At 43.3% G+C, this 114,994-nt stretch overlaps 1 protein-coding gene, 1 long non-coding RNA gene and 1 pseudogene across 7 annotated transcripts; 2 read left to right on the forward strand and 1 right to left on the reverse strand.

Annotated features, from left to right (window-relative positions):
• Positions 1–4,531: 4,531 nt before the first annotated feature.
• On the forward strand, positions 4,532–108,881 carry stxbp1b (syntaxin binding protein 1b). 6 transcript variants are annotated; one of them, XM_061816485.1, is made up of 20 exons: positions 5,659–5,830; positions 20,508–20,557; positions 20,643–20,724; positions 29,267–29,343; positions 30,735–30,813; positions 33,352–33,455; positions 36,608–36,756; positions 61,648–61,732; positions 66,988–67,118; positions 69,107–69,214; positions 69,399–69,459; positions 73,506–73,571; positions 87,216–87,296; positions 92,556–92,694; positions 93,851–93,960; positions 97,490–97,591; positions 99,732–99,817; positions 103,059–103,216; positions 103,716–103,834; positions 108,063–108,881. In XM_061816485.1, exons 1-19 carry the CDS (start codon positions 5,794–5,796, stop codon positions 103,823–103,825), a joined length of 1,815 nt encoding a protein of 604 aa, XP_061672469.1. In that variant the 5' UTR covers positions 5,659–5,793; the 3' UTR covers positions 103,826–103,834; positions 108,063–108,881. The 6 variants fall into 6 exon arrangements, with proteins under 6 accessions (XP_061672467.1, XP_061672469.1, XP_061672470.1 ...); XM_061816486.1 differs by lacking the exon at positions 108,063–108,881 and adding an exon at positions 107,902–108,049; XM_061816484.1 differs by lacking the exon at positions 108,063–108,881 and adding an exon at positions 106,522–107,086.
• LOC133499027 (uncharacterized) lies at positions 31,661–33,316 on the forward strand. The gene is made up of 3 exons (XR_009794518.1): positions 31,661–31,757; positions 31,843–31,988; positions 32,090–33,316. It is a non-coding gene; the product is annotated as an uncharacterized LOC133499027 (long non-coding RNA).
• LOC133500119 (5S ribosomal RNA) lies at positions 100,056–100,171 on the reverse strand (annotated as a pseudogene).
• Positions 108,882–114,994: the final 6,113 nt, after the last annotated feature.

Here is a 114,994-nt window from a genome sequence, read left to right on the forward strand (position 1 = left end):
TGGTGAAGGATGCCTCCTGAAGTTCACAATAGTCTCTACAGTTTTTAGAGAGTTCAACGCCAGGTGGTGCTGACCACACCAAATCTCCAGTCTCGCCACATCCTGCTGCTATGCAGACTCGTTGCAGTCTTTGATCAGGCCGAAGACCGTGGTGTCATCTGCAAACTTCAGGAGTTTGACAGTTGAATGCCACGGGGTGCAGTCGTTTGTGCACAGCGAGAAGAGCAGAAGTGAGAGGACACAACCTTAGGGTGCCCCGGTGCTGATAGTCCGCATGGATGAGGTGGTGTCCCCAAGCCTCACCTACTGTGTCCTGCCCATCAGGAAGTTATAGATCCACCGGGAAATGGCAGGCGAGATGCTGAGCTGGAGAAGTTTGGAGGAGAGGAATTCAGGGATGATGGTGTTAAATGGAGATCTGAAGTCCACGAACAGGATCCTGACATAAGTACCCTTGCTGTCAAGATGTTCAAGGATGAAGTACAGACCCATGTTGACGGCATCATCCGCAGACCTGTAAACTCATGGGCAAACTGCAGTGGGTCCAGCTGGGGACTTGTGATGCTCTTGATGTTGTCCAGCAGAAGGCTTTTTGATGAGGAAACAAACAAGATGTTGTTTGAGGTTCTTTTGTAACCTCCCAGAAAATAGCACTCCTGGAAAAAATTTAGCTGGTCTTCCATCCCTGGGAAGGTTTGCCACTGTTCACAGTTTTGTAGATAATGGCTCTGACAGTGGTTTGCACAAGCCCCAAAGCCTTGGAAATGGCTTTGTATCCTTTTCCACACTCAACTTTCCCAAATCTGCAGTTAGCCACAATGACTTTGTAATTTAAAAGGGGGTGGGGGGACCTTTTCACAGAGGGAAGGGGACACAGTCAAACCCCTTCTCCAAGTCCATAAAGCACACGGAGAGTCTGGCAAACTCCTCTGCACATTTGCAGATGCTCCTAAAGGTGAACAGATATTCTGCTTTTCCACAGCCAGGTTGAAAATCACACTGCTCCTCCTGAATTTGCACTTTGACTTCTCTGCATCTCTTACAGCTGTTTTCCCTTAATGGATTTGGGGATTTCCACCACAACAGGCATCTACCACCTTACACCCATAGCTCCAGTCAACCACTTCAACAATAGATGCATAGAACAGTCCATTCTGACTCAATGTTTTCCTGGTCATCGGTGACATTCTGCCAGAGAGGAGAATTGAGAGTTGAGCACTACTAATCTAATCTCAATGAGATTGAGAAAAAAACACCAAGATTCACCGGTCATTATCTAAGGAGAAATTAAAACAGCTCAATTTAACCATGAACTCCCTAAATATAAGCAGCATGTGAAATGTCCAACAAGGCCAAATAACACTGTTACACATCCATTAAAAATGCATATAGTGCAATTCCCCACGCACCCATTGGCTCCTCTGATCGCTGCTTGCTACACTTAATACTGACATGCAGGCAAGCACTTAAATGCGAAAAGCCTTTGGTCAAATCAGTTGAAAAAAAGTGGCCCAACGAGGCAAAATTACAACTACGAGGCTGTTTTGACAATAGAGACTGGAGTGTCTTTGAAAATTCAGCGAGCAGTTCAGATTAATTCATAGATATTGTTACCGTGTATGTCAGTTTCTGTGAACCAACAAAAACTTTTCACACGTTCAATAACAACAAGCTGTGGTTTTACAGCCATACTGAGGCAATTTATTTTCTTTCGGCTTGTCCTGTTAGGGGTCGCCGCAACGTGGCAACTTTTTCCATATAGGCCCATCTCCTGCATCTTCCTCTCGAAAACCCACTGCCCTCATGTCTTCACTCACAACATCGATCAACCTTCTCTTTGGTCTTCCTCTCGCTCTTTTGCCTGGCAGCTCCATCGTCAGCAAACCTTTACCAAGATACTCACTCTCTCGCCTCTGGACATGTTCAAACCATTTGAAGTGTGCTCTTTCGAAACTTGTCTCCAAAACATCCAACTTTGAATGTCCCTCGAATGAGCTAATTTCTAATCCTATCTAACATGCTCACTCCTTGCGAGAACCCCAATATCTTCATTTATGATACCTCTGCATTTATCCGGGCTTGGGACCAACCGACAGATTGCACTGGCTTGTCCCCCCCCATAGGGCTGCATTCGACTTGGGCAACCCCGATAGGCTAAAGAGGTTAGCTAGGCTAACCCATGCATATCGTAGTGAGAATAGGGCCCCTCCACAATCCCACTACAAACCAGCTGACTAAAGAAATTAACATTGCAAAGAGGGAATATGCAACTAAACTGAAAAAATATATTGGTGCTAATGACTCCAAATCAGTCTAGCACGAATTACAATTGCTCACTAATTACAAGCGACTTTCCCCCCAGTAGAAAACGAGAGCGGGCTAGTCGACGACCTAAATAGTTTTTACTGCAGATTCGAAATAGATACTAGATACTGAGTACCCAAAAAGCCGCACAACAAGCCACACCACCTTCCACTCCGCCATTTAACATCCATGAAAGGGACGTAAAGCAGATCTTCAAACGACAAAAGGTCAACAAAGCATTAGGCCCAGACCTTGTGTCCCCATCTTGCCTCAAAGTCTGCACAGACCAACTTACTCCTGTCTTTACAAAGATCTTCAACAGGTCTCTAGAACTGTGTGAAGTCCCAACCTATTTCAAATGTTCCACCATCATACCGGTACCCAAAAAGGCAGCAGTCCCAAGTCATAATCACTACAGGACTATTGCCTTTACATCTGTGGTCATGAAATCAGTTGAATGCCTTGTGCTGGACCACCTGAAGGTCCCCAGCTGGACCCACGGCAGTTTGCCTGTCAAGCTAACAGCTCTACGGATGATGTTCATCCTTAAACATTTCGAGAGCGAGGGAACCTATGTGAGGATCCTGTTTGTGAACTTCAGCTTTGCGTTTAACTCTGTCATCCCTGAACTGCTCTCCTCCAAATTTCTCCAGCTCAGCGTCTCACCTGCCATCTCCTAGTGGATCTACAACTTCCTGACGGTTAGAGCACAGCAGGTGAGGGTAGGGACATCACCTCATCTACGAACACTATCAGCACCGGGGCACCCCAAGGTTGTGTCCTCTCCCCTCTCCTCTTCTCTCTCTATACAAACAACTGTACCTCTAGCCACCCAACTGTCAAACACTTGAAGTACGCATATGACACCACAGTCATTGGCCTCATCAAAGATGGTGACGTGTCTGTGTATTGACAAGAAGTGGCGAGAGGGGGGCTTTGGTGTGTTCAACACAACCTGGCATTGACCACTCTAAAGACTGTACAGATGATTGTTGACTTCAGGATGCATCCTTCACCACAGCTGCCCCTGACACTGTCCAACTGTCTGGTGTCAACCGTCGAGACCTTCAAGTTCTTGGGAATTACAGTCTCACAGGACCTGATGTGGGAGATGAAGATCAACTCCATCCTCAAAAACGTCCAACAAAGGAAGTATTTCTTGCAGGTTCTGAGGAAGTAGGCCCTGTCACATGAGCTGCCGAGACAGTTCTACACAGGGGTCATCCAATCAATACTGTGTACCTCCATCAATGTCTGGTTCAGGGATGCCACAAAAAAGGACAAACTTCGACTGCAACAGACAATCAAAACCGCTCAACGGATTGTTGGCACCACTCTACCCACCATTGAAGACTTGCTCTTCCAGAACTAGGTCCAGAGCAGGCAGGATGCTTTCGGACTCTCCACGGCCTGGCCACAAGCTCTTCCAGCTGCTCCAGTCGGGTGAGCGCTACCAATCAACACAAGTCAAATCTAGCAGGCATTCATACAGTTTTTTCTCTCTCTGGCATATAGGTCACTAAATTCTTGATCAGGAACTGTACTATTTTCTGCCTTGTGCTGTTGTTGGGACACACCCTCCTTTCCTGCTGGTCCAATTTGTATGAGTAATATATTCTGTCGACTATTGCACAACTCATCACTAAAAACTGCTCCCTTTGCACAATTGTCATTGCACTGGTCTATAATGGGAACCATGAATGGGTAAGGGCACTGTATGAGATTAACATAATGTGGGGCATTGATGCACTCTTCACTGCTCTAAATTAAGAATCTTGCACATCTGTGACTCTTATCAGGAATCATTCCTATTAACTGAATGACTTTTGTTGGTTTGTTTGTTTGTTCTTTGTTCTGAATGTAGTACCAGGGCGCCACCAACCTCTGGAGTCAAATTCCTTGCATGATGTTACACACTTGGCCAATAAAGCTGATTCTGATTCTAATTCTTGAGACTCCTTCTGACAGGAGACTGCCAGATGTCTCCAACAGACGCTATGATAAACCAGGATTTCCCAGGGCGGACCGGCATCTTCTGCCACCATCAAAATCATCACTTATCAGTTGGTAGCTCTGCTTTTGTCTTCACCAAGTGTCCAAGTAAGTCCGATGACATGACCACATAGTCAATCATAGAACTGCATTGTCATGTTAATAGTATGTGTAGTGTTAGTTGCATGTTGCATATATGTTGCATGTATTCATATTCAGTTCTTGTGTTCTCAAGTTTGACGGTGTCTAGATGGGAATGGCGGGGTGGGGCGTTCAACCCAAAGATACCCTTCCAGAACTCATTGTCATTACCCACATGAGCATTGAGATACCACAGGACAATAAGATGGTTCCCAGTGGGAGTGATCTCCAGCACCCAATCCAAGGACTTCAAAAGGAGTGGGTGCTTTGGCGCAAACCGCACTCAGGACCTGTAATCCTCACTCAAAGACTGAGGTATGCTACCCTCTTGTCTCCTGGGGTAAACTCTAATGTATAGCCCACACCAGTATGCATTCACCGCGGGAAACTCCAGAGTGTAAAAGAGTCCAATATCTTTCAAGAAGACCCAAGCTGTGTGTTGAGGCTTATATCTAGTCGTAATTTCTCAATTGCACACATTTACCCAGGGTGTTTCCATGACAGAGAGGTGACGTTCCAGCTCCCTACAGTGAATTTCTGTAGCTGGGGATCATACCGTGAAGGTCACTGACCTTCAGCCCCTGCCCAGTTCACACTGTACCACACCCCCTTAGCCCCATCCATCAGAAGGGGGACCCACATTTCCTCTTTGGGTTGTGTACAACCACGCCTCATGGGTGCAGGCTCGGTCACCAGGTGCTTGCCATCAAAACCCACTTCGAGGCCTAGCTTCAAAGACGTAGGGGGTCCACTGATCTGCATGCGGGGAGGGAAAACTGTATTCATTAATCAACTCGTCATTGCGGGTCTTTTGAGCTGTACTTTTTCTGGTCCCTCACCTAGGACCTGCTTCAATGTGTGCCCCTACCATGGGCATCAAGCCCCAGACAATATCGCTCTAAGGAGAAATTTTCAAATAGTAAATAAAATTTAGTAGGAATAAAATGTTGCTTAAGAGGGATGATTTTTTTTTAAATATTTTTCAATGATATTCTACTGTCAAGTCATGTAGACGGTTTTAAAGCATCACATTTTATTTCCTTTTTTCAGAGATGCAAACTCTACTTTTATCAACTGCAAGGTAGATGCATCGAACAATGCTGAAAATTATGTTTAAATAGCCAAATACAGTCCTAACTTGTTGTTCAGTCTTAATCCCATAAGCTCTGCCTTTGAATGGAGAACGCAAACGGATGAGGTATCGTCATTGCTCAGCTTTGCCACATCCAATAAGGCAACAAAGTCGACACACTAATTATCGACAAGGCGGTGTCCATGTGTATATATCCATTTATGTAATTCGGTTCCCTTTTGTTCCAGTATCGCTAAGAGTTGGACGCACAGCAGGACTGAACGATGACACCGTTTGGACTCAAAGCCATTGTTGGAGAAAGTAAGAAGTACCTTGAAAAAGATTTTTATTATTGTAATGCTGATGCTGTTTTCATGTTTTTGTTGTTTCTTATGTCTGCTTGTAAATAAAACATATGAAGACTATATGTGTGTGTACACACACACACACACATACATATATAATTATATATATATAGTGCTTCGAAACCTCATTTCTCGTTTTGTGAAGCATGCCATCCATCTAGCGTACATGCTAATGTGTAAAATAAGTACCATTTTGTGTGTGTTTGTATGTGTGTGTGTAGGTACGTAACTTTTGCAACACACTCGCGGAGTCTTGGGTTTATCAATGTTTATTTAATTAATTTAAATATATTCTGTATGACATGATCCAAGTTTGTTTGGCTTGGTAATGATGAAGTAAGCAATCATCAATTAAGTGATTGTCACTAAGTTTAGTGCATTTTTACATTTCTTTCTCAAGTCTCTTTGATGCTTTATATGGGGACCATATCAAGGATTGTTTCAGATATTGACTTCACTGAACCATAAAATAATGCCAGAATTTTATTCCTCCGGAGTGTCACTCCAAACAATCCAAGCAAAAAGAAAATGTATGTAGACGGTTAGTGTGTGTGTATGTGGTTTTATGAGCGCTGTTGTTTTCCTGTGATACTGTCAGATGACACAGAACTGCCCTGCAATAGTGACGGTGGATGTTACATGGACTCAGAGGATTTGAAGATTAGTGGCAGGGATTGAGTTTACCCTCCATAGAGGACAGATTGGATTGCTAAACCTTAGTGATGGAAACTGGGACAATCCTTATCTGTACTGTCTATCCACCAAAGTAAAAGATATTGTGAAAGTGTTATTATTATTCACTTTTCTGCTTATTTTTTGTTTTAATTTAATTTCTGCCACATTTAATTTGATTCAATTTCATTATTGCCCAATGTTGTTTGAATGCAACTTTATGAGTACAGCTTTTGATAAATGATTAATTTGAATTTCCCTCATTGATAAGTATTCAATTCACAGTCACATTTACACCTATGGACAACTTAGAGTCTTCAGTATACCTACCATGCATGTTTTTCGGATGTGGGAGGATACTGGAATACTTGGAGAAAGCCCACGCAGGCACAGAAGAGAACATGAAAACGCCACAGAGACGAGGCCAGATTTGAATCCTAGTCCTTAGAACTGTGCGGCAGATGTGCTAATGAAATGGATGGATTGAATTCACAGACACAGCTGTTTTTAATGGAAAACATAATAAGACATGGAATGTTTGTTTCATTAAAAGAAAATCACACTGTAGCATTAAATCAATCAAAGCAGATGTTAAACACCTGAATAAGATTATGCTTAACTTTATAAATATAAATTATAAATTAAGTTAATCCAATTGATTAACTTAATTTTTGAATGTTAACCACATTCCTCTTGTATGCTTCCAGTGTGGAGTTTGCATGTTCTCCCTGTGCTTGTGTGCATTTTCTCTAGGTCATGTTCCAAAATGTGCATGCTAGGTTAGTTGAAAACTGTATTTTGTCTAGGCATACCTTCAGGTCCATTGGTGTCTGAATATGTCCATGAATGAGTGAATGTGAACCTCTGTAAAGCGCTTTGGATACCATGATGGTGTGGACAAACCGCTATAAGCGCATTGCTTTTACTCTAGTTATTAATGTGTGTTTGTAAATATGTGCTCAGCAATTGATTGCTTCAAACAAATATTGGCGATTCCTTTTTGCAGATTCTACTGTCTCAATGCCTGACCATAATAGGAAGTTAGAAAAGAGGTCTTTTTGGGGCAATAAAGGAATAAATTCATGATATGTCATCTTATACAAGTCTCAATGTTTTAAAATATGTAGATGGAAACTTCTGTTTCCATCGATGAGCCATCACCTTCTTGTGGCGGAGAGCTAGTCTATTCTAATGTCTATTCAAAGGTGCTGAAGAGGAAGGTCCACCAGGAAGTAAAATCTCAGATTCAGGAGGAGCAATGCATTTTTCGTCCCGGGTGACCATGTCCGTCAGGGAGTCCTGTGTAGGGTCCTTCGGGAGTATTCAGGTATTCTGTGGTCTTGTTCACCAGTGAGAAAAGAATGGAGTGGGAGATCGACAAGTGGATTGGTGCAGCATCTGCAGTGATGCAGGGTTTGTACCAGTCCATTCTGGTAAAGAAGCAGCTAAGTGTAAAGGCAAAACTCTCAATTTACCAGTCGATCTACTTTCCCTTCCTCTCCTAAGGTCATGGGCTGTGGGTCATGACGGAAAGAACAAGATAATGGATACAATCAGCTGAAAAGAGTTTCCTCCACAGGGGGCCTGGGCTCTTCCTTTGACATTGGGTGAGAAGTGCGGTCATCCAGGAGGGCATCAGAGTTGAGCCGCTGCTCCTCCACATTTGACAAGGCTGGTGCATCTGATTTGGATGGCTACCAAAGGCCTCCCTAGTGAGGCATTCCGGGCACGTACCACCACAAGGAGACCCTGGGGATGACCCAGGAGACCCTGGAGAGACTACATCTCTTGGCTGGCTTGGGGATCCCCCGGAAGAGTTGAATGAAGCGGCTGTGGAAAGGGAAGTCTGGGCGTCCCTGTTAAAGTTACTGCCCCCGCAACCTGATCTCGGATAAGCAGTCGATGAATGAATGAAAAAATGAAACAGCTGTTTAAAAAGTGCTATTTAATGTTATTAACTGTAACATAATCACTCCCCCAATGGCCCAGTGTGAAACAATAGCCTGCACAGCACTTTGGAAATTCAAAACCAAAATTCATCTATGTATCAGTGTCCAACAGTTCAACAACTTTTCTCATAATATATAGCAATATGACAAAAGTTTCTAAAAATGACAGTCTCTCAGATTGTTGTCTCTGGTGGGAATGGGCACTTGAACTTACTGCAACCCACCAAGAATTTATGAAATTGGAAAAAAAAGATTGGAAATTTAAGCCTGTAAAGTCCAGCCCTCTTCTTCCCCCGTGGGGATAGGCTCCTTCTTTGGGAAAAAGAGATACCACTCTACGCCCCAGTATAGATATCTGAGGCCTCAATGACATCACGTTAAAAACTAAACGCCTCTGTCCCTTACTGACCCCTTTTTTTGAACCTTTCTGTGATGCCCAGATTCCCACAAACTTGGATCAATTTAACCATATCATCTGATCAGCATTAGCGTGGGTAATGAATGGAAAAAGGCTTTCAATACCCCCCCTTTGACATTTCAAATAACCGCTGCCGTTTTTCAAACCTTCATTCACGATGTCCTTCATGACATGCTGAACCAGTTTGTTTTTGTCTATCTAGCCGACATACTCATCTTCTCCTGCTCCCCAGAAGAACATCTCCAGCATGTTTTTCTTCCGTCAAGTCAACTCAACCAGGCAAAGTTGCTGTGGTTGTAGCGTATCACTGTTGCTCAGGTCATCTTGCACATGAACGTTGTCCTCAAATGGCACATCTGCTGCATCTTTTAGTGCCAAATTCATGGTTTCCTTCTGGTCCCCTGGACTATGTTGGTGTTCAGGGCTCTGGCAAGGCTGGGATGATTCTATTACATCTGAGCCACTACTGGTAGGTTCTAACATTGTCACCCATGTCCTCATCATTCTAATCATCACCATCATTTGTCAGACAGAAGTTGTTGCAGAACTAGCCTCTTCTGTACTTTCCTTTTCCTTTTGTGATCTCCGACTTCTCTCAACTGTGACATGCCCTCCTTGTCCAATCTTTAAGAAGGGAGGAAGTCATAAGGCAGTAAGAAGTTCCTGGGAATCATTCTGTCATTCCTTTTTCCATTGTCTGGAGTTTCTTGGTAGACTGGGCTGTTGCCAGCTTTCCTTTCCTTCACCCTGTATACCTGTCTTTCCCAGTAGGACCAAATTTATTAATTAGTTTACATATCTTGGGTTAATGTGCATATGAAGAGTTCAGATGCAAAATCAGATATATCCATTTTTGTTGTTTCCGTAGATTCTATGATTTATGTATGACATGGTCATTATTTATATATATATGTTCAGGCAAGTCAGATTCGGTGACACAACAAGGTATGTGATCTCGCCAGGAAGGCCGAGAGGTATGGCTGGATGGTAACTAGGGATTTCAGAGTGACGGACACTGAGGGCAGGCTCAGGATCCCCGACCTAGTTTGCAAAAAGGACAGGCCTTTTCTCATCCTTGAAGTGATGGTTTGCTATGAAGTAGATGAGGATAATGTGAGTCGAGCTGCATCAAAGAAAATGGCCCATTATCAACCAGTTGGGCCTGAGATTGCACTGAAGGTAGGAGGGCGTTGCGCTAAGGTCATGGGTTTCTCCGTGGTGGCACAGGGGAACGGGCCCACATGCAACAACATGTTCTTGGTTGCTTTAGGGTTGCCAGCTGGTAGACGGAAGACTTTTGCTCGATTGGTGAGCTAGAAAACCCTGCTTTACTCTCTGGACATATTCCAGGACTATCTGTGTGATCCACGAGGGTGAGATTGTGCACATTCCCTTAGGTCTGCAGTGTTCACAGAACTGTTGTTTGTGGCATGGGCCTGTGCAATCTTTGTGAAGTGATCTATGATAACCAGAATGGACTTAAATCCATGCTTCCGTTTATCTACATGGAGAAAGTCTATTTAAACAAGCTCAAAGGGTGAAGTGGTGTAAATTAGGGTCAAAGGTGCCTGGACATTCGTGGCCAATAAAACCTTTCCCTATTAGGTCCCGTGTCCTGTCTCCTCACAAACAGTCCATTTCTTGGTGCAATTCTTTAAACACCATCCGGTGGAACACTTTCAGCAACTGGTCTCGGGGAATAGTTCTCCATCACATTATGTCATGTTCATCCACATGAATATTGTTCTACTCTTTGAGGAGTGTAGCTGTACCTGTTGGCGTGACTGACCTTTTTTCGAGTTGGCTTGGGATTCCTCAGCTTTATTCTTTGACTTGAGCCAGTGTGTTATCATCCTCCTGAAACGTTTGTATTTCCACTGGTGATAGGGGTTGGCCAGTCCCAAAGTCTTTCATCAATTACAGAGTGGCAATGTGCATCACTCCTACATCTCAACATGGGTCCTCCCTTTCTATTGTAACCCTCCCCATGGATGCACTGATTTCTTCCCGACTTGTCTGTTCAGTACATTTTGTCATTTAGTCCTCCTTATCCAACAGCATATGAGAAAGTCTATCAGCATCTGACTTGTTTCTATGTGGATGGTTAAGGATGGCAAAATTGAAGTTCTCTTACTCGGTGACCCATCAGTAGCCTGTGGCATTCAATTCAGCAGAACCGAGCACATACGTTAATGGATTGTTGTCTGTATAAATTGTGAAGGATGGTTGATAACCAAAAGTCACGGAAACGGTCGCAGAACGCCAACTTCCATGCCAAACACTCCAGTTTCTGTGAGTAAAGATAGTAACCCTTTTAGGCTGACATCAGACTGCGGGACCCTCATATCTTTCCTTGCTGTCGCTGGTACAACACCACTCCAAAGCAACCTGCAAGGCATCACAGTGCAGTACAGATGGTTGTGTGAATTTGGGATAACTCGGGATAAGTGGCTTGGAAAGTACTTCAATGTGCTGCTCCAATACTTCTTGATGATACCTGTTCCACTGAATTGGTGTTCGTGATGGGAAGTGACTCTTCTTTTTCTTTGTTGTTTTTCTGTGTCTTACATCGGGTTGGTCTGTGTTGGACGTTTCCAGATCTCCTGGAGTGGGTAAGTTGTTCAGTGAATGAGCAATCCAGCACAAATTTGTGTTGAATGACCTGTAATACGAGAGCAACATTTGGTGAACATCTCCAATGGTCGCAGAGGTTCTCTCGAGCACAGCCCTGACTGGCACCACCTCTTCTGGGTTCTTCATGTAGCCGTCTTTGCTTACCACCTTACCAAGAAATGTTATCTTGGATCTAAATAAATCAAATTTTTTTCGGGGACATTTTTACACCATGCACCTTGTAACATTGGAGGACTAACTTGAGATGCTCCACTTGCTTTTCAAAACTGCTGCTATGAAGGAGGTTGTCATCAAGATAGGGGATACATGTTCTGTCTCTCGGGCAAGCCAAACAGCAATTCATTCTTCTCTGGAGCTCAGCAGGTACAAAGCTCAGGATAAACAGTATGCGGACCCATTCGCGCAGCCTTCAATGTGTGATGAAGACTGTCAGTGGACAGCTTTCTTCATCAAGGAAACCTTGGTGGTACACGTACCCTTGATCCAAGACAGAAAACCTTGAGCTTGCTCCCAATGTATCCAACATGTCCTGAATCCTTGATATTGGATCATAATCAGGCATTGATTTACAGTTGAGCTCTCTGTAATCACAACACAGCTGTAAACTACTGTCTTTCTTGCGGACACGCACTACTGGCGAGGTGTGAGGTGACTTTGATGGAGTTATCCACCTTCAGTTTAGCAAGTCCCGCGAGTAATGTTTTTACTTCAGTATGGAGTGGTTTTCATACAGATATGGGTCTTTTGCATGGGGCTATTGTCATTGAGCGTTATGTGCATCTTTAAGGACAATGACCTTGATTATCGTCTCAATAATGTTGTAGCCTAAAATGGGGTCACTGACAACTGCTGAGTCACTTGACCCAAGTATGGGTACCTTGTAGGCATTTGATCATGCGAAGTTCATTATTAGCTGGAACTTGACTTCAATCCAGATAATGAAGGGGAACGGGGTGTTGTTTGCAGTAGGAATCATGTTTCCTCGTTCAAGAGCTCTGTGACAGGACGAAAAATGGTGTGGGGCAAGTATCTCTGTCACCAAGCGTCATTCACGATGCGAGACAGTGCACCAGTGTCTTACAGTGCTCTGAATAGCTGCTGGTTCAGGAAACAGTTCACCATACATTGACTACCTACAAGGTTCACAAGTTGTGACTAGTCTTCAGGATTTAAATACTGTATTGAAGAATAATGTCCACTATTGAAGCTTAGGTTGTCCTTTCTTCGGCTTCTGGCTCAGGCATTATAGTTTGGTGACAGTGTTTGGGCAGGGATTGTTTAATTTAAACTACTGGTGGTCCGACCTCAGTGGTCGTCTTCAGTTTCCTTTTAGGGCTCCCTGTATTCTGCAACCTCAGGAGAAATGGCATTCATTTCCACATTCGAAATAGTGAGCGGTTTTTCACGTAATCTCTCTCTGAATTTTGACAGCCTCTCTCTCATACTATTTGTACTGGCCGCAGACTTACCTCCATCACAGCACAAAACATTTGCCTCATTTGTGTTTTGAGCTCTGCTGTGTGTCCACTTTGTTTGATTTCTTCTTTCACTGCAATATATGCCACTCCAGGGGTGTCGTTTTTTTTTTACCTTAACAGGACTTTCAGTTGATAAAAGCTATGTTTGTGTTTCGTAATGAACCTCCATAACTTTGGGGGGTTTCGCAGCCGTGAACCTCTCACACTTTACTTGCCACCCACTTTCTTTGCAGCCTTGTTCACCTTCTTGATCAGCTCTTCTTCTGTCAAGTTCCTCCTGCTCAGGAGAAGAAAGGTGGAATTTCATTGAGTTGCTTAATAGTCCAGTTTCAACTGAGCTTAGAAAGTGGCATTGAATGGTGGCCCTGCTATAATTTTACCCTATAGTGAAGCAGTGGTGTAAATTACACATACACCTGTAGCTCTTTAAGAGCATCTTGATCAAGTTAATCACTGTGGAGTATGGCGCCTGCACTACCAACTTCTGCAAGACTCTCCATCACATAGTGAGGGCAGCAGAGAAGATCATTGGAACCTCTCATCCCTCCCTTCATACAGGACTTTTACAGCACCTGCCTCACCTGCAAACCCTTCCACATAGCAGGGGATGCCGCCCATCCATTACACAACCTCTTAAGTCTGCTGCCGTTAGGGAGAAGACTGATGAGTCGATGGACCAGGACTTTATTTATCAGGCTATCAAGAATCTGAGCCCTCTATCACTTGTGTGCTCTGCCCACCTGAACTCTGAATTCTGATGAGCTGCAAAGATGTAGATGCACACCCAAACACACACACTCGCACACACGCATGCACGCAGACATATGCAAAACTCACACCAGACTCAGGGTTGCACCGGACACTTTAGCAGCATTGGGGTTTTTGCCATCTAATTTATAAATGTCTTATTTTCCTTGGTTCTCTGACTTTGACTATGTTGTACACGTCACCTGACCTCTGACATTTGCACATTCAACTCGTACTTTTTATACTGTATATAGTGTTCTTCTTCTCCTTTCGGTTTGTCTTGTTAAGGGTCACCACAGTGTGTCATCTTTTTCCATCTAAGCCTATCTCCCGCATCCTCTTCTCCAACACCAAGTGCCCTCATGTCTTCCCTCACAACATCCATCAAACTTCTCTTTGGTCTTCCTCTCAATCTTTTGCCTGGCAGCTCCATCCTCAGCACCCTTCTACCAATATATTCACTCTCTCACATCTGGACATCTCCAAACCATCTAAGTCTGCTCTCTCCAGCCTTATCTCCAAAACCTCCAACTTTTGCTGTCCCTCTAATGAGCTCGTTTCAATTCCTATCCAATCAGCTTCCTCCTAGAAAGAACCTCAGCATCTTCATTTCTGCCACTTCAGTTCTGCTTCCTGTTCTCTTCATTGCCACCGTCTCTAATCCGTATATCATGGCTAGCCTCACCTCTTTTTTATAAACTTTGCTTCCATCCTAGTAGAGACTGTTCTGTCACATAAAACACGAGACACCTTCCGCCAGCGGTTCCAACCTGCTTGGACCTCTTTGTTCACTTCCTTACCACACTCACCATTGCTCTGGATTATTGACCCTCAGTATTTGAAATCGTCCAACCTCGCTAACTCTTCTCCCCGGAGCCTCGTTCTTCCCCTCTCATTCATGCACATATATTCTGAATCAGAATCAGCTTTAATGGCCAAGTGTGTATAAACACACAAGGAATTTTTCTCCGGCAGTCGGTGCTGCCCTGGTACAACATTCAGAACAAAAATCAAAGGACAACATAGGAAAGAGAACAAAGAACAAGAGACATTTGTGTTTATAGGAATTATTCCTTATCAGAGGTGCAAGATGTAAAATCTCTATATAGCTCATGCATGTGACGTCACCATTTTCACAGCCCCATATTGCCGGTCAAAAAGAGCTACTCGACAGTGTGGGGGACATTGAACCGGAGCAATGGCCGAGACTTGTTGTGCTGTTGGTTGTTACAACAGACAATACAGGTATTCAAAGAGGTCATTCTATAGAATATCATCTGAAAAGACCGGAAAAGAATCAATGGATTTCGGCAATTAAACGTGATGGATGGTGCCCAGCCAAATACACACGACTGTGTAGCGATCATTTCAGGTAGTAATTATTATTCTCAATCTCAAATTCCCAAGAAGTACTTACAATGTCAAGTTGGCTCATTTGAGAACGATGCGGTTAAAAAAAAAAAAAAACGTACACGGAAGCGGAAATGAGTCAAATGCGTATTTAAAAAAAGAAAATAAACCGTCGGTTACACAGAGGTTGACGAAGGTTAACATGGGGCCGCAACACGCTTCCATGTACAGGGGTTGAAGCGTATCCCAAAGGTTTATTTGCAAGTCCTATATAGTCCTACATAGTGGGTAGTGTGGTGCCGACAATCCGTTCAGCTTTTTTAATTGTCTTTTGCAGTCTGAGTTTGTCTTTTTTTTTGGCGGCCCCAAACCAGATTGTGATGGAGGTACAGTGTACTGATTGGATAACTGCTGTGTAGAACTGTCTCAGCAGCTCTTGTTACTGGCCATGCTTCCTCAGAAGCTGCAAGAAGTACATCCTTTGCTGGGCTTTTTTGAGGATGGAGTTGATGTTTGTCCCCCACTTCAAGTCCTCTCAGATTGTCTGAGACTGTCTCGGCAATTGACACAAGACAGTTGGACAGCGTCAGGGGTAGCTGTTGTAAGGATGCCTCCTGAAGTCCACAATCATCTCCGCAGTGTTTGGAGTGGTCAATGCCAGGTTGTGTTGAACACACCAAAGCCCCCTTCTCGCCACTTCCTGTCAATACACAGACACGTCACCATCTTTGATGAACCCAATGACTGTAGTGTCATATGCGAACTTCAAGTGTTTGACAGTTGGGTGCCTGGAGGTACAGTTGTTTGTATAGAGAGAGAAGAGGAGAGGGGAGAGGACACAACCTTGGGGTGCCGCGGTGCTGATAGTGTGCGTAGATGAAGTGGTGTCCCCCAGCTTCCCCTGCTGTGTCCTAACCGTCAGGAAGTTGTAGATCCACGAGGAGATGGCAGGTGGGATGCTGAGCTGGAGTCCTGAAGTCCACAATCATCTCCACAGTCTTTGGAGTGTTCAACGCCAAGTTGTGTTGACTACACCAAAGCGTAAGTCTTGCCACTTCCTGTCGATACGCAGACTCGTTGCTGTCTTTGATGAGGCCAATGACTGTGGTGTCATCAGCAAACTTCAAGTGTTTGACAGTTGGATGCCAATAGGTGCAGTCGTTCGTGTATCGCGAGAAGAGTAGAGGGGAGCGGAAACAACCTTGTGGTTCCCCGGGGCTGATAATGCGCGTGGATGAGGTAGTATAGCCTCACCTGATGTATCCTGCCTATCAAGAAGTTGTCGATCCACCGGGAAATGACGGGCGACTCGCTGAGCTGGAGAAGAGGCCCCGTAGCTCAGTGGTTAGAGCACTGGTTTGGTAAACCAGGGGTTGTGGGTTAGTATCCCACTGGGGCCTCCCCTCCCTGAGAAGGGGAGAAGGGTCGTCAGGAAGGGTATCCGGCGTAAAAATTGTGCCAAACATATATATGCGTTCATCTGAGATGATACGCTGTGGCAACCCTGAAAGGGACAAGCCGAAAGAAACACACACACACACACACACACACGCTGAGCTGGAGAAATTTGGAGGAGAGGAGTTCAGGGATGATGGTGTAAAACGCAGAACTGAAGTCAATGAACAGGATCCTTGCATACGTACCCTCGTTGTCAAGATGTTCAAGGATGAAGTCCAGACCCATGTTGACAGCATTATCCGCAGACCTGTCAGCTCAATAGGCAAACAGCAGTGGGTCCAGTTGGGGACCTGTGACGCTCTTGAGGTGGACCAACACAAGGCGTTTAAAGGACATCATTACCACAAATGTCAAGGCAACAGGCCTGTAGTCATGAAGACCTGAGACTTCTGCCTTTTTCGAGACCAGTTTAATGGTGGAGCATTTGAAGCAGGCTGGTACTTCAGACATTTCTAAAGACCTGTTGAAGATGTTTGTGAAGACAGGAGCAATTTAGTCAGTTTTAGTTTGGCTATTCTTCATTCCTCTCCTTTCCAGTGCATGTCTCCATCTTTCTAATCGTTCCTCCACCTGCTCCTTGGTTTCACTCCATATCATATGATTTGCGAACATCATGGTCCAAGAGAATTCCAGTCTAACCTAATCTGTCAGCCAATCCAGTACCACAGGAAGGGGGTCAGAGCTGATCCCTGATGCAGTCCCACTTCCACGATAAATTCTTCTGTCACATCTAAAGCACACCTCATTATTGTTCTGCTGCCATCTTACATGTCCTGTACTATTCTAACATATTTCTCCGCCACACCAGACTGATGCAAGCAGTACCACAGTTCCTCTCTTGGCACTCTATCATAGCCTTTCTCTAGATCCACAAAGACACACTGTAGCTCCTTCTGACCTTCTCTGTACTTTTCCACTAGCATCCTCAAGGCAAATAGTGCATCTGTGGTACTCTTTCTAGGCATGAAACAGGACTGTTGCTCGCAGATACCAGAACCTCTGTCCTGAGTCTAGCCTTCACGACTATTTCCCATAATTTCAATGTGTGGCTCATCAACTTTATTCCTCTATAGTTCCCACAGCGCTGAACATCGCCTTTGTTCTTAAAAATGGGAACTAGAACACTTTTCCTCCATTCTTCTGGCATCTTTTCGCCCGCTAGTATTCTGTTGAATAAGTTGGTCAAAAATTCCACAGCCACCTCTCCAAAATGCTTACATACCTCCACAGCTTTCCAACTGCTCTCTTGGATGCACAATATTTCAAACTTTCTTCTAATCATCATCTCAACCAACTCCTGAGCTTTTCCTGTCATAGTCCCAACATTCAATGTCCCTACACTCAGTTGTAGGCTCTGTGCATTCCTCTTCTTTTTCTGCCAACGAATCCGGTTTCCTCCTCTTCTTTGTCTTTGACCCACATTAGCTGAATTTCACCGATGCCCTGCAGGTTAGCAGTGCCGGGGCCGGGTGTTGTTAACCTGGGCCACGACCGATCCAGAATGGGATTCTTTAGATGAACGCTCATATTTGTTTGGCACAGTTTTACGCCATATGCCCTTCCTGACCCAACCCTCTGCATTTATCCGGGCGTGGGACCGGCCTACACATTGCACTGGGTTGTGCCCCCATAGGGCTGCATTTTTATACTGTGTCTAGTACTATAGTTTTATTTAGCTTTTATATTGATGTTATTCTTTGTACTGTTTTATAGTACTTTAGTACCATAATTTCAACCCTCTGTATGTGTTACACATATTGGAGTATTGCCAATAAAGTACCTTGTGACCTTAAATGGTGAGTTTATTAAGGAAAAAAAAAAACCTATTCAATGCTACACACCAGCAACAACTGAAGTCAAGGGAAGGTTCTGTTGGAACTGTTCCATGTTTTCTTCATTTGAGGATCATGACTTTCACCATGCTTTGCTGGACTCCTAAACCTTTAGAAATGGTTTCAAAACATTTTCCAAACAGACAAATATGGATTTATTTCTCATCTATTTTTGAATTTCATCAATCGTGGCATTTTGTTGCAGCCTTTAAAAATCTTTGGCCAACTTAATTTTGCCGAACAGGTTCTATTTAGGTGAGTTATTGATTGAACAGGTCGTGCTTGGGTGTGATTCGTGAAAATTAAATAAACATTTTGATTAGTCACCCTTTCTTGGAATACACTTCAAGAAAGGTTTTGTCAATACATTTATTTAGTTGCATTAGTGATCATTTTCATATTATGCTGCCATAGTAGAACTTGCTATACTCTCCATCTTGGTTTCAAAGTCTACAATCTATAACATGTAGTTGGGGTAATCAGCCATCAGTTTTGCAAGTTCTCCCACTTAAAAAAATGAGACCTGTAATTTTGATCACAGGTACACATCATCTATGAGTGACAAAATGAGGAAAAAAAATCCATAAAATTACATTCTGATTTTTATGAATTACATGCTAAATTCCACGGTCAAATAAGTAGAAACAGGCAAACACAACAAACAAGCAATAGTTCTGGTCTCACAGAGATGCTCCTCCTTAAGATGCTCCTCTGTTCTCCATTCATTGTTAGCTGATTGAAACAGAAAACTTTCATGCTTTCTGGTAGATGCATGCTGATATTGATAGATGTGCTTTGTCATCAACACTGTTTGGTACCATATTGACACACGAAACAGCACCGGTATCGGTCATGCGGCTTTCTTAAAGAACTACACACACACACCGGCATGGAGTTTCGCTCTATGAGTTTGACACATGCGCTGACACATCAGTATGAAACATGAAACAAACAAATCAGGCTGGGAAGACCGAATCTTCAATAGGTAAGCGGCTTGGTCTGAAATCCCTCGTCGAAGCAATTATTAGAAAATGTAAGATATACAAGACCACTGATAATCTCCTTGATCTGAGACTCCACGTAAAATCTCATTCCATGTGGTCAAAATGATCACAAGAACGATGAGCAAAAATCCTACACCCACACGGGGAGAACTAGTGAATGACCTGCAGAAAGCTGGGACCAAAGTAACAAATTACACTGCCAGGAACTCAAATCTTGCAGTGGCAGATGTGTCCCCCTACTTAAGATAGTACATGTTCAGGCCTACCTGAAGTTTTCTAGAGAGCATTTGGAGAATCCAGAATAAGAGAATGTCATATGGTCAGATTAAGCCAAAATATAACTTTTTGGTTAAAACCCAGCATGTTATTTTTGGAGGAGAAAGAGATGCAGCTGTGAAGCATCGGGGCGGAAGCATCATGCTTTGGGGCTGTTTTTCTACGAACAGACGAGGACCATGATCCATGTAAAAGAAAGAATAAATGGAGACATGTATCGTGACATTTTATGTGAAAATCTCTTTCCATCAAGAAGGGCATTGAAGATAAAACATGGCTGGGTCTTTCAATATAATAATGATCCCAAACACACGTCTTGGGCAATGAAGAAGTGAATTCATGGGAAGCAATTTAAATGTTCCCGGAGTAGCGTAGCCAGTTGAAAGTCTGTGTTGCTCAGTGACAGCGACAAAACAACACTGCTCTGGAGGAGGTCTGCATGGAGGAATGAACCAACAGAGTGAGAAAACCTAATGAAGACTGACAAAATATTTGACCTCTGTTATTGCCAACAAAGCACATATAACTAAGTATTGAGATCAACTTTTATGATTGGGCAAATACTTATTTTTCCCCTACAATATGCTAAAAAAAAAAATCTTCAAAAATCAGTTTTTCTGGATTTTTTCCCCCCATTTTGTCTCTCATAGGTGAGATACACCTATGACAAAAATTACAGACCTGTCTTATCTTTTCAAGAACTTGCATAATTGGTAGCTGACTACTTTTTGCCCCACTGTAAATGTTGTACAGTTCTATTCTGCATTTTGTGTATTCTTTATAAATAAATTAGTTCCATGTATCTCATTTTACAGAGATAATGAACAATGTTATCAAGAAGGCAAAAGAAAAAGGGAAATGGAAAGTAAGTGATTTTTTTTCTCAATTTACGCAGTATCGGAAAATTAAATTACCCGCTATATGAAAACTTCTGTCTCACTTGTTTGTAGGTGCTTGTGGTGGACAAGCTAAGTATGAGGATGATTTCCTCCTGCTGCAAGATGACAGACATCATGACAGAGGGAATCACCAGTGAGTACCACTGCTTATACAGTTTTACATTAATCTGAAAGATGATGCCATTCTTTTTATGATTTATTTTAGGCCAGTCACGGTCTAAGTATTCTTTGTGTTTCTCATAAAACTCACGCACCGCTGATTGATGTAGAAAATTGACACCATTTCAAAATACAGGAGTAATTTTGACAACTAGTGATGTATTGGTATATTGACATCTGCTGGTATTGTTTTCTTGGAATTTACTATACCTTAGTCATGTCCGTGTTGTCATTTAGTTAATAAAGTTAAAGTTAATATTTGGAAATGTTTTGACCATAATTCCAACAACACGTGTTTGCCCCAAACCCAACACTGCTTATCACCAAAAGAACACCATACCAACAGTGAAGCTTAGTCAAGGCAACCTTATGCTTTGGGGCTGATTTTCTTTCATTGGAACTGGGGTCTTGGAAGGAATTATGAAAAAGGTGAAAGTGTTACTACAAAATGCTTCTGATTGGAGGAAAGCAAAATGTATAGAAAAGCCTACTGGAACTGCTTGAATTTATTTGGGATTAATCACAGACACTTTAAATAGTGGCAGAAGTGTGTTGATGCCTATTTAACCTAAATTTAAATATAATTGGTTAATTAAAACACAGCCACTTCCCAGTTGTTGACCAGTACTAACCTCTCGTACCTGAGTAGCATTTGCTCCACCTGCACAATTGATTGAAGAATATCTGTAACATTTGTACAATTGAAATTGTCCCAGATTAAGAACATAGAGGCCGACTTTGACTATTTTTCTCTGGTGTTGAATGACCTCTGCAATGAATGTGAAACTGCAAATCTGCTCATCTTCTTATATGGGATAACTGCAGATTTCATTTCACAGAGGAGCTAACAGCCATGAAATCAGTGAATCAGACCACCACTGGGAATGACTAGTTAGGTAGAGGTAACTGCATGTTTTGACAAGTTAGGAAGTAAATGGGACAAGATGGCAGGTGTGACAACAGACGGTTGTCCAACACTGACTGGGAAAAATGTTGGACTTTTGAATAGAATGCAGAAGAAGGTAACAGAAATGAAACATGTGCAGAGGCTGACAGTGTATAATGTATACATCAGCAAGTGATGTGTAAATCAGTGTACCATGTTGTTGATGCTGTAACTGTAATAGTTCCATTTCATCAGAGCGAAAACATGAAATCACAGTTTGTTGTTGCACTTTTGGAGGAAAATGACACAGAGCACGGTGACATAAGCTATCACTGTGCCGGCAGGTGCTTCAGTTTAGGCAAAGTACTTATCAGTGTCTGGGACCTGAGAGACCAGATTCAAGATTTCCGTGTGAAGAAAGGACAGGACACCCACCGCTTTCAGATCAAGACTTGGTGGCAGACCTGAGTTCACTGTTAAATTAACTAAATTTAAAGCAGCAATACAAGGGGCTTTTTGTACATGAATTGTACAGTGCAGTCAGTGAAGGCATTCATGCGAAAGATTGTAGCTTCTCTCAGGCCAAGTGGAGAACAACATTCTCACCCACTTGCCAAGACTAAAGGAAGCAACAATATCAGATGATCACCTCCACAAATACTCATCTATGTTAGAAGGACTGCATGGAGAGTTTCCAAGGCCATTTAAAAAAAGCTGAGACTGAAATGCACGTAGTTTCTTCTTCCTTCAACTGCAATGTGGATAATGCAGCAAGTGATGTTCGGATGGAACTCATTGACCTGCAGTCTAACACACTTCTGGTAGAGCGGTTCAGGTCAGTCTCAATGCTGGATTTGTACTCTTCCCTCATAGAGGATAACTTTGCATACCTGAGAAGGCATGCTCAGAAGATTATAGTCCTCTTTGGATCCATTTAAAAACAGTGGCATGAAAAAGAATTCGCCCCCCTCCCGATTTCAGTTTTTTTTTTTTTGTTGCACATCAAACACAAAAGTTTCAAACCAATTTGAATATTACTCAGAGACAAAACAAGAAAATACAAAATCTAGTTTTCAAATGACAGTTCATTTTTTTAATGCACAAAAATATCAAAACCTTTCTGACCCTTTGTGAGAATGTAATTGCCCCCTGAAACTAATAACAGGTTGTGCCACCATTGGGAGCAATAACTAAAATTAAGTGTTTACGATAATTGGTGAAGAGTTTTTCCACATCGCTCAGGAGGAATTTTGTCTCACTCTTTGCTGAACTTTTTTAATCTCTGCCATATTGGAGGGTTTTCTAGCATGAACTGCTTTGGATTTTAATCCGTCTTTTGACTTGGCTACTCCATCATTCACAGCGAGTTGTCCTGGTCCTGACGTAACAAAGCAGCCCTAGACTATCACACTGCAATCACTGTGCTTCGCTATTGGCATAATTTTTCTTTTTATCAAATGCTGTGCCATTTTTACACCAGATGTAAGGGGTCTCACACCTTCCTTCTTCTTTTCTTTTCGGATTGTCCCGTTAGGGGTCGCCACAGTGTGTGATCTTTTTCCATCTAAGCCCATCTCCTGCATCTTCCTCTCTAACACTAACTGCCCTCATGTCTTCCCTCACAACATCCATCAACCAACCGGTCTCACACCTTCTGAAAAGTTACATTTTTGACTCGTCAGTCCACAGAATGTTTTTTCAAAAGAGGATCATCATGATGTTTTTTGGTGAATGTGAGATGAGCCTGTGTATTTTCTGCTGACAGCAGGAGATTATTTTTGCCTGGGAACTCTCCTATGTATGCCATTTTAGCCAGTGTCTTTCTTATGCTAGAGTCATGAATACTGACCTTAACTCAGGCCAGCGATGTCTGCAGGTCTTAAGATGTTGTTCGAAATTATTTTGTGACCTCCTAGATTTGTGGTCGTCTCACTCTTGGAGTAATTTTTGTTGGTGATCCACTCCTGAGAAGGTTTAACACTGTTCCCAGCTTTCTCCATTTGTGGGTAATGGCTCTGACAGTGGTTTGCTGGACATCCAAAGGCTTCGAAATTGCTTTGTAACCTTTTCCAGACTGATGGGTTTCAATAAGTTTTTTTCTCATTTCTTCTTGAACTTCATTGGATCTTCTTTGGATATCTTGTAGCCTACTTCATATTCTCTGATAGATCTAAGTGATTTATTCATTCAAGTATGGTGGTAATCAAGTTTGGGTGTGTCTTGTGAAATTGAACTCACCTTTCCCAAATTTATGATTAGTCATAGTGACTTTGTGAATTAACAAGGGGGCAGGGGGAGGGAGGGAATTACTTACTCACACGGGGTTAAAAAGGTTTGGATTTTTTTTGTGCCTTAATAAATTGAAATATCATTTAGAAAGAGGAATTTTGTATTTCCCTGGGATACTCCATTTGGTTTGATCATTTGAAACCTTTGTGTGTGAGAGATATACAAAACAACAGAAATTCGGACAGGGTGAATACTTTTTCATGCCACCGGTATCTAAACAGATATTCTCAGTGATGAAATTCAATAAATCCTAACACAGGTCTTCTATCACCGGTGACCACCTCTCAGCTGTCCTTCACATAGCCACCTCAGACATTTAGCCAGATTTCAACATCCTTGTCCAAACCCAGGCCAGACTGGATTATTCTCATTGAAGAGCTCACGTGAAGTAAACTGCATTGATGAGATGATTGCTTTTGTTGATTACTTCTATGGGAATATTTTCCGAGTTGACATATACACATGTGGCACACGAGAGCAGCTGTGGAGTGTTTGCCTCATAGTTCTGAGGATCGCGGTTCAATCCCAGCCCCACCTGTGTGGAGTTTCCATGTTGTCCCTGTGCCTGCGTGGGTTTTCGCTGGGCACTCCGGTTTGCTCCCACATCCCAAAAACAGGCATTAATTGGATACTCTAAATTGCCCCGAGGTGTGATTCTGAGTGCGACTGTTGTCTGTCTCATGTGCTCAGCGATTGACTGGCAACCATTTCAGGGTGTATCCTGCCACCTGCTTTATGGCGCCCTCGTGAGGATAAGTGGCTTAGAAAAGGGTTGGTTGGTTGGTTGGTTAGACAACCAGTGAAGAAAATAAGTATTTGAACACCCGGATATATTGCAAGTTCTCCCACTTCGAAATCATGGAGGGGTCTGAAACGTTCATCGTACGTGCATGTCCACTGTGAGAGAGATAATCTAAAAAGAAAAATCCAGAAATCACACGGCATAATTTAACGATTTCTGCGATACAGCTGCAAATAAGTTTTCTACTTTACTCCAATTATGACCCTCAAAGACATGTTAGTCCACCTTTAAAAGTCCACCTCCTTTCCATGTATTATCCTGAATCAGATGCTGTGTGAGGTTTTTAGCTCCATAAATACACCTGTCCACCCCATACAATCAGTAAGACTCAAAATTGTAATATGGCCAAGACCAAAGAGTTGTCCAAAGACAACAGAGACAAAACTGTACAACTCCACATGGCTGGAAAGGGCTACGGAAAAATTGCCAAGCACCTTGGTGAAAAAAGGTCCAGTGTTGGAGTAATCATTAGAAAATGGAAGAAGCTAAACATGAGGTCAATCTCAGTTGGAGTGGAGCCCCATGCAACATATCAACTCTCAATGGTCTCAATGATCCTTCGAAAGGTAAGGAATCAGCCCAGGACTACAGGAAAGGACTGGGTCAATGACCTGAAAAGAGCTGCGACCACCGTTTCCAAGGTGCTAGTTGGTTTAGCACTAAGTGCAGTCGTCCTGTCCCATGTGCAGATAAACATCCCCAAAGCATGATGCTACCACCCCATTGCTTCACAGTAGATGGTGTTGTTGGGATGGAAAACATCATTCGTCTTCCTCCAAACACGGTTAGAGGAATTATGACCATAAAGTTGAATTTTGGTCTCATCTGACCACAAAACTTTCTCCCATGACTCCTCTGTATCATCCAAATGGTCATTGGCAAACTTAAGATGCCCTTTGGCATGTGCTGGTTTAAGCAGGGGAACCTTCCGTGCCACACGATTTTAAACCATGGCGTCTTAGTGTATTACCAACAGTCACCTTGGAAATGGTGGTCCCATCTCTTTTCAGGTCATTGACCAAGTCCTGTCGTGTAGTCCTGGGCTGATTCCTCACCTTTCTCAGGATCATTGAGACCCCACGAGTTCATATCTTGCATGGGGCCCCACTCCGATTGAAATTGACTTTCATGTTTAGCTTCTTCCATTTTCTAATGATTGCTCCAACAGTGGACCTTTATTCACCAAGCTTCTTGGCAATTTTTTGTACTTCTTGAGTTGTACAATTTTTTTGTCTGGTATCTGGTTTGGACAGCTCTTTGGTCTTTGCCATGTTACAAGTTTGAGTCTTACTTATTCTATGGGGTGGACAGGTGTCTTTGTGCAGCTAACGACCTCACACAGGTGCATCTGATTCAGAATAATACATGGAGTGGAGAAGGATTATATTTTGTGCAGACGAGGTAATCTGAAGGAGGCTACTGATTGTAAGGTTGTGGTGGGAGATAGTGTAGCGCAACAGTATAGGATGGTGGTGTGTAGGATGACTCTGGTAGTGGGTAGGAAGATTAAGAAGACAAAATTTAGAGAAGAGAATCAGGTGTTGGAAGTCGAGGAAGGAACAATGTCGTGTGGCCTTTCGGAAAGCGGTGAGACAGGGTCAAGATGGACAGGAAGAGCTCCCGGAAGACTGGAATACGACTGCCAAAGTAGTCAGAGAGCCAGGCAGGAGAGAACTTGGGGGGCCTTCTGGTCGTAAAGGGGAGAAGGAGACTTGGTGGTGGAACCCCAAAATACAGGAAGTCATCCAAGGAACGAGATTAGCGAAGAAAAAGTGGGACATGGAGAGTACTGAGGAGAGGCGGAAGATATCCATTGAGATGCGAGGTGGCGAAGGCTAAACAAGAGACATATAACGATCAGTTCACCAGGTTGGATACAAAAAAGGGAGAAAAGAATCTCTACAGGTTGGCCAGACAGAGGGATAGAGATGGGAATGATGTACAGCAAGTAAATGTGATTAATGATAGTGATGGAAATATGTTGACTGGTTCCAGTAGTGTGCTAAGTAGATGGAAAGAGTACTTTGAGAAGTTAATGAATGAAGAGAATGGGAGAGAGCGTGAATGGGAAGTGGGACATGGAGAGGACTAAGGAGAGATGAAAGGAGTACGTTGAGATGTGACGTAGGGCAAAGGTAGAGGTGGCAAAGGCTAAACAAGAAGCATATGACGACATGTACGCCAGGTTAGAAATGAAAGAAGGAGAAAAGGATCTCTACAGGTTGGCCAGACAGAGGGATAGAGATGGGAAGGATGTGCAGCAAGAAAAGGTGATTAAGGATAGTGATGGAAATATGTTGACTGGTGCCAGTAGTATGCTAAATAGATGGAAAGAGTACTTTGAGTAGTTAATGAATGAAGAAAATGAGAGAGAAAGAAGAGTTGAAGTGGCAAGCATGAATGACCAGGAAGTGGCAATGATTAGTAAGGGGGAAGTTAGAACGGCACTGAACAGAATGAAAAATGGAAAGACAGTTGGTCCTGATGACATACCAGTGGAGGTATGGAAGCAATTTGGAGAAGTGGCTGTGGAGATTTTGCCCAACTTATTCAGTAGAATACTAGCAGGAGAGAAGATGCAAGAAGAATGGCGGAAAAGTGTGCTAGTCCACATTTTTAAGAACAAAGGCGATGTTCAGAGTTGTGTAAACTATAGAGGAATAAAGATGATGAGCCACACAATGAAGTTATGGGAAAGAATAGTGGAGGCTCGACACAAGACAGAAGTATCTGCAAGCAACAGTATGGTTTCATTCCTTGAAAGAGTATCACAGATGCATTATTTGCCTTGAGGATGTTCGTGGAAAAGTACAGGTAAGGTCAGAAGGAGTTACATTGTGTCTTTGTAGACCTAGAGAAAGCCTATGACAGAGTACTAAGAGAGGAACTGTGGTACTGTATGCGCAAGTCTGGTGTGGTGGAGAAATATGTTAGAATAGTACCGTACATGTATGAGGGCAGCAGAACAGCGGTGAGGTGTGCCGTTGGTGTGTCAGAAGAATTTAAGGTGTAGGTGGGACTGCATCAGGGATCCGCGCTGAGCCCCTTCCTGTTTGTAGGAGTAATGGATAGACTGACCGATGAGGTTAGACTGGAATCGCCTTGGACTATGATGTTCACAGTTGATATTGTGATGCAGTGAAAGCAGGGAGCAGGTGGAGGAGCAATTCGAAAGATGGAGGCACGCACTGGAAAGGAGAGGAATGAAGATTAGCTTAAGTACAACAGAATATATGTGGTTGAATGAGAGGGGCGGAAGAGGTGGAGTGAAGCTCCAGGGAGAAGTGATAGTGAAGGTGGGTGACTTCAAATATTTGGGGTCAACAATACGGAGCAATGGAGAGTGTGGTAAAGAATTGAAGGAACGGGTCCAAGTGGGGTGGAACAGTTGGGGGAAGCTTTCTGATGTTCTATGAGACAGAAGAGTCTCCGCTAGGATGAAGGGCAAAGTTTATAAGACTGTGGTGAGGCCGGCCATGTTGTGCGGATTAGAGACGGTGGCACTGAAGAGACAACAGGAAGCAGAACTGGAGGTAGCAGAAATGAAGATGCTGAGGTTCTAGGTTGAGGTGAACAGGTTGGATAGGATTGGAAACGAGCTCATTAGAGGGACAGCCAAAGTTGGATGTTTTGGAGACAAGCCTAGAGAGAGCAGACTTAGATGGTTTGGACATGTTCAGAGATGAGAGCGTGAGTATATTGGTAGAAGGGTGCTGAGGATGGAGCTGCCAGGCAAAAGAGTGAGAGGAAGACCAAAGCAAAGGTTGATAGATGTGAGGGAGGACAGTGGGTGTTCAAGAAGATGCACGAGATAGACTTGGATGGAAAAAGATGACACTCTGTGGCGACCCCTAACAGGACAAGCTGAAAGGAAAAGAAGAAGGATGGTGTGAGACCCCTTACATTTGGTGTAAAACATGGTGTGGAGGTGGACTTTTAAAGCTGGACTAACAGGTCTTTGAGAGTCAGAATGCACGCTGATCGACTGGTGTTCAAATACTTATTTGCAGCTGTATCACACAAATCATTAAAAAACATACATTGTGATTTGAGGATTTTTCATTTTAGATGATCTCTCTCACAGTGGACATGCACGTACTATGAAAATTTCAGACCCTTCCATGATTTCTAAATGGGAGAACTTGCAATATAGCAGGATATTCAAATACTTTTTTTTTTTTTTCACTGTATATACCACAATTTCACATAGACTACTTTTATTCCAATTACCAGTCCCAGGTATTCGAAATCTAGAATTTAATGCATTTTACAATGGGACAATGTTGACAATTAAGTTAATTAACAATGCTGCGGCCCTCAGACACAATTCAGGTTTCTTATGTGGCCATTTTTAAAAATTAATTGCCCACCCCTTCTGTAAAGCATCTTTAAGTGTTGTGAAGTGCACTAAAGAAATTTTAGTTACTATTTTTTAAATTAATATTCATTTTATTAACAGTCTGTACTGGCAAAAATCAGCCCCTTCCCATGTCGTATGATGAGCAAAAAATTGCTCAATAATTATTTTTCTTTTCACAGTTGTAGAAGACATATCCAAGCGACGGGAGCCCCTGCCAAGTATGGAGGCCATTTATCTGATAGCACCCTCAGCTGAGGTAATAAGAAATCTGTGCAACAGAAGCTTTTAATTTGGTCAACATGTATAACAAAGACTGTTGTTGCATCATTAAATAAAAGACAATCCTTAATTTATTATCATGTTGACTGTACAGTGTTTGTATTCAGTAGCTCTAATTTGATCATGGTAAATGTCATTGTTAAACATAAACATCATAGTTTGATGGTTTACAGTTGCAGAAAAAAATTACCTGTCCCCAAGGATCCTGAAGTTCATTATTTCCAGACTGGAATTAAAGAAACTGGATGGATGTGTAGTGAGTTTAACTCTGCATTGTGTATTTTTTTAATGGATGATGAATGAAAAGACACACACGATGGCTAATTTCAACCTGGTTTTAATTCTCTCTCTGTATTATAAAGGATGTTCAGATTTGTGTTCACAAATACTCTCAAAACTCTTACACCAGGAATCTCACAAACAAGAGTAAATATATCACAAAAGCAAATAACATATGATTTACATTGCAACAGATGAAAATAATATTAAAAAAAAATTCAATAAACTCAGATTTCACAAATACGCTCAAAACTCAGTAACATCAAGAACATGGTCACCACACGGCCTCTGCTAACTTTGCTAATTTCCACACCGAACAAACCCACATGGTGCTCAGCAACATACATACAGCGACCACTCCACTCCTCCAACGAGCAAGTTTATGTTTAAAATCAATGAAACGTGATATTTAAAACTGCGCCTCTGTGACTACATCCGCTCTGCAAACATTTTAAAGTAACTTATATTCACATTCTACAACAAAACAATGAAAATATGTGAACAAAATGCGTACCTTAAACCAGGAATCTCAAAGAAAAGGAAATAGTTCCTCCCACCACACGATAAGTGTGGGTTCAAAATAAAGCACGTAGCCTACTTCCTGTGTTGCTCAGATCTTCCAGAGAACAATTCAATGGCATTCCCCCCCTAAAATGAACCTTTTTAAACACACAATTCCTTATACTATCAATGACGTTTAAAAGAACGAAAAAGAATAAATGACTGAGAAAGTGCTGCCTTTCGAAATGAAAGTGATGCCTTTCGAAATAAAAGTGCTGCCTTTCGAAATAAAAGTGCACTTCCATGTCCTATTCCTATCATAGCCCACAACATCACACCATTACAGATGGATGGAATTAGTGCATGTGACCTGTCTCCCTTTTTATCCTCAAACCTGTCCAGTGCTATTTGATTAATGATGCCAGCTCAATTTTATTTTTAAACACATGGATCCAAATATAGCAGTTATTTTAAATATTTCATAGTTGTATTCAAAATAGTTAACAATGGATTTTATTTTCTAATGGAAGTGTCTTTGGTCACGTTCACTGATTTTTTTTTAAAAGTAGTATGATTATCTGTTGACAGTCTGTTGAGGGTCTGATTGATGACTTCAGAGATCCACGGTCTCCGAGGTATCGAGCAGCATATGTCTTCTTTATTGACAGTGAGTAACCCCAATCCATTTGTAGATTCAATTAAAATCTTGAAATAGAATACATACACTTAATGATTGTAATAATTAAAATCTATCTATCTATCTATCTATCTATCTATCTATCTATCTATCTCTCTATCTATCTATCTATCTATCTATCTATCTATCTATCTATCTATCTATCTATCTATCTATCTATCTATCTATCTATCTATCTATCTATGCTGAAATTAGTGTTTAACATGTCACCATTTTAGTCATGAAATATAATTGCAAAGATGCTATTGAAGTGAAAATCTCACCAGATGTTGGGAACAACCAAAGTAATCCATCCATCCATTTTCCGAGCTGGTTATCCTCACGAGGGTCGCGGGAGCTGCTGGAGCCAATCCCAGCTGGCAGCAGGCAGGGACACCCTGAACTGGTTGTCAGCCAATCACAGGGCACATAGAGACAGACAACAGTCGCACTCACATTCACACTTAGGGCAATTTAGATTGTCCAATTAATGCATGTTTTTGCAAGTTTCCAATGAGCAGATGCGCTCACTTACGTCTCGTTTTGGTAATTACGGTCCATATATAAATTTCTATGTGTGCGGTCTGGTCCTTGCCAGATCGTTGTACTTCATGCCACGTCCCTGCAATTCCATGTCCTCGCCTTTGATGCTCCGTGTACCAAACCCTGCCTTGTTGATAACCCTGCCTCTTGGCCTTCTCTTTCTGACACTGCTGCTTGTTTGGACTTCCTGCCTGTGTTTCGACTTTGGACTGATTAAAGACGCTTCCCGAACTGTACCTGGTCTCGTGAGTCATGCATTTTGGGTTCAGCCTTGTGTTCTGGTCATGACAGAACGGTTTGGCCAACACATGGACCCAGCTGACTCAGATCGGGTGCGGAACGTCCTTCAGGCTCAAGGATGCCGTCTCGCCGAACACACTGAAAATTTCCAGGTACTTGCTCACCAGTTGGAGCAGCAGACCAACAAGTTGTGGAGGTATTTGCCGGGCTTAGTTCCCTGTCCGCATCTTTCCCTAGTGGAGCCAACACCAGCCCGGCACCAGTAGCTGCCACGGAATCCTCTTGTATCCATAACGGAAGCATGAGCGACCACTGAATGGAGCCGCAATGCGGAGAGGTCAGACGTGGGCATCCTTTGTGAAGTCCATCCCGAAAGTGTTCCGGTATGCATCACCTGAACATGAAGGAGCTAACTCCTTGATCACGCTGCGGCAAGGCAAGCACCGAGTTTCCGACTACGCCATTGATTTCCGCATTCTTGCAGCCAAAAGCCAGGGGAACAACAGGACGCTCCTAGATGCATTCTTTCAAGGGCTGTCCCCCACGTTAAATGACCAGCTGACTCCGCTGGACTTGCCGACAGACCTGGACCCACTCATCACTTTCACTTTAAAGACAGACAAGAGACTCATGGATCGGGAACAAGACAACGCCTTAGAATCTCCAATTAATGCATGTTTTTGGGATGTGGAAGGAAATTTGAAACTGTCAGGCCAACACTTCACACCACCTCCACCGTGCCGCCCCAAGTAATCCGTCCATACAAAATATGCAGAACAAAAAAGACAGGAAATTAAGATTTGTGTAATAATGTGAAATGACACAGAACAAGGTATTGAACAGATGACAAAAGGGAAATGGAAAAAGTCATGGAAAACCAAGACAACAACTAAAATCTATCAAATAATCAAACAGCAATGCAGCCCCTTGTCGGTGCAAATGAACATCAGATGTTTCATTCCTGATTAATGGCCTACAAAAAGGCCTCATTGGCAAGGTGTGAGTTTTCAAGTAACTTTATTATCAGATGTGTTGTACATCCCGTTAATTGGACACTGAATTGCCTCTAGGTGTGATTGTGAGTGTGACTGTTGTCTGTTTCTATGTGCCCTGCAATTGGCTGGAAAGCAGTTCAGGGTGTCCCTGCCTGCTCCCTGATGACAGCTGGGATTGGCTCCAACACTCCTTTGACCCTTGTGAGGTTTAAGCGGTAAAACAAAAATGGATGGATTGATGTGATGTACATCCATGATTTACAACATACCTGAAATAGCAATGCAATACATGGGACTATCAAGTGTCTTGAAGCTGTCATTGCAAAGGCTTTTATTGAATAAATACCAGTTGACCAGCTCAATACTACTTCCCTGTGTCATTTCGCATCATTACACACAGCTATATTACTGATCATTTTTGTTGTACTTTCTTTGTATGCATGGATTATTTGGGTCGTTCCCAACATCTGGTGAATTGTTCATTGTAATAGCGGCTTTGTACATATATTTGATGAGAAAAATGCTGAGGTGTTAAATACTTATCCCAGTCACTGTAAATATTCGATAATATTTTTCAATAAGGCTTGCTAACTGCTGAGGGACACAATTAGTCTTATAAACCTCACCCTACAGGTTTTATCAGGTTGTTCGTTTCTGCACATCCCTTAAAATGTAATTCAACGTTAGCATTCATTGGTTCACTATGATATTTATTGAATTAAACAATACATTTGTGTTTGATTTATTACAGCAATTCCAGACCCCATGTTCGGTCTCTTGACCAATTCTCGTGCCGCCAAAGCCATGAAGGCCTTGACTGAGATCCATGTAGCCTTTCTGCCCTATGAATCTCAAGTAAGAATTTTTTTTCCTGGGTATCCATGAAATCAGATGCTTATTATACTTTTTCAGTATATTTTTTATTGCTACATATCCCGAGAACTGTGAGGACAATATTCCACAACTACGCCACAGTGCCCCACAGTGTTTGTATAAATCCTCATCCACAAATCCATCAAACTCCTCATCTTGTGTATCTCAAATAAACATCTGGGCCAGTTTTCATCAAACACAGCAGCTGTCATTTTCAGAGTCAGTCTTGTTGCCCTGCAGTTCCTCAGAAATGATGCTTTTCGAAAGCTCGAACAACAGTGTAAGCATGATTATTTGCTAAAACAAATTTTATCAGTTTGAACCCAAGCATCCACACTCCATTCACAATTTGTGGCACAACACATCAGGGGCTGCCTCCTAGTCTTTGTAAACCTGCATTCACATTCAGTTTTCCTTTGCTTTAGATCAATATCCAGTGGTTTAAGTTCCTTTATTTCGTTTCATCGAAGCTCATTTTATCACAAACATGAGAAAAGGGGTTGGACCCAAATGCAGGACTGCAAGGCAGTGACATGATGTTGAGGGTGGTTTTATTCCAGGCAGAGGTCATACACAGATAAGCAGTCCAAAAAAGGCAAAGGTACAAAAACATGTGGCAAAAGGCAACCTCCAGAAACATGAAAACGAGGTCAGATAATTACTAGACAAAAAACAAGACTTGAATATACTTGGCTAAGGTGACACAGGAAAGCTGGTCCGTGGCAATCATGATCCAGAGGTGGCTGCTGCTGCTGTTCGAGCACCTCCAAGGCATTGTTGAGAGCCGGTAGCTGCTCCTGCACTGCAGAGACATGGTAGAGGGGCAGCAGCTGTTCCTGATGCTAGTCGAGCACGACCGAGGCATTGTCAATGAGCGGTGGCTGCTGCTGCTGCTGCTCGTGGTTGAGCACCACTGAGACATGGTCGATAGGCTGTCACGTCCCATCTGGGGAACCGTTGCCACCTCCTGGACAGGAACGTGAGAAGGCGGAGGCAGCATCACCAACGCCACCTCCTCCTGGGCGGGAAAGTGAGGCGGCTGGGGAACCGTCGGCACCTCCTGGACGGGAACGTATGGGCGTGCCCGTCGCCAACAGAGCAGGAACGGGGAGCGACCGCTGGCCGGTCGCCGACGAAGCAGACCAACTTGCTCCTGTCTTCACAAAGATCTTCAACAGGTCTCTACAACTGTGTGACGTACCAACCTGCTTCAAATCCTCCACCAATATACCGGTTCCCAAAAAGCAGCAGTCTCAGGTCTTCATGGTTACACACCTGTTGTCTTGATATCTGTGGTCATAAAGTCCTCTGAACGTTTTGTACTCAACCACCTCAAGAGGGTCACAGGCCTCCAGCTGGACCCACTGCAGTTTTCTATCGAGCTAACAGGTCTGTGGATGATGCCATCAACATGGCTTCTGCACTTCATCCATGAACATCTTGACAGCGAGGGTACGTATGCGAGGATCCAGTTCATGGACTTCAGCTCTGCATTTAACACCATCATCCCTGAACTCCTCTCAGAGTGGATGGATGGAAGGATTTAAAATGTTGTCTCATTGGACCACATAACACTTTACCACTTTGGTTCAGTCCATCTTAGATCAACTTGGCCCCAGAGAAGCCACTGGGATTTCTGGGTGTTGTTGATAAATGGCTTTTGCTTTGCATAATAGTTTTAAGTTCAGGATGTAGCGCCAAAATATTTTTACTGACACTGGTTTTCTGAAGTATTTTTGGCCTTGCCGCTTACTTCCAGTGATTTCCCAAGATTCTCTGTAACTTTAGATGATATAATGGACTGTCGATGATGAAATTCCAAAATTCATTGCAATTGTACGTTGAGGAACACTATCCTTAGATTGTTTGACTATTTTCTCACACACTTGTTCACAAAGATGTGAACCTCGCCTGATCTTTTCTTGTGAATGCCTAAACTATTCAGTGAAGTTCCTTCTATTCCAGATTATTGCACCCACCTGTTCCCAATTTGCCTCTTCATCTGTAGGATGTTCCAAACAGGTGTTTGATGAGCATTCCTCAACTATCTCAGTCTTTTTTGCCACCTGTCCCAGCTTTTTGGAATGTGTTGCAGCCGTAAAATATTAAGTTCAATTTAAATTCATATGTGTATATATATATATATATATATATATATATATATATATATATATATATATGTATATATATATACGTATGTGTGTGTGTGTGTGTGTGTGTGTGTGTATGTGTATACTGTACATTTGTGTTCATAATAGCAATGTTTAAAAAGGTTCTGTTTTTCAAGGACAAATGCACAACCAGCATTTACCAATTCAGTCTCCTTGATTTTTTTTTTAAATAAGGACCACGTTTAACACCTTTTTTTTTTCTTTACACACTCAAGGACCGTATTAATTGAACTGCTATTTGTTTAGCACACCCCTTTCAGTAAATGATTCGGTTTCACAGAATCAGAAGTCAACTCGTTGCCTGTTGGGGTAGTTTTCTTTACCTTTCCTAAACCTTTTAGAAACTGATTTGCAGTGTAGAAGTTGAAATTCCAACAAAAATAGTGATTTAGATTCCTAGTGATGTGGGAATTCTATTATTTTGAACACAACTCTGTAAATTTTCAATCCCCCCCACCCCTGTTTTCAATTTTCAGCGCTCCTTCTCACTCCTCCATCAGAGAAGATTTCAAGCTGCGGTGTTGGTGCGGGGAAAAAAAGTTAATCTCCAAAAAGGGTGATGCTCCCAAAAATGTTTGAAAACTAGTGATCTATACCAAACACACTCATCCATGACTTTTGTTTTTCTGCATCGGTGTATAGTCATGTTAGAAATGAAAGAACTGCTCCCACGAGTTTGGAGTATCAATTTTGTTAGGTCCTTCATTTCCCCAGAAATGTTTTCAGAACGATACAATCTTACCAAAAGATTTTGAACAATTCATTGAGGTTATACCCACCTCAGGGGTATAATAGAGTAATCATGTGTGCTTTGCTTCTCTTTGTACTGCACATAAAACTGTATACAGTAAAGTGGAAAAAGTAGTAAAGCAAATAAATAAAAATGGGTACCTCTGTTCAAAGTATATTTCATTCCCCTGTTGACAAAAAGAGTTCGTTTAACCACATTTCCCTTTGGTACAGGTCTTCTCCCTGGATAAAGTAGATGCCTTTCAGGACTTCTACAGCCCTTTCAAAGCTGACGTGAAGAACAATATGCTTGAAGGTTGCGCTGAGCAGATTGCCACTCTCTGTGCAACACTCAAAGAATATCCTGGAATCCGATACAGAGGGTGAGAGCAACTATAATAATGCTTGAAACAATTGTGTATTGGATTTCTTTTCTTTTTATTATTATTCTTTTTTTTTTTACAAATTAACAAAACATCTGGAACAATGGATAATTGTAATTCATATTTCACGTTTATTGAGGTATCATTAGGGTTGGGCATCGAGAACTGATTGGAACTGTCAGATTCCGCTTATCCGCAGGACTAATCGGGAGAAATGTCCTGACCGACTCTCCAGTTAAAGGGTTAAGCTACCCCTTTACCCCAGCCGACTCTAACGCCATGCGTGCAGGAGGACGGGAGCTTCTTAATTCGGAGTCGAGATGAATTCCCCTGGGTATACTAACTGCCTTTAGTTTTGCAGAGCCAATCCGGTCTGCCCTCACTTATCACCCTTGTCGAGTAACCTTACAGAGTAACAGGGTGACGAAGTGATCGCTCCGCTTTTACAGCAGCTTCATCTCTTTTGAATCGATTGCACTTGTCATTGACCTAGTAAATTTAACAATCTCTGTTAGGATCGTACCGATTTGTTTTATTTAAAGATGGAGATTATCAATGAGTGACTGATCAAAATAGAATTTTACGACTAGACGATGTTTATGTCGTTGACGATCGATCTTTGATGAAGTTAAATGGTAATAATAAGACAACTCAATGTAAGAATGACAAAGATAGATGAAGATGGAAGTTTTAAGTATTTAAGAAAATGATAAAAATTGTTCATATAACATTCATTAGTCGACAGTCACTCCCGCCAGTCGCAGGGTACGGTTGCGATGTTAAGGCAAAATTCGATGTTAATTGAACATAAATCAATAAAAGGAAAAATGATTAAAATTATAATACTGATGGTAAGTAGGATGAGATAAATGATAAAAATAGTAAAAAGTAATAAAAATTAAGTAAGTTTAAAAGCATTCAAAAACATGAGAAATTCGGGAAAATGCACATTTTTGAGTGAGCCTGTTCGGGGTGATCAAGTCCTACGTAGCTCGAAGCCTAATTTAGTAAAAAGGATTTTTGGGATTAAGGATAAATTGTCGAGCCAACTTGCCCTTTTTAGGTAACTACGTAATATCGCTGGTATTATCCTGCCATTACCTTATTATAGTAGTTGTTTTACTTGCGCCCAATCTTAAGTCAAGTAGTCAAAAATAAGCATCTCAAGTTGCTCGAAGACTTCTCCCTGCCATCTTGCTACACGACTATCACACCTATAGAAGGACCTTGTCTCTTTGTCAGCGAGAAACGAACAAAGAGCCCCGGACTTCCGTATGCAAGGTTTTTATAGCTTTTTGGTGGAACATTCTGGAAAGTTTTGCCTATATCCACGCCCAGTGGGAAGGGCTCTCTTGTTATTCTATTGGGCCCCTTTCGCCGTCCCTGGGTTGACTTGTCACGCCCCTCTTAGCTCACTCAAATTTGGGCCAGGCGCCCGCAAACTCAACTGTCATTTTCCCTTTAATCAACAGGTGCATCTTTAAAATCTAACCACAACCTTGCATTCAGTTCCACTCTAGTTTTTAAGCAATAGCATAGATGCATCAACATTCATGTGAATACAATTCTCTCATGCATTCTCAGGCTTGTTCTCGTTTGTTGCACATCGTGTGTTGCCTTGTCTGAGAGAGACAGTCATACACAGGTTATATTCTTCTCACAAAGCAGTTTCAAAGCATCATATTGCCTACTAAAGGTTTCTATAGAAAAACCCTTAACATCAGTTGCTTGCAAACATCCTGTGTGGTAACTCAAGGGTAGGGATGCTGCAAACATCCTGTTTGACACTTGCAGGCAGGTGTGTTTCGCCGTTGAAAAACCGTTGTAAACCGCAGGGTGTGAGCAGCTGCTGAAACGCATCCTATTGATGTCTTATGTCAAAAACAAGATGTGAATACAAAGATATGAGAATAATTGGGTTCTTAAGGTTGCTGACCTTGATATATGTATGTAATATGAAATTAATTGTGTTTATATAAGGTTAATGACTTTGGTATATATATGCATATATATATATATATATATATATATATATATATATATATATATATATATATATATATATATATATAGGTGAAATGCTCAATGGGAAGGCTATGTTCATCAGAGAGATCTTTGCCGTGCTGGTGACTCGATCAAGTATAAGTTGGTTTGGCGACATCTGGTGTTCAATTTGAAAGTTGGTTCTGGGGCTCAGCTCAACACATGAACCCAAGCCACACAAGCCAATTGCAATCAATTCGCTCCATTGCTATTCGTGGCATGGCAACTTACTTGACAGAACTCAGACTAATGTTCCGGTTCTCCTGGCATTATTGAAATTTAAAACTTTTGTTTGTTAGTTTCGATGCTTAGTCTGCCAACGCCGAAGAAAAGTGTGGTGAAAACAAAGTGTGGTGATGATCTGCTTGTGCCCAACAGTGGGGAACAAATCTGTCTTAACATTATCAGAATTCATGAGCAGTTGCCTCCGTACAACACTTAGGAAAAGATTATATTGTGCAAAGTTGGCTTTCACGATGTGTAGCATCTGACATTCCCCATCCTGGTCTGAAGCCTCAGCCTACACTGCAGAGAGCTTCAGTGAAGTCAACTCTCAGGATGAGTTAAACAATAAAATACATCTTTGCCAACACCAAGATACCTCACAAAGTAAACAGTCGCAATTTTGCTCAGATGACTTTTAGTGTTTATTTTTGTCTTCAAACCAACATATAAGCTGAAGACATAAAAAAAATAACCCTCACAACTTTTCATCACAATGAATTGGGAACAAAGTCACATAAATGTCTGACAATATCAGAAACTCTGCCATTGTGCCTCATCGATGGGTAGGGAAAGGAATTGACGTTTTATAGGATTTGGTTCCTTCCATATATTTTTTTTTTAATCACTGGTGCCATGTGACTTTATGTTTCCAAAATACTGAGATCCGGTGCCTACTCTTCAAAATAAAATGCTATAAGCTTAAAATAGGAAGTCAACTTAAAACTTAGAAAAACATGAAAACCATTTGATGTGATGAAACATTCCATGTTTTTTTTATTAAACAAGGCTATATTTAACTTTTTGCAGAAACATTAATTAAAGACTATTATGTCAGTTGGGGGCAGCATGGTGCACAACTGGTGAGAACAGCTGCCTCACAGTTTTGAAGACTGGGGTTCAATTCCTGACTCTACCTATGTGGAGTTTACATGTTTTCCCCGTGCCTGCATGAGTTTTCTATGGGCACATCGGTTTCCTTGCATATCCCAAAAATGTGGGATAAGTTTATTGAGGACTCTAAATTGCCTGCAGGTTAAGGTGAGTGGGGTGACTTGTTTAATTCCATGTGCACCGCGATTGACTGGTAACCTGTTCTGGGAGTATCAGGGCTCTCGCCCAAAGATAGCTAAGATAAGCTACAACATGGCTGTGAGCTTAGTGAGCATAAGAGGTACAGAAAATGGATGGATGGAAGTCAATTGGGTTAGTTCTACACAGATTGCTTTTTAGTTCATACGTTTGATAATTGATACTGGTTATAAAGAACCCTGTGTCAAATGTTCATTGTAGTCTATGCTGCAGGATGCAGTTTGGGAAAAGTGTTTATCCATTCCAAGGTCGAGGATCAGGCAAACAGTCAAGTAGAGCAGCGGTGACTAAGACGTCAGGTGTAGAGAGCAGATCCGCGGACAAGCAGGGGTCGGTACACGGGAGATGGATCAGAGACAGCAGGAGTATCAAAGATGTCAAGCTTACGGGGTTGGTTGGAGGACAGGCGGAGGTCGGTACACCAGGGTTCACAATCAGGAATGCGGAGTGCAGGAACGAGCCATGGGTGCCAACGATCTGGCAAAAGCCAGACCGTCCAATAGGTCCTATATATACAGGGGTCAATCACTGCCGATGAGGCGCAGGTGTGCACCTCCTAATTAGTGCAGGGCTGGCCCAGCAGGACCATGACAGTAAAGGCGCGGATCCCAGACGTGCCTAAACAAAAACAAAAAAAACACACAAAAATTAATACGTCCAGAGGTGGGTGGGAGGGGGTCCGAGGGAGGGCACCCCGGAATGGGTCCCCCCACAAGTCTGTCTGGTGGCCGTCCAGGCCACCAAAGCGAGGCGTCCGGCTGGACATGTCAGGAAGACGACCCGGATGCCGTTGAAGCAGGAATGGGGGGCGAATGCGGGCCGGTCGCCATCGAAGCAGGAGCATTGGGGTGGCCGCGGGCTGGTGCCGCCGGTACTCCTTGACACAGACGTGAGGCAGCTGCGGAGCCGTCTGCTGGACAGGAACGTGAGGATGCCGACAAGCCATCACCACCTCCCAGACTGGAACGTGAAGCGGCTGCGTACCCATCGGCACCTCCTGTACAGGAACGTGGAATTTGGAGAGTGGCCCCTGAAACCCCACATGTGGCAGAACACTGCGTTGTTGCTCTTTCGGTGTTTGCCTTGACACTCCTGAACTGGCGCTTTTTCATGAATTAGAGTCGACTCCTTCAGATGGAATCCGACTGGCTCATAGTCGGGGAGTCGGAGGAGAACTGGCAGACACTAGGGTGCATGAACAGATCATTCTTGGGAACAGCATGGAGCGATGGGAATGATAAAGTCCTCCCCCTCTTAATTGGAGAAAAATAGTTCGGCTCATCTTTATCTGAATTCACTCCATCCTCGGAACTTAGTCTTCTGAGTCTTGTTCTTTGGGAAAACACACGTTGAAGGCACTCTGGCAGGCCTATCTTTGATCGCCAATTCCATCCTATTCCTTCAACGGTCGCCCGGAAGGCTGTCGACAACGCGACATAGGTGTGACGCGGCAGTGAATCTGTTGCCACCAGCGACGTGAGCTCAGTTTGGAAAGGAGTTGATGGATACCGTGTCGTGAGAATGGGTCAGCAGCACGTCTGTCGAAACCGCGATGTGAGGATGGCGAGGCGGCGGATCTGTTTCCACTGCAACGTGAGCTCGGCTCGGTAGTGGATCAGTGGCTACCGCAGCGTGAGCTTGCAGTGAATCTGTTGCAACCGCGACGTGGGAATGGCACGGCGGTAGATCTGTTGCCACAGCTACGTGAACGTTGCTCGGTCGCGGGTCCGTTCCTACTGCGGTGTGGTCAGCTTGATCCGGCTTGATGGTGGGTCAAGGCAACGTCTCCTTGAAAGGTGGCACAGGTTGGCAGGTACACACATCAATGGAGCGACCAATTACATTAGTGCATAATATTCCCTGCTTTTGGCCATCCATGTGATATATGACTATAAATGTCGTTGTCAGTCATAGATGGATGGATGGATGGATGGATGGATGCTCAGCTGGAAAGCGTTGGCCTCACAGTTCTGAGATCCTATTTTCAATCCCTGACCCGCATGTGTGGAGTTTGCATGTTCTCTGCCTTCCTGTGTGGGTTTTCTCTGGGCACTCCGGTTTCCTCCCACATCCCAAAACATGCAAGATTAATTGGACACTCTAAAATGCCCCTAAGTGTGACTGTGAGTGTGGCTGTTTGTCTACATGTGCCCTGCCATTGGCTGGTAACCAGTTCAACGTGTACCGTGCCTCCTGCCCATTGACAGCTGGGATAGACTTCAGCACTCCCCACGATCCTATGTCAGTACCAGAATGATGTAAACAGTAAATATGTAAAGAGTATATTTACATATTTTAGACTAAGATTACAACAATGCAGATATGCCTTGTGAAAGTATTCACAACCATAAACATAAAATTAATTTTTTTTGTCAAGAATCAACAACAAGTGGGACACAATCGTGAAGTGGAACAAAATTTATTGGATATTTTATACTTTTTAAACAACTGAAAAACTGCAAAGTGGGGCTTGCAATATTATTCATTTACTTTCAGTACAGCAAACTCACTCCAGAAGTTCAGTGAGGCTCTCTGAATGAGCCAATGTTAATTGATGATGATGAATACAATCCACTTTAGTGTATTCAAGTCTCTGTATTGTCACGACCAGAACACAGGGTTGGACCCAAATGCACGACTCGGGAAACATTTTTATTCAGTCAAGTGTCGGGGATCAGGCAGTCAGTCAACGGGAGCAGCAGTAACAAGGACGTCAGGTGTAAGAGGCAGGTCAGTGGGCGAGCAGGAGTAGGTACACAGGAGATCAGGAACGGAGTCACAAGAGTGCCGGAATGAAGCAACGACCTGGCAAAGGTCAGACCGTACGAGGACTCCTATTTGTATCTGTCTTAATTACGGGGAATGAGACGCAGGAGTGCGCCTCACTGATTGCTGCAGGTGTGTGCTGTGTAGGGGACCGGCATGAAACTCAGGAACGTGACGGAAGGCCAGTGAAATTCGCTTTTCTCTGCTTCAACATAAAGGTTGTGCCACAGACATTGCTGCAAGCACAGCCCGAACGTGCCCAACGAAGGAAGAATGGGCAAGAATTTCAGTCTCTCAATGTGGAAAACTGAGAGAGACATACTCCAAGCGACTTGCAGCTGTAATTGCAGCAAAAGGTGGTGCTCCAAAGTATTCATGCAAAGGGGACAAATAATAATGCACGGTCCACTTTTCGTGTTTTTATTTGTTAAAAAGGTTAAAAATTAAAAGATTAAAATATCCAATACATCTCATTCCACTTCACGATTGTGTCCCATTTGTTGTTTCATTCTTGACAAAAAAATATAATTATATCTTTACGTTGAAGCCTGTAATGTGGCGAAAGGTTGAAAAGTTCAAGGGGGCACTGTATTTACTTAACTCTTTGATTATTTAACCTTTGTTAGCCTTTCCTGCAATTGTCGCCTGACCGTGGTCGGGAGACATAGGGGAGACACCTTGGTGGCGGGAACAACATTGGTGGGAAGCTAAGGGGATGAAAATTATTTTGAAGCTATGGAGCTGAGGAAGACCTGACAATGGATGAATTAAAGGAGCAAAGATGCAGCAGCATAAGCGGTGCGGAGTAAGAGTTCTGATGAGGGGACAGAGGAGGAGGTTATCTCTACCACCAAGATAAAGGAAGTGTTGGAAATGTAGAAAAATGTTTCAGATTTTGTGCTGAAGAAACATCCAGGAAAAATTGTAACTGGTCGTGCTTTGGTGCTATGTAATGACATATGCCTAACACATTTCAGAAAAAGTCATAAAGGGGCACAAACAAACCCCCTTGGACAGGTATTTTTTTAAATGCCCATCTGTTGACACAGAATAATGTTACGGTTAATAGAGTTACGGTTATGCCATGATTTTGATCTATCATTGAATTGATGTTGTTGGTTACAAGAACCAGGGTGGCACGGTGGCTCAGCTGGTAAAGTGTTGGCCTCACAGTTCTGAGGTCCCTGGTTCAATCCTGGACCCGCCTGTGTGGAGTTTGCATGTTCTCCCCGTCCCTGCGTGGGTTTTCTCCAGGCACTCCGGTTTCCTCCCACATTCAAAAAACATGCAACATTAATTGGACACTCTAAATTGCTCACAGGTGTGATTGAGAGTGCGACTGTTGTCTGTCTCCATGTGCCCGGCAATTGGCTGGCAACCAGTTCAGGGTGTACCCCACCTCCTGCCTGTCGACATCTGGGATAGGCTCCAGCACTCCCTGTGACCCACGTGAGGAGAAGCGGTGATGAAAATGGATGGATGGGTTACAAGGACCATTGATATTCGCAGGATGAGATTAGTTGTTTGGATGAAATGATTTCCTTTGGTTGTCAGTTTTAACGGTCGTCAGAAGATTGCCTGTTAGTTGCACATCTCACACGTACAGTGAAGAAAATAAGTATTTGAACACCCTTCTATATTGCAAGTTCTCCCACTTAGAAATCATGAAGGGGTATGAAGTTTTATTTGTAGGTGCATGTCCACTGTGAGAGAGATAATCTGAAAAGAAAAATCCAGAAATCCCAATGTCTGTTTTTTTTTTATTTGTGTGAAACAGCTGCAAATAAGTATTTGAGCACCTGTCTATCAGCTCGCATTCTGACCCTCAAAGACCTGTTAGACCACCTTTAAAAGTCCACCTCCAATCCATGTATTATCCTGAATCAGATGCACCTGTGTGAGGTCGTTAGCTGCATAAAGACACCTGTCCACCTCATACAATCAGTAAGACTCAAACTTGTAACATGGCCAAGACCAAAGAGCTGTCTAAAGACATCAGGAACAAAATTGTACAACTCAAGAAGTACAAGAAATTGCCAAGCAGCCAGGTGAAAAAAGGTCCACTGTTGGAGAAATCATTAGAAAATGGAAGAAGCTAAATATGACAGTCAATCTCAATCGGAGTGGAGCCCCATGCAAGATATGAACTTGTGTGGTCTCAATGATCCTTAGAAAGGTGAGGAATCAGACCAGGACTACACGACAGGAAAGGTAATACTAAAACGTCATGGTTTGAAATCATGCATGGCACGAAGGTTCCCCTGCTTAAACCAGCACAGGTCAAGGCCCGTCATAAATTTGCCAATGACCGTTTGAATGATACAAAGAAGTCACCGGAGAAAGTTTTGTGGTCAGATGAGACCAAAATTGAACTTTTAGGCCATAATTCCACTAACCGTGTTTGGAGGAAGACAAATGATGAATTCCATCCTAAGAACACCATCCCTACTGCGAAGCATGGGGGTGGTAGCATCATGCTTTGGGGTGTTTTTCTCCTCATGGGACAGGACGATTTCACTGTTTTAAGGAGAGGATGACCACATCAATGCATTGTGAGATTTTGGGGAACAACCTCTTTCCCTCAGTCAGAGCATTGAAGATGGGTCGTGGCTGGGTCTTTCAACATGACAATGACCCAAACCACACAGCCAGGAAAACCAAGGAGTGGCTCCGTAACAAACATATCAAGGTTCTGGCGTAGCCTAGTCAGTCTCCAGACCTAAACCCAATAGAAAATCTTGGGAAGGAGCTGAAACTCCGTGTTTCTCACAGTCAGCCCAGAAACCTGTCTGATCTAGAAAAGATCTGTGTGGAGGAGTGGGCCAAAATCCCTCATCCTTCCCTCCTCTGGCCAAACGGGTGCCCCAGAAAAGGTCGGCGGTAGAGGACATGGGCTTAGGCACACAGGGGCCCCGGATAAATAGCCAAACAGCTGCCCCAGAAAAGGTCAGAGGTAGAGGACTTGGGCTTGGGCACATGGTGCTGGAAATGGGGTGAGAAGAAACAAATTGACTGGGACTAGAAATAGGGAGTGAAAAACCCAAATCCAGGGAGTCCTTGGTCTACAACAGAGATCCGTTCCCACCGTAGCAACTTAACTTGAATTTCGATTTAAGTCGTATTTCACCGTTAAAGTCAAAATTTACGATGACCGCTGTGATTGGCTTCAGCATTCCCGTGACCCTCGTGAGGATAAGCGTCTCAGAAATGATGAGTGTTGGAACTGCATATGAAAAAACTAAAGTACATTAAAATAAAAAACACAAATGTGTCACTTCCCATTACTGAGAGAAGTGGATGAAGAAGAATGAAGTGAATCTGACCTAAATTATTGCTAAGAAAGCATGTGCACCTGCTAGCCCTTGCTAGCGGTAAAAATTCCTCCTCGGCATCCTCTCCTTTCTGTTCTTTCAAAGTTGGTAAAATACACCGTGCCTTTTCCCTTAATGAACATGAGTCTGATATTAAGCCTACGTTGATTTGGATCCCAATTAATCGTTCCTTCTCGGCAACGATCGAAGAATGTTGCTTCTTTTTTTTCTTCACAAAAAAAGTTGCTCCGTGATCACTGTATCCCCTCATGGCGGTGAAACCCTTCACATGTGCTAAAATATGGGCTTTGTCCGTAATAATAATCGCCACTGTAATCCGACTGAAGCCCAAGTCTTAATCCCTGTCATGTCCGTCGATCTTAATCCTTGCTCCGTTTATTTGTTTTTCTTTCTTTTTTTTTGTAATGATGACGTTTCCACAGTCATTGCTTTGCTGGAGCAGCATTGCTAAAAAAAAAAAAACAGCTTTCTTCTTTTGGGCCATAATGTGTTAAAAGGTGGGCGAAAAGGGCAAATAAACTCCCAGCGCACAAACACAGCTAAGCAATATGCATTAGCTAAGCAGAAACATGATGGTGCTGGGGCCATCATGGCAGACAAGACACAACAAGATGATCTTAAAGCTGCTGCCGAAACACCCAAACTGAAGAGAAAGATGCAAAATTAGAGGATTGCTTGAAAATGAAGCTGCTTTCGTTTTGTGGATAGCGAATTGCAAAAAAAAAAAAAAAATGGCCTGGTGATAATGAAGAGGGGAGGGAGCTGATGGATCAGCAAAAATGTGAAAACTTTTGGATATGATTAAAGACTGCAGAAGTTATGCTTTTGTGGTGCCATTATGGCGTGAATGAATCAGTGGCGCACTACATAAAGAATGATGTGGTAAACATCAATCCAAAGCTGCAATGAAACATTCAACACCGCGAGGACAAGGCTTTTCGGCAAGCAAAATTTGGTTTTAAAATTTTCAAAATCGTGGGACAATATGGTACGAGGTGTCGAGTTTAGAAATTGTGTTGACGGTGTTATGTACTTGTACAGGGTGTTGGATTAAAATGATTAATTAATATTTTCCTTTGAATGCTCTTTTGCTTCTATTGACTTGCGTTTTCTTTGTTTGCTTATGGTTGTTTGTTTATCGACTCACGGTTGCTTTATTCATCATGTTGTCTGTGTTTGTCGCGTTTCGGACTGCCCTAAGGAAATAAAAAAGAGGATTTGTGGCGATTTGGCCAAAACGGACTGGAGATGGTGAGAGAGACACATCCCGCATTCTCCTTGCGAGCACACCGGCGAACTGGAAGTGATGCAACAGCAGGGCACCCGAAGTGACATCACAACAACGCGCCACGGGCATTTGGTGCTACAGTACACTAAAAAACATCACGCGTTTGCTCTGTTTGTGACTTTCTGCACAGCAATAAACATGTTTTTATTATTATTGCTTTACTAGACACTTGTAGTGTTATAATTTTCGTCTCAAGTTGGCAATGTATAAATGCTGTGCTGTTGATTAAACATTCTAGTACCTACACGGCAGCGCCAGGAGAAGTCTCTGTGTGATGAATGGTAAATATACTGTGATATAAAACAGTGTTTTATAATGTATAACTATACTATACATTTATAATACTCTATATATTATATTTATAAGGTTTTATACTCAAAGATTTAACTAAATACCCCCTTTTCTCTCAAATATACAAAGTACAAAAACTGTTTACATATTTTAAACATTCTGGTACCTACATAAACATACATCTCCTGCTACTTTGTGGTTTTTCACTGGTTCGGGCTGGTGGTCATATAAGTCCAGGTCCCCCTCAAAACTTGCATGACAGAAATGAACAATTAATTATTTGCTGCAAATCAAAACAGACTGCAATAACTTTGATTCTGAGTCAAGACAGGTCACTGATGGTTTTGACTGCTGAACCATTTTCTCTAGTTGTTGGTCAACTGTATCAAATTCTAAATAGTAATAAAGTTTTTCCCAAGTGGTTCAGATATATTGGGGTGGGGTTGGGGGGGTGAGTTTAGCTTGTCAACCACAATCAACAGTCAAAGTCAACTCTTTTCAGAGAAGTGTTGCTGTCGAACCCTGACTAACTCTTTGTTAAAATCGTACAGTTTGTGTGTCGTGGTCGTACTCAAATTTGTTTTTGTTTTTCTTCTTTTTCTTTCGGCTTATCCCGTCTGGAGTCGCCACAACATGTCATCTTTTTCCATCTAAGCCTATTTTATGCATCCTCCTCTCAAACATCCACGGTCCTCATTTCCTCCCTCACAACATCCATCAACCTTTTCTTTGGTCTTCCTCTCTCTCTTTTGTCTGGTAGCTCCATCCTCAGCACCCTTATACCAACATACTCACTCTCCCACCTCTGAACATGTCCAAATCATCAAAGTCTGCTCTCTCTAACCTTGTCTCCAAAACATCCAACTTTGGCTGTCGCTCTAATGAGTTCATTTCTAATCCTATCCAACCTGTTCACACCAAGCGAGAAACTCAGCATCTTCATTTCTGCTACCTCCAGTTCTGGTTCCTGTAGTTTCTTCAGAGCCACTGTCTCTAATCTGTACATCATGGCCAGCCTCACCACTGTTTTATAAACTTTGCCCTTCATCCTAGCGGATACCCTTCTGTCACATAGAACACCGGATACCTTCCACCAACTGTTCCACCCCGCTTGGACCCGTTTCTTCACTTCCTTACCACACTCTCCAGTCTCTTGTTAAGAAAGAAAAAGATCTGACGTTGAAAAGACCAAATCTCAAACACATAACTGGAGACAATGGTTTTTTAGTCTTATTTTATCCTCGCTAAGCTTGTAGTTATTTTTTTTTTTTTGTCTCACAGTTCTTTGACCAACTTTCTGGACCTTGTAATTACAAGGAACAGGGATGAAAAACACCTGATCTCCAAAGGAGTCTGACTTTCTGGAGAAGAAAGATGTTTGTATCCATTTTGCAGCCATGACCCCTCAGTCAGATTTGGATATAATATTCATTTATGAAGATAGTGCCCTTCGCATTTTATTAAATGTTGGTTTCGGACGAGAGGGTATGGGAGGAAGATATATTGACAATAATCATCTTGTTTGTCACATCTAAGAGCACGTGTAGGCCGGATGATACTCAGTATTGTATTGGACTTTGCTCCAATGGGGTTAGGTAAGTGCTTTCTTATCTCATTTGTTCCTCTTTTTTTGGGTGACCCTGGTGACTCCATCTGTGTCTTGTCCCATAATATCTCTTGTTCCTCCGGTTGTTTAGTTCTGATTTTTCTTTCTTACCACTGAATGACGTCCACAGGAAAAAATGTTTGCAGCCAATAACTTAACTTCTTGTTTATTGCAACAGAAAATGTCTGCCTTGTGAGGATGTCGGCGCTCCCAAAAAATGTAGGAATTGTGCATGCAGCTCATGGATAGTGCAGTACACCGTTTTTTTTAAGCCAATAATTTAATTTACTGAGCCTACGACAAAGTTGATCACCAAATCATTCCATTGGGAGAGCTCAGTTTATGAAACCCTCAGCATCTAAACATTGCACTTTTGTTAGGCGATCAATGAAGTCTTACTTCAGAACCTATGATCGCTGCTTGAGAACATCCAAGGTACCTATGTGTATAATGATAGATTTTACAGGTGGGTGCTAATTAATGAGATCTCAAAAAATGTTTAGAAGTAATTAGGCATTGTATCATTGGTAAAACTGAGTTTTGTGGTCTTCTTCTTGCTGCACAAACATTTCACATCTTTGACATCTCCATCACCAATTATTCATGTTTGTGGTACCAAAAATTGGATGGATGGATTTGTATGTATGTATGAGTGTATTTTGTATCAGGGCCTTTATCCTCGGTGGCAGTTTGTGATAACCGACTGTAAAAAAGGGAAGCATTGTGATTGGTTGTCTTGTTGCTAATAGCATGCTTGTACACCAATTATGCTTGTTCACCAATTATTCATGTTTGTGGTACCAAAAATTGGATGGATGGATTTGTATGTATGTATGAGTGTATTTTGTATCAGGGCCTTTATCCTCGGTGGCAGTTTGTGATAACCGACTGTAAAAAAGGGAAGCATTGTGATTGGTTGTCTTGTTGCTAATAGCATGCTTGTACACCAATTATGCTTGTTCACCAATTATTCATGTTTGTGGTACCAAAAATTGGATGGATGGATTTGTATGTATGTATGAGTGTATTTTGTATCAGGGCCTTTATCCTCGGTGGCAGTTTGTGATAACCGACTGTAAAAAAGGGAAGCATTGTGATTGGTTGTCTTGTTGCTAATAGCATGCTTGTACACCAATTATGCTTGTTCACCAATTATTCATGTTTGTGGTACCAAAAATTGGATGGATGGATTTGTATGTATGTATGAGTGTATTTTGTATCAGGGCCTTTATCCTCGGTGGCAGTTTGTGATAACCGACTGTAAAAAAGGGAAGCATTGTGATTGGTTGTCTTGTTGCTAATAGCATGCTTGTACTAATCAGCAAGCCATGCTCATGTAACAGGAAGGGCGTAACAGAAGATATTAGAATATCAGAACAACTGACGGTATCCACAAAAAGTACAGTTCCACAGTTTTAAAAAGATATTTAGAAAAAAAAACAAGTTTAGCAGAAAAATAATTATTCATTGTTGAAGCAAGCAGAGGATGCAAAAAAAAAAAGCATCTGCATTGTACGAGAGCATCTGGAGATGCAATCAATAAGCATGAGGAAAAAATAAAAAATAAGCAGATTGAATATTTGAACCTCCCCTGTTTGTTGCACTGTATGTAAGTATGGTGGCAATTATTTTCAATGATAATCTGTTTTGTACGAAATGGTTGTAATGAACATGCCATTGCCAAAAGAGATGATACAGACTTCTCATGACTTCTCTCATGATGTTGCCCCACAGTGAGATGGTCTTGGGGGCTCCTAAAACTTATTAACAACTACCTTCGTTCGAAGTCTGGACTCCCCAAAGGTGCTACCAATCCCAACCAAGCAAAAGGTTAAGGAAATATCAAATGGACCTGAAGCTAATTAGCACCTTCTCAGCTTCTTCATGATTGATGGATTTTTGAAACATGGATGTAAAATGCTACCCTCTTGTGTTGAGAGGAAATGCGAGCAGTATGACCTGTGCCTTGATGTCAGTGTCAGTGTGTCAACTTTATAAGCTTTTTCAACTGCAGGTCATGGTGCTCGCTATTCTTCTCACAGATTTTGAGAAGTGTCTTGATGTTCACTTAAAGCAGAGTCAAATGAGATTTTAAACAATGAGCAACTGATGGGCCATTGCCATGACGGAAGTAAAAAATCTATTCTGTGTGTGACAGAGGCAATGATGGGAATGATTTAGTTTATGATCTTAAACTTGCAATAGTTCAAATTGTAGACTTGAGCCAGCTGTTTGTGAGGTTTTCCCGCTTCCCATTTACTCCTCATATTTTTGGATCCACCCTCAGTATACTTAAACGCCGACTCTTTTTTGAGCTCACTCGCTCTTGCTGTTTCTCTTGCGTTGTCTTCTAGTCCTTGCGGGTAGCAAACCGGCTGGGTGGCCGTGGGCCACCTCCAACCCTTTATCTTTTGTTTGGGCTCGTTGACCACGAGAGCTTGGGATGAGAACAGACTTGGTTTCCCATCTAATTGTGGCGACTGCTAGGCAAACAGAACAGGTAGGTGACGGTACGCGTTAAGATAAGCATGGTCCCTCCAAAGTTGCCAGCGAGCCCCAAAACAGGGAGGAAGACAAACGTAACTCTCCGAACAATGTGGGACAGCAACTTTTCCTCTGTTTATCTTTTTGTTTTATCTTTTTCCTTTGCCATTATTCTTCCTGCTTCAACCAAAGCTGGCTTTAGGTGTGACTGTGAGTTTGGCTGTTTGTCTCTATGTGCCCTGCGATTGGCTGGCAACCAGTTCGGGGTGTTCCCCGCCTCCTGCCCATTGACAGCTGGGATAGGATCCAGCCCTCCCCGCGACCCTCGTGAGAATAAGCGGCAACGAAAATGGATGGATGGATAGTTTAGTCATGGGCGGCACAGTGGAAAGCATTGGTCTCACAGTTCTGAGGTCCTGGGTTCAGTCCCGGACCCACCTGCGTGGAGTTTGCATGTTCTCCCCGTGGCTGTGTGAGTTTCCTCCGGGCACTCCGGTTTCCTCCCACATCCCCAAAAATATGCAACATTAATTGGACACTCTAAATTGCCCCTAGGTGTGATTGTGAGTGCAGCTATTTGCCTCAATGTGTCCTGCAATTGGCTGGCAACCAGTTCAGGGTGTACTCCGCCTCCTGCCCGGTGACAGCTGGGATAGGCTCCAGCACTCCCCACGACCCATGTGAGGATAAGCGGCTAAGAAAATGGATGGTGTCACGAACGGGGCTCGCGGGTGGACCCAAATGCACGACTCAAGGGACAAGCAGACAGTGTAGAGGAAACCTTTATTTGGTCCAAGGTCTGGGATCAGGCAGACAGTCCAAACAATCAGAAGTAATAGTACAGCAAGCAGGCTTACGAGGGTGGTCAGTGGACAGGCGTGGGTCGGTACACGGAGAGCAGAAGTCAGGCAAACAGGAGTGCGGGAACGAGGCATCAAGGACGACGATCTAGCGGAGGACAAGTCGTCCCCCGAGTCCTATATATGCTGGGAGGCATCAGCTGGGACAAGGTGCAGGTGTGCGCTGACTAATTGGCTCGCCACGCCCAGCCTGGGCAGGAAGCCAGGAGCATGACAGATGGATGGATGGATGGATGGATGGATGGATGGATGGATAGTTTAGTCATAGCTGTATATTATATTAAATTCAATGTGAATTTTCCCTGCCTGCCTTGATGCGCTTCGGTTTAGTGAGTACCCCCTCTGTACGTCAAGAACTCTCTTTTATGTGTAGTAAACCTTCATGGGATTTTTGAAACTGTCAATTACAAGCTGGAAACATAAACTCAAGACATAAAAATATGATATTTTCAATAAAATCCGTCTACACCTCGGCTGCACTTACAGATTCGATCCATAAAAGTTGTGAACAGAATTGTTGACAAAGGGCAGCCTTGGCAGAGTCCAACTCTCATCAGAAATTAGTCTGTCTTACTGTTGCCAGTGCAGGCCCAACTTTGACACCGGTCGTAGAGGGACCGAACAACCCGTATTGGGGTTCAGTACTCCATACTCATGAAGGACCCCCCCACAGGACTCCCCAAGAGACACCATTGAATGCCTTCACCAAGTCCAGAAAACACATGTAGACTGGGTTGGGCAAACTCCCATGCACCCTTGAGGACCCTGCTGAGGGCGTAGAGCTGCTCCACTGTTCCACAGCCAGGATAAAAACTATATTGCTCCTCCTGAATCTGAGATTAGACTTCTCGACAAACCCTCCTCTTCAGGACCCTTGAACAGACCTTACCAGGGAGGCTGAGAGGTGTGATCCCCCTGTAGTTGGAACGCACCCTCCGGTACCCCTTCTTAAAACGGGGGACCAACACCGCTGTCTGCCAATCCAGTGGCACTGTCCTTGATGTTCATGCGATGTTGCAGAGGCGTATTCAATCAGGACAGCCCCACAACATCCAGAGCCTTTAGGAACTCCAGGCGAATGTCATCCACTCCCAGGGCCTTCCCACCAAGGAGCTTTTTAACCACCTTGATGACCTCAACCTCAGAGATAGGAGAGCCTGCCCCAGATAATCCAGACTGTGCTTCCTCATAGGAAGGCTAGTGATAATAATGTGAGATACTATTCACCCCACCATCTCACAGTGTCCCGAGTTGAGGTCAGCAGTGCCCCATCCTCACTGTACTCATTGCTGATGTTGCACTGCTTCTCCCTCCTGAGACGCCGGACGGTGGCCCAGATATTCTTTGAAGCCATCTTTATGTCTTTTTCCATGGCATCACCCAACATCTCCCACACCCGGGTTTTTGCCTGAATGACCACCAAAACTGCATTCCACCTGGCTAGCTGGATACCAATCCATCAGCTGCCTCATGAGTCCCACAGGCCAAAAAGGCCTGATAGGACTCCTTCTTCAATTTGAAGGCATCCCTCCCTGTTGGTGTCCACCAACGTCTTTGGGGATTCCTGCCACGACAGGCACCAACCACCTTTTGGCCACAGCTCCAGCTGGCCGCCTCAACAATGGAGGCTTAGAACATCGTCCACTCGAACTCAATCTCCCTTGCCTCCCTCGTAACTTGAGCAAAATTCTTTTGGAGGTGGGAGTTGAAACATTTTCTGACAGGGGAATCTGCCAGCCATTCCCAGTACACCCCCACAATACGTTTGGGCCTGTCACATTGGAGCGGCATCTTCTCCCACCATCTGAGCCATCTCACCACCACGTAGTGATCAGTTAACAGCTCCGCCCCTCGCTTCACCTGATTGTCCAAAGCATGCAGCCGCAAGTCTGATGACACGAGCACAAAGTCGGTCATCGAACTGAGTCAAATTAATTTATAAGCCTAACTGTAAATATAACTTTGTACCTATGGTAAACAAAACTTATGTAAATTGTAAATCACAAGTGAATTGACTCACAGTAATAGTGTCACGACCCATCGGAACGAAGGTAGGACCCAAATGTAGGAGTACGCAGCTGTAATTCGGGAAAAACATTTATTATTCAGTGGTCGGGGATCGGGCAGTCAGTCAGTTGCAGCAGCAGTAGTTGGGACGTCGGGCGTAGAGAGCAGGTCTGCGGGCGGGCAGGTGTCGGTACACGGGAGAATGAGCAAGGAAGGCAGAAGTGTCAGAGGAGTCAGGTCAGGAGGACGACCCGGACGCCAAGCACCAGGATCCCCACGGGGCGATTCGGGTGGACGACCTCGGTGAAGAACCAAACGGCGAAGCAGGAACCACAACAAGGCATGAAACCGCTCCGGACGAAGGCCTGCCAAGCTGTGGTAGCGAGGTGACCGGGGATTGGTCGCCGCCAAGGCTCGGTCGCGAGGCAGCCAGGGATCCGTCGCTGCCGAGGCGAGGTCCGGAAGCAGCCGAACCTCGGTGGTCGTCGTGGCATGGTTCTCAGATGACTTTGGACCGGTCGCCATTGAAGCAGGAGAGGAAGGTGCCAGCCACTGAGACTGGGGTGCCAGGAGACCGTATACCCGTCGCTGTCGAGACACGAGCGTGGAGCGTCCTCGGGCCGGTCGCCACCGGTACTCCTGGATCGGAACATGAGGCGGCTGGGGAACCGTCGCCACCTCCCGGACAGCAACGTGAGGCGGCTGCGGCGCCACCGCCACCTCTTGGACAGCAACGTGAGGCGGCGGCGACATCACCACCCCCTCCTGGATGGCGACGTGAGGCGGCGGCAACATCACCACCTACTCCTGGACGGGAACGTGAGAAAGCAGCGGCGGCGTCCTTACCACCTCCTCCTGGACAGACACATGAGAAGGCGGCGACGGCATCCTCACCACCTCCTCCTGGATGGGAAAGTCAGAAAGCGGCGGCGGCGTCCTCACCACCTCCTCCTGGACAGGGACGTGAGAAGGCGGCGGCGTCCTCACCACCTCCTCCTGGATGGGAATGTGAGAAAGAGGCGGCGGTGTCCTCACCACCTCCTCCTGGACGGGAGCGTGAGGCGGCTGCGGAACCCCCACAGGTGGCACAGCGCTGCGTTGTTGCTCCTGTGGTGTTTGCCTTGGCACTACAGCGTCATTGGGGACAGCCTGGAGCAACGGGGATGACAAGGTCCTCCCCCTCTTAACAGGAGGAGAATAGCTTGCATCATTTTATCGGAATTCCCTACATCCTCGAAACTCAAGCCCTCTGCACTACGTTTCTGAATTCTGTTCTTTAGGAAAACACACATTGCAGAGGCTCTGGCATGACCATCTTCGATAGTAAATCCCATCCTTCTCCTTCGACGGCCGCCCGGAAGCCTGTTGCCACCGCGACCTGAGTGTGACGCGGTGATGAATCTGCTGCCAGGATGTAGGAGCAGGAGGTACAAGGGAGCGCCCGGCCTGAGCATCTCCTCTGGCCACCACGCGGAGGTCCCGGGTACATGGCCAAGCGGGTTCCCACAAACGGATTGGGGAACTCGGACCTACCGGGTGAAGACACTCGAGAGCGGGAGACGCGGGGAGGTGAAATAAACTGACCGGGATTGAAGATCGGGCAAAGAGATTTTTGATTTTGAAATAATCTGAGTTGTAGTCAGGCAGCCGGTCATACAAATCAAGGTCCTCATCAAAGTCCAAAAAAATCACAGTCCAAAGGAATATGTGGTGCTGGACGGGTCGTGGTCGGGATGTATTCATAGCTCACCGGTGGAGCGTATGACACGGAACCGGAGGACGTCATGGAGCCTACCTGGATCGGACAGGCTTGGTCCTCCGGCAGTCGGTCTACCTTGCGTCAGTCCCAGGGACACCGGGTCTTTCCTGCTGAGTCCTATTTTGGCCAGATCGTTCTTTCACGTACTATCGGAACGAAGGTAGGACCCAAATGCAGTTCATATTCAATGGTCGGGGTTCGGGCAGGCAGTCAGGTGCAGCAGCGGTAGTTGGGACGTCGGGCGTGGAGAGCAGGTCAGTGGGCAGGCAGTGGTCGGTAAATGGGAGAACGAGCAAGGAAGGCAGATGTGTCAAAGGAGTCAGGATTACGGGGTCGGTCGGAGAACAGGCAAAGGTCGGTACACACAGGTTGTCGATCAGGGATACGAGAGTGCTGGAAGGGGCATGAACCTCAACAATCTGGCGGAGGACCAGTCGTCACCGGGTCCTATACATACAGGGGATAATCAGCCCACATGAGGCGCAGGTGTGTGCCTCCCAATCAGCGCGACCGCGCGGGCACCCGCACAGCCCGAGCTGGAGCGGCAGGATCATGACAAATAGTAATCATGCAGAGTCAATCCAATCTAACTCATCATGACGAAATTTTATTTTTTTCATCAAAGCTCAATCAATTAATATGATGAGTATGTTGAAATTCCAAATTTAGTTATAGTGATTTGTTTAACGCCACAACAGTGCATTTGTAGTTTTTGAAAGCAAAATTAAAATGCTTAACCTCACACAGCAATTTTACTTGGATTGAATTAAGTGGTACACAAAATTTGACTTCAACATGACTCTTCCATTACTGCTACTACTACTACTACTCTCAAACACTTCCAAAGTCAGGTGCTGAAATTAATAATTTGCACTGTAAGGGTCTTTAGAGAAGTGTAATGACATTTCTGTGGTTTTTCATATTCTGTATTGTTGGCATGTCAAATCTGATATGCTAATTTGAGGCTTCAACTTCACAAATTCAAGCTATTGATTCATGTTGAAGAGTGACTGAAGGTCTACTCGTACAATCACCTGACTTTGATGCAGACAGCGTGGGTTCAGTTCCCAGTGATGATTCTATATATATATATATATATATATATATATACAGTAAAGAAAATATGTATTTGAACACTTAGAAATCATGGAGGGGTCTGAAATTTTCATTGTAGGTGCATGTCCACCATGAGACAGATAATCCAAAAAGAAAAATCCAGAAATCACAATGTATGATTTTTTTTAACAATTTATCTGTGTGATACAGCTGCAAATAAGTATTCGAACACCTGAGGAAAAAAAATGTGAATATTTGGTAAAGTCGGTTTTGTCTTGCAATTACAGAGGTCAAACATTTCCTGTAGTTGTTCACCAGGTTTGCACACACTGCAGGAGGATTTTGGCCCACTCCTCCACACAGATCTTCTCTAGATCAGACAGATATCTGGGCTGTCACTGAGAAACACGGAGTTTCAGGTCCCTCCAAAGATTTTCTATTGGGCTGAGGTCTGGAGCCTGGCTAGGCCACGCCAGAACGTTGATATGCTTCTTACGGAGCCACTCCTTGGTTTTCCTGGCTGTGTGCTTCGGGTCATTGTCATGTTGAAAGACCCAGCAACGACCCATCTTCAATGCTCTAACAGAGGGAAAGAGATTGTTCCCGAAAATCTCACAATACATGGCCACGGTCATCCTCTCCTTAATACACTGCAGTCTTCCTGTCCTATGTGCAGAAAAACACACCCAAACCATGATGCTACCACACCTATGCTTCACAGTAGGGATGGTGTACTTGGGATGGAACTCATCATTTGTCTTCCTCCAAACATGGTTAGTGGAATTATGACCAAAAAGTTCAATTTTGGTCTCATCTGACCACAAAACTTTCTCCCATGACTCCTGTGTATCAAACTGGCAAACTTAAGAAGGGCCTTGACATGTCCTGGTTTAAGCAGGGGAACCTTCCGTGCCATGCATGATTTCAAACCATGATGTCTTAGTGTATTACCAACATTCACCTTGGAAACGGTGGTCGCAGCTCTTTTCAGGTCATTGACCAAGTCCTGTCGTGTAGTCCTGGGCTGATTCTTCATCTTTCTAAGGATCATTGAGACCCCACGAGGTGATATCTTGCATGGGGCTCCACTGCAATTAAGATTGACCGTCATTTTTAGCTTCTTCCATTTTCTAATGATTGCTCCAAAAGTGGACCTTTTTTCACCAAGCTGCTTGGCAATTTCTCTTTAGCCCTTTCCAGCTGTGTGGAGTTGTACAATTTTGTCTCTGTCTTTGGACAGCGCTTTACTCCAGGCCATGTTGCAAGTTTGAGTCTGACTGATTGTATGGGGTGGACAGGTGTATTTATGAAGCGAATGACCGCACACAGGTGCATCTAATTCAGGATAATTGATGGAGTGAAGGTGGACTTTTAAAGGCGGACTAACAGGTCTTTGAGGGTCGGAATGCGAGCTGATAGGTGTTCAAATACTTATTTGCAGCTGTATCACATAAATAAATTCTTACAAATGTATGAATTACATTGTTATGTCTGGATTTTTCTTTTTAGATTATCTGTCTCACAGTGCACAAGCACTGCCTCGCCTCAATGATTTCTAAGTGGGAGAACTTGAAATATAGCAGGGTGTTCAAATTTATTATTATTATTTATTTATTTATTTTCTTCACTGTATGTATCTTTGTGCCTTATGACTGACTGGCGACCAATTCAGGGTGTAGTCTTCTTTTGCCGAGAGACAGTTGTTATAGGCTCCTGTGCCCAGTGACCCTTTCCAGGACAAGCCTCAAAATCGATGGATGAATGTTTTGTTGTTGTCATCATTCTATAACTCTTGTGGCATACATTTCCAACTATGTGTATGGTTAAAGGTCAAGTGTCAACCCTAAAACATTCTAAAATAAATAATGTAATGAAAAATACATATAAAATTATTCACTTCAATGTCTACACGAAAAAATAAATATGAGCGGATAGTGCGTCAGTTGCAGAAGTGTGATTCTACGACATCCAAGTGGTCGCCATATTGGCTGCATCCCGTCCATGACGTCACACGGACATTCGCCAATGAAAACACGTGGTGGACCCTACTATGGGAGACGAACACGCCCCTTCAGACACAAAGCTCTTTTCGAAGAAGAGAACATCACACAACCGAGTGAAGTTACTGGGGCAATATTGCCCTATTGATTTGAGCCATATTCAGATGATATGCGATCACGGCCAAACCGCCTCCCCGTCCGATCCAATTCTGCAGCGGAGATGAGCCATCGCTCTTTTTCAGCACCGAGGTGGCTTATCACGGAGCTGAGCTGGGCTGCTTTAGGGCGTTGTTCATAGCCGCCGCAGTATGCGATGAGCAAGACCATTGAGCCGGGGCGCTTTACTGCGCTGTCGTCGCACACGGCTGAGTGAGGCATTGTCGACAGCGTTCTTTAGAGCCGCCGCCGTCCGCAAGCTCGACGCGCAGCCTTCGTTGAAGCCGTGACCGACGGACACGGCGCCTCGGCCAGTGTGGTTCATTTTCGGCGCTTATCACGGAGCCGAGCTGGGCTGCTTTAGGGCGTTGTTCATAGCCCCCCGCTGTCCGCGAGGCCGACGCGCAGCATTCGCTGCCGTAGCGACGCAGTAACCTTCGCCAGCGAGCCCAATGCTGTCCGACGCACACATCGACACATCTGTCATACGTATGCAGATCTTTTGTTATGTTATGATAGATCGATTATGTGGTCCTCCTCAAACTATTATTTTTTTTTTAGTAACTGTATACACTCCTACCTGTCATTTGGAACCCACGAAGCTCTCGTCCTCTGCACCCGTGCAATCCATTTTTCACGACGAACCGGGTTTCTTGCAAACTTATAAAGGGTAAATCCATCCTCCCGAGTGTTCAAGCAATGTCCAGCAATGCAACAAGCTGGCATTTTGGCTAACTTGAAGGAACAATGAACTACCTTCCCGGAGGTAAAACTAATAGAAACAAACAAGTCCACTTGAGGGCAGTCTAGCCATGTACATCACCTCCTGCTTGTTGTCGAAAACAAATCCCTTGAGAGTATTTTCATGGCGGGAGTTATAAAAAGCTGTATACATCAACATCATGTTTTGTGGTGAAAAAACGCATCGGTCCATGTCGGCTGCCATTTTTTCATTAATAACATACTAAAAATCATGCATTTCATGACAGTGGCCCTTTAAAGATAGGGTCAGAAGGTCGATCATCAGAGTAGAGCTGCTGCTCCTCCCCATTGAGATGAGCGTTTTTGTCTAGCCTTTAGTCTAGCATTTTTGTGCCTCTGCCTTGTCGGACTGCTACACCTGGTATTGACCAGTTTCTGGAATAAAGCCACTCTGATCATTATGTCATTGCCTGGAAGACTCGCTGTATAGCCATGCTCACGTCGTGGTGGCGACAGACTCGGGGCCAAGCCATGCTCACATCACAGTGGCGACAGACAGACTGGCAGCAAAGCCACACTCACGTAGCCGTGGTTACCGACCCACTGCCAAACCAAGTCCACGCCACAGTGGCAACCGACTCGCTGCCGAGCCATGCTCATGTCACGGTGACGACTGACCTGCTGCCGAGCCATGCCTCAGTGGCAACCGATCCTCAGCCGTCTGACGACCACGCTTCAGTGGCGACAGATTGTCGGCTGCCCGATGACAACGTTCACGCCTCCACGACGACCGATCCTCCGGCGCCTGATGACCATGTCCATGCCCCATCGTCAACCCCTCCACAGCTGCCCATCTTGGCGGCGATGATGACTCCACGGCCGCCCATCTCGGCGGTGATGTCGACTTCACGGCCGCTTCACATTCTGCCTAGTCGGACTGCTACACCTGGTATTGACCTTTTTCTGGAATAAACCCACTCTGATCATTATGTCGTTGCCGGTAAGTCCTAAATTTGGGTCCCCCGTGCCGCTAATTTATGAAACTAAACAATGTCAGAGATTGCACAAACTCTTTCATTACGGGTCTGTCTAATGCTGTAGGTCAGAGGAGAATTTGAATTGCATGAGAGTTCAAAGAAGGAGGAGCAGGTGGAGGAGGATGCGTGTTGGGGGTAAGGCAAGGCATCACTGATTATACTGTCACTGTGTTGTTTTTGTCTTATTCAGAGAATACAAAGACTGCGCTATTCTGGCCCAAATGCTACAGGACAAGCTGGATGGCTACAAGGCTGATGACCCCAGCATGGGGGAGGTGGGTGTTTTTCTTTCTTTCTTTAAATCCAGTACAATACCCACATTTATAAATTTTTTGACTTAAGAAAACAAAGTATGGACTACGTCAGAACTGTCATCAAAGTTTAATTAAAATGTTTGGTCATATGTGTGAACAATGTTTGCAGAATCAATACATCAGCATAGCAATTGAAAAAGACCAAGCATTTTCTTACAGACTAACTTGTTGTTAATCCTAATCCTATTTCAAACTATTTCAAAATGGAATGGCATTCATAAATCTCAGTAGTTACTGTTTTAAAAATTCATCCATCCATACATATATCCATCAATCTAGCAGGCAGCATCTCGCATCTAGGTTTAGCAAGGATGCCCAGAGTTCTCGTTCCCCAGCCACTTCATCCAACTCTTCCAGGGGGAAACCGAGGCCGAGAGATGTCATCTCTCCAGCATGTCCTGGGTCTCCTTCCGGTAAGACGTTCCCGAAATACCTCAACAGGGAGGCACCCAGGAGGCTGGACTCTGAGCCCCTCACAGATGATTGCACCCTGTGGAGGAAACTCATTCAGGTTGCTTGTATCTGGGATCTTTTTCTTTTGGTCATGACCTACAGCTCGTGAGCATTGGTGAAGATAGGAGCATAGATTGACTGGTAAATAGAGAGCATCACCTTTGGACTTAGCTTTTTGTTTACCACAAAGGAGCGATGCAAAATTCGCATCACTGCAGACGCTGCACCGATCCGTCTGTCGATCTCCCCCTCCATTCTTCCCTCACTCATGAAGAAGACCTCAAGATACTTGAACTCCTCCACTTGGGGCAGGATCTCATCCCCGGGCATGCCACATTTTTCTGACTGAGGACCATGGTCTCAGATTTGGATGTGCTGATTCTCATCCCAGCCGCTTCACACTCAGCTGTGAACCACTCCAGTGAGAGTTGGAGATCACGGCTTGATGAAGCCAACAGAACCACATCATCTGCAAAGAGGAGAGATGCGATGCTGAGGCCACCAAACCGATTCAATGTCAATTTCGCATTCCATTCTTTCCACATTTGGCCGCCGGCAAAGCGTCAGCCGACTTCTGCCAAATCTTCGCCGATGACCGAGCCGGGGGACTCAACGTCGATGATCTTTGAGATTGCTTACCTCATGGACGGGATTCAACAGCAATTAAACAATCTCGTCCCAGGATGGCCACAGTTGATTCGAGCCCATACGAGGGTGATGAACGACCCGCTGGGATTTGCCAGTTTGTTGTGTTGGATTCTCCACTATTGAGCGTACATCTAGTGTACACCTATCCTTGTCACAACAAGTCTGTGCCCTTTTAGTTTGTCCACGTCTTGTCAAGTCTTTTAGTTTGTTCCATGGTCATCTGACCTTGTTCCATGTTTGTGGATACTGCCTTTAGTCTAGCATTTTTGTGCCTCTGCCTTGTCGGACTGCTACATGGTATTGACCTATTTCTGGAATAAAGCCACTCTGATCATTATGTCATTGCCTGGAAGTCCTGCATTTGGGTCCGCCCCCATGCCGCCGGTTGTTGACAGTAAATACATGTACTGTTGGAATCTTAGTCTCAAATATGTAATGTATAAATACTGTTTGCATCTTTTCTTGTACCCAGATCTACATACATGAAAATTCCCAGTGTGTGTGGGGAGTAGTTGTGGGGGGAGGAAGGTCACATCCCAGTTTTTCTGGTCCCCATTAACCGCAAAAGATGAGGGATTCCTGTAGATGACATTGCTAACAATCTTCAAGAACAGCTGGTAGACAAACTCAAAGACAAACATTTTACCCTAGAATTTGATCAACCAAATGACAGCAACAAAGAATGTTTGTTTATTGCTGATGTATGTTTTGACTTGACAACTCCCTGTGTGAGGATCCACAGTGGCACAGCTGTAGAGCATTAGCCTCACAGTTCTGAGGTCCAGGGTTAAATCTCGGCCCTGCCTGTGTGGAATTTGCATGTTCTCGCTGTGCCTGTGTGGGTTTTCTCTGGGAACTCCGGTTTACTCCCAAATCCCCAAAACAATGGAACATTAATTGGAGACTATAAATTGCCCCTCAGTGTGATTGTGAGTGTGAGTGTGTTGTCTGTCTCTATCTGCCCTGCGATTGTCTGGCAACCATTTCAGGGTGTACCCTGCCTCCTGTCCGTTGACAGCTGGGATAGACTCCAGCACTCCCATGATCCTTGTGAGTATAAGCGGCTAAGAAAATGGATGGCTGGATGTATGGATACAATTTTATGCAGAGTTGTACTCATAACAATTTTATCGACAAATAATTATAATGATAGTCATGGTGGAGAGTGGAGGGACGCCTGAATTGTTCTCTTCTTGCTAGGAGGGTAACAGAAAATAATTTTGAAGTACTGGTCTAGAGATTCTTTGCACATATTTAAATATCTATGGTCTGATTGCAAGCACTTTGAAGCTGCTGAGTTGATCATCCCCTGGAAATCATCTTTTTATATTTTCAGTCAACTTGTGCATAATGTATTCCTTCATGGAAGTTGAACAGAGGTGCTGCAACAAAATTGAAGTCTCAGAATTTTCAGGCAGAAAGGTGGTGTGACTCTTTACAGTGTCCTCCTCACAGTTCTGAGGACTGGAGTTCAAATCTTGGCCCTGCCTGTGTGAAGTTTGCATGTTCTCCCTGTGCCAGCGTGAGTTTTCTCTGGGCACTCTGGTTTCCTCCGACATCCCAAAAGCATGCATGAATTGGAGACTCTAAATTACCCTTAGGTGTGTACTTAGTGCAACTGGTTGTTTGTATCTATGTGGCCTACAATTGGCTGGCAACTAGTTCAGGGTGTAACCCATCTCTTCCCTGAAGTTAGCTGTTCTAGGCTCCAGCACTCCTGTGACCCTTGTGAGTAAAAAAGGCTTAGGTGATGCTTAGAGTGATTAGTTGGGTCATTAAAAACATACTTTCCCAGCTGTTTGATGTAAGCAGATTCCATATTCTTCCCCACGGTGTTCAGTTAATCTAGACAGTGATATTATTTCTGACAATTGCCACATCAACATTTTCTTTCAGGAAGTAGAAAGTAATAAAAGAGATCTGTTAGCATTAGTTGGTGCTACTTTAGGGCTGGGATATCTTCTGGAGCCTCGAATGAATAAAGTGAAATTCTATGGGTGATACAGTGAACATTTGTGAGGTGAGGATTTTGATCACGTAATTGTGCAGCACTCTAATGCGTCTTCTTGATCATCACAGCGGACCCATCACTCCCAAAACTCATCACCTCAGAGAAAGAAATTCCATGTGATTTCAGTTCAGTTCCGATTTGACTGATGATAGCCTTTTCGTGTTGAATCTCTCCAGTGAATATTTTCAAGTTAGTGAGTGCTCGGTTTAAGTTTCTTTAACTGTCAAGACCTTCAGGTTCTTGGGAATTACAGTCTCACAGGACCTGAAGTGGGAGACGAACATCAACTCTATCATCAAAAAATCCCAGCAAAGGACGTACTTCTTGTGGCTTCTGAGGAAGTGCGGCTTATCACAGGAGCTGCTGAGACAGTTCTACACAGCAGTCATCTAATCAGTACTGTGTACCTCCATCACAGTCTGGTTCGGGCCTGCCAACAAAAGGACCAACTCCGATTGCAATGAACATTCAAAACCACTGAACGGATTGTCGGAACCACCCTACCCACTCTTGAAGACTTGAACACCACTCAAACAATGACCAGGGCGGGCAGGATCCTATCGGACCCTCCACATCCTAGCCACCAGCTCTTCCAGTTCCTTCTGTCGGTTAGACGCTACCGTTCAATGCAAATCAAAATGAGCAGGTATTGAAACAGTTTTTCCCCCCCTCTTGCAATCATTCATTAAATTTTCGATCAGCGAACCAACTATTTTCTGCCATGCGGCGTTGTTTTGGCACACCTCACATCCTGCTGGATTAGTAATATATACTGTAGACTATTTCACAAATTGTCACATTAAACTGTTCATTTTTGGTCAACTATCATTGCACTGGTCTATAACGGTGAACCTTGAATGGCTCAGGGTGCTCTGAATAAGCTTAACATAATGTGGAGTGTTTACGCACTCTAACTCCTCTAAATGCTAAAAGACTCTGCATCTTAGCACAACTGGGACTCATAAGGAATAGTTTTCTATTAATTAGGTCTATTCTTCTTCATTCTTGTTAGTTTGTTTGTTCTTCTTCTGAGCACTCGACATGAATGGTGGCAGTGTCAGCCGGAGACAAATTCCTTGTGTGTTGTTACATACTTTGGCTATTGAATCTGTTTCTAATTTGGATTTTCTCATTACCAAGAGCTGGTGTTTTATCCGCTAATATGGATTCTTCTATTTTCTTTTGAATGAGTTGCTAAGAATATTGACAGATTTACTAGTAGTTCTTGGGCTTATAAATACAAGTGTGTGATCTTGTATCACGTTCTTGGCTCATGCAGCATGACAACGATCTGTAACAGACCAACAAGTCCACCTCTAAATGGCTGAAAAAAAAAAAAAAAAGGTTTTGGAGAGGCCAAGTCAAAGTCCGGCTTCATGGTGTGACCTTAATCAGACATTTCGAGTTCGAAAACCCTCCAATATGGTGGAGTCTAAAAAAATTCTGCAAAGAGGAGTGGGACAAAATTCCTCCAGCGATGTGAAAGACTCCTCCCCAATTATCGTAAATGGTTGGCTTCAGTTATTGCTGCCAAGGGTGGCACAACTTCTTATTAAATTCAGGTTTTTGCTTTAGTGTAGTAATAAATTGAATTCCCATTTCCTTGGGTTGTCTCTGAGTTGTTAAAATTGGTTTGATGATTTGAAACCTGGCGGCAAGGAGGAGCACCTGGGAAGCATTTGCCTCACAGTTTTGACGTCTCGGGATCAATCCTGGACCCGCCTGTGTGGAGTTTGCATGTTCTCTCTGTGCCTGCGTCGATTTTCTCCGGGCACTCCTGTTTCCTCCCACATCCCAAAAACATGCAACATTAATTGGACACTCTAAATTGCCACTCGGTGTGACTGTGAATATGGATGTTTGTCTCGATGTGGGCAGCAGTTCAGGGTGTACCCTCCCTCCTGCCTGTTGACAGCTGGGATAGGATCCAGCACTCACCGCGGCACTTGTGAGGATAACCGACTACAAAAATGGATGGATGGATGGATTTGTAAACTTTGTGTGTAATAGTAATGCATGGTAACATGATTTAACAAGAAAAGTAAAGTAATGAAGTAAGAGCCCCTTATAAAGTGATTTTTGTTTCTATGCTGTATTCTTCCAGGGACCAGATAAGTGCCGTAGCCAACTAATCATCCTAGACCGAGGATTTGATCCTGTGTCACCTCTTTTACATGAGCTCACTCTTCAGGCGATGGCCTACGACCTGCTAGGCATTGAGAATGATGTCTACAAGTATGTAGCCACAAACGTATGCATGCACACACAACATTCAGGGACGATAATTCTGATCCTCTAAAGGTTTGAACATTTTCACATCTACAAGCAATACACAGTGATTGATTGGTCCTTTTTGATAAGTATTCACACCTTTTCTTTGATACTTGAACTGGAACACTCTCATAATACCACACAACTGAGGCCATCACATCGGCATATGGCTTTTATATGTCAAAATGCGACTAAACATCTTACATAATTCACCATTTCCCAAAAGAAGCCTGCAGACATCATATGCACATTTTGGAGATGAGGGAAATATTCAAAGTGATTTATTTTGTCAAATATACAATATACAAGAAAATGTTTCCGTATTTAAACCATCCCTAAGGAGGCATTACTCAAGGGAACCGATTGAAAATTGACGTTAATTTTTTTTAAATTGTTAGAGAAACTGGAGAACTCTAATCAATAAATACTTAGGTGTATATAGAACAATATATATTTCCATTTGAATATCATCTGTTTTTTTCCTATGTAACGTAACAAACTATACCGTAATTTCTCACAATTTCTTCCAAAAATATTTTCAAAAAGTCAATGGAGTGCATTATATTTAGGTAGTAATCACATTGTATAGTCGTATACAGGTAAAAAAAAAAAAAAAAGTCAATAAAAAATGGCAATATGATAGTCGATGTCTTGTGTGACACATTTATATAACTTACGGTAAGGTGTAACCACCAACCTGAACTCTGTCCTCCTCGGGCGGAGCATAACATTTTACTATCGTTAGTGTAGCATATTTGTCGCTACTGCATCAAACATCAGAAACGACTGCCAGTGAGCTTGTTTTAACTTTAACTATGACAAAAACTGTCGATTACAAGGGCTAGTTGTGCAGCCGTTTTTAAAAGAAATGTGTAATCACTACAGCCGATGACGCGGCCAAACCGCAAGCAAAACAACATGAGCTGAAACTACATAGTACAATTGTAATGGTCACATTTAAAATCAAAACGGGATAGCGGACACAGTTGAAATGCTCGCTTTGTTTTAAAAGTGCCCATTACGCTCATTTATGCGTAGTTTCAGCTCTTGTTTTGATAGTGACCTGACGCTATGAAGAGCTGCTACAGATTGTAGCCAAATGGGGGCAAGAGGCTGTAACAGCACAGCCTACAGTGGACCTTCCCCTCAAAGCGGTGACAACAATGAGGAATATCGGGAACCAAGACTCTTGAGATTCAAAAAATGTTTGCTCACAAATGCCATGGATGGCATAGAGGATGACATGCTGTGGGAGCAGGATGGGATCAATGTTCATGAATGCAGGAGGCACCAGAATTGGACCAAGTCATCAATGATGAGTTTGACATTGATGCACCAAAGGTAGTTATGATGGATATTTTTCAAATTGAAGATGAGTCAGATGCTTCTTTTAAAGTCCAGGCCAAGGATATGTGATAAAATGCATGATGCACAAACGTTTTATGCACGAATATGTAATGCAAAATTTTTTTTTTAAGTTAAACAGTGGTAAATAGTTTATTTAAGACTACTATGTGTTAACAAAGTAAAGTATTGAGCATTTATTTTAGTTAGTTGAGGGATTCTGTTCTGACAATTGCAGGGACCAGGACAAGTGTGTCGTGTGCCCTATCCCGAGATATATATTACCGCTGCATTAGTCCATGCACAAAGATTATTATTAATGATTGTTGTACAGACAATTTTTTGAAAAAACAATACAAGTACAAACCTAGCAAAATAGAAATACAAATAATTCCCAATATTTTGAGCATATGGATAGCACCAAATTAGTGGTGCTCATTGTACATTGGTAGAACCGTTTTCCTGATTTTTTTTTTTTCAGTCAATTTTGGGGCTGCGCATTATACTTCAGGACGCATTATACTCAAGAAATTATGGTACTTTATACCTATCAGGTCCAGTATGTGTTTCCTTTCTCACAACTATAATCGTATAATTTTGTGTGCCAGGTTTGAGACCAGTGGTATGGGGGAAACAAGGACAAAGGATGTACTACTAGATGAGGAGGATGACCTGTGGTTGACTCTGAGACATAAACACATTGCTGAAGTTTCAACGTGAGTAGTTGTGTTGCAAATACCCACATATGCACATGTGGTAATGTGCAATATTTTCAAGAAACAAACAGAACAGGAAGGGCTGCCTTAAACTTATAGCACTGCGACTCTTGCGGAGTGTTAAAAAGCTTAATTTTGTATTTTTTTCCTGATTTTCTGACATGATTTACATTTCTTTGTATAGAGCTGTGACTCGCCATCTGAAAGAGTTTTCTGCCAGCAAAAAAATGAACACAGGAGAAAAGGTAGGGGAACATTAATAACATTACTGTACAATATGTTCTTTCTTTCATTTGATTGTCTTAAAATATTTTATTTTCACACATGCACAAATCTGGAAGAATCACAGGCAATTAAGTAATTAGTGAACAATTTGGCTGCAACTGTTGCATTAAATTTTGGTATGCCACCACTCAAAAGGCACAGATGGCATAATGGATGAAATAATAGCTTTTCACATTATGTAAAGTATACTGCTCAATCAAGTAGATTGTATGCACTATAGGCAAAAGAGGGTTTTGCGCCAGTAGCTTTGTCAGTTACTTGTGCAATTTCTGTATATAACACATACATAAAGTGTACTGGTGGCGCAGCTTAGAGCATTGGCCTCACAGTTCTGAGGTCCCGGGTTCAATCCCGGCCCCGCCTGTGTAAAGTTTGCATGTTCTACCCGTGCCTGCGTGGGTTTTCTCCAGGCACTCCGGTTTCCTCCCACATCACAAAAAACATGCATTAATTGGAAACTCTAAATTGCACGTAAGTGTGATTGTGCGTGCGACTGTTGTCTGGCTCCATGTGCCCTGCAATTGGTTGGCAACCAGTTCAGGATGTACCCTGCCACCTGCCCAATGACAGCTGAGATAGGCTCCAGCACTCCTGCGACCCTCATGAGGATAAGCGGCTCAGAAAATGGATGGATGAATAAGATGCACCGTATTATTGGGCGCAGGCATGGTAAAACATATGCCCTGTTTTTTCCAACTGACATGCCCATAAACATTCTAAAATAGATATTGTCATTAAAAATACATATAACATTATTCACTTCAGTGTCTATACAAAAAAATTAATATGAGCGGAGAGCATGTCATCCATGTGCAAAGTTGCACAAGTCTCACTCGACCTCCAACTGGTAGCCATATTGCCTACAACGTCATCTGCACACATCACACTGGGACATTCACCATTGAAAACACGTAGTGGCACCTGCTATGGGAGAGGAACAACAGATATATTGGGATTTTTCCGACGCCCCTTCTGACACAGAGAACATTACACTATCGAGTGAAGTGACTGGGGCAATATTATATATATATATATATATATATATATATATAATATATATATATATATATATAATATTTCGAGGCATATTTAGATAATATGTGGATCACCGGCGCCATGTTGAACCACTGTAGCCCGCGTCGCCGCGAGCGTTGTTGTCGCTCGGTGAAAGAAGGATTACGTCGTCTCTCTAGCTCTATACACACCTACCTGTCATTTGGAAGCCATGAAGCTGTCATTCTTTGCACCTGTGCAGTCCATTATTCACAACGGACCGGGCCTTTTGGAAAAGTATGAAGTACTCCTCCCGAGTGTTCGAGCAATATCCAGCAATACAACGAGCTGGCATTTTGGCTAACACGAAGGAACAAAGAGCTACCTTCCGGCAGGTAAAACTGGTATAAACACATGAAGCCGCCTGTGTTGGCTCCTGCTGATAGCGTCACTTCCTGCTTCTTCTCCAAAACAAATCCCTCGAGAGGATTTTCATGGCAGAAGTTACAAAAAGCCATATATGTGAAAATCATGTTGTGTGGTGAAAAAACTGATGGGTCTATTCTGGCTGCCTTTTTTTTTTTTTTTTAAAAACATCCTAAAAATCATGCTTTTGGTGTCAGTTGGACTTTAAAGATACTGTGGTGATCATGAACCAATAAGGAACAATTGCACTTTTTGTAAGCAGAAGAACAAGTTTACCCTTCTCTCACGCATCGACAGGTGCAAGCAACTCACCAGTCAACACGCCATGCACAATCATTGTGTCACACCAAACCAAAATCATCACATCACAACAAACAGAAGCGCACAACCATTGCCAATTATAGAAAATGCTTGATTTCAGTCGTTGCTGCCGAAGGTAGCTATACCAGTTATTGCGTTTTGGATTAATTACTTTTTCACATAGGAACAAGTGGCTTCAAATATAATTTTTTTCTCCCTGAATATTTAAAATCTGAGTTCTATGTTAACTTGCGTAAAATTGGATATTCACATGTATTTGATGATCTGGGCGGCACGGTGGAACAGTTGGAAAAATTGTGGCCTCACAGTTCTGAGGTCCTGTGTTCGATCCCAGCCCCACCTTTGTGGACTTTGTATGTTCTCCCTGTGCATGTGTGGGTTTTCTCCAGGCTCTCCGGTTTCCTCCCACATTCCAAAAACATGCAACAGTAATTGGACAGTCTAAATTGCCCCTAGATGTGATTGTGAGTGAGGCTGTTTGTCTCCATGTACCCTGCGATTGGCTGGCAACCAGTTCAGGGTGTACCCTGCCTCCTGTCTGTTGACAGCTGGGATAGGCTCCAGCACTCCCACAACCCTCATGAGGATAAGCGGCTAAGAGAATGGATGGATGGATGGATGGATGGACAATGATCTTAATGATCAAAGTGGGGAAACAATGCAAAAAAAAAAATTGAGAAGTGGGCTAACAAATGCAACAAATAGATTAGTCTGGTTGCTCCTCATAAAGGACACATTGAGATACAGAACAGTAAACATACCAACAAAGACGCATGAAACAATTTTTAATCTTACTTAAAGCTCAAGTGTCGTCAAATGGATGATTTTTTTGTATATTAATGAAAAACCCACAGCCAATATGGTCCCATGTGTTTTTTCACCACAAAACATGATTTTGATGTATACAGCTTTTTGTAACTCCCGCCATGTAAATCATCTTTTCGACAACAAGCAGGAAGTGATGTACAGGACAGAGGCGCCCCCTAGTGGACTTGTTTGTTTACATTAGTTTTACCTCCGGGAAGGTAGCTCGTTGTTCCTTCGTGTTAGCCAAAATGCCGACTCATTGCATTGCTGGACATTGCTTGAACACTCGGGAGAATGGATTTAGCCTTCATAAGTTTGCAAGAGACCTGATTCGTTGTGAAAAATGGATTGCACGGGTGCAGAGGACGAGAGCTTCGTGGGTTCCAAATAACAGGTAGGTGTGTATACAGCTCCCAAAAAAAAAAAAAAATAGTTTGGGGCGGACCACGTAATCGGTCTCTCTCATAACATAGCAAATGATCCACGTATGAAATGTGTTGATGTGCGCATACAGCTACTAAAAAAAAATAATAGTTTGGGGCGGACCACCTAATCGGTCTCTCTCATAACGCAACAAAAGATCCGCGTATGAAATGTGTCGATTTGCGCGTCGCCCAGCCAACAATGTCTCGATAGTGTTCGTTGAGTACTGCGGCGACTTTGAACATACCCCGAAAAGCAACATAGCCAGACTCCACCTCCTCCTTATATTCCACTACGGGCGGCTGAAGCGCCCCGTTCGGCGGTCACAGCTTCTGCGAAGGCTGCGCATCGGGCTTTGCGACGGAGGTGGCTCTGAAGAACCTGGCCGAGAATGCATTACTCAATCACGTACGCGCATAAAGCGCTACGGCTTGACTGTGACTAAAGCAGCACCGCTCGGCTCTGTCATAAGCCACACCGGCCGACTGCGATGAGCCGCGATGGCTCATCTCCGCCGCAGGAGTGGATCGGACGGGATGTGGTTTGGCCGTGGTCGGATATCATCTGAATATGGCTTGAAACAATAGTGTGATATTGCCCTGAGGGCTCGAAACAATAGTGTAATATTGCCCCGGTAACTTCACTCGGTTGTGTGGTGTTGTCCTTTTTGAAAAGAACTTCGGTGTCAGAAGGGGCGTCGGAAAAATGTGAATATCTCTGTTGTTCCGTAGTAGCAGGCACTGCGTGTTTTCAACGGCGCAAGTAACGATGACGTCAAGGACAGATGACGCGACTAATATGGCGACCACTTGGATGTTGAGGGACACTCAATTGCGCAACTTTGTGCATGGATGACGTGCTCTCTGCTCACTTTTTTTTCGTATAGACATTGAAGTGAATACTGTTGTATGTATTTTTCATTACAATATCTATTTTAGAATGTTTATACGGATGACACCCGGGCTTTAATGAAAATCATAATTTAATGTATTTTTTATTCATACTTAATCACTCTGCTGCCATCACTGTCTTTCAGACTACAATGAAGGAACTGTCTCAGATGCTGAAGAAAATGCCCCAGTATCAAAAGGAGCTGAGCAAAGTAAGTACAGCAAGCTTATTCATGGTGAAATTGTTCACATTTGCTCATAATGTCTCATTGGCTACTTATATACAATATACAATGCAATAATAATAATATACATTTTCGGGGTTAAGAAATACAGGTATACTATTGTTTATGAGGTATGTGGGGGGCAGGGGGGGTTGGCATAAAGTGGGGTGCTGTAATTGCTGTACTTTCTTTCATTAATGTGTGTAATTGCATATTGTGTCTAGCAGGGTCATGTCCTAATTGACCCCTCCGTACAGGGCACTTAACCACGCCTCCTGAAGTGACGTCACGCCACGTGCGCCGACGTAAGACAAACAATTAGAAAAAATGGCGACGCAGCACGAAAAGAATAGGGCGAGACTGTCCGATTTACCGGCTGATTTCTCACTCGCATTCTTAGCTAACAGTGAAATATCGTTGAAAAGCAGACAGCAGGGCTTCAAGTACTTCAGCGAGGGGTATTTGAACGATATTTCCATGCATATCGACGGAGAAACCATCGAAATTAGCGCGAGGTCTTTCCAGAGTCAAAGGAAGACCGAGCAGCCACATACATTGCATCTGCAGTTGAATCCCACAAGGATATCCGAAGCTCACTGTACATGTCAAGCAGGGTGAGTGCATTTGTTATATTTTGCATGTTATTAATATACATTTGTGGAAAACAACCGTACGTGAATTGATCTTTATATAACCCAAAGACGAATTTGTCATTGATAGTTTCCTATTTTCGTGATACCTATCACACATGTGTACGGAATATTTACATTACCTCTATTTTATCCCTAAAATACTACCCATTGAAGGAGTAGATACTTTCCAAAGCGTCACTGCTCAGTGCTTAAGCCATGTTTGCGGGAAAGTTGGTAGTTCACAATCTAAATGTACACTAGATTCAGTCACCGAACTGATCATTTTTCTTTGGCTTTTAGAATTTTTCATTGAGCCTCGGCCCTCTATGGGATTGTAATATAACAATGTCAATACATCCAAAACCTGTAAAGGCTCTAAAATATAATCTAAAATGTAAATCTCTTATTTTTTCAGTGTTTCTGGATCCTGTTCACATATTGTTGGGCTGGTAATAGCATTACAACAATGGCAGATGATGGGCTTCACAGAAGTGCCATCTAGACTGGCATGCACATCTCTTCCAGAGCAATGGAGCAAGCCAAGAGGTCAGAAGATTGAGCCAGCTGCAGTTCCACAAGTTGTATTTGTCAACCCCAAACTTGTAAGAAAGAAAAGACCTGTGAGGAACACACTGACAGACTGCAGGTAAATTTAATTTGTTTCATTACGCTATAACAGTTTGGTTCTGTCATCACCATAATTTAAATATCATTTCATGATAATTTAATAATAACAATACCAACATGTACACATGCACCCATTTTATATTATTCATACACAACAATTTTTTTAAGTGTCGTTCATAATACACTCTTGTGAATACTGTTCATTGACATTTTATTGCATGATGTGGCAAAAATAACCAACAATGAATGAACTTGTCAAATGTTAATCAACTGTCAAACTGCTTTATTTCACAGAAACATTAAAGTACACAAAAAAGATATTGATCACTTAAAGTCTTTGGAAGAGTGTTCAATGGCCTATGTGGTGTCCAGCCCAAGACTGACATTGAACACTCATCTGGGTACAGTGCCTGTTGCCAGTGGTCTTGCAACATCTGTAAGTTTCACTTTCTTTTCATACACAATGGCATGAAATTGGTTAGAAAACAACAGACATACCAAATCTGTGCAATTGAAGACATCAGTGACAAAGGAATTCGGCCACTCAGTATCTTGAAACTTTTAATTCGTCTGATCGCTCTTTCTACATGAACTCTGTGTTTGGCAATTTTTTGTGTAAGGTTCACATCATGTGAATTCATTTGTATCCCAGATTTGGCAAAAGGTGGAATGTTCAGTTTAAGTCCTACATCCTCTACTTCTTTCACAATGTCAAAACCTTTGTCAGCCATTATCCCATCACCCGTTTTTCGATATCCAATCTCAACAAGTTGTTTCAACATTGACTGAAATCCAGATTTTTTTAAAGATTTCCTTATCAGAAATTGATCCAGCAAACAGCATAGAGCTAAATATAACAGACCCTCTGGGATCTACAGCAACTAAGGCTTTGAGTGTGTTACATGATTTGTAAGTACTGTAGGTTTGAGACTGGGCATTGAGTGATGAAGGCTTTTGAATTCTAATTTCAGTACAATCAATAATGCTGAAAGTATCTGGGAATTCCTGTCTGTAATTACCTGGCATGTGTTCATATATAACATCTCTGGGTGGCCAGATGCATACTTCACCAAATCGGAGATCATGTAATTCACCCACGAGTTGAACACAACGCCAACAACTTGCTGTGTAAGACTAAATCGAAAAGCTAGGTCTTGTAGGTCAGAATCATTTCTTAGTTTGCATAGAGTCAATAGTAATTGATCTTTAAATGATATCTTCTTTATCTGAGAAAGATTGCCTTTGCCAACATATTTTAAAGGGCATGAATCAGTGTCAGGCACCAAAAACGTGAAAATTGCATTGAATGTGTCCTTGGAAAAGGCTGTGTAATAATGCATAATACTGTCATCCTCCTTAAGCACAAACAGTGAAAGATGGAGATGTCACATTGTCGTTCCGTCTCAACTTTTCCTCCAGCATGTTCAGCTGTCGTTTGGTCTCCAGGTGTTCAAGTGTGCATTTGGCATAATCTCTCAGTAGGATTTCCTTTTCAGCGACTAACGACATCAGATCCAGTGGTTCAACCCCTGCAAAAAAATAAATCTATATAATTTTGGACAGTATGTTTACATAGTTGAAACAGTTTACATGGACATGATGATACAGTGTATATTTTTCAAACTGTAATCACTCATCAAATGTTTTTCTTCAGGCCACGTTCTTTGAACTAGAAGATGCAAAGACAGTTGGGACCTGTTGTGGAAACCTAGCCTTCCCTCAATCGGCAAAAGTTACCCCAGCTGATTTATTCAAGACATGGTTCACTGAACTACATCAAGAACAGTGTATCAAGATTGAAGAAAGCACAAGGGACCAAGCCAACAGTACTCTGTGGCACACAGAAAGAAAAAAACGTCTGACAGCATCAAATTTTGGAGCAATTCTGCAAAGAAAGAAAATTACCGACAAATTTCTGATGGAATTAATAGACCCAAAGCGTTTCAGCTCAGTGCAAACTTCGTATGGACAAAAAAATGTAAAAGTGGCAGTTGCACAATATATTAAGAGTACAGGAAACCATGTGCATGATTGTGGACTAATAGTAAATCCCAAATTTCCTTATCTTGGATCAACACCCGATTCCAAAGTGTGCTCTAATGGAATTACAGGACTCCTTGAGGTCAAATGCCCCTACTCTGCACGCGATGTTACTGTACAAGAAGCCAACTCTTCAGACAGTTTCTGTTTGGGAAATAATTATGGACAATTGAGGCTCAAAAGTAATCACAACTATTACTACCAAGTACAAGGACAGCTGCTCACATCTGGAGCTGAGTTTTGTGATTTTGTGGTCTACACAAGAGTAGACCTATTTGTTCAAAGAATATACCCAAACATTGACTTCATGGAGAATATGTTGAATAAGCTGAGTCAATTTTATTTCCAACATGTACAGTCTTATATCAGAAGACATTCAACTGACCCATGAATTTCTTTTTAGCGTTGTTTACATTTGTGTCACATAGGATGTTTGTGTTTTTCCCTATATTGATCATAAACTTCGTTTTGTTGTAACTTGAATAAAGAAACATCTTACATCTTGAATGCGTCTGACTCGCTGTAGAAACTGTTCTGGTACTCGCAGTAGAAACTGTTCCGGTAGATGTATCGCCGTTGGTGCCAATATCTTCTGTCATGGTGCTTTCCTCAGGCTGAGTACTTACAGTTGATTTCCTGTGAATGATTAAATAATAACTGGGTTTTATACATAAAGAAACTGTTGTCCAGCACTGTTATGCTTCCAGAATTAAAATTTCAGTATGTGATGCACAATGTTTTGAACAGCTGTACTTTAATCTTGTCATTTATATATATATATATATATATATATATATATATATATAGGGGGAGTGGTTCCTTGTTTTGGTAAATTGGAAGTGGATTTTAAAGCATTGCATTGTGACTTTTAACCCAGAGAACTGGCACATTATGCAATACAAAAATATAGTTATAGTTCAAAACACTGTCGTCTTTTCCATTTATCCAATGTTGAGTTATTGTCCATATAAAACCATACCGCCCAGTCGCAAAGTTCAAACATTTTCTTTTTAATGGTGCCTTCCTGGTAGATTTAGATCGACAAAGGGGATCCGCAGGAAAGGGGTCTGGTAATTTCTTGAATGGTAGTGACTGGTTTACGAAGTGCTAAAAAAGTGAAGAAGCAAACGTGTTTCAAATGAACTATATATTATAGATTCTAAATACAATACATTCTTAACTGAGACAGACGCCATGTTTCTGATTTCATTCAAATCAACGATATATTATAGATCCTAAATACAATACATTCTGAACTGAGAGAGACGCCATTCTTCTGATTTCATTCAATCATTCACACGTAGGAATGTTATGCTAGCAAAGAACGTCTCATTCATTTATACGAGACGTATATTAAAAATCAAATTTAGGGCATATCTTCATGCAAACACAGTCTGGTTAAGCTTCTGGCCGCGAGCCAGCAAGAAATCAATACGTTTGTGCAGTCCAATCATCGCTAAATATCGCTCAACAAAGAATAAATGTGTCAATCGTTCACACGTAGCTGTGTTATGCTAGCGGAGAATGTCTCATTCATTTATACGAGACGTGTATTAAAAATCAAATTTAGGGCATATCTTTGTGCAAACACAGTCTGGTTAAGCTTCTGGCCGCGAGCCAGCAAGAAATCAATACGTTTGTGCAGTCCGATCATCGCTAAATATCGCTCAACAAAGAATAAGTGTGTCAATCGTTCACACGTAGCTGTGTTATGCTAGCGGAGAACGTCTCATTCATTTATACGAGACGTGTATTAAAAATCAAATTTAGGGCATATCTTCGTGCAAACACAGTCAGGTTAAGCTTCTGGCCGCGAGCCAGCAAGAAATCAATACGTTTGTGCAGTCCGATCATCGCTAAATATCGCTCAACACAGATCAAGTGTGTCAATCATTCACACGTAGCTATGTTATGCAAGCGAAGAACTGCTAATTCATTTATATGAGACATGTGTTGAAAATCAAATATAGGGCTTACCTTCGTGCAAACATATGTGTTCCGGTTGATATTAGATGGATTTAGTTGATGATGCGGTCTTCCACAAAGTTTGATCCATCGGAGGCATTTTTCGTACTGGGTCTTCGGTTTTGGAAAGGGTACGAATTGAACTCCACCAACTAGCCTTTCAGGATACCTGTCGTCACTATTACAAAGTCCGTGACTACACCTCTCAACCATATTTTTTGTTAAACAACCCAAATACACGATAAAACGCTAACTAACCCTATACTGGACCATGCAATGTTGTCTGAGAAAATGGCGGGAGCAAAAACGGGCTTTGGTTTATGTAGATCTCTGGCCTCTGATTGGTCAGTGACGCGGATTGCGCAATATCCACGGAGGGGTCAATTGTCACTGTCGGGAGGAAAAAGGGCTTATTTTGTGTAGTGTTGGGCTGTGAGTAAGACAGTTAGGTATCTTATGGTATCTACCTATCTAATCATACTTGTAATAGACATGTTCTTGCCAGATGTCAGCATGACCCCCAATCTCAGATGGGGCGGCAATCCTGTCTCTGCTCCCTTGCTAAGACAGACGGTCATGGGGATGCCTGGCCTGTCTCACACAGACGCTAAATTAATCAAAGTCTGAAAGAGCTCATAAAAAGTAGAGACCAGAAATCCTGTCTTCTCAACTGGACTTTAAATTAGTTAAGTTACCCCAGAAACCTGGGTTCCCAGTCATCAGAAGACTACCTGGGTTCAAGGTTTGAAGGTTTGAAAATCCACTGGTTCCGCAAAGCCAAGATAATAGTTCAAAGGACCATTTACACTTTTACAGCTCAAGACCTCTGAGACAATTGATGGAGCCCAGAGACATCCACCGGGCGATGGGTTAAAAAAAAACATGGAAATGTTATACAAACAAACAGTAAGTGTTATTAGCCACGACATAAGGTTGAAACACTCATTGCACTGATTCAACAGGGTGTGTGTGAAACGCAAAGCTTGAAACCGCTTTCTTCATCTGAGGTCCAAAATTTAATGTTATTCTATCCCACTGATATTAAACCAAAAAATAATCATAAGATGGAAAAGTAACGTTAAAAAGCGGTGTAGCTCCCTTAGTGCTCCTATGTCCTTGACACACTCGCTTTTGCTTGTTCATTCAACCTTGCCGAAGTCCCAAATCTCACCATGAAATGGCGAGGACACACCTGACATTCTCCCACTGCAGGGCACCCTGCCACTGCTCTGAGCTCTTCAGGCAGGTGCTTGGGCAGCTCACAGACAAAGCTTCGTTAAGCTTCGCTAAGATTACGTCACATCCTGAATTTGGTGTTATCAAGGAGAATGTCAAGGGACAACGCAATCCATCAATAGGTCTCATGTTAGAAAGTTGGCATGCTATGACAATTTTCATCACAAACCACCTCAGGAGTGAATGACTAAGCTGGCATGAACATGAGAGCTGCTACCAGCTCTGTCAGTGCCTTCACCAAACCCTGCCTCTTCTGTCAGGTTAACACAGTATGGAGTAATGTAGGAAAATTAAGTACTGTAAAGCCTTTATAAAGCAAAAAAAAATGACCTTCTCCACAGGAAGGGACTCTGTTTCAGGTGACAAACAAGAGCACATGAGTAAGTTCTGTCAGGAGAAATTGAAATGTGATGTCTGGCCATGAATGAGAGATAGTGGGATTGGTGCACGTATTCTCCACTTGTCTTTAATGCAGCCCTATGGGGTCACAAACCAGTGTAATCTGTAGGCTGGTTCCAAGCCCGGAGAAATACAGAGGGTGTCAGGAAGGGCATTCGCCGTAAAACATCCATCCATTTTCTTCCGCTTTTCCGGGTCGGGTCACAAAGGAAGTCGCTTCAGCAGGCATACCCAGACTTCCCTTTCCCCAGCCCCTACTTACAGCTCTTCCGGAGGGATCCCGAGGAGTTCCCAAGCCAGCCGAGAGACATAGTCTCTCCAGTGTGTCCTGGGTCGTCCCCAGGGTTTCTTTCCGGTGGGACATGCCCGAAACACCTCACAAGGGAGGCGTCTAGAAGGCATCCGAATCAGATGCCCCAGCTACCTCATCTGGCTCCTCTCAATGCGGAAGAGTAGAGGCTCGTCACTGAGCCCCTCCCGGATGGCCGAGCTTCTTACCTTTTCTCTAAGGGAAAGCCCGTACACCCTGTGGAGAAAACTCATATCGCCCGCTTGTATCCGGAATCTTGTTCTTTTGGTCACGACCCATAGCTCATGACCATAGGTGAGGATAGGATTCGCCTTTCGACTTAGCTACCTCTTTACCACAACAGACCGATACAAAGTCCGCATCACTGCATACGCTGCACGGATCCCTTTGTCGATCTCCCGCTCCATTCTTCCCTGTCTCGTGAACAAAACCCCAAAATACTTGAACTTCTCCACTTGGAGCAGGATCTCATCCCTGGGCATGCCACCCTTTTCTGACTGAGGACCATGGTCTCAGATTTAGAGGTGCTGATTCTCATTCCAACCGCTTCACACTCGGCTGTGAACTGCTCCAGTGAGAGTTGTAGATCACGACTTGATGAAGCCAACAGAACCTCATCTCTGCAAAGAGCACAGATGCGATGCTGAGGCCACCAAAGCGGAGACACTCTACGCCTTGGCTGCACCTAGAGATTCTGTCCATAAAAGTTGTGAACAAAATTGGTGACAAAGGGCAGCCATGGCAGAGTCCAACTCTCACCGGAATTGAGTCTGACTTATTGCCGGCAATGCAGAACAAACTCTGACAGCGGTCATACAGGGACCGAACAGCTCGTATCAGGGGGTTCAGTCCCCCATACCCCTGAACAACCCCCCCAAGACTTCCCAATGCCTTCTCCAAGTCCACAAAACACATATAGACTGGTTGGATGAACTCCCATGCACCTTCGAGGACCCTGCCGAGCGTGTAGAGCTGGTTCACTGTTCCACAGCCAATACAAAAACCACATTGGTCCTCCTGAATCCGAGACTCGACTTCCCGATAGACCCTCCTTTACAGCACCCCTGAATAGACCTTACCAGGGCGGCTGACGAGTGTGATCCCCCTATAGTTGGAACACACCCCAGTCTCCCACTCAAGAGGCACTGTCCCCGATGTCCACTCAATGTTGCAGAGGCGTGTCAACAGAGACAGCCCCACAACATCCAGAACATTTTAGAACTACGGGTGTATCTCATCCATCCCCGGGGCCTTCCACCAAGGAGCTTTTTAATCACTTTGGTGACTTCAACCGCAGAGATAAAGAGCCTGCCTCAGAGCATCCAGACGCAGTTTCCTCATGGGAGAAATGTTGGTGGAATTGAGGAGGTCTTCGAAGTATTCTTCCAAACGACTCACAACATCCGGAGTTGAGGTCAGCAGGGCCCCATCCCCACTATACAAAGTGTTGATGGTGCACTGCTTCCCCCTCCTGAGACGCCAGATGGTGGATCAGAACTTCCTCGAAGACGTCTTGAAGTCGTTCTTCATGGCCTCACAGAACTCCTCCCACGCCCGGGTTTTGCCTCAGTGACCACCGAAGCTGCATTCCGTTTGGCCAGACAGTACGTATCAGCTGCCTCGGAAGTCCCACAGGCAAAAAATGCTCAATAGGACTCCTTCTTCAGCTTGACAGCATCCCTCACTGTTGGTATCCACCAATGTGTTCGGGGCTTGTTGCCACGACAAGCACCAAACATCTTCCGCCCACAGCTCTGGTCGGCCGCTCAGCAATTGAGGCGTGGAACATCGTCCACTTGGACTCAATGTCACCCGCCTCCTCTGGGACGTGAGTAAAGCTCTTTCGGAGGTGGGAGTTGAAATTCCTTCTGATAGGGGAATCTGCCATCTGTTCTCAGCAGACCCTCACAATACGTTTGGGCCTGCCACATCAGACAGACATCTTCCTCCACCATCGGAGCCAACTCACCACCAGGTGGTGATTAGTTGACATCTCCGCCCCACTCTTCACCCGAGTGTGTCCAAGACATGCAATCACAAGTCCAATGACACGACTACAAAGACGATTATCGAAGTGTGACCTAGGGTGTCTTTGTGCCAGGTGCACATGTGGACACCCTTATGCCTGAACATGGGTTTAGGGTTAGGGTAATTCGTTATGAGCAATCCATGATGAGCACAGAAATCCAATAACCGAACACCACACGGGTTCAGATCGGTGGGGGTGGGGGGGGTATTCTAGCAGGCAGAATGATTGAGTCATGGGAAAAGGGACACGGAGAGGACTGAGGAGAAGTGAAAGGAATAGATTGAGATGTGACTTGAGGCAAAGGTAGAGGTAGAGAAGGCTAAACAAGAGGCATATGGAAACATGTACACCAGGTTGGACACAAAAGGAGAAAAAAGATCTCTACAGGTAGACAGGGATGGGACGTATGTGCAGCAGGTACGGGTGATTAAGGCAAGAGATTGGAATGGTTTACTGGTGCCAGTAGTGTGTCAAATAGATGGTAAGAATACTTAAGTATCTGTAAGCAACAGTATGGTTTCATGGCTAGAAAGAGTACCGCAGATGCATTATTTGCCTTGAGAATGTTAGTGGAAAAGTACAGAGAAGGGCAGAAGGAGCTACATTGTGTCTTTGTGGATCTAGAAAAAGCCTATTACAGAATACCAAGAGAGGAACTGTGGCACCGCATGCATAAGTCTGGTGTAGCGTAGAAATGTATCAGAATAGTACAGGACTTGTGTGAGGGCAGCAGAACAATGCTGTAGGTGTGACAGAAGAATTTAAGGTGGAGGTGGGTCTGCATCAGGGATCAGCTCTGAGGCCCTTCCTGTTTGTGTGGTAATGGATAGGCTGACAGATGAGGTTAGACTGGAGTCCCCTTGGACCATGATGTTCGCAGATGACATTGTGATCTGCATTGAAAGCAGGGAGCAGGTGGAGTAGTAATTGGATAGATGGAGGCATACACTAGTTAATCAAAGTAATACAGAATATATGTGCATAAATGAGAGGGGTCGGGGGGGCTCCAGGGAAAAAAAGAGACAGTGAGGGTGAACGACTTCCAATATTTCGAGTCAACAATCCAGAGCAACGGTGAGTGTGGTAAGTAAGTGAAGAAACGGGTCCAAGCAGGTTGGAACAGTTGGTGGAAGTTGTCTGGTGTGTTATGTCACAAAAGAAACTCAGCTAGGATGAAGGGCAAAGTTTATAAAACAGTGTGAGGCCAGCCATGATATTTGGACTAGAGACGGTCACACAGAAGAGACAACAGGAAGCAGAGCTGGGGGTGGCAGAAAGGAAGATGTTGAGGTTCTCTTTAGGAGTGAGCATCTCAGATAGGATTAGAAATGAGCTCACCAGAGGACAGCTAAATTTAGATGCTTTGGAGACAAGGTTGGAGAGAACAGACTTTGATGGTTTGGACATGTCCAGAAGCGAGATGGTGAGTATATTGGTGGAAGGGTGCTGAGGATGGAGCTGCCAGGCAAAAGAGTGAGAGGATGACTGAAGAGAAGGTTGATGGATGTTATGAGTGTGAGAGAGGAAGATGCAGGAGATCGGCTTACATGGAAAAAGATGGCACATTGTGGCCACCCCTGATGGGACAAGCCAAAAGGAAAAGAAGAAGTTTATGACTATGTGTGTTACCAATAAAGAACAAAGGCAAGGTTACAATTGAGGAAGAATTAAAAGTGGACAGTGAAAGGCAGCCCCTCTTCAGCAGCTTTGGGGCAATGAAAGCTATACTGAAAATCAAGCAGAGAACAGAGTTTTCTTGCCATTGTCCCAGTCAGAGTAAAGATGATTACTTCAAATGCTTTCGTGGATCCAGGCAGTACTGGCACCTTGTGCAGAGACGAGTTTATAGATGAGCTCAAACTGTGTTTTAAGAAATAAATGTTCTTCTCAAAACAAAAGGAAAGCAAAAGACAGTTCACAGTGATGTCATAACATGCTTGGAAGTGAGTTGCCTGGAGACCTACAACTTTGTAGAGTTGCAGGAAGTGTTTCTATCGGAGACTATCACAGCAAATAAGAATCACATTCCACTACAAAAGACATTGACTGATGGTCTCATCTAGAGTGAGTACAGTTTCCTCACATCAATGCAAAAACAGGTCTGTTGATTGGGAGAAATGTGTGAAAGTCAATTGAACCAGAAGAAATTGTCAATAATTTTAAAGATGGGCCATATGCTGTCAAAACAATCTTAGGATGGACAATGAATGAACCAGAAATGAATGGTAATTGTGAAACTTCATGAGATGATGTGGAAAATGTTATGACAAACAGGATAACTGTGGCTACACTGGACAAACTAAGTATGACTTCCTTTAGCTAGCCAACAAAAAGAGCTGGAGTTTTTCAGAGATAATCTTCAGTTGATGGAGAGTGTCAAAAAACCAATAGGATAGTCGGGGGACCTCACATTCTTCATTACATTTGTGCCATGAACCTGAAGAGGAAAGTTGTCACGCGTCATTCATTTCGTGAGGATAAGATCATCTTAATGGCTGCTCTGTATGACAAGGGCTATGCTGTGACCGTTCCATCATAAAAAAAATGCTAAATCTGTGTGTGTTTGAATGTAGCATACCTTATTTAGGAGCTACACTGAATGGGGAGCTTCTTCAGGGGTTGGACCACAACCGCAGTCACAATGGACTATCACCTTATTACGCGAATAACCTGTGGCCATTATGGCACATGTGGAAACCATCTTCCACCAATTCAAGGTCCCACCAGAAGATGCTGACTAATGACGGTTTATATAGTGGCCAAATGGAGATACCCACAGTATTCTGGTGGAGTACAGGATGCTGGTGTAAATATTTGCTGCTAATTCATCCCCAAGTTGTGCTAGCTATGCGTCAGATAATGCATCAAAGACAACAGGGACCTGATACAGTTGACAATGTTCCATAAATTTTATGTTGATGAATGCCTTAAATCAGGCAGCAGTGAGGAAGAAGCTATGTTGCTGTGTCATTAGCTGAGGCTGGGTTTCATAATAACAAAGTGGATCAGCAACACATGAGTGGTGCTGGCAGCCATATCTGAGAATGAAAGAAATGAAAAGAGAAATGAAAGATAAATACCTTTGAAATGAAACCTCAAGGGACTTGGGACTATTTATGTGACCACCCAATAAAAAATGTATTAAAAAAGATATGAAGCATGGAAGGAACACTTATAAAACAGGGCCTTAAAGATGAGTAATAATAACGAATGCCTTGGATCCATTTTTTTTCAGGAACCAGTAAACTTGAAGATCTGCATTCAGATAATGGAACAAATGTGGTTGGTTCAGAGTGAGAGCTAAAGAAAGCCATCCAAGATTATAACATTTCCAAAATGTAGGACACTCCTGCAACAAGGCATTAAGAGGATGTTCAATACCCCAGCTCCCTCTCATTATAGTGAGGTCTGGGATCCTTTAGTCCAGTCCACCAGGAAAATCCTCAGAACCACTTTGAAGATGTAGAGTTTAGATGAGGAGAGCCTTCAAACATTTCTGTGTAAAGATGAGGCATAATTAATGGATGTCCCATTACCACATCTCCCATTGACCCAAATGATCAGGAGGCACTCACCCCAAACCATCTCCTACTACTTAGGACTAGGCCATCTTTACTGACAGGAGTTTTGATGATGGAGGATCTCTATTCTCATTGGAAGACAGAGGCAGGTCCAAGTTCTCTTTTGGAAAGACTGGGTGAGAGTAATTCGTCTGAATTCCAACCATACTAGAAGCAAAAGATACTGTATGTCTTGTGAGGAAGACTCACTGTAGTAAGGCCTTAATACGCTCAACAGAATGTTGATTACAAATTTCCCAAGTTATGAGATACTGCACATGCTTATGTTGTTTTTTGTAATTGTTTCTAAGTTTAGAGGATAACTAGAGAGGTAAATAGGTATTTAGGGCTTAAGAAATATGCATTTTTTTACTCTGTTCATGGGGTATGTGTTTTGATAATAAAGTGGGATACTGTAATTGCTATTCTTTAATTCTTATGCTGAATTCAGTGTTTCATGTTATGTATGTAAGGGCATATTTTGCCCAGCAGGGGTCCTCTCATGAATGTTACTGCAGGAAAAAGGGCTCAGTTTGTGTAGTATTGAGCTATGGAGTCATACTGTTTTCTTAAAATGTCTTTGTGTCTTACTGTACTTTTCAAGTTTCTATCGGCTGATTTTTGAAGCTCAGCTGTAATTAAATCAAGTGGATTACAATAACCAGGGTAAAAAAAAAAAACGAAATGGACAGAAGCCATAATCAACGGAAAATTGTCCAAACAACACGTATACACATTTTAATGAGCAAAAGTTTGTATCTTTTCTTTATTGTTCCCAAATTTTTGTTTCAAATTGCAAAATTGATCGACTTGGAAAAAATCTTATCTTGTTAGTATTCAACGCATCTTCACCTGGCTGAGGATTGTATGAACCGCTACCAGGGCACCGTTGACAAACTCTGCCGTGTGGAACAGGTAATTAAGCCATCCTCTTCGACAAACTTTAATTGATATGAACTTTCAAATGTGACCAGAATTAAGAACCGAGGACAATGGAAATCTAACTGTGATACATAAAAGTCATCACAACAATATCAAAACAATAGAGGACAAATGTGCAGTACACTTACTTGACCTAATTTCCCCGAGACCTTTATACAGTGCTGTGAAAACGTACTGGCCTTCTGTCAAATTTTTATTCTTGCATAGTTTCCACACTTTATTGACGATCATCAAACAATGTAAATATCAGACAAATATAACCCGAGTGGATTTATCATGCTGTTTATGAATGGGGATTTCATTTATCCATCTATCCATCCATCCATCCATCCATTTTCTTAGCTGCTTATCCTCACAAAGGTCGTCGGAGTGCTGGAGCCTATCCCAGCTGTCAATGGGCAGGAGGCAGGGTACACCCTGAACTGGTTGCCAGCCAATCGCTGGACACATGAAGACAGACAGCAATCGCACTCACAATCATACCTAGGGGCAATTTAGTGTGTCAAATTAATGCATGATTTTGGCATGTGGGAGGAAACTGGAGAGCCCGGAGAAAACCCACGCAGGCACAGGTAGAACATGTAAACGCCACACAGGCGGGGCCAGGTTTGAACCTTGGACCTCAGAACTGTGAGGCCAACTCTTTACAGCTGCGTCACCATGCCGCCCAGTTTTATTCTATTGAGGGGAAAAAATTCAAAGTTACCTGGCCCTATGTGAAAATTAATTATCCCATCCATCCATACTTCCATGTTCCACTACTGTTCTGGGTCGTGTCGCTAGGGCAGTAGCTTTTGCAGGGATACCAAGACTTCCCTTCACTTCGTCCAGCTTTTCCGAGAAAAGAGAAATCCTGAGGTGTTCCCAGGCCAGCCAAAAGGCATTGTTTTTCCAGCGTGTCCTGGGTTGTCGCCGGGCTCTCTTTCCAGTGGGACGTGCTCGGAACACCTCACCAGGGAGGTGTCCGGGAGGCATCCAGATCAGATGCCCCAGCCACCTCATCAGGCTCCTCTCAATGCGGAGGAGTAGCAGCTCGACACTGAGCCCCTCCCAGATGACCGAGCTTCTCACCCTATCTCTAAGGGAGAGCCCAGACACCCTGCGGAGGAAACTCATTTCGGCCACTTGTATCTGGGATCATGTTCTTTCGGTCCTGAACCACAACTCAGGACCATAGGTTTTGGTAGGAACAGATGTCGACTGGTAGATTGAGAGCTTCACGTTTCGACTTAGCTCCCTCTTCACAACAATGGACCAATACAAAGTCTGCATCACTGCAGACGCTGCACCAATCCGCCTGTCGATCTGCAGCTTCAACCTTCCCTCACTCATGAACAAGACCCCAAGATACTTAAACTCCTCCTCTTGGAATAGGATCTAATCCCAGAGGGGGCACACCACCCTTTTCTGACTGAAGACCATGGTCTTAGATTTGGAGGTTCTGATTCTCATCCCAACCGCTTCACACTTGGCTGCAACCCGCTCCAGGGAGTATTGGAGATCACGGCTTGATGAAGCCATCAGAAATATATAATTCTGAAAGGAGCATTTGAAGGGCTGCTTTTCTCTAACACCTCAGGAGAATGAAGATTTCAGAATGAGGACTGAGTTGTGGGATTTCGTGGTGGTACTCCGAAAGTGTGAGTGATGTTGAGCTGCCTTAAGAGTTGGTATTTCTTTCCAAAGTTATTGCAATGTCAGGGAGCATTGTGCACTCAGTAAGGGCTGGCATGCTTGGCCACCAGCTGATTCAACAATAAATTTACTGGCTCTTCTCCCAGTTATTCCCATTACTTTTGTGCAGGTCTTGAGATCTTCATCTTGAGGTCTTATCCACTAAAGCGGTGTTAGACAGATCTTCAAACAACAAAAGATCAACAAAGCGCTGGGCCCAGACCTTGTGTCCCCATACTGCCTCAAAGTCTGCGCAGACCAACTTGCTCCTGCCTTCACAAATGTCAACAGGTTTACAACTGTGTGAAATACCAACCTGCTTCCAACGCTCCACCATTATACTGGTACCCAACAAAACAGAAGTGTCAGGTCTTAATGACTACAGGCCTGTTGCCTTGACATCTGTGGTCATGAAGTCCTTTGAACGGCTTGTGCTGGACCACCTCAACAGTGTGACAGGTCCCCTGCTGGACCCACTGCAGTTTGCGTATTGAGCTAACAGGTCTGCGGATGATGCTGTCAAAATGGGTCTGCACTTCATCCTTGAAAATCTTGATAGCGAGGGTACCAATGCAAGGATCCTGGTTGTAGACTTCAGCTCTGCGTTTAATACAATCATCCCTGAAGTCCTCTCCTCCAAACCTCTCCAACTCAGCGTCTCGCCTGCCATCTCCCAGTGGATCTACAACTTCCTAACGGGCAGGACACAGCAAGTGAGGCTGGGAGATACCACCTCATCAACATGCACTATCGGCACCAGGACACCCAAAGGTTGCGTACTCTCCCCTCTACTCTTCTTGCTCTAGTCTACACGAATGACTGCACCTTGTGGCATCCGACTGTCAAACTCCTGAAGTTCACAGATGACACCACGGTCATCGGCCTCATCAAAGACGGCAATGAGTCTGCGTATCAAGGAAGTGACGAGACCGGAGCTTTGGTGTGGTCAACACAGGCTGGCATAGAACACTCTAAAGACTTTGGAGATGATTGTGGACTTCAGGAGACATCCTTCACCTCAGCTGCCCCTGACTCTGTCAAACTGTCTTGTGTCAATCGTTGAGACCTTCAAATTCTTGGGAATTACAGTCTCAGAGGACCTGAAGTGGGGTACGAACATCAACGCCATCCTCAAAAAAGTCCAGCAAAGGATGTACTTCTTTTGGCTTCTGAGGAAGCACATCCTGTCACAAGAGCTGCTGATCCAGTTCTCCACAGCGGTTATCCAATCAGTACTGTGTACCTCCATCATAGTCTGGTTTGCAGCTGCCACAAAAAAGGACAAACTCAAACTGCAAAGGACAATCAAAACTGCTGAACGGATTGTCGGCACCACCCTACTTACTATTGAGGACTTGCACGCAACGGGTGCTAGGTCCGGAGTAGGCGGGTTCCTTTCGGATCCTCCACATCCTGGCCACCAGCACTTCCAGCTCCTTCCATTAGGAAAGTGCTACAGATCAACGAAAGTCAAAAGTAGCAGGTATTGGAACATTTTTTTTTCCCTCTGGTAATTAAGTAATTAAATTCTTGATCAGTGAACCTACTATTTATCTGTCTTGTGCCATTTTAGGACACTCACTCACATCCTGCTATTATTATTTTTTTAAATATTTTTTGTAATATTTTGTAGACCGCACGATTTGTCACTTTAAACTGCTCCCTTTGCACAAATTGACATCGTTAACACACTTACTGTATCCATGTAGATTTTGCACCTTCCACATTTTATAAGGAATAGTTCCTATAAACAGAAATGTCTCTTGTTTTGTTCTTGTTGCTTTGTTGTTCTTTCTTCTGAATGTCGCACCAGGGCAGTACCAACTGCCTGAGAAAATTTCCTTGTGTTTTTTTACACACTTGGCCATTAAAGCTGATTCTGACTCTATGTATATATATGTTCAAGAGGGATTTATGATGCCAAATGTGTTGACGAAGGAACACCTTCCTCCTGACTTTCTATTTTGGTCATTGAAATAATATCCTCTGACTTTGACTCTTGTTGGAAATTGCCTCTGGGGTAAACTTGAAACAAGGAAAATTAGTACATGAATGGCTGTGGACTGGATGCTCACAACTGTGTGTACAGGTGGAAGTGGCAGTGTTTGTCACTCACTCTTGCTACCCACCACTCTCAGTTGAATTGCCTGTAAGAGTTTGGATTTTCCACAGCACCGTACCATCAAGCTGAATGGCAAGCTCTGATACTTGGCTCTGTTTCATGTCATCGTACTCTCTGTAAAATGTGGGGAATAAAGCTGTCTTTATTATCGGATGGTTGTCTGTTTAGTCTGCATTTGGATGTGGATGTGAAGTATCGAAATGTGGCTCAATATAAAAAATGTCATCCCTTTTGATCTGATTTGGTTCAGTTGAATTTTGTTGGAACTTCATCATCAACAAGTAGTCTCTGCAACATTCATCCTGAATCTGCTGGTTGTGAAAACATCAACTTCAATGTTCTTATTCACTTGCTGCAGCTTCATACAACTTTGCTTCAGCCATGGCTGTGTCTGCATTACACTCCTCATAAAGTGTTTCTAGCATGGCCTCTAAGCTAATTTTCTCCATGTATTCATTCATTTTCAAAACCGCTGATCCTCACTAGGGTCCACAGGTGTACTTGAGCCCACGCCAACTATTTTTGGTGTGAGGAGGGGTACAGGCGAGTAAGTCACTGTGACTAACCAAAAATTTGGGAAAGGTGAATCTGGAAAAGGTTACAAAGTCTTTTCCAAGACTTTGTGGCGCCAGCGAATTACAGTCACAGACATTATCAACAAATGGAAAAACTGGGAACAATGGCAACCGTTCCCAGGAGAGGACAACCAACTAAAATTACTCCAAGAGTGCAATGATGACTCACCCAGGAGGTCGGAAAAGTACTTATGAATCACAGTCTAAACTACAAGCTATTAGTTACATGGTGGAAGAGAATTAAAGATCAACAAATCCAAGGTTTGCAAGTGGAAAAGCAGGAAAACAAACTTCGCCAAGTCAAGAAGAGGAATCGGCGTGTCCGCGGAAACGAGGGGAGGTGGCCCCAGTTAGAAGAACAACTCAAGCAATAAATTAATGATCAAAGAACAAACAACAAAGAACAAACTATCACAGTGAAAAAACAAGTGCAGCAAAGGAACTCTGAGTTTGCAATTACTCCGGGAGGCTTGACAAAGCAACTTCAAATGTTGGACATCAGTGTAAACAGAGTACACAAAGTGAAGTTGCAAGTGGCATGGGAGCGATAGATGACAGATGGCAAACACAACTTTATGAAAACTGGGAGGCAGTGTTAGGCAAGTTATGCCACAATTTGTGAATGAATTGCAGGTGCTTGGACAAACCTGTGCATACCTAATAGGTAACTGCTGGACATGGTCGTAAGTACGGGTTGTCGTAATTGCTTATGCTTATGTTGATACACGAATACTGATTGTATTTTAATGGTTTCATAGTTACAAGTGGCCCTCCTAGGGCAACCATAATTATGATGTGGCCCACAATCAAAACAATTTTTACACTCCTAAATAACCTTACCTCCTTCTTTCTTTCTGAAAGGACCTTGCAATGGGTACTGATGCAGAGGGTGAGAAGATAAAAGATCCCATGAGGCTTATTGTACCAATCTTACTGGATACCAATGTCAGTGTCTCCGACAAAATCCGCATCATTCTGCTTTACATCTTCCTCAAGAATGGTCAGATATGTCTACCTACTGTTTTATCTTAAGTGCAACCAAACTCATTTTCGTGTTTAGTGTCTCAATATATTGATACGTTTGAAGATAGGTGCTACAAAAGTGAGAACAATATACAGTAGTACTGAATTGTTAAGGTATACTTGAAAACTATTTTTCACTGTTGTAAGTTTTCTTGATTTTGTGAACTAGGCTAAAAACTAATTCCGTGACGCCACTGGGCTGGTGCGTATATACCACTATATTAACACCGAGCGTCTTTATTCTAAGCAGTGGTCAGTTGGCAGAATTCCAGTATTCATAAATAACTTCAGCCAGATCTTCCAGCATAACAAACAATTGGCCATGAAACTATGCTCATAGCTTGGAAAAATTACATCTTCCCTGAAGTCTAATGTGTTTTGTGGTATTTGGGAAACATGTCTTGCCATTTAACATCCACACCTGTTGTGTTACAAGGCAGCGATGAAATGGACAAAATCCTCCTTTGAATTTCAAAGGCTGCTGCCAGTTTATGGTTATTTTTCAGGCTCAGAGGTTGCTTCTCTGCTGCCTGTGAAAACATGGAAGGTGGTACTTGCGTTTGATTGATAGAAGAGGTGTTGACATGCTGAAAGAATCTCAACTCTTTTCCATTTTGAAGTCTGTTTCTTCACATACTTTGCAAATTTTTCATGAATGAATTTCATTTTTTCTCCCATTTGGTTGCACTTTAATATTATAGCTAGACCATGTTAAATAATCAGATATACATGTCACCCAGTTAAATGAGCATATCATTACTTTTATATTGTTTATTCTGTTTTATTTTTTGGACTGATACTCTGTCATACCATAATTACAAAGAACCATAGAAAAAGGAAACTGCTAATTTCTGCATGAGCTAACTTTCAAATCAGATAATTATCTCATTAATAAAATAATTATTTCCGCCATTATAAGTATTATGTTGTTGTCATGTTATAGAAATGTTGGACTTTTTTTTTGTGATACCCATTTTTTCTCCCACAAGCAAATATACATCACTGTCTATTTGTGAATGCCCACATTTCTCTTTTATCAACTGTACGTGTGCGTGCGTGTGCGTGTGTGTGTGTGTGTGTGTGTTGTGTGTGTGTGTGTGTGTGGTGTGTGTGTGTGTGTGTGTGTGTGTCAGGTGTGACCGAAGAAAACTTGTGTAAATTGCTCCAGCATGCCAGCATCCCCCCCGAGGACAGTGACATAATTTCCAATATGGCACACATGGGTGTGCCTATTGTCTCTGAGGTATGATGCGTTCTGAAATTGAAATATGTAACAGATATAAATGTATTTTACATCTAAACCCTTTTCACCCTTAGCTAAAAATAAGCACAGGATGTGGTGGAAGTCCTTGCAACAACTACACTTGGAAAAGGAAGATATTCCTTAATGACTTAAAATACAGTAGTGTTCAAAATAATAGCAGTCCAACGTGACTAACCAGATTAATCCATATTTAAGAAAATATTTTTTATTGCTACATGTCAAACAAGTTACCAGTAGGGACAGTAGATTCTCAGAAAACTAAGACGGCATTCATGATATATACACACACACTCTTTAAGTGTACGGAATGTCTAATTTCTAACACAAACTATCTTATCTAGATGAAAATATATGTTCAACTGTACCATAAAATGCATAACCTTTTCGATGGTTTTACCCAAAAATATAAGTTTATGAAATAAAATCCGCGAACTTTGACCTGGTTTCCCCGTGTCTGAAATGGTAAACATCCTGTTGCGGGACTAGCATTGGCCTGGAGCGTTTTGTATTTATGCCGAAGAAAAACCCATTCATTTTCTATCATATGCAGTGAAGTTTTCACTCCGGACTCTTTTACTGGTTGACTCATGTCTGCGATGGGTTTTGAATGGAAAAAACTGTTAAAACCTGGATCAGTGCCTACCATACAGCCAGTTCCAACACCTGAAGAGATGTTGCTAAAGGCACAAAACTTGGATCGGCCGCTGAACCCGCCGGACACACTTCGACAAGCTCAGCACCCCGTACAAAGTACCAAAACAGCAAAGATCTTATGTTGAAAGACAAGTTGTGCGGGTATGTGGTTTTTTTTTTCCCCTGAAAACTTTTAACTGTTTACATGGTTGAATGATAGAAGCACGTCGTTCCTACCAAAAAATATTTTATTACCGCAAATCATTTGACAATTCTGAACTAGAAAAACAGGATAATAATGTGTACAAATGGTGGCACAGTGGAGCAGCTGGAATGCCTTGGCCTCACAATTATGAGGACCCGTATTCAATCCCGGCCCCACCTGTGTAGAGTTTGCATGTTCACCCCGTGCATGCGTGCATTTTCTCCAGAATCTCCAGTTCCTTCTGCTTCATGAAAGCTGGAATAGGCTCACCACTCCCATGACCCTTGTGAGGATAAGCGACGAAGAAAATGGATGGATGGATGAATGTAAATGTCAAAAAGATGGGCTGATGAGAAATAATAATTTAAAAATTAGCTCTTACTCGTGTTGTGGAAAATCCATTCGCTGCCGATACTCTTGCCTGTATTGTAAAACAGCAACCTTACAGTACCCATGAGTTCAAACGGCTCGCAATAAATCCTGGGTGCTCCATCTTGCACTGCAGTAGATGGTCTGGATAATCTGCCATTTTCTGGTAAATATGTTGGCTCTCATGGGAGAAAAAGCTCTCCTGTTGTTTGGATAGGTATGTAAGCATTTACATGAACACCTGTGGATATAATAAAATTAAATAATTAATAAATAACTGTTTACATTCACAAACGTCTACAGCACAAAGACACATATCAGTCCAGTAAACAGAACCATCCACCTAATTTACATTTATGTTTTATTTATATTCTGCATAAAAAACTGTATAATATTAGCAAAAAGGTGCATTGAGGACCTTCCATACCCTTCAAGTCAGGCTCTTGGGCAATTTGTTGTTGGGTGTGTTAAAAAATATAGGTGTCAGCTGTCGACCTTACAAACTCAAAACTATTTCGTACAAACCTTTTTGTTTCTATAATTTACCAATCCTTTGAATCACTAAACTAATATTTAGTTGTATGACCACAGTTTTTTTATATATATATATATATAACTGCTACACATCTGTGTGGCATGGAGTCAACCAAGTTGTGGCACCTTTCAGCTGTTATTCCACTCTATGATTGGTTAACGACATTCCACAATTCATTTACATTTCTTGGTTTTGCAGCATTTTTGATGTCACCCCACAAATTCTCGATTGGATTAAGGTCCAGGGATTGGCCTGACCATGACTTTAACTTTGTTGTTTTGGAACCAAGACTTTGCATGTTTACTAGTATGTTTGGGGTCATTGTCTTGTTCAAAAACCATTTCATGGACCTCTTCAGCATATGGCAACATGTCCTGTTTAAGTATTTTGATTTATCCAAACCGATCCATGATCCCTGGTATGCGAGAAATAGACCCTACACCATCGTTGGAGAGACATGCCCATATCATGATGCTTGCGCCACCATGCTTCACTGTTCTCACTGTATACTGTGCCCTGAATTCAGAGTTAGGGGATCGTCTCTGGCCCCTGGACCCAAAAAGAACAATTTTACCCTCATCAGTCCACAAAATATTCCTCCTCTTCTTTTTAGTCAAGTTAATGAGTTCTTTGGAAAATTCTAGCCTCTTCTGCACATGCCTTTTTTATGTATTTATTTTTTAACAGAGGGACTTGCGGGGGACTCTTGTCCATAGATTAGCTTTACACAAACATTTTGTCATTGTCACAGTTCTTACAGGTAACTCCAGACTCTCTTTGATCATCCTGGAACTGATCATTGGCTGAGCCTTTGCCTTTCTGGTTATTTTACGATCCATTTTAATGGTTGTCTTCCTTTTTCTGCCGTGTGTCTCTGTTTTTTAACTGGACAGCCTATATTTTTTTTGCACCTCTTTGTAAGGTTTCCCCTCTCCAATCAAATTTTTAAATCAAAGTACGCAGTTTTTCTGAACAATGTATTGTGTGACGCATTTTCCTCTGGCTTGCAAAGAGAAATGCGTATACAACAGGTGCTGGCTTCATCCTTAAATAGGGGCTACCTGATTCATATCTGTTTGTTACAAAATTGATGACCTCATTGATTAAATTCCACACTACTATTTTTCTAACTAACCCCTTTCAAATAGTTGCCCAATTATACCGCCTTAAGTGTGTATATATCATGGATGCTGGGTTTTGTTGGTTTTTTGACAATCTCCTGCACCTACTGGTAACTTTTTTGACATTGCAAGAAAAAAATATACTGAAAACGTAGATTAATCTGGTTAGTCACATCAGACTGCTATTATTTTGAACACTACTGTACGAAGAGCAGCCGCCAACGATGCTTGGAACAATTGCCTTTCAACATTTGTGAAAGGTGGCGTGATGGATACGTGTAGCACATCTGTGTGAGGACTGGGGTTCACATCTGTCCCCAGCTGTGTGGAATTTGGATGTGCTTGCTATCCATGCTTGAGTGGGTTTTCTCTGGCTATTGTGTTTTCGTCCTACATGCCAAAAACATGCGTGGTAGGTTGATTAAAGACTAAATTGTCCCTAGGTGTGGATGTGAGTGTGAATGGTTGTTTATATGTGCCCTGCAATTGACTGGCAGTCAATTCAAGGTGTACCCCACTTCTCGCCCGAAAATATCTGGAATAGGGTCCAGCATACGTATGACCCCAATGAGGAAAAGTGTCACAGAAAATGGGTGATTGGATGGATGTGTATTTGTGATTATGTTTGCGACTAATTCGTTGCAGGGAACTGCCAAGAAAACCAAAAAGCCTGATCGTAAGGAACGAATCAGTGAGCACACCTACCAACTTTCAAGATGGACTCCTCTTGTCAAAGATCTCATGGAGGTGAGATTTTTTGTACAATTTGATTGTGTTCTTAAAAGGGAGAAGTAAAATTGATAATTCTGCGATTGGCTGCCAACCAGTTCAGGGTGTACCCCGCTTACTGCCCGGTGACAGCTGGAATAGGCTCCAACACTCCCTGCAACCCTTGTGAAGACGAGCGGCAAAGAAAATGCATGGATCGATGGAAAATAGATAATTAGCTTTTAATTATTTAAAAAAGGAATAGTTATTTAGTAATCCGTGTTTCATGGTGTGCACTCAGTTACCACTGTACTTCATGTTTTTATGTATGGCTTGGAAATGTTTTTCATACGGGTTAACTATAAATGTGACTTTATATGTTTTAGCATATATTTGGGATCAACTAAAATACGTTCCAACTAATTTAGTTACATTGCCAGAATACTGTTTAAACCAAGGACACCCTGTGCAATATATTAGTAATGCATGATCAACTACTAATCTAACTGGATTTTCACTCTTTTGTCAGCATATTGATTTACCTTCTAGAGCAGGGCAGGTAACCAGTTAGAGATCAAGAGCCACATTTTTTACTATGTTAGGGCAGATCCACATCATACACATGAAAGAGCCAAAGAACCACATCATACACAATTCCTCCTCTCACATGCATCTGCTCAGGCAGATTTATTTTAAATGTCACACACTAACATGATAAGATAAATCGATTCCTACTGAGTACCAAGACCATAGGCCAGTAATTAAAAAATTAAATAAAACATCACAAAAACACTCAACATTATTTGGACACTCTAAATTGCCCATAGATGTGATTGTGAGTGCGACTGTTTGTCTGTATGTGCCCTGCGATTGGATGGCAATCAGTTCATGGTGTACCCTGCCTCCTGCCTGTTGACAGTTGGGATAGGCTCAAGCACTCCCGTGACCCTTGTGAGGATAAGTGGCTAAGAAAATGGTTGGATGCATGGCTTTTTGGCCCTTCTAATGTTCCAATCCACTTGACGTGATGTAAGCATTAGTCTCTGGATACTTCATTCTTATTTTAACAGCTGCATCTGCTTTTCTGTATGATTTTTCAAAGTGACTAACTTTTGACTGGGAAGTTTAGTCCCTTATAGAAATTCCAGGTGGATTTTAACATGAAGTTAATTGAAGTGAAGATTTTAAGCTCTGAAATGCGATAGTTCTCTGACACAAAGACAGAGAATGGCTGGCCGTTGCACTCAACGAGATCATATGAGCACTCCCACTCCGGTTAAAAAAAAAAAAAAAAAAACTTCCTTGGCTTATCCACATATTTTCGTTTAAATGTGCAATATTGAGAGTGAATTTTAAAGAAAGATCACAATCCTACATGGAAACTTCAAGCTATTTTCATTCAATTTGGATGCCAGTTTTCCAAAAATACCGTGTTAACCTTTCCTTACCTTCTATGGTCACCTGACCGTGGTCAGGAGACGCAAGGGAGACATTTTTTTCCTCCACGGGGTTAACTCCTTTCTCTCATTGCACAGCTGAGCTGGGTGGTGGGAACAATAAAGCCACAAAGCAATGATTTGGTGCTCGTATAGCTTTATTGGCTCCTCTGCATATTCAACCTCAACATGTCCTTATTCTTTTCACTCACACCTGCCTGCGCTCTTTTTCTTCTCACCCTCCCGCGACACATGCCTGGGCAGTCCCGTCACACTGACACATCAACACACGTGCCCACACACACTGAGTTTGTTGTCACAATACCCATGACAACAAAATAACCTCAAGCAAAGCATGCATGCAAATACTGTAATAAATGCTAGCAAAGCGTGCTCGCAACTACCCTAATGAACTCAAGCAAAGCACATCCACACACATTTAAAAAAAAAAAAAACAGGCCTTTGATATCCTTTTGTGCCTTCACGAGAGCCACAGGAAAACAGGCAAAGAGCCTCATGCGGCTCGAGAGCTGCAGGTTTGCCACCTGTGGTTTAACATAACAAATTATGTCAATGTGTAAAAAATTATCAAACAATTCATTTTAAAAACACAATAAATTACCAGTCAAAGGTTTAATGACACCGACCCTTGTGGAATAGGTGGAAACAAGCTGTGCTAAGTGAACAGCCATGGTTATAGTCACTTCCACTGCTGACGCTTAACATAACTTGTTTTCCTACAGGATGCCATTGAGGATAAACTTGATATTAAGCAATACCCATACATTTCCCAGAGACAAGCAGCAGCCAAAGCCAGTGCTCCATCAAGGTTAGTAGATCACACTGTTCATTATTTGTAATTCCTGCATAGTTCAGGGGTGTCAAACAAATATTTGTGATGAGCCACATTATAGCAATGGTTTCCCTCCCTTCTTTTTTTCCTTTCGGCTTGTCCCGTTAGGGGTCGCCACAGCTTGTCATCTTAAATGAACGAATATTTGTTTTGCACAGTTTTTACGCCTGATACACTTCCTGACGCAAACCCTCTGCATTTAACCGGGGAGAGAAACTTACAGTACCTGGTATTCCCAGGTGGTCTTCCATCCAAGTACTAACCAGGTCCAAACCCGCTTAGCTTCCGAGATCTGACGAGATCGGGCGTTCTCAGGGTAACATGGAAAATCGTCCAAATGCAAACGCATTCACCTGTCCTTGTGACTCCTACATTTTTCTCACTATAAAATGTTTCCACGTGTCAACATTAACGACAATTAGAAATTTTGGTCGAGGAGTTAATAGGTGTACACATCAGTTGATTTCCAGGACCACATGAAATAACATGTCGCGATGGATCTGGCTGCCCGGACTTGACTTTGACATTTGTGTTGGATACAGTGTATATGAACAAACCTGTATCTCGGCTTCACGGTGGCTCAGCTGGTAAAGCGTTGGCCTCACAGTTCTAATATCCCGGGTTTATTTGCATGTTCTCCCCCTGCCAGCGTGGGTTTCCTCCAGGCACTCTGTGTGGCTTGGAGAGCAGGTCCGCGGGCAGGCAGGTGTTGATACACGGGAGATCGATCAAAGCAGGCAGGAATATCAAAGGAGTCAAGCTTAGGGGTCGGTCGGAGAACAGGCGGAGGTTGGTACACACGGGAAAACGATCAGAAATACGGGAGTGCTGGAACGGGGCATGAACCGCAACTATCTGGCGAAGGACTAGTCGTCCCCAGGGTCTTATATACACCGGGGCCAATCAGCGAGCATGAGGCACAGGTGTGCGCCTCCCAATCAGCGCGACCGCATGGGCACCCCCACAGCCAGGGCTGGACTGGCAGGATCATGACAGTACCCCCTCTAAGGCACGGCTCCCAGACGTGCCTAAACGACAGAAACAGAGACACACCCCACCCTCCCCACACCCCCAACCCCAGTCGGGCGGCGATCCAGGCCACCAAACGTGAGGCGTCCAGGTGAACAAGTCAGGTGGACGACCCCGAACACCAAGCACCAGGATCCCCATGGGGCAATTTGGGTGGACGGCCTCGGAGTGGAACCCAATGGCGAAGCAGGAACCAGACAACAGCATGCAACCGCTCCGGACGAAGATCTTCCATGCTGTGGTTACGAGGCGACCAGGTATTGGTCGCCACCGAGGCTTGGCCAGGAGACAGTCGTGGACTGGTCACCAGCGAGGCTCGGCCACAAGGCGGCCAGAGAGCGGTCGCCGCTGCCGAGGCCAGGTCATGAAGCGGCTGGGAACCATCAGGAGCGAAGACGATGACGGAGAGAAGGACCAAAGCCATGACCGCCACAATCACCATCACAGCCATCCCGAAGCCCTTCCAGTTCCGAGGTGGCCCATCAGAGCTCCCCAGCTCCTGTCGCAGTTGAGACAGGGGAGTGGGACGGCCATGGACCGGTCGCCGCTGGGACTGGAACGGAGACGACTGTGGTTCCGTCGCCATCTGCTGGACAGGAACGTGAGAAGGCGGCGGCGCCATCACCACCACCTGGACAGCAACGTGAGGACACTGCGGAACCATCGGCACCTCCTGGACGGGAAGGTGAGGCGGCGGCGGCCGAGACATCGCCACCTCCTGGACAGGAACGTGTGGGCATGCCAGTCACCGTCGGGGCGACCGCTAACCGTTCGTCAATGAAGCAGGAGCGTAGAGCGGCCGCGGCCCGTTCGCCACCGGTACTCCTGGACACGGACGAGAAGCGGCTGATGGAGACTTCCCCACCTCCTGGACAGCAACGTGAGGCGGCGGCGGATCGGCCTCCACTGCCATGTGAGCTTTGCTCGGCACCAGATCAGTGGACACCGCCTCGTGAGCCTGCAGTTAAACAGCCAAAACCTCGATGTGGGCGTGGTGAGGTGGCGGATCCGTTCCAACTGCAACGTGCGCTTGGCTCAGTAGCGGATCAGTTGCCACTGCAGAGTGAACGAGAGGAGGCAGAGAGTCAGTTAAAACCGCAATGTGGGCGTGTCTCGGGAGCGGATCAGTTGCCACTGCCGCGTGAGCATAAGTCAGCGATGAGTCTGTTGAAACTGCAACATGGGTGTGTCACAGGAGAAGATCCGTTGCGACAGCGACATGAGCCTTGCTTGGTAGCGGGTCCGTCGCTACTGCAATGTCAGCATAAGTTGGCAATAAGTTGGCTGGTTCTCTAACCTGGGGCATGAGGACCGCCTGTTCGGCGCTCTGCCGCCCTATCGCTGCCCGCATTTTGCGGTAGAACACCTCATGATTTAGCGGCCCCTCCTCCATCTGGGCTGGAAGCTTCACCACCAGCTGCGGGTCTGCCGGTATAACCGTTACCAGTGAGGAGTGGGTGGACGAGGACGGCGTCTTTTTTGCCCCGCAGCGGGAGGGACAAGGGAGTGCCCGGCCTGGGCGTCTCCTCTGGGCGCCACGCGGAGGTTCCGGGTAGATGGCCAAGCGGGTTCCCAGAAACGGATTGGGGAACTAGGACCTACCTCTTGAAGACACTCGGGAGCTGGAGATGCGGGGAGGTGAAACAAACTGACTGGGATTAACGATCGGGCGAAGTGATTCATAAACGAAATAATCTGAGTCATAGTCAGGCAGCCGGTCATATAAATCAAGGTCCTCCTCATAGTCCGAAAAATCAGAGTCTAAAAGAATATGAGATGCTGGACGGGTCGTGGTCAGGATGTATTCATAGCTCGCCGGCGGAGCGTGTGACACGGAAGCGGAGGACATCATGGAGCCTACCCGGATCGGACTGGTTGTCATCCAATCATAGGACACACAGAGACAGTCAACTGCCACACTCACAATCACACCTAAGGGCAGTTTAGAATCTCCAAATAATGCATTTTTTTTTTGGAATGTGGGAGGAAACCGGAGTGCTCGGAGAAAACCCCCGCAGGCACGGGGAGAATATGCAAACTCCACACAGGCGGGGCCGGGATTTCGACCCCAGTCCTCAGAACTGTGAGGCCAACGCTCTGATCAGCACTACCCTGCCCTAACAGAAAGCATGCACTATAAATGTAAATACAAATGTATGCCATATTTTGTTTTTTTCTTTTTATTTAGTACTGCCCGCTATGGTAACTGGCACAAAAACCGGGGTCCCACAGAGGTGAAGACTGGGCCAAGGGTTATTGTATTCATTATTGGAGGCATGACCTACAGTGAGATGCGATGTGTATATGAGGTCACCCAAACCAATGGCAAATGGGAGGCCATAATTGGTATGTACTCAGATATTTGTAGGTCTCCACCACTTATTTACTTGTTTACTTGTTTTATTAGTTTGCTTGTTTCTTTAATATGCATGCTCCTTATTTTTGTTTTTGGTGTTCAAAAATGAAACGTTCCTCAGATTACCCTGTAATGTCCCCACACTAGAACTATGAAAGATGTCTTAAATTTACAGAGAGAAGGCTTATAAAAAACGGGATTTCAAATAAAGCAAAGTACATTTTTTCCTGAAAACATTTTCCAAGTAAAACAAATCCCACCAAGTGTTTGGAAGTTTACTTTTTCCAAGACTAGAGTTTCACCAGAGATGGTATAACTTCTTTATTTATATCGAAAGAGATAGAGTATATGTACACTTTTTGACAAGGAAGAATGTTGAGTACATGTTTGCTTTTTACTATGCCTCTATTTTTCAAAAATCTCATTAAAGGGAGAAAGTACGCTGAGGGAGGTGACACTCACAATTGATTTTGTGTTTGTCTTCTACAGGTTCCACCCACATTGTCACCCCTCCCAAATATCTGAAGGAACTACAGCACCCAGATTTCCTTGATCCCAATGCTCCACCTGAGGCCACTGAGGAGGAGACAGCACAGTGATATATGGAGGTAATGACGCTCTCATTTGTGGATTGTTTCTTTGACGTGACTGTATCTACACAGTGCAGTACATACATGTACACGTGTGTTTAGAAAACTAGAAAAAATTGAATTCTTGTTCTAATGCCCTTCCTCGAGCAGTCACCTTATCGTGGTGGACGGGTTTGTGTGTCCCAATGATCCTAGGAGCTAAGTTGTCTGGGGCTTCACTCCCCTGGTAGGGTAACCCATGGTAAAAAGGTCAGAGGTGAGGGACCAGACAAAGTACAAATCCAAAACCCCTATGATGAGTGGAAAAATTTGGTCTTGGTTTCCCTTGCCCGGACGCGGCTCACCGGGGCCCTCATCTGGCCTGGAGGTGGGGCTCGAAAGCGAACGCCTGGTGGCCAGGCCTGCACCCATGGGGCTCGGCCAGGCACAGCCCGAAATGGTACCATGGCTCCCCCTTCCCATGGGCTCACCACCTGTTAGAGGGGCCATAGGGGTCAGTTGCGATGTGAGCTGGGCGGTGGCCAAAGGCAAGGACCTTGGTGATCCAATCCCCAGCTACAAAAAATAGCTCTAGGGACATGGAATGTCACCTCTTTGACAAGGAAGGACCCAAAGTTGGTGTATGAGGTCGAGAAGTTCAGACTAGATATAGTCGAACTCACCTCTACCCACAGCTTGGGCTCTGGTACCACTCCTCTTGAGAGGGGTTGGACTCTGTTCCACTCTGGAGTTGCCCAAGGTGAGAGACGCCGAGCAGGTTTGGGTATACTTATTGCCCCCCGGCTCAGGGCCTGTACGTTAGGGTATACCCCGGTGAATGAGAGGGTAGCCTCCCTCCGTCTCCATGTAGGTGTATGGGACCTGACTGTTGTTTGTGCATATGCACCAAACAGCAGTTCAGAGTACCCAACATCAGTGTCAAGCTGCTGCTCCTCCACATTAAGAGGATCATGTGGGTCATGACTAAAATAAAATAAATGGCCGGATACAAATGGACAAAATAAGTTTCGTACGCAGGGTGTCCAGGCTCTCCCTTAGATATAGGGTAAGAAGCTCGGTCATCCGAGATGGGCTCAGTGTTGAGCCGCCGCTCCTCCACATTGAGAGGAGCCAGATGAGATGGCTAGGGCATCTGATCTGGATGCCCCCTGGAATCCTCCTTGGTGACGTGTTCCGGGCATGTCCCACCAAAAAGAGACTGGGGACGACCCAGGACACGCTGGAGAGACTATATCTCTCGGCTGGCCTGGGAACGCCTCGGGGATCCCTCCAGAAGAGCTGGAAGAAGTGGTGTGGGAAAGGGAAGTCTGGGTATCCCTACTGAAGCTACTTCCCCCATGACCCGACCTGGAGAAGTAGTAGTAGAAAATGAAGGGATGGATGATTTATTGCAACACTGCACTCTGCATAACTCTGCAAGGACGCATCCCAGCGCGTTTTTGGTAATTTTGTGGTCAGGCGTACTCTCATCTCATTTCAAAGCGAGCACTGGTGGGGACGTCGTCACATCCGATTTCAGTCCTGTCCAATTTAACTGGATTCTTTCATTCCATTTAAAAGGTGCGCAATAGTCAAACATTAAGACGTTTTTATATGCAGAAGAGGAAGCAGCAATCCGTCCATAATGGGAGTATTGAATGCTAGTGGATACCCTTATTAAACATAGAATTTAGGAACCCACGTACTCCTCTCAGTTTTTATCATTGATGAAAAATACCCAGGTCACGACCTTAGTGTGGTCACTGGTAATTACACCTATGGTATAGCCAACTATTAATGTTCATGGGGGGTGTTCGGTCAGGGTAGAGGCAATGCTCAGAGTGTCCACAGCATATCAGAGACAGCACACCAGCTGCCCAATGTAGTGGAGAGAGATCAATCTTCACCAAAAATGATGTGAACATTTTTCCTACTAATCATTTCATCCGCAAACAATTGCCCCAATAATCTGGATTTTATGAAGGAGGCTTTTCCTCTTCAAGGCGCTCGAAAAGCTTATACTTAAAAAGAAAATGTTTAACGTCCATGATATTATATACCATCCTGTTCTAATAGCTGATTGTTTTAATATTTTCAGAGGTTGAAGTTGGTAGAAGTAGAGCTGTCCACATAGTTTTTGGTGAAGATTGATCACAGTTTTCTTCCATTAAGCAGAGTTAATGTCACGACCAGAACACGGGGTTGGACCCATATGCACGACTCAGGAGATGTAGAGGCGGTTCAGGAAACGTTTTTATTCACTCCATTGTTGGGGATCAAGCAGGCAATCCACGGAAGCAGCAGTAATAAGGTCATCAGGCGTGAGAGGCAGGTCAGTGGGCAGGTAGGAGTCGGTCCACGGGAGATCAGGAAGGGAATAAATAGAGTGCTGGAGCGAGACATCAGGCAACGATTTGGCAAAGGCCAGGTACGAGGAGTCCTATTTGTATCAGTCGTAATTACGGGGAACAGGGTTAGGGTTAGAGGCGCAGGTGTGCCCCTCACTGATTGCTGCTGGTGTGTGCCGTGTCGAGGACTGGCAAAGCCAGGACAAGGACCAGCAGGACCATGACAGTTATAGATCAGAGGACAAAGATGTTGAAAATTTAGTTAACTCTAGGACTCCTTTAAAAACATGTGTACCATTTCAAAGTGATTATATAGCATCTATACAGCAGTTAAATCAATAAACTATTGATTATGTGCCTTCTTCTTTTTGCATCCAGCACCTTCCTGTCTTCGGCTCTATCCGATGTTGTGAATTAAGTGAGCCAAACAGCCTGTTCATTCGCCATTGTGTGCAATTGTTACATACTGTTGTTCCTGTCATTGTTGTATCATTTAGCGATGTCCCAATGTTTTATTTTGCGAGATTTGGTAGTACAAATTGTTCAGAAACTAAAATAAAAATATTAGACTAAAAAAATGTGTTTATTGTTATACAAATGTTTTTACCTTTTCTATGATTTTCTTTGTCCCTATGTGGGACCAAACAGTAGAAAGAGGATAGATTTAAGTGACGGGGAAGCCAAGTTTACCATTTATCTCATTCGAAGAGACAACATGTCTCTTGGAAGTGTATCATGAAGGCAAAAGTGGACAATGATCGACAGGCAAATGATCAGCAAACAGCCAGATGCTGGATACGGTAGCAAGAAGGATGCAAAACAAACAAATACACAAACAAAAATCACACACTGTAAAAGAAAAAGGCTGCAGGATAAAAATTATGCAATCATAGAAAATAACAAAAAATACTACATGATTAAAAGGTTGCCATAAAAAAAACAACATAATACATAATACAAAACATGCTGAAAAAAAACACATGTTGGAGAGAAATTCTGCAAACAAACAAGCAAAACAAAAATGCACACAAATCTGAAAATAATTCCAAGAGAAATGCTACAACCACCACACAATGGATGTCCGCTGGGCTATGGAGCTATGGGCTATGCACATTTTGGGCTCCATGCTGACAGCAATGCTAAGCTAGGAAGGTCAAAGTCATTAGAGCATTTTATGTGTGTTTAGTGGCAAGAATACCAAAAGACCAAGGATGCCAGTACATTGTGGTTCATATGGTTGCATAATACACTGTTGTGTTACGATAGTAAGTAGGAGTCCCTTTCCAATCTCTGTTATTATTTAATAGCATACGCTTTAGGGTTGACAAAACAGTAACGATCATTATCGGTTGAGAAATGAACATGTTTTGACTTCATTTCTATCAATTCCTTATTGCATGAAACATAAAGGTGCGTTCTTGCGAGCTGGGCCCCTATATAAAAAGAACCCCCCTCCCACCCCCCACCGCCACCCCACCCCCTATATAGTGAGATGCTGGCTGCTTGTAAAGTAGATCTTGGGGTAAAAAAATGTCAGGGTGTCCCTATTTTAGATGATTGGAGGAATTTTATCTTGCAGCATTTTTCTTTTACTGTTGTATTTTGAGCTTTTCGCTTTGCTGTATTCCTCGATTTGCAACATATGGCCGTTTGCAACCCCTGTGGGCCACTGGAAGGCTGGCCAGGAGTTTTGTTTTGAGATGACTACAGGACACTTTCTTTACAGTATTATTTCTTTACTATGTTATTATGTTTCAGGATCAACTTAAATTTTTACCCATCCACCCAAGCCACTTATCCTCACAAGAACTCTTGTTTCATTCTAAAAACTTTAAAAAGACTTGAGGAGCAAAGGTTAGCTAACAATGAAGAAAATGTATTTATTATTATTTAAAAAGTTTTTTTTTTTTTTTAAATAGAGCTTCCCAAAGTACCCAAATGGATGGTTTGCCCACCTACACCTCCATCCAGATGTTTATACAAATACAAGAATATTTATATTCTTAAATTCCACACAAGGCACTTGCAAACCTTTTTCTGTCAATAAATATAGAACATTCTGTTTGGTCAGTGTTTAGCAAGCAAGACTGTATTTGTTTGGAATATTTTCATTATTGTCCAGTGTGTTCATTTCTAGATGTGAAATAGTACAGAGCTTGGAATTATGAGGTTTAAATGATATGCAATTGCCTCATCTTTTCATTCACCACTTTATATTTTATATTTAATGCAATCACCTTAACTGTGTTGGAAAAACTAGAAGTGGTGTAGATGTGAGTCGTATTGGTAATAGCGGGAGTTTACTAATTTGACAGCTTGAAGCTAAAACTGGAAAACATCTGTTAAATGTTTTATTGATGGAAAATACATATTGGCATATCTGACTACGCATACTGTACTTTCGTACAAGCAACTTACTGTAGATATCAACCTCCCCTGATATTTATTTTGCTATATTCTGGAGCAGTTTTTTGTTGTTTTGTTTTTGTCAAACAATGTGCTGTCTATCTTAATATTCATGTTTTTTGCCTATTTCCTGGGAATATGTTGTAATTTTATAGTTCTTTAATAGTGCTTCTGATTGATGTCAGTACTCTCTATCCGTTCTCGTAAATACAAAAAGCACCTCATGAATAATTTAGTTGGACTAACCAGTATCATTAATATTTTACTGTAACACCCCTCTTATTTGATATGTATAGTGTGTATGTTATGTGAATTAAAGATAACAAAATGCAGGTATTGTTCTTTCTTTGTGTGTGTGTGTGTTTCATGCCTGAGTGAGGCGATGTTTAGCTAAATGTGAACCGGCTGGAATGCACACACTGGCTGGTGAGGCAACTGAGCATTTTAGTCACTTCAGCCAGAAAATAAATAGGATGCTTGAAATGAATTACAATTCTTGATCTTTGGGGGATTTTGATGAATGTTTGATACTTGCCACTAAGAAACCTGGGGATTGTAAAAATTGTGAAAAATAAAAATAAATAAAGGCCTCTAAGAACCTCAATCATGATTATTCCTTCAAAATTCGGCATGAAAATTTAGCTGAAGGGGATTTGGTTGTTTACATTCATCCATCCACCCCGCTTATCTTCACAAGGGTCAAGGGAGAGCCACAGCCTAACCCAGCAAGCTTCGGGAGAAAGGCAGACTACACCCTGAACTGGCAGTCAGTCGCAGGGCAGGTATCACCATCACTGAGTGGGAATCGATCCCACGCTGCCCACACCAAAGTCAGGTGTGTGGATTTGGTAGTTTTAGGTTAACAAATTAATACAGGGCTAATTCTCACGAGAATTTTCAAAATATAAATAAATGATTCACCACAAACTATTCAACGTGTAATCCGTTTAAAAAAAAAAAAAAGTCACTGTACCTTGCACAGGCTAAATGGGAATTGTTTATTACCATGTAGCAAGTGTGAATTAAAAAAAAAAAACGGGCACAAAAACCTAGATTTTCCTTTCAGGTTTTTTTTTTCCCCTCCACATCTTGCTTAGCATTAATTTAACAAAAGAGCAATGACTCTAGATAAATTAACGCTCATTAACCATATTGTGGTCCTCAGTTTTACATGCACCTTAAAAGCTCATTCATTTCCTGTTTTTAAATCCTATTGCACTTTTAACTTTTAACTATTTTTCATTGTGTTAAATTTGTCTGTTTACCATTGTTTTGCATGGGTCTTGCCTCCTTCACATTTTTATTCTTATTTTTATATATTGTTCCTCTTACTGTATTTTTGTCTTCTTATTTTATGGTATGCCGTATTAAAACTGGATTGGATTCATTTGAATTGTTATGTTTTTTTAAATATTAATTTAGCAATTATGTTGACTGGGTTATGTTCTTTTACAGGGTGTTGAATTAAATAGTGGTATTCATATTTTTCAGCCTTGACATAAAGGGCATTCTGCAGCAGCCACTCCAACACGAAACAAACAGATTATGTCTTTTTCATCTGGAGAGAAAATCAAAATCTCATCTTGATAGACAAAATGGAACACATTGAGCATGTTGCGCAAGACATTATTAATAAAATTCTGAAGAACTGCTCCCCTCCAAGAGCTATTACCCTATCATGGTGGAGGGATTTATATGTCCCAATGATCCTAGGATCTAAATTTTCTGGGTTTTTACACGCCTGGTAGGGTCACCAATGGTAAAAAAGTGCTAGGTGAGGGACGAGACAAGGCACTGTTCATAAATCCCCATGATAAGTAAAATAAAGGATTGAGGGTTCCCTTGCCCGGACATGGGTCACCAGGGCCCCCCTCTGGAGCCAGGCTTGGAGGGGAGGCTTGAAGGCGAGTGCTCGGTGGGTGGGTCTGCATTCATGAGGCTTGGCTGGGCACGTAGTATGAAAACAAGAAGTGAAGTATTACATACTAGTCACTTACAGCATAGTTTCAAACTGGTAACTAATGTAAATTCTCTTACTTCACAAATTTGATTGCATACTTCCTTGGGAAACTTGGTTGTAGTAAGTAAGTAGTAAGTAAGCAAAAACTGCAGCAGTTACCAGCATTGTATGGATTTATGTGGGAGAAAACAGTATTAGTAATAGTTATTATATCAGTGAATTAAACTCTTTCCTTTGTTACCACATTGTTATATGGAGATTTTATCGACATATGTCGCTTTAAACCCTCATCCAAAATACAAAGGAGGGGTTGATTGAAATTAATTTGTGCTCCCCAGGAGACCTGTTTTCACCTTATCAAAAATCATTTGTGCACCATGAAATTGATTGATCCCATAGTTAGGGTACACCGCATGTTTTTCCAATATGCCGACCACTTGGATATCGTAGAATGACACTTCTGCAACTTTGTGCATGGATGACGCGCTCTCCGCTCACATTTATTTTTTCGTATAGACATTGAAGTGAATCCCAATCACTGGATTAAAGACTGTCCTACAGTTCCTCCACCTCAAGGTCCAATGTGAGGGCGTGGTGGCTGGTTCAAAAACCAAGGGGGCCAAGGCAGAGGCAGAAATGACAGCTTTGGCGGCCCACCTTGGCAGCTGGATGGAAAGCAGCAGGTTGGAGAGTACCACTAGGGGTGCCTGGGAAGCCAAGGGTCCGGCGATGCAGGTGCCATGATCCCCATCTTTGTTGCGAGGCGAAAAGTCAACACTCTCGTTGACACAGAGGAAACACACTCCTCACTCAACATCTCGCTCTCGGACACTTTATCGTCACAACACACTGTGCAATTGATGGGCTTCTCAGGGACTCAACAGCCCCTGCAATGGATTCAACCCCTACCGACAATCTTGGCTGGACAGATTTTTCACGATTCGTTTGTACACTCACCACAAACACCAGTGAACTTGTTAAGATGTGACCTATTTATTAAGGCATGTGCATCCATCTTATGCCGATCTGAAGGACTTGTTGTTTCTTTCCCAAATGGACAGATAGTGCCAGCAGCTGACACGGTCTGCCACTCTGGACAATGGCTTATGACACCTGAGCGTGAACCAACTCCAACTATGGACATTTATTTGGCCCGACTCGAACCGGAAACACCACTCAAACCTGGTCTTATACATCAATTTCTGTTGTGGAATATTACGACCGCAATCTCGATCTAGTATCCATGGAAAACTTTGCATGCATACAAGGTGATGTTTGGAACATTACATCCACAGATATATATGCAGCAAGAGAGGGTGTAGCGGCATCCTGCTCTCTTACACTAGGTCAAATGACATGGTTCAAAATGCAGGAAAAGTCACTACCCCAAATTTCACTCGCTCTGTCTCCAAGACACGAGGCCCGGTAGCTGGGTCCTATGGCGAAACGACTGACTCAAATGACTGACTGGGAGGACAAACCACTCCCTAACGTACAGATCTCCAAATCTGCAGATGCTTACCGCATCATTGTTCCTGACGCACCCCTGACAACTAAGATGACCATATTTGAACATGAGACCCTAACTACAGAACACGGATGTGACTACTCTGACCATGACGACGCCGAGTCAATGTTAAACCAACTGCCTAAATCAGTTTGGTCCTCTGGGCCCTTTGATCTTGGACATTGTAACAAGGCACCAGACATTAAAATCACTGTTTTTCCAGGATCTCATGTTTACCGACCTATTCTTGGCTCGCGGCTGCTAACCAGGGGTTGGAGGACACTCTCATTGGCCTGTGGAATTCTGGAATTCTGGAGTCCTGGAAACGTCCACCTCCTTGTGGTGTACGCCACTCAGGCCAATTCTAAAAGCAGATGGTAACACTTATCATATGGCTCATGATTTGAGAGCAGTTAATGATGTAACGACCACACCATTATTACCCATACCAGACCTCACAGAATGTTGTCTACCATCAAACCTGATTTGAAATACTTCACAGCGATTGATTTGGCAAATCTATTCTTCTGTGTCCCACTCGCACCCGAGTGTAGACACATGTTTGCATTCAGATATCAGGGACACAATTTTCAGTACACCAGGTTGCCACAAGGCTTCAAAAATTCACCTGGAATCTTTAATCAATGTTTGAAATCATTAATGCGGGATCTAGAACTCCCAGATGGATGTAATTTCCTGATGTATGTTAATGATCTCCTGTTGGCAGCCCCAACAGCAGAGTCGTGTTTGTCTCTAACTAAACTTGTTTTGCTTCGTTTGCATGAGCTGGGATTTAAAGCCTCCAGAAAGAAGCTTCTGTGTTGTCGCAAATCGGTGACCTTCTTGGGCAGAGTGGTGTCCTTCTGAAGGATCCACTATGTCCACAGAGCATCGTTCTTCAATTCTACAGCACAAACGTCCTGAGACAGTGAAAGAGAAGCTTGCTTTTCTTGGTTTGTGCAGCTACAACGGACACTATCTTCCATGCTTTGCAGATTCCACTGCTCCCCTCAGACACATGGTGAAAGACCAAGGTTACATAAAGCTCGCTGCCAAACTGGAGTGGTCAGCAGAGTTAGACTCTGTCTATACCATCCTTGTACATGATCATCATCAGCAGCATTTCTGGCTGCTCCAATACACCATCCCATTTCACTTAGATGTTAATCTCACACCTACCATTGTGAATGCTACACAGGGATGGAAAGCGTCATATCCTGATGTACTGTAGCATTCCACTTGATCCACTTGAAGCCAAAAGCCCTGAATGCACTAGGTTTGTAGCTGGGCTTGCCAAAGTTATTCAGAAAACCGCACACATGATAATGTCATATCCCATTGTGGTCCTTCCTGACCACTTGGTGACAGCCTTCGTTGTGTCATCAGCATTCACACTATGTTCTCTTAGGCAAACACGCTTGTTGGCACCAAACATCACATATGTCCACACTGACATTAACATGACTGATGAATTGCATGTAGACCCACACTATTGTGAAATTGCTGTGACTGATTCTCTTCCTCCACGTGCTTATCTCTCTGTCCAACCTCTGACTTACAGCAGGGTTCTGTTCACTGATGGATGCTGTTACCGTAAGCCGAATGGCTCTTTGACTGCGGCGGCTCCCGTAGTGGAGCAGCAGCCCTCAGGTGAATTTTTAACTGTTTCCTCTTCCGTACTAACATCTGCTCCCTCAGCCCAGGCAGCGGAAGTGCTCGCACTCTGTTTCGCACTGGAACTCGCGCCCGGACAATCTGTCACTGTCTATTCTGACTCGATGTCTCGGCTGCTGTGTTGAACCTGTCTGCATGGAAAAGGAATGACTTTAAAACAGCCAAAGGTACTCCTGTTGCACATTTGACACTAATCCAACAATTAGACAAAGCCCTGGCCAAACCGTCGGCAGTGGCTATCGTCAAGGTCCCTGGTCACTCTAAATCTACTTCAACTACGGCCCTCTGCAATAATGCTGCCGACTTGGCTGCCAAGCAGACTGTGGGCTATTTCCCACAGATGCTTGTCCAATTATCTGACAAATCCTCTCCTGACCTGCCCCGAACCTCCGTCTTTGGCCAGTGTTACCTGATGGACCTTTACTCCGTGATGTTTTGACCGAAATTCACTCTATGGCTCATATAGGACCCAGAGCCATGCTAACCAAACTTCGCCTGGCCTGATGCAGAACTGGTCATGGATTTCACAGACATGATCACTCCTGGTGAAGGTAAGTGCTACCTTCTTGTTGTTGTTCACACCCTTTCTGGATGGCCTGAAGCCTACCCCTGCGCTCGCGAAGACGCCATGTCGGTTATGAAAGCTTTGGTGAACCACTAGATTCCAATGCACGGTTTCCCTGCTCTCATCCGCTCGGACAACGGTAAACACTTCACATCCATACACCAAGCTACTGTCGATAAGTAGTCAGGGTTAACTCACAAGTTTGGTTGTGTTTATCACCCCACCAATTGACAATAAATACTTCTCAGTCCATTTTTCCTGGAAAACTGCACTCCATGTCCACTTTTTTTTTTTTTTGGGGGGGGGGGGGGTTGTGTTGACCTAACTTGTTGAGTAGTGGTGAATGGTGAAGCAAGATTGGCGGTTAATTTTTACTTGAACATATCACTTTGCGAATGTTTATTTCCTTGACTAACTCGTGTCAGTGCCGGATGTGAGCGCTTTTACACATTTACTGCCATCTAGCAGTCGTAGGGAGCATTTGTTTTGTATTTATTTGAAAAAATCACAACTTTTGATAGAAATAAGCAAGAGACTCGCTTCTTTTTTTGACATACTCACAAATTTATGACAGGCCGGATTAAATCATCCAACGGGCCGTGTCCAGCCTGCTGCCAGATGTTTAACATGCTTTTTTTAGACTGTCCAATAATAAGTTTTTGGGATGTGGGAGGAAACCGTAATGACCGGCGAAAACCCACGCAGGCACGGGGAGAACATGCAAACTCCACACAGGCGT

Source organism: Syngnathoides biaculeatus, chromosome 4, assembly GCF_019802595.1.
Source record: "Syngnathoides biaculeatus isolate LvHL_M chromosome 4, ASM1980259v1, whole genome shotgun sequence".
Classification (NCBI taxonomy): Eukaryota; Metazoa; Chordata; class Actinopteri; order Syngnathiformes; family Syngnathidae; genus Syngnathoides; species Syngnathoides biaculeatus.

Bases quoted from the DNA above. Each gene is read 5' to 3' on its own strand.
- stxbp1b (XM_061816483.1), top strand. From the start codon at position 5,794: ATGACACCGTTTGGACTCAAAGCCATTGTTGGAGAAA. The intron at 30,814-33,351 runs GTGAGTAACCCC...GATTTATTACAG, and splicing joins ATATGTCTTCTTTATTGACA to CAATTCCAGACCCCATGTTC. The intron at 67,119-69,106 runs GTATGTAGCCAC...TTTGTGTGCCAG, and splicing joins ATTGAGAATGATGTCTACAA to GTTTGAGACCAGTGGTATGG.